The 144179-nt window shown below is 42.5% G+C and overlaps 3 protein-coding genes across 4 annotated transcripts; 1 reads left to right on the forward strand and 2 right to left on the reverse strand.

The window, feature by feature from the left end:
• Window positions 1-4870: 4870 nt before the first annotated feature.
• fermt2 (FERM domain containing kindlin 2) lies at window positions 4871-46015 on the reverse strand. Its single transcript, XM_054613929.1, has 16 exons — window positions 45824-46015; window positions 43720-43877; window positions 29798-30031; window positions 23192-23319; window positions 18782-19035; window positions 18555-18657; window positions 17682-17789; window positions 14639-14773; window positions 13974-14023; window positions 13248-13372; window positions 13010-13116; window positions 12700-12918; window positions 10070-10090; window positions 8659-8783; window positions 8391-8532; window positions 4871-7309 (listed from the first exon to the last, which is right to left on the reverse strand). The coding sequence occupies exons 2-16, from the start codon at window positions 43874-43876 to the stop codon at window positions 7136-7138; spliced, it is 2082 nt and encodes a 693-aa protein (XP_054469904.1). The 5' UTR covers window position 43877; window positions 45824-46015; the 3' UTR covers window positions 4871-7135.
• A 2816-nt stretch (window positions 46016-48831) lies between these two features.
• Window positions 48832-71770, reverse strand: ddhd1a (DDHD domain containing 1a). 2 transcript variants are annotated; one of them, XM_054614072.1, is made up of 14 exons: window positions 70816-71770; window positions 68334-68510; window positions 63800-63901; window positions 60297-60425; window positions 58765-58912; window positions 55979-56088; window positions 55404-55510; window positions 55045-55307; window positions 54326-54401; window positions 53835-53984; window positions 53449-53513; window positions 53181-53353; window positions 52338-52535; window positions 48832-52222 (listed from the first exon to the last, which is right to left on the reverse strand). In XM_054614072.1, the coding sequence occupies exons 1-14, from the start codon at window positions 71480-71482 to the stop codon at window positions 52035-52037; spliced, it is 2553 nt and encodes an 850-aa protein (XP_054470047.1). In that variant the 5' UTR covers window positions 71483-71770; the 3' UTR covers window positions 48832-52034. The 2 variants fall into 2 exon arrangements, with proteins under 2 accessions (XP_054470047.1, XP_054470048.1); XM_054614073.1 differs by lacking the exon at window positions 63800-63901 and having other exon boundaries at window positions 48833-52222.
• A 44764-nt stretch (window positions 71771-116534) lies between these two features.
• Window positions 116535-125718, forward strand: bmp4 (bone morphogenetic protein 4). The gene is made up of 4 exons (XM_054613603.1): window positions 116535-116777; window positions 121165-121287; window positions 121942-122306; window positions 124596-125718. The coding sequence occupies exons 3-4, from the start codon at window positions 121949-121951 to the stop codon at window positions 125447-125449; spliced, it is 1212 nt and encodes a 403-aa protein (XP_054469578.1). The 5' UTR covers window positions 116535-116777; window positions 121165-121287; window positions 121942-121948; the 3' UTR covers window positions 125450-125718.
• The last annotated feature ends 18461 nt before the right edge of the window (window positions 125719-144179 follow it).

Below are 144179 nucleotides of genomic sequence, written 5' to 3' on the forward strand. Positions count from 1 at the left end.
ATATCAACTGTAGTGAAGTACAGCACTGCAAATGTAGGGATCCATAGCATAGCTGTTGATAAGTTAACACATTTGATAATGATTTAAGATATTCAGTTTAATATTACATTCAGTTTGGCTCAACCACAAGTCCCTGTCCGTCCTCCGTCCTCCGTCCTCTGTCCCTGCCTGCCTGCCACTAAACCACTCTGGTCAAAGCAGCTAGATTAGCCGATCAATGAGCAGAGCCTTCAGGGAAACACAAAGAACCAGGGATCCGATTTCATTTTGCAAGTTCAATTTGGTCTTTATTGTCGGCAGGACAAGTGGTGTCGCTCGGGGAGACGCTGTCAGGGCCGTAATGTCACAGTGAGATAATGTGGAGATACTCCGATGAGGGGGGGCACTGACTGACTTCTTTCTCATTATGTTTTGATATCCGAGAACAATTTAGGGCACACAGGTGGTAAAAAGGTGGATGAAATTGATGGAGAAAGCACCAATGAGGTCCAAGAAGGTGATGGTGTTAGAGGCCTTTTTAATTCTATTGATCCAAGGGGATTGATATAAAAACACCTGAATTATCTTAATATGTTACACTGACGCCCTGTTAATTCTAAATACATGACTTTATTTGAGAGAAATTTGACCCTATTGTCCCATTTGACCTCTACTCCCTTATTTTCTCAATCTTTTTTCAAAAGCAAGATTCTTATAGATTTTTGCAGTTTTGACAAAATATCTCCCAGCATACCTCTGTTTCTCCCTTGTCAGACAAGTCAGCAGGCTTGGCCCAGGTAAAAACAGGTTTTTTCACAACCACAGAAAGGGAAAAAAAAGGAAGCCGACATGTCTGTCCCAAACGTATCCCCTGACAACAGCGGCCCCATAAATTGCATTAACTGAGCTGAAAAACAAGATTTACAAAACAGGGTTTAGTGAGCAAGGCAATGCAAATTAACCAATCTTGTGTAACAGTGCTTTAAGTCAAAAGGTCCCTGAGGGGAAAAGTGGATTACTTTAGAAAACACTCCCACAGCAAATGGGAGCCCGAGAGAAGACTCAACTTGAAATGTTACGTGAGCTGGAATACACAACATCTGTCGCTTTAGCTATTATTTGTCGCTGACACAATTTTGTGTATTCTTGTGTACTGTATGTATGCATGACCGTAAAACTCTCACGTTCTGCAGAAATTGTTGATTCAAGTGCCTTGGCTCATAACAGGCTCATCTCTTCTTTATGAACACCATGTGACATGACATCATCAGCTGAGAGGACACCCTCCGGATCAGCGCTGAGACTTTAATGACATCCTTATAATTTCTGCAACTGCGTGCGTGATGTCCTGGATTTCAAGGCAAGACTAACAAGGTGGATGACCTAAGGTTTTGAGTAATCATCCAACAGATGAGATGTAGCGGTGTCAAATGTTGTTTGTGGTTAAGACTGTTTTCATGTGTCTATTAAGACAAGAACAGACGATGGATAACCTCTTTTGCAACCAATATGTCTTTCCATAAAACCTCTCTAAAATAGAATAACCCCCAAAGGTATTTGAAAGGCCTGCCGTCAACAGCCAGAATTCGCTAGTAGCAATCAGGGAAAACGTCTCATGGATTAATTGGCGTCAAAAAGAACAGGGTTTTGTGTGTTTATAGATTTGATGTTTTAGCCTTAGAACCAAAAAGAGCTTTGACTAGATAATATGTTTTCTAGAGAATCAGTTTAGAAGCTCCAGAGTGTAATTGATGTCATCAAGATAAAAGTTTTGGCACTTTTCAGTGTTTAGCCCAGACTGGGCCTTTTCCATGGAAACATATCTAGACTGAACTGTCTGGGATAATGGGAAAAACATATTTAGGGTGGATTATTGTATGCTTTAATAAATGAATCCGTGAAAGAGGTTAAGCGTATAAACCCATAAAGCCCATAAACTGTGTGTAGTGATGTTGCATGGTATTTTGAAAGTTCTGAAAAAAAGGGAAAATGACGGGAAAAATATTGTTTACACACTTTTGCATTTTTTCATTATTCTATTAAATTCCCCAGCAAAGAGGAAAAATAGTGTTGCTGTGCTGTTTAGGCTTCCAAAATGGTTTGGCTTGCAAAAAATCACATAAGGGACTTAATGCAGCACACAGATACTGGAAACACTACTTAGTGATTAAACTTAATGACATATTTTATTGATTTACAAAACAAAAATTTCAAAGGCACTTAATCATGCTGAAATATAGCTTTCACTTCGCCAAGTTAAGTTATGGCATCGTTTAAAAATGTATATATATGACGAAAAAGTTTTAAAGAGAAATGGCATTAAAAAGGAGGGGAAGAGGAAAAGTCAAAGGTTCATCAAAATCATCAGGAGTTATCATCTAGGGACCATGAAATTGAACAAAATGTGGAGCAAACGTGATGAGCTATTTCACTGGATAAGTGACATCATCGGCCTGCTGATGGCACCAATGTATTTTGGTGCCATCAAGTATTTTAACCTCCAGCCACCATAAAACATTATTTGACCATTACCTCAGTTGTTGACAGCAGTTAGAAAAAATAGTAATTAAGAAAATGTATCTAGACCTGCTCAACACACTGGTCTAAAGGGGAGAAAAGAGGATTTCCTTAAAGGAAATTTCAAGGCTTATCTGAAACCAGCAGATTAGTACATCTGCTGTCATGGCTGACATATAGCATTGCATTCACTACAGGCAATGGGGTGAACGTCAGAGAGAGATCCCCATGACATTAACAATGACTTTAACCAGCTGTGAACTTCAGGAATGAGGAAAACAGAGCTGTTCCTCCTTGAAACTGAACTAAGCTGCTGTGTTGAATGAACAGGTGCAACGTTTCTCCCTGTGTTGTGTTACTTCTTTTATGTTTTCACTTCCTGCTATTGAATTGTTTGAGAGCAGCGCAATCTATAAATGTTATTCTCAAGTCTCCTCGTCATCCACCCCGTCCTCTCAAGGGGTTCTGAGGAATTCCATGTTACTAGGGGGGAGTCACCGTGGAAACGTCTTTACCTCCCATGCACACCCTGAACACAACGGGCCAGATCCCACTTGGGTGTGGGCTTTAAAGGGAACATCAGAGGCATATAGGGTACCCTTCCATGTTTAAACTTCCCATCCACGGATGAATCTTGATCCTCTGTGTGCCTCAAAAGCTTTCTTGGATGTTACTGCGGTCGAAACTTTGAACAGTTTAAGTTTTGGATTCAGACCCGTGTTTCCATGAGAACAGGATGATTCTTTTCGAATTGGATTCACTGTTCCCACCGCGATGCTGCACACCTCATCTGATCTCATAAATTACTGGAGGGTAGATGCAAGCTCACAGGGGTGTGGAAATGCAGTGTCAGCTATTTGTGATTCAGGGTTGATTGCAAAAGTCTACTGTAAAATGTAATTATTAGATGAAATATGCACGATTACAGGAAAGATGTACATTTTCAGATTAAAAGAATGTGCCATCCATGCTGGAGTGTGCAGGTTTTTTATCGCACCAGACTTGAATTTGTTATCCTAATGTAGTTTTTTTTATTGCAGTGAAATAAATAAATAAGGAAACAGTGTTTGATGATATGTAACTTAAAGACCTTGACTGAGCTCAGAGTCATCATCAGACCTTCCTGCTTTTCTATATTGTTCTACTGTGGACATCAGGTGGTCTAAGCAGCTCCCCAGCCATCATGGCCACTAACACCTCGGTCTCCCAGCTGCTCGGCAGGTGACAGGAGGACGTGCGCTGTGTCCAGAGCATGCAAATAGACAGACTGTCTGCAGGCGTTCTCTGATCTAATCTCTTCCTCAATCTGGCACTTGGTTTTTCTGCTGGGATGCCAGGTAAACATGTCAGATCTGGGCAAAGAAAGCTTTTGAGAAATGTGGAATGAACAGAGAAGAAGGGAATCCAGGTGGTTGGGCACTGCCCTCTAGTGGAGAAACATAACCAGTGCTCATGTAGTATGAGTGCAGGAAATGGTAACAAAGTTGATAAACTCAAGAAAATAACATTAATTTATTTCCTTTAGGTGTAATTTTTCTATTATTCTATTACTGTATTTTATAATTTTATCTCTAACCCTGTTGATCTTACTCTGCTTTAAAACCTTCATCTGTAGGACAACAAGGTATGATTTTAAGATTGTTTTTTACACTTTTTGTAGTATTAGTATTACATTCAGTGATGTCAGCATTGAGTTTTTGGTGTGTGGATCTTATGATGCATCTCAGGAGCTCGAATGAGCACAAATATTTGGGGCCCCTAAGGAGACATGAGCAAAGCATTTTTCCAATTGGTAATCATTCTCACCATACTAAAGAGGCCTTCAAAACTAAAACAGTGAGTCACATTGAATTCACCTCTCTAGAATACAGCTGGATGACTGAGAACCTTAAAAGGATAAGGCTGGCAATAACTGACACAAAAGGAGCACCAACAATAAATTCATCCTCGAACAACTATAACCTGTGTAACCAAAACCTGATCACCTTTTTGGTTTGTTCCATAGACCTCCATCGATGTCCACAACGTGTTTAAAAAGAACCACAGCCTCGTTCTGGACGACAAATTCCTTCATTACAAAGGCACATTTTTCTCCTGTTTGAGTAACATTTGCTGAAAATCTCAGAGCGAAGTAGTTTGTGGAAATTGAGCCTTTAAAGAAATAATTCAACTTTAATGTAAATTAGTAACCCACTATTGAAGATGTAGGTATTTAGCAGGAATGAAAAGGCTTGGGAATGAATGCCACAGAAATGGCTGGGACGTGACAACACTAGCACTGACGCATTGTTGACAATAAGTAAACTATAGGTTCACACCTTATCCATTAAAAACATTCTTCATTTGGGAAAATGAGACGCAGATACAGTTTTTAAATAAAAATTACTTTATTTTTTAAAATAAATGCATTTTTTTACAGTCAGAAAACAGAGCAGCAGGACATGCACCGCTGCTCCCGACACTGGAGGCAAACAAAAACAACATCAGAGAAATTAAAAACAGACTAGGCTTAGTTTTCTGTTCACTTATGCTGATTCGTCTCAAACTCCAGGGTCTAGACAATGTGGGTCTCCTTCATATGGGCATTATTAAATGGCACACTTCAGTTGTGACGAATAAGTGAAGTATATTAAAAAGGCGCTATGCGAATCAAATTTGCAGCAAAAATGAAGTATAACGGTCGGTCTAAAGAATGAGCTAAAAACACAACTCAAGGCCATGAATGGACAGAAGAGAAATCAGAAAATCAATAAAATAAAGCGGTAATGCAAGAACAAAGAGCACATTGAAAAGGCATATGTATTTGTATCTTTAAAAAACAATTATAATATGTACTCGACAAATATTTTTATCAAACCTGGAGTTTGAGACTAGTGTTACCTTCATATATATTCATATTTAAATTCATCTGAAAACTCAGTAAAGACACAACATAAGCAGGCACCATTCTGAATATTACACATGTTGACGGATGGCTTCTCCCCTCTTTTCTGAAAGGAAAAACGTCCGACCCCCCCCAAACAAGCAGAAAAAAAACTGTACAATTCTATAAAATGTTTGTGTTTTTACATTAGTTACAAAAAAATAATACTTCATTGACTGATCCTTCATACTGAGGACAGAAGGACAAAAAAACCTGTTGCATATTCATTCTTCAAACTTGGTGACCTTTTGCTGGTGTGTAATGATAAAGATTAATAATAATAATAATAATAATAATAATAATAATACTATATGGTGTGAGAGACAGAATGGCAATAAAGTTAAAAGATATAACGGAGTAATGATTCTTCCTGTTGCGTAGTGTACATGCACTGAGCAATGAGAAGTCAGGCGTTCAAATCTTTGGAGGACATTTCTAACATGCTGTTGAGATTTGATTTACTTATAGCGGTTTTGTTTTTTTGCAAAAAGTGAATGCATTTTCCTCAAAGATAGGAAATAATGGACATCTTAAAAAGTCATATAGCTTCAGTAGTAGTCTTCAAATATTTTTAAAAACAAGGATGGGAGATATATATTAAATACACATGGACATTAGTCATCTAGTTTAGCTCAACATACCAACCACAATAGTTTTTATTAAAAACGTGTTGTCAAGAAACATTAGATAAACTGAACACTAGAGCTTATGACTTATTAAGATGCCTTTTTGCTTGTTTTTTTTAAATCAGTTGGAAAAGATTTTCAAACCCACAGGACGCTCATCCCAGTGCCCTGAACTGTAGTGTTCTTCTGGACACGCTCACTAAATGCAGCCTATTAAATACAAAACAAAAAACTCACGACTCTCAATGTCACACCTGTCAGCTAAAACAATGAGAATTCACAAGAGAAACCTCGACACAGAGGAGACAATCACTCTGGAAAAGCAAAAGGAAATGTAACGACAGCTTATTCATTAACAGGACTGTGTACTGTAGAAGTGCTTACACGTGACTTTAAAGAGATTAACCCTTCATAGCGTGGACAGGATGGACATGTAGTGCTGCCATCAGTGGCCTCTGCTGTTCACAGATGGCATTTGATCGGACTCTTTGATGGAGTCCGTATTTTAGGATAAATAATTCATTATAATTGTAAATCTGTGGCACTGTGATGTTTAAAGACCAGAAGTCCCGTTCTAGAAGAAAGAAAAAAAAGTAGTGAGAGAAAGAGCAAAGAGGGGTAAAAAAAAAAAAAGATTCTTTGGGATTTAATCTGGTGTTTGATTGGTTCTTAAAGGGTTGTCATGGACGTTAGTTGGTGGAGAGGAGGAGAGGAGGCTGGTGGACGAAGGAGAACAGAGGGACTTTCTCTGGTTTAGGTTTGTGTAAGGCTTCTGCTCGACCGCAGGAGTTTAGTTCAAAAAGTTCATCTTAACTGCATTCACCAGAATATTAGTTTTGTAACAAAGACCTTGTCAGCGTTAATGCAAAAAAAACAAAAAAAAACAACAACAACAACTATAACAATTCAAATGGTGTCAGCCATTGTTACTATAGCGCTGCTCTGGACTTTTCGGCACAGCTCCAAACAGTTAACCAGGCTGAGAAATAGTAGAACAGAATAAACCCCAGACGCGGTGGTTTCTCTCCCCCAGCCTCTCGCCTCCTGGCTCCTGACCTACAATCTTTGGCCCCTGGTGGTTTGGGGCCACTCAGACCCAGCCGCTGGTCAGCTTATAGAACATCTCCTCGTCTAGAGACTCGTTCTGGTCCTTGGCACGTGTGGACAGGAAGATGTATCCGCCGATGAACTCGTGGACCACCTTACAGTCCACCTCGGCGCAGATGAAGGACAGACTGGGCTCGTCTGCGAATTCCACCGTCACCTGAGCACACAGAGCGAATCAGTCATGAGTCAATGAAAACTGGCAGAATGGATTTATATTTATTTATATATGTCTTGTTTGTTTCCCCCAACAGTGCAAAACCAAAAGATATTCAGTGTATCATCTAAGGAGAAAAGCACATATTTACATCTGAGAAGCTGGAATCAGCACAAATTTTTCATTTTGCTTGAAAAACAAAACAATTGTTCTGATAATTCTCCCAATTCTTAAAAGACTACTCCAAGAGTTCTCAGATTTAGGATAGCACTCCTCTAACATTTTTGGGTTCATGGTGGACAGAGCATCAAAATCAATGCAGCAGAACTTGAGGTATGGTCTTTTTTTATTCTTCCTTGTCAAAAGCTGGCACCTACAGTACCAGTCAAAAGTCTGGACACACCTTCTCATTCAACTACTGTGAAGAATCTAAAATATAAAACATATTCTGGTTTGTTGAGCATTTGTTTGTTTACCACATAATTCCATATGTGTTCCTTCATAGTTTGGATGTCTTCAATATTAATCTACAATGTAGAAAAAATAAAGAATAAAAATAAAGAAAAACCATTGAATGAGAAGGTGTGTCCAAACTTTTGACTGGTACTGTACATTACCCACAATACAGCTTGGTCAACAGTACGGTTTGAGATTTGGATGCCTTATTTAGTATGCTAGCCTCAAGTAGAGATTAGTAGCACGCTAGAGTTGTCTGATCATTTTACTTCTTTGTAACTCCATACCCCAGATATCTTTCCTTTTTAAATTGAAATCTTCAACCCCAACTGACAATGAGTTGAGTGACATCACATGGGGCAATTTTAACAGATTTTGTGGAGCTTGCTGAAGACCCACAAAAGATTTTAGACAACCTTTTTTACACACAAAACAGTAGTACTCCCCAAGACCTGTAGGGAAACTTTGAATTTGCAAAATCAATGGAGTTCCCCTTAAATCCACTAATTGTTTCAGCTCTAAGCAACATTCAAAAAGAACACTTTGAGGGACAAAAGGCAGCAAATACATTTAAATATTGAAGGAAAACCTATTTAATTAAAATAATCATATTCTATGTGTTCCCTACCATCTTGATCTCCCAGTTGACATTCCACTGTTTCATGTTGCTGAAGCGCCAGGTCTTGATGGCATCTCCGGTGCTCGCATCCATCCGGATCAAACGGTTATAAGTGATGCCGATCAGTTCTTCCCGCTTTCCACCCTGAAACCTGCAGAGAAGAAGAAGAAGAACAGAGTCCATTGTGAAATGAAACTGTGCAGATCAAATGGAAATATGAGTCACCACATACAACTGAGGGAGTTGGTGTTGTAAGTGTAAAGACACATCAGCTTACTTGGCAAGGAAGTGGGTCATTCCAAACTCCGGCAGGGACTGCCACGCCTGGATGAAGCGCATCTTGGCCTCGATGAGACTCATCTGGGCCACATTCTGGTGGGCTTCAAGGATCCGGGCTGAAATCTGGCAAAAACACAATCACCAACATTACACACATGACATTTCAGTTTGCTCCCACTATTTGAGTGTTAGACAAACACCAACACACTCCCCAGTGTAAACAAATGCATCCCATCACCACACTTCAACCTACTGATGCACCTAAATCCACGCACACACACAACCACACACACACACACACACACACACACACACAAACTCAGTGCATAAACAAGCTGTGGCTGATTCCATAAAGCCATCAGCACACACAGTGTCAGCCAATAAGCAGAGGGCCGTCACAGTAAAACTCTACTTCACACTGCTACAAAATGGACAGACAAACAAATATTAACCTATGAGCCCACTGAGGAGCCACGCTAAGGTTATTGTGCGAGTGTGTGAGTGTGCATGCATGTGTGTATTCTCCTCCTGCCCCTAAATCCTTTTTCTGTAAGGCTGCAGCTAAACATTTGATCAATGAATGGAAGAGCATGCAGTAATCCATCACTGGGAATGTTTTGCCATCCTCCCACATGTTAAAGTCAGCTACTGATTAGCATCGCATACTTGAGCTTCATTGGAATAATTTAAAGATGGAAAGAAAAAAAAATGCAAACCCAGGTGTCAGGAATGAATTGATGAGGTTGATACTTTTGTTGGTGTTCAGAAGCAACACTCTTTGATTCAACTGCATTACAATTAAATAACTACTAAATAAATGAGCTTTACTGTGATGGATTACTTCACTTGCCTTCAGCCTGCTCCGGTATTTTTATAGACGGTATAGAAAAGCCCATAACTCACAAACACATTAAAGCTTTCCTTAATCTAAAAATGTGTGAAATTCAATGATAAATGTTCCACTTTAATGTTAGGTATATGGAACTGCTGTTAAATGGGCTCAAACATGCAACAACAACAGCATGGTCCATTTATTTGACTGAATATGGTGTTTTTTTTGTACCATTTCTCTTTGTCCCTACTGCTAATGTAAAGAAAAGTATAAAAAATACAGATATCTCAACGTTGTATCAATAGCACTTTGTGTCATATGCTTTTATTATGGCAAGATGTAAAAAAACAAAAACATTAGAGCTAGTGACAAGTAAACACACAAACAAACAAGTAAACCAACAGGAAGGATTCTCTCTATTCTACTGTGACTACCACTAGGACATGTTATACAGCTGAGCTACGTTTGGTTAGGTGAGGCAACCCGGACACAAAACGTGTTCAGAGTTTATACACACATGCACATCCAATGCATTTAAGGCTTAAGAGGCACCCAGTGGACACACAACTCAACTTACCAAGTCCCTGATAGAGCCTGGCTGAAGACGGGAGGAGGGGATGGGAGAAAGGCGCAGGGGAATAAAAGGAGATGCATACAAGAGGAGAGAAAAGAAAGAAAGATTGGACAAAGAGAACAAGCAAGTAAGATCAATGTCGAGGTAGGAAAGATCAAAAAAACAATAAAGTGGGAGGCCACAATTGTAATAAAAGAAAAAAAAAGTGGGGAGGGGGGGAGTCTGGAGATCATGCAGTATTCAGCAACAACAGGGAGGAGAGCACAGCAACAGTCAGACCCTGTGTCATTTATTTTAAGAGAAAAAAGAAGGATTACGCAACATCTGTGCTGGTTCACATTAGGTAAGAGGGGACTGGAACTGCACATACTGTACTCTGCAATGGGCAGATAAATCACACAGATACCCCTTTCATCCACAGGAGGGCGGTATGCATCAAGCAGCAGACTTTGGAAGCACCGAGCTGTAGGAGTGCCATGTCTCCATACTCCAGGAGTTTATTGTTGTGTCTTTAACGCTTGTTTTCTCTTGTGTAAATTTATCGAGAGCACACCGGTCAAAGTAATCTAAAAATTCCTTTGTGTGTATCCGCCGGGAGCTGCAGCGCGGAAGTCTCCTCTGACCAGTCTCTCAACAGGAAGTCCAGTTTAAGAGAGATGGGGAGGGGTCACAGCTGACTGAGAGCAAACGGGCTTTTCCCAGACAGTTTTCCCGCGCAGCATTCCCAGGCACGGCTCATTTCCTGAGGCCCCCCCACGCCCACTACAGGAGGGCTACATGCGTGTGAGTGACTTGGCTACATACACATACTGTACATGTGCCACTGCTCTTTCATGTTGTGTGCCTGGGGATAAACCCTATCGGACTGAGCTCATGAGTGAGACTGGAGCCGGACCAGAAAGAACCACGGCCCCAGATGGACACACACCCTGCTGAGCTAATACCCCCTAACATGTCCAAGTCCTGCCCACTGTTCAGGCTAGCCTCTATTCCAGGCAATGCGTTATGCAACAGAGCATTTCTCTAATAAAAAAACAACGAAATATGATACAAGAGTTTTCTGTCCAACGCCTAAAAATCAACAATGCCTGTCCATAATGGGTCGGTGGACAGTGACATTTTAACAGCTCATATTGTTTCATATTGATTCAAATGATGAGCTGCTTAAATATCACAGTACAGCCCTTTTTCAGTATGTTTGGGGAATCTCAGTATTGTGTTTCAGCTCGGTCCATGAGCATCATTTGACCCTGCTTCATGACCCTTTCTTCACGTGAACATGGTCTGGTCACTCCTTAGGTCTGGTGATGGTGGCCTACTTTCGTGTCATTGACCCCAACTACATTTAAGGGACTTCCTCACTACTAAAAAAGTAACATACAGAGAAAGATAGAACTGAAACTTGATTTGGTACTTGTATTAATTCTTATTTTTAGCAGCACTGTATGTGGAACTAAAGTTGTAGACTTGAGTTGATTAACCTGTGACAGCAGTCCCATGTGAATGGATCAAGATTGAGTTCAGTATCAAAGGTACGATGAACAAGTCTGGTTTGTATTGTGGCCCACTGCGACATACTCAACAAGCTATGCTGTCACCCATTTACAGGAAATGCATCCATCTTTCTGTCTTCCTCTCTCTCTAGACATCCAGTATATTTCAGACCCAGACCATTTCTGAGTCATTACTTATTGTACCAACGCCCTCCCATCATCCTTCCAACACCCAGCAACATTGCACTTTTTCTATGACAACTTAAACAAAAACAGACTGAGTGAGTAATCTATGGAGAGGCACCCCCTCCACCTCCCCCACTCCCTGCATCCCTCACCCATCCCCAACTAACACAGCTATGGCAGCCGTGTACTCAGCTGCTCCAATGTGTACACACACACACACACACACACACACACACACACACACACACACACACACACACACACACACACACACACACACACACACACACACACACACGCACACACACACACACACGCCTGTTGTTTACATGCAAGACTGCTGAGCACATTGTAGAATTTTCCTACCGTTTACAAGAAACTTAATTGCTTCTTAGTGCTTAAATTCCACACATGGTTATAAAGATGTTTGCTGGTTGCGTGCTACCATCACTCAGAAGTGACCATGTTTTATCACCAGATTAACTGAGCCCCAACACGTCCAGCGGCTAAGACCTCCACCCTTTTGTCTACAAGCACAAAGGCAGAGAGCAGAGACGGTCTGACATGAGCAACTCTACTGTAAGCATGTTGAGTGGTTTGGAAGTCTGCTGTCCTGGTTTCCCCTCGGACAGAGGGGGGTGGGGAGGAGGAAAGGAGGGAGGAGGAGGAGGGAGGAGGAGAGTAAAGGAGGGGGAGGAGAGGGAGGCTACATTCCAACGCAAGGCAAGCCTGATGCCAGGAGGCGCCCATCTGGGAAGCATCAGATGCTGCTACATCTAACCCGACAACCGACTCATCAAACAAGTAAACATCCTCACACAAAGTACACATTGTAGCAAATAGTGGCCTTCCTTATGTCTGTCTTTCTTGAAGCTACGCCCTTAACCGTCCACGTGTACAGCCTACGGTGCATTCAGAGGTTGTATATCTGAAAACACAGCCTGCATGGCTTACCTGCTTGTTTTTGTACTTCTTCAGATAGCGCGGGGACACCAGGCACTCTGGGTTGATATCGGTGGTGATTGGCTCGATGAACTGAGGGTCAGGGTTCATGTGTTGCATCTTGAGGAAGGACAGAATGTTCTGGACCTCCAGGTTGTAAGAGCTGTCGGCCATGGTCTTCCCTTTGGAGGCCAGGCGACACGCAGCCATCCAGTGGGCGTACTGTTTCTCCTGGAGAGGAGAGTTAAACGGTGATAATCAAAAACCTGCTAAAAAAAGGACAAGAAATAAACACAAACGGTGCACTAACTTTCAGTCTTACCATGTCACACCGAAGCCAGATCTCGTTCATGCCATCAGCCACTGGGATTAGCAACTTGATGTTGAATTTCTGACCCGAGATGTTAACATCTGGAGTTACCTCACAACCTGCACATGGAGGAGAAAATGCGGAGCGGAAGAAGAGTTCAAAGTTCACACCCATTCTTTAGACAGAGAAAATAAGCATTGCATTCTTGCATGGTCATGACATTTTTCTTTTTTTTTTTGTGTGTTTGCACCTCTTAGATTCATTTGTAGAGCAGGTGTCCCATGGGCCTCCTCTTTACTCTTGTAACAGGAAATTGTTATATCCTTGAATGTGCACCAATACTGCTTATAGCCCTTCAATGTCAGTTTCTTGGGTCTGGAAAATACATAGAAGACAGAGGGGGATCATAAGTGAGTATAAAAGAGAGAGGAGAAAAAGAGCTTCTTAAGTGCAGAGTCAGCATTGGATGTGAACATTAATGGAAAACCATTAAAGAGGAAATGCCTCTTGATATCCCCCCCTATGGTTTATACATTTAATGAGACAAAAGAGGAAATGCCTCTTGATATCCCCCCCTATGGTTTATACATTTAATGAGACAATCACCCCAGGGGCCACCTGCCAGTCAGCAGAGGCTTAAAGCACTATTAGGACAGTTTTGCCAAAAAATAATATAGGCACAAAAAATAATATGGGTAAAAATATGCTTGTGCCAACTGTAATCATTTTGAAAAGCTAAACTGAAAGCTCTGCCTGTAAATGTCCTTTGGCAAACAATGCAGCCTAGCACACTATGGAAACCCTGCAACAGCTCTCTCATATAACTAGAACATGTTATTTCCTGATTTTCTGAGTAACCCAACATCTTTTAGACAAATGCAATCTTTGTACACATTCATTCACAATTGCTCTTTTTTTATAACTGGACGTGCATTTGTGGTCTTGCGGGATCAGGTCGCTCTTAATGTGGACTTACTTAAAGACTTTGACATAGTCCGCTAGCTCAGGAATAGATGTGATGTCACCCTAGGAGGAAGTGAAAAACCCATTGTTAGTATAAAACTCTACAATTTTAATAAAAAGCAATAGAAGAACAGGGTTGAACAAAACAAGGACCTCAGTCTCAACTTTGTACAGTTTTAATGCTCTGTAGAGTTTGCTAAAAAACAACACTTCTTATGCAACATCTCAAAGCGCAGTTTCCTCTGATAAGCTGTATAAATTTAGCAAGTTCTTGAGGCGTGGCAGCTTAAATAATGGACACATATATTTATTACGTATCCATGTAAAATGCAGCCTTTGTTGGGTTTGTTTTTAGTGTCAAATATCTCACACCCCAGGTTCTTGTCTGATGAAAGCCTTATAAAGAACTGTGTGAAATATAGCACTTTCATTGAAATGCATTGTGTTCCACTCCCCTGTGTCATTGTACAGTGTCTATGTAGGTTTCAGTTCCTGTTTAACACAGCTGATGAAAGGACAATTGTTAAGAATACAGTCGAGAAATGAAGGACCAGACACACTGCCAAGCTGCTGCATGGGGAAAATAAAATTCACATGAGTTTGGAACCCAGAACATGTACTGCACGACTAAAAGGTATTTCCTGTGGTGGATGTGGAGATGCAGTAGTGTTGTCGTACCAGTGTGTTGGACGTCTTCCCTCCCTCCAAAGTGATTTCCAGGTCTGACAGGGCTGCATCCACCTCATCCACCTCTTTCTCACTGTTATTCATGTGGTTGTCTGAAGACATGATTGACAGCTTGTTGATGTGGTACTGAGAAAAAAAAAAGAGATTACCTCAGTTAGCAAATAAAGTGCAAAAATACTATATAAAAATGAGCCTGTGTTTAACCAGTTTCTTTTTTTCACAAAATTTCTATATTGACATACCTTGATAATTTCAGACCTTTAATATCTGAATTTTTCTAGTTTTAAGTCAAACTCCAAACCTTTTGACAATCTAGAAGTCCTCAAACAAATTGTCTCAGCCATGTGTATGAACTAGTTGCGCTCATAGAAATTTCAGAATTATTTTCTTAACATCCTTCTTTTAGACAAACACCTTCAGTTTGCACGTCACAAGTGGCTCTGGAGAACAGAGACCAGCTAAGTCTGTGGTGCTGTGGACAAGGTTTCTTGCCTTCACAGCACAGTTAAAACCTACAATCTTCCAATCACAAAATGTTTATATCCACCAGATTCACTGACGTCTTTCTGGTGAAAAAAACACTTAACAAGGTAATGGAAGAGGGAACAGCTGACAATTTCTCGAAAAGTCGATCTCCAACTCCAACACCTTCGTCAACACTTTTGCTGATTTCTATAAAGTTTCCTGCTGTGTGTGCTACCGGTGCACAAACCCTCCAACTTCATCTTATAAAAAGTTATTTGGACTGTGATAATAGCCACATAAATACTTTAAGATGTGTTGGCATTTATGTTAGCAAGTGCTGCCAGTATGCACCATTGAGTTGATCAGCAATGAATCAAGGAGCCTAACTTTGAAGGAGATGAAGATGAGGAGACTATTTTCAGGATGAGGAGAAGATGAAGTGGTTGGTGGTGATGATTCCCTGAGAGAAATAAGGGGAATGGTTTGAGCAATGTGTTCTCAACATGTCTCTGAATTGCAACAGGATATGAAATTTATATTTCTGGGAACATATGTGAGATTTGGCCAATAAGAGTAACGGAACACTGGGAACACAAATTCATCCGGATGAATGGAAAACCCAACCGTGTTTCCCCTCTTCGTGTGAGTCACAGACACTAAATACAACTTGTTGACAAATGGTATTTATAATGTCAACCCATCACCAAACCCCCAACAATATATGAATGAACAGCTGTGAAGGCTGTAGCCTGCTAAGGTTTCAGAATGTGGGACAAAGGGCTCGCCATGACACTCCAGTCATCGGCCTCTTCTACTTTAAAAGTCTTTGAGAAAAACAAGTGACTGAATGTACGTGTTTATCTGCCGATGTTCAAAGCACAACCTGTCACCTAAGTCGGTGACTCTGAGCTCAGTTACTGTTCATGACTCCTGATTACCTCATTTCTATGTACTGCCAGAGAAAAACGTCCAGGTGACAGCATGCTAACACCAGCCAGCAACTTACTGGATGTGGACAATCACCGCTCTGTATTTAGACCATGTGTATCCTCTCTCAGCAGTGACACATTAGCCAAAAGCCCTGAGCTCATACTACCCGGCTGAAACATAGTAGTAGCCGGCAAACGTGCTAACAGACAGGTAGCAACAGAGTAGCCGCCAGTCTAAACACCCAACTCGGATTAGCATCTCTGTCAGGAAGAGTAACAAGAAACCAGTTAAGTGTAATTATAACTGGTCTGATGAAACACACCTAACACCTCAGAGTGTTAAGGGGGCTCCTAGAGGAATGAGAGCAGGTCTATAAGATAGTGTACTGCTAGGGGGGGGTGGGTGGTCTGGACCGAGGCCCTAGGTCCTTTGGCCCAAGATGCTCTATAATTACCCCGGGGTGAGGACAGGGTGGCGTCCTCAGGTCTTGGCACCCACAGTTTATGAGGGTCTGAAATAGCAGGAGCACCACCCCTAGACTACAGGGGGCTAAAGGGGCTAAAGGGGCTAACATCTGTATATCACTTCCATTGCTCCCCATTTCTGCTGCTCTGGATCCTCCATTAAACTTGACTCTAAAGTCCAGATCAGCTCTGTATGAGCGGATGCAGCAAGTTTCCTCAAGGTTTGCAGAAATGACTCGGTCACAAAAAACAGTTAACGGCCTTGGCGCAATATACAAACTGAAATCCTTCGGTATTAGGGAGATAATTTAATGTTGGAAGAATATGATGCTAGCCTCAGCAGGTTATCGTATATAGTCAAGAACATTAAGGAAAATTAGAAAATTTCAATTAAACACCATGTTCTTAGTTCTTTGTCATTATGACTCACTTGGCCAGGTTTCCAGGTATTTGACACTTCACTCCAATTAACTAAGTGAGGTAAATGCATTAATGTCTTTCAAGTTAATTGTAATCAATTATTTAAAAAATGTCATAGTCATTTATTTTGTTCAAAAGGCTAATGACTCCCTTTTTTTATGAACTATGAGCCAAAAAAAAAAGGAATTGATTGACATTGAGGCATATTGAGAAGCCAAATAATAATAATAATAATAATAATAATAATAATAATAATAATAATAATTAAGCCTTTATTAGTCCCACAATGGGGAAATTACAATTCTCTGCATTCGACTCATCCCGGAGGAGCAGTGGGCTGCTAAGAAGCGCCCGGAGAGCAACTTGGGGTTAGATGTCTTGCTCAGGGACACCTCGGCATGTTGACTCAAGAGGGGTTCGAACCACCAACCTTGTGATTACAGGACAAGCGCTCTACCTCGTGTGCCACAGCCGTGTAATGTGTGATGAAAACCCCATTAACTCATTCTGTATTAATGTGAAATAGCCAAGTTTAAGTATGCGTGCAGCAGAACTGGCAGCCATATGTCTCAGCTTTGGGCTGGAAGCCCACACAATTCATTGGCTTGCGGTTGAGAAGGCAATGATCCCATTTCCCCATGAAAAGAGGACTGCATGTCTTCAGATTTCAGACCCTGACAAATGAATGCTGAAACAGGAAAATTGAGATCAGGCACAGACACACACGCAAACACACACACACACAGTCTCTTTACCTGCAGGGCAGCAAACATCATCATTTCCTCCTCCGTGCACTCAATTTCCTCCAGCAGGATGGCCCACTTGGACTGTTCATAGAGCTGGTTCACTCGGATGGCATCATACTGTGGAGAGGTTTGACACAGAGGTTAACATGCGTACAAACAAACAGTGAGTAAAAACAGACTCTCTCACTCTCTCATACACACAGGAAACAACTAGATCTGTGTGAAGCACTGGTTAGAATGTATGCTGTTATAGGTATCATGACTGTTGTCCACTGACTTTTCAAATACTATACTTAGAGGAGCATAGCACCAATTTAGCAAAACACTAATATAACATTGGCAGAGTAACGGTGAAAAGTTAAAACAAAAAGTCTTGAAAAAGATTTGTTTGGTTATGTTATTAGCGGCTAATATAGCCTCAGCCAATAGTCGCAAGCAGAGATGAGGAGTGGGCTGGAGGTCTGGTAAGCTTATTTCCAACTCCACATCCACAGATTCTTTTCTCAGATTTCATGCAGCTCCCTCTGGAGCCATGAAAAGCTTTATACAACTTTTTCACATGTGCAGGAGTATGACCCAACCTTTTACAAAAGACTTTGATGTGTAAAATCGTTAAGCTCCCACATTAGGTTTTCAGAATGTTTTTATAAAAATTGTATATATTTTACAGGCTAGAATTCATAAAAATATAAAAAATACAAACACTATGCTGGTTGTGCTAACTCAGGACACTTGGTGAGCATCCCAGTAACACCATGCTGGTGCCATCTCGCTTTTTCTGAACTGATGAGACGCTTTCTGGCACATCATGACCTCAACAAATGTCGTGAATGACTCAAGGTTAGCAAGGGGAAATTGTACAGCACTGTCTATGGGACGTACCTTAGGGTTGAGGTCAAAGAAACTGTGGTATTTAAACCTCAGTAGCAGCACCTCATTCTCCTTTACATCCTGCTCCATCAGAGACCTGGAGGAGTCCAACCACCTGTACAGACAGGGAACACAATGTTTTAGGACACAAACCCACGGCAGCCTTTTGCAACTATTTTGATCAACTACACAGCCATACGTTTACTAAACCTCTTAACCATTAAGCAAAGTCATCTCACCCCTGGTTGATTTTGGCTTTGTCCAACAGGGACTGGGGCTTGTAGAGTTTGACCAAGATGTCTGGAGAGGAGATTGGCTGGCTGACAGCGAGGATGCTGGGATTGCCCTCAGAGAGGGGGCTGTCCCCAAACCAGGCAGTGGTGGGCGACAGGGGGCTGCCGTCTCTGGAGTCATAGGTGGGGGTCATGGTCTTACTGTACAAGCCTGGACTGGAGTAGATGCTCCCTGAAAACACAGAGTCATCAGTTAGTCCCTCACATAATGCACTGAGGTCCCCCCAAGAAATATCATATACATTTAACAAACAATTCAACATACTTATTTTTATATATTTAGCAGTTGTCTCACACTGACACTTTACAAACAAATCTAATAAATACTTGTATCTCAAAGCAGTGGAGTGCATATTCACAAATACTGTTTGCTCAACTAAAACAGCATCAGGGGAAAAGGGATTGAACACATTTCAAAAAAAGCACACGCACACACACTTGCAGCCTAGCCAGGCCAGCTAGCGGTCAACAACAAAACCATGTGACTACCAGCCCGCACTTTGCAGATGAGTGGCTTCAACCATGTCCTCCTGCTGATGGTGGGATTGATGTGGATCAGCATGCAGATGACGCAGAGCATGATCAGGGTCACCCACTTAATCACAGTCAAAAAACCTGCAGGAATGCACTGCACACAGCAAACTACTACACAAGTCACCACAGAGAGGAGAGGGGGAACGCACAGATATGGGTGGATGTATTGATTATCAGAAAAACGTTTAAGATCGGAAAATAATCAGCTATATAATTGGAAGTATTTTAGTTTATGGTTAAATAAGTCTTCATTTTGTCTGAAAACATCATCAAACCACCAAAAGGAAAGCTGTGTGCATTTCCTGTTGGCTGGCCTTATGGTTGTATTTTAGGCCCCGAATCCCTCATTCCATCTCTCCCTCTGTGGGGCCTGGGTCAAGAAGCAACACTGGCTAAAACCACTAAATCCCTTCAGAAATCAGGAAGTGGGCTCGGTTTGTGTACGTGAGTGTGCACGTGTGTGTTTGTGTTTGTCTTCGCGAGCTGAGGTCATGAGAACGGGGTGCGGGCTATGGCCACACATCCCATGCGGGGGAGGGTGTTGTTTGGTGCTTCTTTCAAGGTTTTTCCCAAATGCTGAGTGCATCAGGTCATGGAGAGTACTTCCATCTCCCACAGGGTCTCTTGAGGAATCCCAAATATCCAGGGAGACCATGTATAAGGTGAAAGCTGGCAGCACATTAAAAACACAACTAGGCCTCCTCCATCCTGTTTACTGACTCCAATGCAGGCGAGAAGGCACAAAGAATGTTGACATGACTTGACTCCCTAATGTTCCCACACTGGGGATTCATAGAGTTTAGATTGATGGAGTTGGACCACCATGGGCTGTTAAGACCAGAAGTAAACCATGAGAGGGTTGTCAATAAATGAAAGTGTCTTTAGTGGATTTGATTTGTATACACATTTGTGTGTGGGCCATTGGCTGTGGCATGTATGTAGGATTATGGACCAATGAACATCATCACTGTTCTGATTTCTGACATCTTTAAAAAGGTATAGCACAAAATAATAATTTACTCATGATCATCTCAGTAATCACCATTTTCAAGGGCAATAAAAGTGATCAACAGTCAGCAGGCACAGTGAGCACGCCTGGAGCAGCTGTAAGAAAAAGTGCGCTTTGAGCTAATTTTCTAATCAGCGGCAAAGCCTTAATCATGTGACAACCCAAATCAGTTGACTTCCTCTGGAGGAGCAGTCAGGTGACTCGGCTGTTAGTCCCCGAAGGTTACACGTCTCATGTGACCTCAACACTCCAGCTGTGGTGGGGTAGAGGGTAGGGAGGAAGGGAAAAGCGAAGGGTGAGGAAGCAGTGCTGAAGAGTAAAGGACAGAGGAAGAGGAAAGCTTACCTTTGACAGGTCCGATGTATATTACCTCAGAGGCTAGGATGAAAAGAGAAAGAGTGAGAGAAGAAAAAAAGACAGGAAATAGGTGGAGGGAAGAAGCGGAAAGGGAACAAACAACATCAAGTGGACAGATTTAAGATTCTGAAAACTCTACAAGAACAGGAGGAAACAGTTGAGGAAAAGACAAAAGTAGTGAAAATCCAAGAACAGGGAGATCTGTGGTATTTCCATGGGCGCTGCCAACTGTTAGCCTCAGAGTGGATGACTCAGTTTAGCCCTTTGCAGAAGGAGATCACCCTGAAGTGACTAGTGAGGTTCTGTCTTTCCCATCCACCCATTCATAGCCATCCAACTCAGAATGACAGATTGAAAACCCAGGCAAGGCGTTGGTCAACGTGACCCAGCCGTGCATGTATAAACTGCAGCACAGATATAAAAGTAGTGGGTTTTTTTTCATTTTTTAGGTGTGTTATCCAGGCTGACAGGATGGATAATTTCATACAGCAGGTACGTCAAGATGTGGTGGGCCCAGAGGGACTCGGTGGACCGGCATCACGGGCAACACCAATGGCTCTTTTCTAAGTCATGACAACAGTTGAGGATTAGTCACATGCTTTTTTTTTTCAAACAATGTGACCAATTCTTTCAGGCACTTGACATGAGTGCGCAGACAGACAGGGGACATGGGGTTTTCTCAACAGTACATTTAAGGATAGAGGTTGAGGTTTTGGAAAAGGATTGTCAGTCTTAAAGTAGAAATAATTGGTCATGTTCTCCTTATAGGACCTTACTGGTCACCATCCATGTCATTTGCCTCTGAGGTCAGTGTGGACCTCACTGTACAGTATATGTACTATGCGCTGTAATTTTCTGAGCCATTCGGAAGGATCTACTTGTTATTATAAATGTGTTTTTCACAAGTGTTGTCAATTGCCAACAAGTTATTCAAAAGATTTTAAAGGTTTGGTGCTGCAACTAGCGGTTATTTTCATCATTATTAAGTAAACAACTATTCTGTGAACTTATAATGTCCATACAAAGTCAGAAAAGTGGGGATTCCATGGATTTTGGCCATTTCTTGCTTGAAAAATTACATAGCTGATTATCAAAAATATCAACAACAAGGTTGGAGTAATTGTGAAGGAATGGTATTACTCAGTAAAGTTGGACCATGGTGAGCTACAGGAAGCCCTCCTCTCTTCATCTCCACAATAGTGTGGAGTGTGCAGAAGCAGTTGGACTAAACAGGGGAAGGCTGTGGTCGTGATTGCATTGCTGACTCTCTGCAAAGCCTTGTGATTCCTATCAGGAGACCTGGGGTAAGAGGCCAGCCCTTCCCCACGAGGGACAGAATAACGCCTTACAACTTGGCCATGAAATATACTCTCTAACTGTAGGATGTGATCTGATAGGGAGGACGCAGGAAGTGTGACTGACAGTAAACAGATTCTGCACATTCCTGTTGAAACTCTGTTTCTCCGCGCCACTTAATAGTGTGACCAGTCGCCCACTGAAAAAACTAAATGTATCTCTACCAGAGGCATCAACGTAGCGCGCCCTTGAAATGTAACGACGCAAATTTAAGTGTGATCAGCAAGTGCTGTTCATAAAAAATGGAAAATAGATACATAATCTGCTGCTAGCTTCACAGTGACTCAAATCAGCATGACAGCAGAATTAGTTTTTCTTGATTATGAGCATTGTGACGGTTCACCCAAGTTCACAATGATTGTCAGCCCTGTTTGGACTCACATGAGATTGCATATATGCATGTTGAGCTGAGTCTAAGGAGCCAGCAGACAGACCAGAGGTCTGGACCGAAGAGACTCAACCCGCACAAAGAGTCCCATTCACCCTGTCTCATAGTGTAAGCTGTTTTGGTTAATGCTAAATCTGTGACAGCAGCACAGCCTGTTTTGTTCTGCTGCTCTCTGCTCACATGGTTGTAACTCTCACTGGCGCAAGGAGGGAGGAGGGCCAGTATGGCTGTGTAGCCTGGTTTGGGTTTAAAATGGCAGCGTGACCAACTATGTGTGGAATCTCAACCATTCTTCATCCTCCCTGCCAAGGAATTGAGAGCCAGGGCTGTAGATCTCATGCAGGCCTAAAACTCACACATTCATATTTGGTCACTGAGAGCAGGGTGCAGCACACTGGAGTTATCTTAGTGGTTTTGGAACCACAAGTGCGATCTAACCCAAAAAAAAGTGGAAGACGCTCCATAGCAGTCAGGGGAACCTGTTATTCAACCTGCTGCTTGAGGGAAACGAGATTATTACTTTTCACAATGGATTTCAAAAATAAAACCCAGTGCCCCATACTTACTTGGAAGAAGACCTTGAACCTAAAAAGCCAAATCTCTTTCATCTCTTCAGTTATACATGTGAAGTGCAAAACTTACAGCTGGTATAGTTCAGATCAAACACTGTAACAAGTGCACTCCATGTAGGAGTTACTACCCATCAGCTCACCTGATCCGGGGTTAACAGCGGACCCTCCAGCTCCAGATCGTCCTCCTCTGCCTCCTCCAACTTTTTCTTCTTCTTCTTGGGATCACGGGGCTTACGCAGTAGAGATAGCTCCTCTGGGTGGCGGATATCTGGAAGGAAGGAGAGCAAGAAAGTTCATTTCATGTCAAATAAACATAATCTTGCCTCACAACAAAGCCAAGCCAATCATGACTACAAAAAGGCCCTTAAAAACATACAGTAATTTGTGTTGTTTCAATCAAAGGCTTCAAATAAACCACATGACCTCCTGCAGAGCACACGGACAATGTGTAGAACCTGTAATGTAGGTGAAAACAGATACATTCATGCAACTTAAATTGAAAAAGGTTTAAGGGGAGCAGTAAGAGAAAGCAAAGGGACTGAGGAGATGCTTATGAATCGTAGACAGCTGTGCACACGAGTGGTGGAAAATTGCAAATCCCTTTTCTCAGGGCCCCAACAAATCTTACTTTAACTGTAAGCCCCAACTGAGACAGGGCACAATTTCTATCTCCTTCTCACCCTCCTTCCTTCCTTCCATTTTTCCTCTTACACACACATAAAAACGCTTTTCAGTTGCTATTGGTGAGTATTTGGAAGTTTTATTTATGTTATCTTGGTATCTTCAAGGGGGATTTCTTTGGTGGTTTTGTGAAAGCTGTGTTGTCCAGTGTCTGACCTGTGTGTAAGATCACAGTCTTACAGTAACACACCAAACTGAATATAATGACTAAAACAGACCCTCCCTCCCTCCCTCCCTCCCTCCCAGTAGAGGCCAGGGAGCCATCACTCACCAGCAGTAATGCCGTTTTTAAAATGGGCTTGGGATGGTTCTGATGTTGTAATAAGACAGCCAGAGTGTGTCTGGACTAGAATTGATAGTGCAAGTCTGGAAGCAAGAACTTCTGGATCCTCAGCTGGATATGGTTTTCCCAAGACTTCATATAAAATCAATTAAGCAAGCTGATATTTAAGAACCATAGTTTATTATTTTCACTTTGTTTTGTGCAGGACTGTTGAAGAAAAGTTACATTTATCATATCAACAGACGTAAATCTCTCCAATCTTTTCTTTTTAAAAAGATGAAGGATTGGAAGGGTGTTGCACTGACTGATTGAAGAAGTTGCTGAGGGTGTTGAGGAGAGCACATGCAGGAGGAGAAGAGAAGAGAGAGAACGTCGTGGCTTGGTGAGAAAGCTTGTTTGGTTTATGTAACTAAAGCAAAAGCATTCCAGGAGTCTTAAGAACTACCAGATGGGAGCTCAGCCTCTCTCTTGCTTTGCCTCCCTCCTCTTCCATTCTCGCTCTGCTGCAGCGATGAAGCGCAATCCCTGTGCCCTTATACAGCCATGTGAGTAGCAGGCGTGCTGCCGAGCTTTAGCCCCACTGAGCTGCGGGAGGAGGCCAACACACACACATTGTTTCAAAGTGTGTGTACGTGTGCAGGAGAGTGTCTCTTGGTGAGGCATTGCAGAGGCATGTGGCATTTTACTATGAAGAGACTTTTAATGTTCATTCTTATGACATCACTGTCACCAACCCCCAAATATCTTCCAAGCAAGACCAATCTGATACACAATAAAACGTCACATATAATCATCATTCATCTATTATTTCCATGGAACTGTTGCTTCCTAAAATATTAAAACCCTCTATAGATCAAAAGTGTGGCTCAAAAGCGAAGACTTTGGTTATAAAATCCTTAGCAAACCATTACTATATGTGGTAAAAAACGTTCCTGTAAAAGTAATACACCGTTGTCTTTAATGAATTTCCTGGAAAACAAAATAAGTGCATAATGTACGCATATGCGTTTTTCATTATTCCCCATGAAGGGAGCAGAGGTGTAGTCGATACGATGGAGATTTAATGTCTGGTAAAGTATGAAGAGCTTAAAAAAAAATAAATAGAAAAAATGATTCATAGAAAAAAAAGATGACCAAATCAGGCTAAGGGAATAACTAAAAAGAAATCAACTTTTTTTAGATGGGCAAGCGTTATAGTCAATTTCTGCTGACATACTCAGTTGAGTGTTGAATTGTATGTTTGTAGTGATAATTTAAGAATAAGGATCTGGAGGGGAAAGACTGCTACTTCGCTCACCACATACTTGTGGTGTCAGGAGGAGGAGGAGGAGGAGGAGGAAGGAGGAGGAAGGGTGAGTGATGGTTAGAGTGCTTACAAAAGCTTGGTTGATTTCCATTAGCAGAAACGACACCTTAGACAATTAGACCCCGATCCTCCATCCTGCAGACATGTGGCAGTAACCAGGACTGGAGCCAGAGCAGAGGGGGTTGACCGAGAGCCAGCTGGGCTTGCAAGATCTACTCCTTGGAACACATGATTCACTGCAGTGAGTAAGGCCAACCGCAGAAGAATCACAAACACCGTCACACAGTCTAATTTTACAGCTCCGAAGTTTACCGTACAAACAGTTTGAGACCCTACATGGACAAAAAAAAAAAAAAAAAAAAAAAAAGAAGAAGAAAGATGAGTGATATCACCTTCAGTTTTCCATCTGCATACTTTTTAATGCCATGAAGATGTACTTATTGGGCTGCAAGGCCGACTGATCAATACTCAAGAGCAATAAAAAGCGTTCCATGGACCACTAATTAAAAAGCAGGGGTTAAAGATGACTCATATACAGCCTCAGTCCGATGGGAAAATAAGAAGAAGTAGTAGTTACAGGGTGTAGGTATTTTATAGTTTTTAAGAATTTTTACTGATGAAAAGTGCAACGAAGTAAGGTTTTTGGCATTAAAAGAGAATTTCTATGAGTCAGTGGAATCACAGGATGCACACAAATTGATCAATTTTACTCCAACTATAAAAAAAAAAAAAAAAAAACACAATTAATATACCCAAGCTGTTTAGTGTCAGAGGTTCTCTTCATCTATCAGACAGGCAGCTAAAAAGGTGCTAGAAGGCCACCTCAAAAAAGATAATAATGCACTTTATTTTAGGGGTTGAAGCTGAGGACAAACTGCACTCCTCCTGTGTTATGACAACAGAGGCCGGCTCACTCAGGCCAGTCCAGCAGACCACAGGTTGATGTGCCATAAATATGCTGGACCAAAACGATGAAGCAACAGTCCCACACAAATCTAAGAAGCTTTCTGGAGGACAAAGACTAAACACTTCTCTGCAATTTCTGTCTTTCTTCAAACACATCCTCCGTTGTTCTTTATGTCCCACTTTATTGACACACACACACACACACACCCTTCCATCACCTTCCTTTCCTGCCTGGTCATCGATTTCTCTAGACATTTCTATGTCTCACTGTTCAGTGCTGACAAATAAGAAAAAGTTACAGTATTGCTGCTGCCCCTTGCATATTCCAGAGAATGCTATTGTGTCTCAGTTTTCCCCACACATGGTCACAAACGAGTGCTTACTAAAAAACCCACAAAGCTTAAGTGGTGCAGCCTGACTCTTGTTACCCTGAAGTGGTGCTTTGCTGACAGAAACAGTTTCATTTTTGTCCCGTCTCAGGCCCACAGGTCCACGGTCATGTGATAGTCAGCTGTGAAGAGTACATTTTGTGTGCTGGCTCGCAGGAAGAGAAGAACAGTTTCCTGTCAGAGGGAGGAGGTGTATTATTGTATTTAATGTTCTGGAAGTGACCCAGGTTGTCTAGACGGGACAAGCTCATGTCTTGACTGGGAAAAACTTTGCCTTTACAAAAGCCAGAGGAGTCAGTTCAGTGCCATTCATTTTTTTCCCCTCTACAGACCTGACTTTTTGCATTTTGTACAGCAATTTAGAGCTAAAATACTTTGGCGATTCATTTATTACTTAACAGTTGTTAACTTCTGATAATTTATTCAACATTGAAGTTTTTTAATCTTTAAAAAATGGCAAAATAAAATTGGTTCCAGCTTCTCAAACGTGAAGATGTGCTACTTTTCTCTGTTTTATATTATTAAACAGAATACTTTGGGGTTTTCAACTGTTGATCATACAAAAAAGCCATTTAAAGATATCAGCTTAGGCATTTTTTTTCTGAAGAAATGCTCAATAGCTTAATCCAAAATAATCACTTGTTTCAGCCCTAAAGCATATTTAAACAGTTCCAGCTGGCACTATAAACACGACAAACACAATAGCTAAGAGATTCTTAAGATAAAAATAAAAAAAACTCCGAGTTGAAGAATTTTGTTTTGCAACTAAAAGTGGAAAATCCCTACTGCCTTTGCTTCACTATCAAATGAGCAGTGCTGCACAGGATGTAAAAGCTGCCAAATGTAATCAGGGGTCAAAACAGGAGTGAAACAGTGATTTTCATGTATTTCAGTACACCATCTTTTGCTGAGTCCTCTGGGTTCCCAGCCAGCCCAGATGGACTGTGTCCGTGTCAGGACACAGCTGCCATGGACATGGGAGAAGTACAGCGGTGATAATTGGTTTTATTCTCTTAACTTGGAGTGTTATGTTGATTTTCTATGCTTTTCCACACTGTGGAATTCTCACTGCCAGAGTTTGAGTTGTGCTAAAGAGACAAAGCTGACAATGTTCATATTTAAAAAGTAACAGACAGAATTCTGTGACCATAACATCATTCTTAAACTGTGGAGTGTAATAACAAAAAATAAAACCATGTAGGGAATGGGGACAAAAACAGCCAAACACTATACTGAGGACTGAACTCGTTTTGGAACAGGACATAGCTCCCGTGCGACCATCTGACTGTACACACTACAGCAAAAAATTTAAAAAAATCCAACAAATTAGTTTAGGAAAAAGAACTGGGGCAGAAGTCGCACATCACTGAAAACAAAACCAAAAAACTCCAACGACTAACTCTCAATGTTTCAGTCTTCCAGTATATCCGCCCCTCCCTTTCTGCTGTCTGGAGCCAAGGCCAGCTGGACAGGCCTCGGCTCTTCCTGTCCCATCCCATTCTCTAAATTGTGCAGTTTAAATGGAGTCAGCAGAAAATATGCACAGGAAATTGTAAAACTCAAAGTTGCCCAGATAACAAAAAATGAAATGCTTCCAGGCCAGAGCAGCTGTAAGTCAGCTAAGTCAGCTGTCATACCCACAGTTAGTAAAGAACGTTCCAACTCTCCGTTAGCACAAGTTCTGCTTTTTGCACTAAATAATGCACAGTTAAACAACAGCCTCTGACAATATCTTGCGAGATCCAGCCAAAAGCAATTTGTCCTGAATTTCTACGAAGCCGAAATAGATTTATTACAGAAGCAGCAGACGCATTCCTAACTAGGCCTGAAAGGCTACAGGCCTGTTTCTCCCCCGCCTCCCTGCCTCTGCCTTCAAAAACATTCCCTTTGTATATTTACACTAAATGAAATGTGCTATTTGGTCTTTTCATTTCATAGAACTGCGTCTGACCCGATAAGACTTTGGAAGAAATTTAAAGCTTCCCTTCCGGATGGAAGGAGATATATTGGTGAGGGTTCTCCGAACCTGCAAACCCTACTGGAGACAATGACTAACGGCCTTAACACACCAGAAGCATTTCTTTTTTGTGCGATTATTTCGCACGTCAATATCTTTTTAGTTAAGTTGTTTTTGTTAGAATTTACAGAACCTGAAAATTTCGCAGCTAAAAAGCAACATCATATTTGTTTCGGAACAAGGTGGCGTTTTCTGAGCTTTTGCACCGTGATTAAAGGCATCGGCCAATCGTGTTGTGCGGAAAACACGTTGAGATGTGCCTATATTTATAAAACAATAGTGTGAACCAAGACAACAAACTTTATTACTCCTCTGAGCCTTGACAAAGACGTGCGTACCAGATCCACTCCTTCCGTTTTTACCTTTCACAATAAAAGCCCTTAACATACAATATTCGCAGGCGACTAATTTGCATTTTCTTGTTGTTCCCCTGCAACGCCCCTCTGGTGTGTAAAGGCCTTAAGAGGCAGGGGCAGAGGGCGAGGTCCGAGCTGAGGAAAAGGTCACTGGGGCCCAGCGTGTGACCTCTGACACGTCTAGGACATCGTGGTGCCAGTGACGGCAGATACCGATAGAGTGCGTGTGACCTTTGGAGCTACTTACACCATGGGGGATAGTTAAATTTGGACATGATATTAGTGGAAGGGACAGTAGGTAAGCAAAACAATGAGCAATGTAAGCTTTGGTGTGTTTGTGTTATAAGCCTGAGACAGATTGATAATCTCTGTTTACTAAACATTACTGTGAGTCCGATGGAGCCCAGGTTCCAAAGACGTGACTCCAGAGCGAACAGTGGACTAGCAGTCAGGAGACGTGACTCCAACATGCAGAGCGAGAGAGAGTGTTTAATAAACACAACAAATTGCCAGGGATGAAAAAAACAAAGTGAGGAAGGACATGATGAGCTATGTTTGAGCATTTCCAGAGCCTTTTCAAAAAAATAAAATAAAAGTCTTACTGGGAGCTGTTTTTGGTTCAGCAGGGTGGGCACCTTCAGCAGGGCCAATGAAAGTCGACCACTATTCTACACAGTTTCCTATAACTCTTTGCCAATCGGTCACACCTCATCTCTCATTTGCTCGATGACTGTTTTCCACATCTCTGCTAACCTAATGAACATTTCTCTGCCAGCCGTCTTGTACGCGAGTCAGCCGCTCCACTTACTGAAAGTTTTGCAGATGTCGGACACGGCCTTGAAGACGCGGTCCGAGAAGTTGACCTTGACCTTCATGTGCTTCATGTTGGGCAGCTGGAGGCGCAGCAGCTTGTGCTGCGGCGTGAAGAGCAGCCTGGCGTCGGCTTGGATGCCGTACTTGTCCAACGTCCAGTGGGTTTTCAACAGCCACGTCTTCTTCTTCTCCCACCACAGAGCATGGTCGGACCAATCCTTCTTCACATCTACAGGAGGGGAAGAAAAAGCGCAGAGTGGATGAGTTTCGGTAATAATAACTGCAGAGATGCAAGAGAAAACACAGCGAAAGACTGAAGTTACTAGCATTCCCTTTGTTAAAGTGCATAGCTATATTAGTTGCCAATTTTATCTATTGACAGCAACTTAATTGTTGGCAAATGGAAAGTGTAACAAGAGCGCCCAGTCTGTAACCGTCACACTGTACTGACCTCGGCTAAAAATATGTCCCTCCAGGGCAGAGGGTCAGATTTGGGGTGAAGGGGTGGTGGGGGGGGGGGGCACAGAAAAGGTTTGCACCGGGGCGGTGAAGTCAAAGTGAGAGGGAGGAGACGACAGAGTGTGTGAAAGACGTGGCTGTTTATGTGACACTGCTGGGATATCAGGTTCATACCTCCCTCTTTGTTCAAACGTCACACTGGGATCCCTCTAAAGTAGACACAAGCCACCCAAAACCCCACATAGCTCCCAGGCTTTCGCTCGGCAGGAGCTCAGGAACAATGGGGACCGACCTGTGGTCTCATGGTGTGTGTGTCTGACTTCAAGGGGAAGGTGAAAACCGCAGGGATTTAGGGGAACTCGAAGCAGCTGTTTCTGCGGATCACTTTGCTCTGGGTTCTGTGCTAGAGCAGCGCTGTGTGAGAGCTGCCAATCACTTCAGAGTGAGAGGTAAAAAATAAATAAAAAAAAAGAGGTGAGGCAGCATCTCCCACACGCAAAAGAGAGAGTGAGAGTTCCTTGGAAACAAAGTGTGATAATCGGTTCAAAAAATGAATAGCAGGTTGACTAGCTGAAAAAATGCTTTTCTTTCATTTTAAGACTGTTAAAATATCCATCAACTGCATACTGTGCACGTTACTTTGTGTTCTTAGTAGTCTATGATCGTTGAGATGGAGTGAATACAACTTATCATTTTTGACCTATTATACTTCCAGATGTCCCCCTCAGAGTACATGTAGTGATGTCATTACTTCAGTATTAGTCCAGTAAGGAACTTCCAAAAGCAGTGTCTCATTTCCTCCACCCACTTACTCATTCATTGCTTCTCCAGCCAATCCTCTGTCTCACTCGGGTCTCTCTCTCTCTCTCTCTCTCTCTCTCTCTCTCTCGCTCGCTCCTTTCAGAGTCACTGTGTCCAGGCACAGATGTGGGTTTGCTTAGTCATAGTTTAATCAAAACAGTCGATCTGAACTGTGTAAACTTATATACAGCAGTGTCAGCTACATTTTGAAAAGGCATATACCCTGATTTGGGATAAATATAATTGCCAACTCTTATAGTGAGCACTTTTTCTGCCAAACTGTATCTCTAAATAATACTGCCATTTATTATGTCAAGTACCTTGGTACTTTACAGTTGGGCTGCAATTTATGATTCATCAATTAATTGTTTGGAGAAAAATAAATAAATAGAACTGTTAGCTTTCAGCTTAGATAGGATTGTTAGCTTACTTACTCTGTCTCATGAAAAATCCCAAAACTAAAACATATATTTAATTTAAAGAGATAAAGAGAGAGCAGCAGCACATGTTCCCGTCTGAGAGGCTTAAACCACCAAATTTGAGTCATTATTCCCTGATAAAATACGTAAACAATGCTCTATTATCAAACTTCTTGACCGTCTTTCTATCGACTTTTTCATCGTTTCTAAATTGGTGGGTTAATAAGAATGAACCAAAATATCCATTCTTTGGGTCCATAAATCATTGTATATAGAGCAAATGAATGATGAACACTGCTGAGGTTAAAAACAGACAAGAGCCTCATTAAGAAACACATTACACTACTACTTTGTATTCAAGGCTGGTAGCACATTATCTAAATATAGCATCAACACATTACACCTATGTGTTACGGGAGGAAGGACACAGCTACTAATGGACTACATTACTGTCTGATACATGGCGGTCAAGCAGCCATTAGGAGACATGGCGGTTTGGATTATTTCCATCACTATCCAACACTGACTGATGCATATTGCTTCTAATACTCATTGTGAGAGGAATATGGAAACAATTTAGAGGAACTTGAATCTTGAACTACGTTGACCTCCTCCATCTGTCAAACAGCTTGCTGTCATGGTAACCGAAACCTTGAGTGGCCCTCCGTTTCCATGTGCTGCTTTTGTTTTCCCTGACCTTAACTTTACATAAAGGGCATTCCCACATGCATTGTTGACACTCTCCTGCTGATCCCGTCCAAAAGCTGAACGAATGGGATTAGCCAAATCGGCTGCTCAGAACCAGGAAACAAGACTGCTGTGATGTGAGTAAAAGCAAACAGGAATGAGGAAGAGATTACACCGGTGATTAAAACGGGGAGGAACATTTAAAAAAAAAAAAAGGAAGAGTGGCAACCAGCATCTCAATGCAGATGTCATTGTGTGGGGCCCCCGGGGCCGTGTGAATTGCTTTGGGGCCGGACTTGTTTGTCGAGCTGTTGGGGTGGTATACTGTTTACTGTGCGGATAAACACTTGGTACTTGAGAGAAAACATTCCAAGCTTTCTTTTCTGAGACCCCTGTGTGAGTTACTCTAGCAGCATGGGGGTCTAGCTGTCATCACTCCGTTCTGATGCTTCAGCTGTGCAGAACACAACTTCATTGCTACCATTAGACAAACTGCTCCCTTAAGTGCACTGCAACTATTAAAGAGGCTGAAATAAAGAGAGAGGAGGAAAATTGAAAATAGAAACCTAAATGTATCTTCATAACTCGACTCACAGTTTTTCCCTCTTACAACCTTGTAATTTTCCTGTGTCTGGGAGCAATGCAGAAGAGCTAGCGTTAACGTTTGGCACTCCGGTCTTCACCACAGGCCACGTTCTATAGAAACGTCCTCATACTAAGCATGCATGACCACCATACAGTCTGTGGCGAGGCATGAATGCACGCCTTGGCTGGTCCCAGTTACCCTCAACGTGCTCTCAATGGCCCCTGCTCCACCGTTTCTTCGTCAGAGCCCCCCCCCACCTCCAAAACCTTTATGGACATGGCCTTTCCTTCTGCTCGCTTGTGTCATTACGCAGTGGTTCGATGTGTTGTGATTGGACGAGGGCGGCTTGCGTGGCGTCCATTGGGTTCTTTCAGCAACAAGGTGGTAACTCAATCTACAGGGAGGGAGGGAGGGAGGGAGGGAGAGAGGGCCAATGGCATCTCCAAGCTAAAAATACAGCCTGCCAAGCCTGACGTAATGCAGCAGCCAGAGGAGCGGGGGCCTAAGTAATTGGGTACATGAAATGTGGACCCACAGCTCCTCAGTGTGTGTGTGTGTGTGTGTGTGTGTGTGTGTGTGTGTGTGTGTGTGTGTGTGTGTGTGTGTGTGTGTGTGTGTGTGTGTGTGCGCGTGCAAGGAGGGTTTGAAAGACAAGGGGGGGGGGGACAGAATAGGAAAACCATGTTTTATGACCTCTGCAGGATGTGAAAGATGATACAGAGATTGTGTGTGTGTGTGTGTGTGTGTGTGTGTGTGTGTGTGTGTGTGTGTGTGTGTGTGTGTGTGTGTGTGTGTGTGTGTTCTTATCCATCCATTAACTACATTAGTTCTGTGCGTTTGTGCGTGTGTGTGCTTTAACAAGCTAAATTAATCCATAAATTCTGTCAAACTGAGTTCTTTTAATTCCCCACCATCACCACCGCAGCTCTCCAACAAGACCACTTCCTTTGCTTTGAGCACCAGATACACCACAGCGAGACATACTGCTTTGAATACAGATGGGCTCATACTGAATATTCTGCAACGCAATTAAAAGAAAAACACAAAGAGCACACAGCTGAAATTGTACTAAATACTGCCAAAAGCCTCCAGTTTTCAGGGCTTTAATTGGAATAATACAGGAAACTGAATAGTTCCTCCTTCCCTCATCCTCCCCATGACTCCCCTTTACTCTCTCAATGCCTCCCCTCCTAGTCAGAGTCATCTGTGGTGTTTACATTAGGAGGCAGCTATGTTTATGGAGGGCCGACTCTGAGAGGGGGGGGGGGGACAGAAGGGACGATGAGAAAGACGGAACAGAGGAGACGAGGAGGATGAGCAGAGGACAAGGGAGGAGCTACAAGCGGGGACAAAACAATAAGAGGAGGAGAGTCAAAATTGAAGTTTTACATGCAGCTCCATGTTTAACGCATAAATTAGAAACACCGCCTTTACGCCCAAAAACAGGCAGAATGCATCTACTGACACACTTTGCACACAGACACGAATTCAGAAGCCGTTGGCTCTCAGCGGTCTGCCTTATAGGTTTATGGTTAAATAAAAACAGAACATTGACATGTGCTGCGTCTCAATGCGGATGTTTCCGTGAGTAGACTTGCATGTAGTACACTGTGTACACTATGTACTAAGTGCATGATTTTCGTCAGGGTAGTGCCGTCTGGAATCTAACACGGCTGTACAATTACCAGGAATGATGATTACAACAGATGACTGCTTCTTCTTTGATTTAATGGCATATTGCAACATCTCTGAGCTTTACCACCAACATTTGACAGCGATGGTCACCCGGCTTGTTTGCTCGCTTTAGAAATCATATAAAAATGTATTAAAAATGAACATGATTTTACTTTTAATTGCTTGCGTGTGCCCTATTTCACGGGAGGTTTAAATACGGCAGCATCTCCGTCTTTTTCACAAGATTGATGCTCCTTTCAGTTTTGCCACGGAGCCAAGAAAGTGACCGTTGAGGGTGAGACGTGTTCAACTATTGGACCGTTATGATGAGTACACCATCTTAGTAGTCATAGTGCACTGCGTTTTGCAATTTTGTCAGTTTAAAATGCACCTTTGCACTCAAAATAGCAAGCGCAAGTATGAAAGAACTTAAGTTGAGACACAGCATTGGTTAATTAAAATTAAGCAAAATTAGGTACAATATGCATCAACTCTTGACTTGATTTGAAAATCTGTTGAAACGCTGACAATAAATTCTTAAAGAGAAGAACACATTGCATCATTATTGTGACTTGGCACTGGGCTTTGGACTGGAAAGCAATAAATCCGTGCTGTTGCATGTGCACTCAATGACCCATATTTACTTCTTATTTGGCTTCAACCAGCAAAGCAGTAACTTTCAGCTGACACCTGAATGAAAATCCAGGCTCATCTCTAGCATCACTGATGAAGGTGATTTTAGAGCGAACACACTCTATGTCAGGACGTTTTCTTCTTGTGTTTCACAGAGAATGTTTTGCATAAGCTGTCAGGGCCCAGCTGTTAGCCATCAGTCATAACCATGGGCACACAGTGCAAGGCTTTGTCATTTTCAGCCTTCAGCTGATAAAAACATTACAGCGGGGTGAGGCGGGTCATGCCGTTTCCTTGGTGACTCGTGGCTGACGCAGTGGGGGCAGTGGTGCGAGGCGACAACTTGTTTTCATACACAACAAAGACAGAGCTGCAGGTTTGTCAGTCTTATTCGCCCTCTACAACATGAAAGCCCTTCTCTTTCTAAATATATTCCACGTCTGAGGCAGGGTGAAGGTCGGTATTGGAAGCAAAGATACAGGAAGCACCTGTTACGCACCGTCCTTGAATTAGATCTACTGTAAGTGGTCGTTAGGCATTCACTAGCTTGTGATAGTATCAACATCGGATAACTCACATGTATACAACAAGCTTGATAGAGACAGGTGATGACGATATCTGTGTGGCAGACATGAGATATAGTCGCACAGGATTACAGTGAAAGATTCTCAGCAGACAAACTCGTTACTGGACTTGTGACGAATGTTCAACAGATAACAAACTAAATCCAGAAGTCATATTTGTGATACATCTGTTCCATCTGGTACACACTATCAATAGTGTGTATTACTGACAACACAATACAATACCAAGGCCCTTAACGTGAGATGCTAGGCTACCATGTTCAGAGCCATGTGCAGGGAGGCAATCCCAGCTGTATGGGTTGAACCTGCCTCTAGTAGTGGGCCAATCACATGTTGCATTAAATCAGAGAACACTTGGGGATTGGCTGCAAGAAAAACATACAAATAATTAAAAAAAAAAATTAACAATTGCAGGTATTGCTTGACTGGAGTATTTGATACTACTTTGTACAAAGTTATTTCATCCGAGACCTTAAAGAATATTACAAATACCCAGACCGACACCCTCAAGGTTGAAACCATTGATCTATAGCTGATCTATTCCAGCTGCGTCCTTGGAGTATTCTCTCACCAACACCATTAAAGCTCAAGCGCTTTCAATTGACCAGCTGAGTGTAAACGAATTTAACCTGAGTTTATTTCAGTCAGTTATTAGACAACAACTCAAGCTTCCTGCCAATAGTAAAATCACACAGGCCACTTATCCGGGCATTAAATATGCAAAACCCACCTGAACCCTTTCAAGCTGTCAAACTTTACCTGACAAAGCATTTAGACAAAAGGGACACTTAGTGCTGCCATTAGAGCTTTTTAGGCTGCAGAAACAAGAAGCACGGGGTTCATCGAGGTTGTGCCCTGTGTCAGTGATACACAGCTCACATAAGTGAGAGATCATTTAAGGTCATGGCTGGCCTAAAAAGGAGTCAAGGGACAGTGTGGCAGACGGCTATTGATTCCAATCAAAAGTGTTCTACTGCGACTACTACTTCCCCGACATACTGACAGACAAACCCCAGTCCAAATCTGGACTACTTAGATGCTGGCTGAATTTGACGTCAAAAACACACACGAATCCAAAATGTGCTCATTTATTTATAGCCTTAAGAATAGAGGATGAGCTCAGACAATGCTTCAGGAGGAGCCCTGCGCTGGTGACACTCAGGATTTCCATCTGAGATTGGACGACACCCAACCTTTGTTGCGTCATGGTTCAGGTTCAGTTCACCTGACAGCTCCAAAAAGGATGAGATTAGCCTGCTTTGTATAAACTGAGGTCGACAGGTGAAGTTGTGGAGGCAGAAGCACGCCTTCTACTCAGTAAAAGACAATAAGTATATTTCCTCAGAGTGGAATAGGAGTCTGAAATCTTAACAGGAAATCTGGGAACATCCAGCCTTTTAGAGTAAGAAGAGAGTGCAACAGGCTTTGATGCATTAGGAGAGGCCAGGAGGGCTATTAGACCAAACCTCCTTAGAGACAGTTTGTATCCATTTGTGTCATAATACAAACACACAAAAACAGTGGGCGTACCCCCCCGCCCTGACACAGCTTTATACAATTAAGTGTTCAGGGACCAGCTGGAATAATGACATTACAAAGAAACTCCGGGACAAAGATCAATGGAGCAGATAGACAATATTCATCTGTCCTTACATCCATGTATGCCTCCTGCCAGACGCCCCCTCAGGACTGGGAGAAGCCGCCCCACTGATGTTTCTGTGAGTTGAACAGTAAGCTCAGTATCTTCTAGCTGAATCTGGAGAACTTTCTTCCAGGTTAAATATTTGGACAATCTACAGCAGCACTGATTCGGTTAGAGGATCAGCAGATTAATCTGATAATCAATTAATCACTTTCAAGTACAAATACAAAATCTTTTCTTGTCACGGCTCGTTCATGTCAGAAATGTTCTGCTTGTTTCTTTTTGATATAAATTGTATGTTAAGTGCTTTGTTTGACTATTTGTCAGAACAATTTGGCAATTTGAAGAGATCATTTTTGACGACTTGTGCTAACGTTTTTCATAATTTTGATTAGAGATTGGCTGATTGCTCTTCAACCGCATCATATTTCCATTTTTTGCTGGTCACATTGACATACGCGTGACGTCGGTGTGGAAGTTCTTTAGCGCAAGTGAGGAGAACATAAAGCCTCATCCCTGGGTTATGAAAGCAGACACCTCACTTGCTGCTTTGCTCTGTTAAAGGGATAACTCAGAGACAGACAGCGAGGCGGGGAAAAGTTTAAATGAATGAAAAGGGAGCTGAGAACCCAGACAAAAACATCATATCGGTTTACTCCATTAGAGCACAGGTGTGTGCGGTGTCACAACAACAATGTGCTGCTCTAACATTTCATCCAATGGATCTACTGCCCTGCCTGCCACTACAGGAAGGTACGAGGGACAAAAAGAGACAGGCGTCCGACTCCCAGAGGAGCCATGAAAGTTTGTCCCACTTTATGTTTAAGATTTCAAACATAACTTATTAGATAGTCCTTAACAAGAACAGCAGTTCTTTCATGAAAGTGGACAAAGAGTGATTGAGAAAAAAATGGAGATATTTCAAACAAAGCAAATTATTCATGTTGAACTTTTCAAATAGGAATATGAAGGTGTCCAGATTTTCTTGATGCTGTAGTACCCTGTTCAGAGTAATTATTCATGTGATATTTGGAGCATCAAACAGCCGATACTGTAAACACATGACTCTTCATGGAGGGACTTCATCGACAAATGTATTTCAGTCTTAACCAAAACTTTTGTTTGAACAATCTGCAAGTAATTAACTAGGTAGGATAGTACAGCTTTACTTCCACAGCTGGATTCTTTCATTAGCACCGTCTCCTTTAAATTGACCATCATAGTTCTAAAGCAACAGTCAAGGGCTGCTCATAGGGAGGTGACTTTTTCAATCCATATTTAAGCACATGTAACATTCAAACTAACGTTCCATTCAATCCACCGTCCGCACTACCGAGCAGAATATTTACCGGAAGAAGTGATAAACATAATCTTAAAAACACGTTTAGCTTGTGTGGGCTGCTTAAATGAACTCTCCATTTATGGGAAACGCTGATGTATGTGAATGTATAGGCTTGGTGCGGTCTGTGGGTGAACGCATGTGCCAGTGTGAGCACAGAACAGCACAATCACTGTAGCATCTTGCTGGTGAAACAGGAAAGCTCTGGCCTGGGCAGGACCACTACTTAGGCTAACTACTTCCTGTCCTGAGAGATTAGAGAGCAGGATGATCACACAGGCTGCCACGCCGTTTCTCACTTCGTCATGCTTGACATTTAGGATGGCTCCACGGTCACAATCAATGAGTCTCATTACGCACGGTGACACATGTGTACCGTGTGTAATGGCAAGCTGATAACGAGGAGAAGGAAAGAGGTTATGGACATCCATCAAAGGAATCTCCCACTCTCCTGGTGTGAGATATTTAATGCAAAAGAGATGTTCAGAGCTCTCGCATCATCAGGGCAGATGTGACTACAGTATCTCATCTCTTCATCTCAGCTCTCTGTAGGGACTGAAGACCCATCTTTTCCCTCAGCCCAACAGGGACATGTCCTTTAAAAAGAATGCCATTAACACCGAAAGGGCAGGAAGGCGGGAATGCTAGGAAGGCACAAGGGAGAAGGCGCATAAAAAAAAAGCCCAGAGGAAGTTCAGCATCCTGTGTTAAATCGCATCTGTTTCCTAATGAAACCTGCGCTCCATTGTCAAAACCGAAGCGATCGCCCTCTGGTCACCACAACCGCCAGCAGGCAGCATCTTGACATCCCAAAAAAGGACACAGAGTTTAAATAGCTGACCGAGTTATCTTGAAGATCAAAGTTGCTCAGAGGAAACATTAAGGTCACTTTATTTATTGAGCATTATAACTTTAACTTGCTCTTTAGAGGGAGCTCTGGGGTAGAAAAGAAAGAAAAAAAAGAAAGTTATTGTTACTTAAAAATACATTTTACGAAATAATTTGCTCTAACAAAATTGAAGTGAATGTGGGAGGATGACTTTAGCCGATTTACTCGCGATGTGAATATGTAGGTCATTGCAAATACAAATCACACATTTTTCTCTGACACGCGGGGAAAGTTTTTCCGTGGCCGGCTTTTGGTACGGCAGCCAAAAAAACTGCAGGCCCCTCACTGGAAACAACCACATGAACTATCAAGAGTCACACTGGACCAATTAGTTCACTCAAGTTCTATTTATGGAACATTGAACAGTCAGCACACACGAACCGGGTTCAGAAGCCATGAGAACGTGAACAAAGTGTTCTTTAATGTTTCCTAATTAATATTAAGCTACTCGCTACGTGGCTGGAGGACCCTAACCCAAAGAACAGTGAGACAAAATTGAAAAAAAAAGTATATTTTCCACAAAACATATTTAGATGAAGTGGGAGTGAGAGAGAGGGCGAAACAGAGAGAAAAGGAAAGAAGGGAGTTGACGGGGGGGTGGATGAAGCAGGCAGCGGAGGATCCAGCAGTGACGGCAGCGACCAGAGAACAACATGCCGAACACTGGAAGTCATTTCCTGCTTCGTCGAAGACTTTTATGGAATTTTAGCAGCGTGGCTAACGTCACAACGAGAAGGGGAGACGGAGCGAGAGAGAGAGAGAGAGAGCGCTCAGGCCCCTCTCACTCCCCCCTCTCTCTCTTTCCCTCCCATTTTCTTCTCCATCCAGCCCCTCTACCCTCAGCTGTCTTTTTGTGAGGCAAAACAGAGCCAAAGCAACCAGGGTATCTCCAGCAATGTAATTGTAACAACACACTCATCAATCATTTTCTGTTTGCTAGCTACTCATGCTGCTCATTCCATGACTTGCTTTTTCAGGGGTTTGCACAATTAGCTGAATGTGTTATTCTTATCGACAGGCTCGACTTCAGGGGCATTGAGAACATCAATATCACAAAAATATATATAGATTTTCCAACTCAGGTGTGTGCAAAATAACAATGCATTTGTGTGAAACATTGATAGTTCAAACACTTACTGTAAATCACAGTTTACCAGACATGAGAGCACTGTAACTTGGGATCAATCCCTTGAAACCCAATAAATCTCTCGCCAGCTAATGTTGTTTGTGCAATATTTGTTGTCCCATCTAAATGGAAATATTAGCTTTTAGAGAGGAAAACCGGTCAGAGACAGCAGGAGTGATGGTAAGCAAGGAGGGATGAAAGGATCACAGGAGTGAGGGACCAGGGGTGGGTGAATCAGCTGGCTTTAAATACCGCTCACTTGGAGGGGAAATGGAAGCAGCGTTCGCTGCCGTGATCAATAGCTAAGTGCCTTCCTGGCATTTGTCTATTTAATCCATTATCGAAGGCCATTCGAGCCTGCGATGTGGACCCAAAGACCTGCGGCTCACAGGAAGAGTTGAAAAATGGATGCAGGATACGTGTTGGCGAGACACACCCACACAACCCCGCTCACGAGTGGAAACACGCTCACAAATACTACTAATAAGAACACTGGCCATCGTACAGAGGACAGCTGACTCACACGCTGCTTCTGCGTACAGCAACAAATGTTTGATAGAAAAAAAAAGACAGAGTGATGTCAGCCTCACGGAATGCCATTACTGAATCACAAGAAGTCCTTCATTTTTGGAACGTCAGAGACCGAGAGAGAGAGAGAGAGCAAGAAGGACAGAGAGAGATTTGTCATTGCACCAGGATGTCCTTTCAATGAGAGTCTGACGCAATGCCTGCCAAAATTCCGTGGTATCTGCGTGTCCCTTCTCACAGCACCATGTATATGTGCAGGTACAGTGTCTATGTATAGATAATGCATCCAAGCAATCAGCACATTAAACAGTGGGAATGTGACAGCACTTCAGAGGTGTACAGTGAAGTCTCTGCAGCACTGTCTGTCACCAGTGCATGCTGGGAGGTTGAGAGACAGGTTACTGGGAAAAGAAAGACCTGTTGGCATTCCATTTTCTTTACTCTCATGATGCGATTGTTTCATATCACCTCAGAGTGGAAACGTACACATTATTACAGAGCTTCGTGTTTGTTTTTACAAGAAGGTCACTGAACAAAATAATGTTCAAGATATTATTTCTTTGCACAAATTTGATGCAAGAGCTTATTCAAATCTGTCCCAAATGGTCATAAAGAAAATGTTTATTTTCCTGTACTACCGCAAGCACATTATTGCCTGTTCCACATTAAAAATATTGTGCGTCACATGAATATTTTACAGTTCCCCGCAGTGTGTGGCCATGTGGAAAACCCACTTCGTGGACGGGTTAATGATTACAACGGAAAACAACGTGTTGACTAAGGGTAGGAGGGAGAAGGCAGTCAAATGAAATGTCCCCACATTCACTTTGTGAAACCAGTCATGAGGCACAAATGCTCCCTCAAACACTCACAGAGCAGTAAGAGGGTGGATTACCTTTAAGAATACTTCAGTAAAGCTAATTTAACAGCAGCAATGGTGGTAGTAGTACGATTATGTCGAGGGGAGATGAATATGTTTGGAAGGCTGGAATTACAGTATTTTTTCTTTGATAAGACAAAGGAAGAACCACGCACATCCACGTCCTGTTATTTCTCTTTGGTGCAATAACAACCAACCATGGTCTACAAATCAAAACTATTGTCATCTGTAGACGTCAAGATCTCAAACAGCCAGAATCCATAACAGATAAAAAAAAGGTCATCAGCAAATAGCTACATCCTTAAGAAAAGGAAACAGAAATTAGGACTGAGGAAAATAGAAAAACAGTCAACTTCCCTCCCACAATGCTGTTTGTTGACAACTTGTTAATACAACCGATTCATAAAACAATACAAATATACAACTACCCACCACTAAAAATACTTTTCCACCATGCTACACCTCAGAGAAGGTGTCGCATCAAGAAAGGTCATACCCTTCAACCAGAACTTAACAAACGGCGCAAGCACAACTCAAACAATGGATAAGGCCAGGCCTCGAGTGACGTTGGCGGTTTTGAGGACCAATGAATTCATGTCGTCCCACACTCGCCGAGCGTAGATGCTGCTCAGCACAGACGACCACAGAGAACAAAGGCCTCAATTATGTGGAGCTCTAACAGGAGAGCTAAAAACGGGACCACGGGCAGGGGAATAAAAACCAAAGGATCGCTGCAGGAATGCCGAGCGTTCAAGCACCATCAACACACAACGCTGTCACTCCCAAATCGCACACTGCCACCTCCTCCGCCCGTGAACTTTCTCCAGCCTCCGTGAAACAGGGCAGTGTTCAAGTGGCTGGAACAGAGGACTCTTATGCTTGCTTGCACCCAAACTTGTGAAGTGCGTGACTGCGGCTACAGAACAGTGCATGATACAGTGGGGAGGGGAGGCGAGCTGTGTGTGGTTTCTTTATACCTTGGGTTACTGACCCATATACACTGCAGGGGAACAAAGAGGAATATTAACCCCTGAAAGGAAAGTCCACAAACTCATAATAGGCGTTTTGAGCTGGTGTCATGCAACAACGTTCAAAGACAGATAAAACTCATTATGTACTCTGCACAAACAAAACAGGATTCTTTATATCTCCAAAGACAATAATGCAGCTTGTTGCCGACCTCTGATTTCATACGCTTTCTCTCAGTGTTCCTGGCACAAAGCATGAATTTAAGTTCCCAGAATTGACAAAGTTGGAGAATGTCTGCTCTTAACTTTGGCCAGTATTGAGAAAACAGTTTGTACGCTTGCATAGAAGTGTGGCATTTACTTAGAAGAATCTCACTTCTCAGAATGGTAAGTATTTTGAAAAGAAAAAGAGGTATTTATTGCCCAACAAATATGAACGGATAACACAAGTCCGCTATTGACACATGGTAGAAGGTCATAAGGTCAAAGGAAAGGGCTTTTATTACTGCAAACCATATCCACTCTATTGAAAATGGAATGCATCTTGAATCCGAAGACTCATTATGGATTGCTGTTATTTCTATTGTGTCAAAAATAGTCAATTAAGACTAAGTTCAAGCCTGTTTATTACGCTTTAGACCAGCTGGGCCCCTGCACAGAAGCAGCCTGCATACACACATATAAACAAACATACATACATACCTAGTTTCTCCACGAGTTTGAGCATGACTCCGCCGATGTGGATTTCCCCAGTTACCCTCAGCGACACGTCCCTGTGGAGGTCAGTGACATGCATCTTCAGTTCCCACGTCCCGTCGGCGTAGCAGCCATCGGGCATCCGGATCCCGTCCAGCGCCATCCTGCCAAACAGACCCACGGAGTCAAGAGGGGAGAAGGTCCAGCTGAAATTCTGTCACACTGGAGTGAAAAGAACCCTTTTGACCCTCTGGACGGGGCGTAAACGTGGTGCAAAGCTCATGCATGCAAGGTCTTGAGAAAGAGCCGTACCCTGGGAGATATCAAGCCGACCCTAGGCTATCTCTGTATGAACTAAGTAGATATACTTGAGCACGATACTTTACTTTAACGCTTTCATTTCTAAATATATGCTTATTCTCCAGGGAAACTTATACATTGATACTCCGTTGCATTTACAGTGCTGTAGTTGCTGGTTACTTTGCAGAGTAAGATTTTACATTCAAAACACGCGACTTGTTTAACAAATGGAGCGATGGTATGAAAAGGAATTGATTTGTGCACCACCTAGACGTGCTAGGCCATTAAAATAGTGCTTGTACATAAAATAAATCAATGCTTTCCAATACTATGACAGGGTCAAGGGGTGGACAATATGACAACAGAAAGTATGTGTGCCACAAGACACTTTGCTGTACTATGGCAGCTATCCCTTTTACATGGACACTCCTGGAACATTGCACATCACAGTCAGTAGACATGGCTGGTTACTCAACCTGTAACAGTTTTGGAATGTCTTAAAAAGGGAACTCTGATGATGCATAGTGATGTCATCGGGGTAATCGGTTCCCTTGGACTGGGAATACAGATTTAGAATTAAAAAAACAAAAACAAAAACAGCCTTACTGGTGGACTTTGCCAGACATGGTGCAAAACAAAATCATAGGCAATATAGTAAATTTGGTTTTAATTATATTTATATATATATATATATATATATATATATATATATATATACTTACATATACAGTACCAGTCAAAAGTTTGGACACACCTTCTCATTCAACTACTTTTGTCATTCAGCATTTGTTTGTTTACCACATAATTCCATATGTGTTCCTTCATAGTTTGGATGTCTTCAATATTAATCTACAATGTAGAAAAAAAAAAAATAAAAATAAAGAAAAACCATTGAATGAGAAGGCGTGTCCAAACTTTTGACTGGTACTGTGTATATATATATATATATATATATATATATATATATATATATATATATATATAAATAAATTGCTACTGATCAGTACAGTTATGAAAGCAGAACTTGTTGCTTACATGGAGTATTTTTCCATTCTGCTATTGCTTCTTTCATCCTATTCAAGTATGACATAACTTCCTCCAACATTTGCATACGGTTAGGAACATTCTACAGAACATCTGACCCTCATTGAGGAGTCTTTTAAAAAGGCATGAAGGAAGTCACTGCCAGACAATAAAGGTTACATTATATCCGACCTGTCATCCTCTCATCTGATCTGATCCAGCACAGAGTGGTGGATCAGCAGGGACGCGACTACAGGTAACAACAGACACAGTTACCTGCTACAGAGCTTCACCTGTTACACATAACGGTGACTCACAGAGAGGAGGACTCACAATGGAAGCAGAGACCAGCTACATGCTCACTCTCTCTCTCTCTCTCTCTCTCTCTCTCTCTCTCTGTCTCTCTCACTCTCTCTCTGTCTCTCTCTCTCACTCTCTCTCTCTCTCTCTGTCTCTCTGTCTCTCTCACTCTCTCTCTGTCTCTCTCTCACTCTCTCTCTCTCTCTCTCTGTCTCTCTCACTCTCTCTCTCTCTCTCTCTCTCTCTCTCACTCGGTCGTTAAAGCTGAAGTTCACAAAAGAAAAGTGCGTTTAAAAAGCTTGTTAGTTGTTAACTGAAGCTTGTTAGTTGTTAACTGAAGCTTGTTAGTTGTTAACTGAAGCTTGTTAGTTGTTAACTGAAGCGTGGGTTTAATGTACGACGACAAAAACACACAAACAACATTTCCATATTCCATAGCGGTGAACTAGCAGCTCTGAGGACGAAACGTTTCAATCTGTGTACTCACCTTCACAAAGAGAAGAACCCAGAGAGAGAGAGAGAGAGAGACTACACGGAGCAGAGCTCTCTACAGCATGGAGAGTCTTTCTCTGGAGAGTGAAAAGGCAGAAAGAAACCCCGAAGAGCTCTGGAGGAGAGTATCCAACAGTCCTCTGGCAGGCTTCGGGCTTAATGGAGTCCAGCCGTCCCTCTTCCTCCCTCCCTCTTTCCACACAACGTCACTGCTCCAATCCCACTTTTCCTTTCATACTGGGAGCTGCTCTGGTCCCCTACTGGTCCCAGTGTCACCTCACACCCACACACACACACACACACACAGGACTTGTGGGTTACTTCTCCATTTTTTTTTCCTTTTGTAGAAAAACAAGTCATGCTTATTTAAAAATAATTATTTTACCAGTAATTTGTCTGATATTCAGCCTTTACACATTATAAAACAGTAAATGTATCTGATATATGTTCCTTTTCTGTAATTCACTAAAGTCAAGTAAAACAATCAGGTGTTCATGTTTCTTTATTTATTTGTTTCTTACCCTAACCCACAATTGGGGAGTTTAAACTACATAAATCCATAACATTGCATCATTCAAATTGAATATTAAATGATATCCTGGACCGTAAGTAGTTATTAAAGGTGCTGGCCAGTAATATAAACAATATTTATCTCTTGGCATATAATAATTAAACACTTTAAAGAACTATCTGCCAAAAACAGTTATTCATGCGAGTGTCAATATCACTTTTGGCTTTTTGGAAAAAGATGAATAAAATAACTTAACTACACATTATTTAAATGTCAACCGAAAAAGGCAGTCTTGTCCCAAATGTGTTTTATTAAAGATTTGTTCAAACTGTAGCCCTCTACAGTACAACATGCATTGCTGTGTTGGTGATGGACATGCAGTGAGGATCTCAAGCTGCCTTTTATGGCAATAGTGCTGCTGAGCCCTGCAGCAGCATCCAGGGACCTCTGGGTCTTTGGCCCTGGGAGTAACGGCACAAAATAACAAGTCACTCCGGTTTTGTCACTTTTACAGTTTTAATAACTGAGTTTTTCCCCCAAAATATCCCTTTTATTTGTTTCTCCTCTTTTTTTCCCTTCCAGTGTAGACATTAATAATTTAGACTTAAATCCCAAATGGAAGACTGTGAGGTGTAGAAATTAGCCAAAGTCCACAAATATCTACTGTCATTCCTGGCACAACACATAATGTCCAGGCAGCATGCTGTATAGCTGGTCCAGGTGGAGGTTTGCCAGACTACTTCACAAACTCTTTTGGGTTTTAAAGTAAGTTAAAAAAAACAACATTTCATTAGTTTATTCTAACATAAAACTGAATTATTGAGGCTAACATGTACATACAGTTGCAGAAAAATGTAACATCTAGCAAGATGGAGAGATGGAAAGTAAAGTGCCAGTGTTTCCAAGTTGTGCTTAAGTACAGCGAATTGAACTTCACCTGATCTGACATAATAAACTTCTTCTCTTGCATGTACAAACAATATTCAGCTCTCATACAAGGTCATTCCTTTATTCAGAAACACAATAATAGTTTACTTTGTTTTGCTAATGACCTCTAGACATGACCCCCAAACTGTCTGCAGCAGTCTCCCATATCTATCCCTGTACCTATGATAAAACCATCTGCAGTGCAGGTCAACATCAAGTGTTTCATGTTTTCTTTTCCCTATTTGCACCAAATTCAAAATGGTCATGGGGGGGTCACTGTAGGAGAATACAATAGCATATAATCAGTATGTGAAGATCATGGCTTTGTTCATCCATTAAATGAGAGACACTGAAATGATATCGTCTGCAGGTTGCTGCTCACGTCTCCACTGCTGCAGATGAACAGCATTATTTTACGAGTGCATTCAAACAAGTGCTGTCGTGTCCTCTCTTCCCAAAGCAGCAGCACAGTACACACTCCATCACACACTCTCCAAGTGGTCTGCAGTAAAGGCCCCATGAATCATCAGGGTTTTCTGGCTCCGTATCACGGTGAACTCGCTCAGCGCCGATCCTCCAGCTCAGGAATCTTGTTCTACGGACTACGGTCGGCATCAAAGCGATTTATAACTTCTCTCCCCGCAGCGCTGACCCCCTCGTCAGTGTCTGGCACCCGACCCATTGCCTTTTATAGGCTGTGCTTTAATTGCAGAGTAAACATCTGAGTCAGTCAGATGCAGAGCAGGAGAGTCAGATGGAGAGGAGAGAGCTGGCTTGGCTGCTGCTGCTGATGAAGAAGATGATGATGAGGTGAAGAGGAGAGAGATTGAGCAGAGAGGTGGAGCATTTGAGTGGAGGTCTACACTGTCTACAGGAGTCACTTTTGGAAACATGTCAGTTTGTAAGCATTGGGATTGTAGTAAGTGATATTAAATGAGTGAGTTTTTTGTTTGTATTTATTGCATATATGACATTTTATTTCCCAAACCTAAAACCTTTTTCATTAAGTCATAAATGAGAGCATTAACTATTGTCAAAATAGCTTAAATATTTAAGGAAATAGGAAATGGAAAAAGGGCTCTGGACAACAGATGGTCAATGGGGGTCTTTGTTCCAGCATTACCTATTGATGACTGACCTCTTCTGGACAAACACAGAACAGCAGGGCCAAATGCATTATTTATGAGAATCACCCCTCTTCTAAACGGTCCCATCTGTGAGCCTTGCCTTTGCAGATGTTGCTAAACTGCATTAAAGCACTAGCAACTCATGTGGAAGCCATGACTGCTTGCGGATTACAATGTAGCCTATTCATGATCCATAAGTCAGCTTTGTTATTCACACCGGGGGGGAGAGAAGAAGAAGAAGTGGGATGCATTGGAAAGAATCTGATCTGAGTTTCAGACGAACAAACAGCTCTATTGTTCCGCCGAAAACAGTCTGGAAATGAGCAATGAGACAATTGTCCTCTGGTGATCTCAACCTCCTACGCGACGGCATAAACAGTGTTCAAATTCAATCTTTTTTTTTTTTTTTTTTAAATCAGTGGGATGTGACAGACTAGGAAGAAGTATAGTATCCAAAAAGGAAATGCTTTAATAAAAGGAAAATAAATACAGTGCTTTGGATGGCAGTTAGAATCCATAACAGGCATGGGTTATTGCACAGCTCTAAAGGACGGACAAAAACAAACACTCTCTGGACCTTCATTCATAGTTAGAGTGAACAGTGGTAACTGACAGTTAATCACATTTCATTCAAAACACCCGCCATGAATTTCAATGCTTTTTTCCCCTCTTTCTCACCCAGTGACTTATTACATATGGCTGCAGGCCCTTCTTTATTTACCACTGAACATTAAAAAGTCTGACAACACATCTGTGACTTCATTTTTTTTACTCAATAATGGCTTCAAACTGGTGTCAACAGCAGTGAGAGATTGACAAAACATGTCACAGCAGACATTTCCCTGATGCTTGCAATGCCTTTTAACAAGAAAAATATTTTTTTAAATCATTCAAGAATGCTGTGCATTAAATGCTCATTCAGTCAAAAGTATGATGGGTCTTGACAAAAGTTTTTTGTTAAATGCTCTCCAGTTTAGTTTTTTTTTTTGCAAGCAGAGAGAAGACAATTTAAAATCTGTGCTTGAATCAAGAATTGCTAGAATGAAAAATGTGCAAAGTCAACATACATTTTAGAAACACAAACACAGGAACGTTGTCATCGTTATTATGGTCTGTCCACAGTCTTGCATTACGTATTTGCTGTGTCTGAACCCACACAGTGTGACTTAAAGATACAGAGGGAACAATGGAAATGTATTTGTGTTTTGCATTACACGTCTAAGGTCTCAAAGGCAAACTGCAAGCCTACCGTCCAAGTTACATTTTAGAATTGCATTCTGCATCTACTGCTGCAATGTAACACATGCACGGCAAAAATAAAATGAACATCAGTAATGGGCTGTTTTCTACATAAGAATGGGCAAGATCCGCCAGATCAACGAAAGAAACACTTTCATTTCACTCTCCCTTATTGTGACCTATCCGCTCATCTGAGAGGCAGCCTGGTGTCTTTTGCATAAAAAAAACACAGACATTAAATACCAAGAAATTGATTCCATTCAGTGGTAAACCAGTCATCGACAGCCCTTGATTGTGTGGAACAGTTAAGCAGCAGCTTAAACCAAAGCAAATTAAAAAAATAAGCACTTTCATAACTACGATATTATAACAAGTAGGACACAAAGAAAAAATTGACACTGACATTAATCAAGTCTGTCACATGTGACTAATTCCAATCTAAAAGGGGCAATTCCATTTCTTCATCCATTGGAAAGGTCGTATAAATGATTTCATTAGAAGTCCATAAACAATCAAGAGTGGATTTCTACTCAATAAAGAACAAAGCAGTTTCTTAGATGTGTGTTGGCACTCTCTGCAATGTCGTCGTGTTCGAGCATCCATTTACTATTAATATAACACCATGCAAATTGAGTAGGCGGTCTAACTTCTGCGATCCATCATTACAGGAGTGTTTTTTTGTTTTTTTTTCATTACGGCTCCGACAAATATAAGGCAAGAGTCATGATGAGCAGCGAAAGTCATTTTTAGAAAACAGAATTTTTTGTTTTTTCCCCACATTTACTTTTTCTTTTGGAGTTAATTTGCAAGTAGTGTCATTTAGGCAAAAACACACAGTCTGATGTCTAGTTTTTTAAGACTAAAGAAACACTTCTTTAACAAAAATAAAAAAGACAAACTGACATGTACATTGCTTAAATGAGGCAAGTGAAAATTGGTCACAAGAAAAGGCAAAAGAGATCCAAAACAATAAAGACGCTATTTTTACCCTAGATCAATTACTTTTTTTCACAAAGTATGCCTTATAATTACTAATGCCAATAAGCTAATAAGCTAGAGACACATATGTTATTTGGCCACAAGTTTGAATCCCATTTTCCAAGAGATGAGATCCCAGTTTATATCCACAAGAGCCTGAAAATTACTTGAAAAAATATTTATTTTTTTAAGAAAAAATACATCTAGTACCACTGATCTCATCTGGATATCAATATAAAGATATAGCACAGAAATCCTCTCCATACCTTATGCTTAACATGGTAGGAGTAGTTTGAATGACTGTGATTCTTTTGTGTGAGACCTCTAGTCTTGTAAATGACATCAATGTTTAAAAAGAAATTGGGTGTACGAAAATCATTCGTCATGTTCGGCACTTATTTTAGAGCGAAGATATACACGTTATGATGCAAGCCTTGTGTGGTTGTAAACCTCTGTATGTAAAGCAAATATCAAATGTGAACTAAATATGTCCTGTAGGCTGTGAAGCTGTAACAGTTGTATTAGTAAGAGACATTTTGTGCCTGGTACTACTGTTTAACTGTGAAGTATATAAAAGTGGCGCTTTGTTCATGTTATATTTGGTGCAAATCTATTTAAAGAGTCAGACAATGTTAAAAAAGAGGCAAACACAAAAAAATCAGAGAAAGAAAAACAACTTCAAAAACATTATTAAAGGGATGATGCCCTACCTTTTTGTGAAATTATTTGGATCATTTTGAAAAGGCATTGCAATTGCTTGTTAGCATTTACATTTTGAGATCATAGTGTTAAAAGGTTTATTTTGAAGATGGAATTACAATATTTTGACAATTATTTTCCTCTCTCCTAGTAAAAGTAACAGACGCAGAACTCGAAGCCTCAGTGACCGAGGGTCAGCCATGTGTGTCACAAGGCTCCAGAGGGAGTCTGCTGGGGGGAGGCTGAATCTAAGCAATGATTAACAGGAGTTGTATGGACACTTAGCAACAGGCCCCAGCAGTTTAAGGTTGAAGATTTGGGGGTGAAGTTAGAACTCTCTTCCTCTGGCTTGAACTTATTAGAACCCTTATTCCATGTTTATGTGTAACTTGTGGTCATACTGGCAAATGGGTGGCACCTCCTTAGGGGTTCCTAGTCCAACATTGTCACCCTTAGGGTGCGCAACTGTGTACAAACTACACAAAAAAAAAAAAAAGAGAAAAAAATGCACATCTTGGAATTGAGTCAGTCTGTCAGTAACGATTCCCGCGTTTTAAAAGCGCTGGATCACAGGGAGATATAAGGAAAAAAATATCATTCTTGTATTCAAGCAGTTTGTGTGCATGAAAATAAATGAATGAGGTTTATTTTTGTGTCTTGTCAAGAAGTTAACATACCCCCTTCAGGGTTATAAGACACCATTCAAGTGTGACGAATGTGCTGCTTCAGTCTGGCTCCGTAGTATCTTCTGCTGTGTCAGAGGTTGTCGTCTTCTGCTTGTATATGAAGGTCAACAGGAAGAGTGCTATGTCATGCGAGCACCAGTAACCCGTGTGTGAGGTCACAGCTGACCAATAGCGACTCTCCACCAGACCCTCCCGGAGCTCAAAGTCGACCCGCCGCTCCAGCTCCACTGCAAGACAGAAATAGAGAAGTTATTACTGATTATGCAACCTTTACCAACCCACCAACAAATGTGAGACGTTCACAATGATTGTTTACTGCTGGGACAGGTTAAGTGTACTAACATGATGTGTCAGTGATGGGTGAGGTGGGCCGAATCAAGGTGGAGAGGCCGTATGCCGACTGGCTTTCTGTCCGCTTCTGCTCCTCTTCCTCAGCGGTCGCCACTCCCTCCAGTCCTAAAGAGACCGAGGGCTGGCTGTTGGAGCGGGAGAAACGTGAGAAGAGGATGCCTCCGATGCCCTTCCCTATGCTAGCCGCTCCTATAATGGGTGAGGTGGAAGGAGAGACACAAAAAGAATTATGCTGGGTGGGATGAAGTTTCAGAGCAAGACAAAAAGAATGGTAGTGAGGCTTTTCTTTGTTTGTATTCTATTTCTTAATTCGATATATTTCAAAGTATAGGGGAAGCAAAGTCTATAAGTAAATTCTCTATCCCTCCACATGGTGGCACTGTTGATGTAGTTAGTGAGCATCTCACATTACCTCAAATATTGAACCTCACAGGAGAGAATGGATTTTTACCTGTGGAATAAGGACCATCTCCAGGGTGAAATTGAATTTGCTCAGCTCTGTCTCTGGGCTTCCCATTGCTGTCAGAACTCATCTTATTTCTCTATGCCATTGTATGTATTAAAAGAGATTATCCACTCCTTTATTTTCAACCCCAGACACTTTTCATCAAAGGAGTCTATCCTCACTATTTTAAAATGGTTAAAAATGGTTTTATTATTGGCTTATTCAACAATTTTACAACTCTTCTGGACTGACATATAGTATTCATCTTATTGTTCACAAACGTAAAACAGTTATGAGTCATGAGGTAGTGTAAAAAGATCGATCTAGTCATTTTTATCCACTAGAGCCATATTTGGAACAGAATTTGAAAAGTGATGGTAGTGTCTTACCCATTATGCTGGCCTTGCCCAGGTTGGTGATGGACTCTCCATAGTGCCTCCGGGCGAGTACAGGAGAAGTGCTCGGGCTGGGGATGCTCTCAGTGTCAGATGTCGGGTCTTTGACTGGGGTCAGATAGGTGGGCCGGAGCTCATCGTAAGGTGCGGGGGTAATGGCGCTACACCTGATAAAGAAAATAAACCCCCAAAACATTAAAAACATACATACTCTGAAAACATTCTGTGTACGTACAAGGAATATGAAGATGTGAGCTCTTACCAGTGAATCTGAACAGGTGCAACATTGCTGTAATGTTTGAGGATGAGGGGCTCCAGTCTGTAGGCCTGAACAGAACAATGAAACTTCAGTTAGCTTACAGTACAGATAAATGTCTTCACTTTTTCAAACTGTGTGCAAATTTTCAATTTCAAAATCCGGCTGAGTGAGTTGCAAAAGGTCTGGTTTCCATTGGCCGAGTGTATCGAAATATTGCTAGTTCAGTATAAACAGCAAATTCCTACAACAACAAAAAAAAAATCATATCCTATATATCCCTTAATGTGTGTGGGCTGAGCTGAAGAAAAAATAATTAAGAAAATATTGGTGTCACAGGCCTGAGTTAGAGAGAGCATCTGTATGGTATCAGGAAATCAAGGGAGACTGACCACAGGGTCCGTGGGATGGAAGACATTGAAGAGCCTGCTGCAGATGGAGGTGGGCAGGATGTGGTCCTGGTGGCAGCTGGTACCAGGACGGATCCCTCTCAGAGCTAAGAACACGGCCAGAGGAGAACCCATGCAGAAGAAGTTTTCCACCTGTGAGACAAAAGATGACATAAATGTCCTAAAGCGAATCTTGGGTATTGACATAGAAAGCATTTGTTTAATGCTGTGAACAGTAATCATCTATATTTTGTTTTCTCATAATAACGGACACATAAAAATAACATTAGCATTTAACAGCACCACAAATTGTTACAACACATGAGGAAGCCAAAACATAAGTCATGGCATTATGTGGAGTGTTGTTGATCTGAGTTGTTAAGACTTTCCATGCAAATATTCATGCAACTAAAAGCACATTAACTTATCCATTAAGAGTAATATCATATTATTAAAGCACACATACTGTATGTTCAAATAATTGAGCATCTTACTTTAAATTTGAGGGCTGGCCGTGCTGGAGGTTTGGAGGCTTCCAGTGTGAGGAGTTGACTTTCCAACTCTTGTAACCTGTTAGAAGCAGAAAGGGACACGGTGCTCATAAACTAGAAAAATACATAATAACATTTTCTGAAACGTCTCTCTTTCTAAATATCCATGCATGCATTAGTATATCTTCAAGCTTCCTAGACGTGCTGATTTTCTCCCATCAGCTACAAAAACAGTCTCAGTACCACGTAGATCAACAACTATTTTCCCAGCGGCCTCGTTTCACTAAAGTAATGGTGCGCACACTAAACGATATTACAAACACAAGGCGATGGGTGGTGCAGAGGAGATATATTAAAAGCTTCTTCCCTTCCATTTGATCATGAGGTATCACAATACCCTGCTGCCTCACAAAAACAAGCAGGAATCACAATTTGCCACCTGAAAATGGAGCATGTGATGCACAAAGTATTATGTATGCTGCTGATCAGATAAAAAAAGACAAATGCTAGGTTTGATATTGTTTTGAGAGAACTCATGTTCACTACACCTAAAAAAAAAAAGAAGCTTTAAAACATGCATTTTATTTTAAAAGTTGTATCTCAAGCCTCCCTGAGATCTTGACCACATTCACCCCCAATATCTCTTGAGGTTCCTTACAGCTATACATGCCAAGCGGAGGCAAAGCTAGGACTAACTGAAGAACCACAATAGCAAGCTTTACCTCTCCCTCGTGAGCTGTAGCTGCTCTAAAACGTGCTTCTCCTCATAGGACATCCATCGCAGGTCCAGCCCCTCTTCCACGGCGTGATGCTCCTGCTGACAGAAGCGCACAGGATCCCATCCCGTCATGATGTCGTAGGTGATGACGCAGCCGAGGGAGTGGGACACTATTGACACTTTGCCTCCCCTCTCTTCGTACTCAGGGTTCCGGGAACAGAAAAGTGTGTACAGTCTGTTGAGCTCCTGTGTTAGGCCCTTGGTAATCTGGAAGGACGGGGGGGTGAAGAAGTTTAAGAAGACATAGTGGTTCACAGAGAAGTCTAATTTCTGTTTTGTTTTTTTAATGTGTGTGAACCTCACCTCATCCCGGTAAAGGGGGCTGTTGTAGTACATGATGTCCATGGCACTGCTGTTGAGTAGATCTCTCAGTCCTCTCACCTTGTCTGGAGTTATTGAGTCCACCGTATCTATGAAAACAAAAAGCCACACGATGGTGTCTGAATTCAAACACTCAGTGACCACTTTATGAGCCATGCCTATAAAAATCTATTGCAAAACAATATAAACAGCACAACAATAAAATCCACATTTTATGAAGATAATAATGTTCCATTTTGATTGACTTTGCCAGAGAGGTATTAAGGGGATAGTTTTAATCATTTGAAGTGGGGTTGTGTGAGGTCCTTATCCATAGTCAGTGTATTACATAGAGTAGAAAAGAATAGTTAAATATACATAAAAGATACTAAGTTCTATGAAGGGATGACTCATGCTTCACAACTTTTTCTTTAGGATAGGAAAGACAGAAGAATCCAACATATACAGAGTTAACAAAAACACATTTATACTGCTCACAATTAAAGTACAAACCACACGAGTCAATAAACACATGCATACATGTGTGTACAGTCTCAAAGACACACACGCCGACTGACCTCCATCCAGTGCAAGTTTGGAGCGCCACTCGACAGGCAAGAACTCAACATGCTCGTCGTTGTGCTCCGAAAAGTGCTTCTCCTCCATCTTCCTCACCCCCTCCCTCAGCCTGAATAGACACATTACAAAGAAAACCATACAGTGAATGAGGATAACATTGCACAATGACACCCTTATTACTTAAGAGTGGGTTTGGGTATATGTACCAAAACATTAAAGAAAAGATACAAAATGCAGCAAAGTGCTTGATTCAGAAACAATGAATGTCATCATCACATTGGCTGGGCAGCAGTGTATTATAGTGTTCTGAATGGATGACTCACATCAGTAGCCCTGCTACAAACTGACTAGGGAGTCTGTGTTTGCACTCGTTCTCTCACAGAATGTAATGAATGCCAGTAAGAAAAGAATGACGCCCATTATAATAATAGCTGCCTTGCTATTAGTCTTATATGGCGCAGCATAAGCTCAAAGGAAACTCTAAATACACAAAGAGAGAGAGAGAGAGAGAGAGAGAGAGAGAGAGAGAGAGAGAGAGAGAGAGAGAGAGAGAGAGAGAGAGAGGTGAGGTAGGGTGTTTACATGGGTAAATGGAGGCTTTAAAAGGCAACTGCTCTGTGAATGGAGCAACTAATGCAAGACAAGACTATCTGCAGGCCTGTGTGTAAATATTCAAGTGGGCTGAGTGCTGCATTACAAGGCTTTCTGTGCTGCTCCCACATGCTTCCCGTTATGCTCTTAGGTTGGTATTAATTGAGCATTGAGCTTTGACATACTAAGATTAGCTAAAAAAGGAGCCTCTACTTTTGTTTTAAAGCATAGTAGTACCCTAAAACCCCCCACCATTTCTTTTCAATGCTGCTTATGACACTCGGACAAGCACAGAGCTGACATTAATTTAGGTTAAAATAAAATAAAAATAAGCAACTGGCTAGACATGCCAAGTTGATCTTTCCTCTTGGCTGAAGAAAGCGTGTATGCTGTAATCCACAGGGAGCTGGGAGTGAGGCTTAAAGTGCTCTGCAGCTTGACTTGGTCTACTTTACCTGCTTAGCCGGCCTAAGCTGCAGCCAGAGGCCCGACGCTAACTCAGTGACACAGAGACACACAAGGCTCTGGACCGCACCTTCTGCACCGCTGCCTGTAATGCTCGTGGTCCAGGGGCCGGTGCAGTGGTGCCATTGAGGGTCGGGGTCATTTCTTTACACTTTACATCAAACTTAGACACGAAAAAAGAAAAGGACTGTGCCTAGCTTATGTAACAATTCAAAGCTGATCGACTGCCTAGACACTGATGATGATTGCAGCGATGATTTTCACTCTTAAAAAGGAGAATAGCCATAATTTGCTGTATCAGGTCTCTTTAGGCAGAAGTCATTATAACTTCCCCAGTGTGGCCTTTACACAAATATCTACTATTGACATTGAGTTCCCCGTTTAAAATGATACGCCTGGGAAAAATAGAAAGAATTTGGCAAGGCTGGTTAAATGATCAGCTTGCAGTATCAAGCCATCAGTGTATGAATGCGTGTGTGTGTGTGTGTGTGTGTGTGTGTGTGTGTGTGTGTGTGTGTGTGTGTGTGTGTGTGTGTGTGTGTGTGTGTGTGTGTGTGTGTGTGTGTGTGTGTGTGTGTGTGAGAATGGGTGAATGTTGACATGTAGTGTAAAATGAGTGGTCGAAAACTATGAAGTCACTACATAAATGCAAATCTATTTACATGGAAGTAAAGCTTGCCATACGGATTCTTGATGTTGGTATAACTGGTTAATTAAATATGTTTTAACACCGAGATAGCATGAGTGCCAGTTGTTTGATATATACAATTAATTTAACTTCCTGCCTGATATTAGGATCTAAAAGGGTATTATGTTCTCTATATAATATTTCACTATGTTGTGTTGTATGCATATTCGTACTTGCCTGACTAAATGCAAAGTACAAAGAGGGTGCGACTCATGGAGAGAGAGGGGGGGACGGACAAAATACAAAAGCTGCAGGTGCAATGTTATCAAAAGAAATGCTTGAAATAACTTCCACCCTGAGTGGCCTTGAATGAACAAAGCAGAGGTGTGAGAGTATGAGACATTCAATAGCGGTTCTAAGGAGACGTGCAGGGACTCTGTAATATTAAGCCTGGACCCGCGTCAGGCAAATTTTTTCGTACATTTCTTTCACCCCGCAATTGTCCCCAGAGTGTGGAAAGTGTAATTATTCATGGGCAGTGATTAATGAAATGTACGTCAACAGTGGATGAGTAGTCTGTGAAAACTATAATTGTACATTCCGCAAATACACAAGTTTAATATTTGTCAATGGAGCTGTAAAGTTCTCTGGAATCACAACGCTATCTGAAACCCCTCATTAGTTAATGAAAACACAACATGTAATATAAGCTTAAACCGGGAGGCCGGAGAACACACACAAAATGCTTTAGCACAATTTATAATCATTTAAAAGAACATGATATCATCGCGCTTTTGTCGTAACAAATAGATATACAAAGTAAAAAGAAAGAAGAAGTGAGCTTTCTTTGGAAAAGCCACAGGAAAACAGAATGAGAAGTGTGAGACAGACTGTGTCTGGGAAAGAACAGAAAAAGAACCTCAAACAAACTAAAATGTCAGGCATTTCAAACACCTCACCATTAGAGGAATATTTTTTCTTAACACTGGATTAAATTTAGCCGCTTTACAGTCTAATGGAACAAAAGTGAAAAAGAAAAGTGACATAAAACAACATGCATACGAGCAAATCCTAAATCAAATTATGTTTTTAATAACTCACATTCCAGTGTTTTTAATGATGCGTCCTTGGTCCATCTTCTGTCCGATACCATGAACCACAAAGACGATGTGTGTAGTCTGAGGCGGCCTGTCCTCAGGTGAGGCTTCCTCAACAAAACCCCGATGGAGCCGCGTTCCACTGCTGGAGGCTGGAAGAGGACGGAGAACAGGGTCGGACTATTACTTATTGTATTTAGCCTGTGATTTTTGTACAGTAAGAAAAGAAAAGCATTTTTACATTTTGTACAGCATTTTTTGTGCTGTTTTGCAAAAAAAACAAAAAACACACATCACCACTATGTTCAATCACCAGAGGACTATAAATATCTTAGTGACGGTGTTTGAGTAACGTGCTGCTCTAAATCTATAGAGGCCAGTAGGTGAGACAAAAGGCCTGCTGTGACTGTGGCCCAAAATGTGTGCCAGCACTTGTAACGTGTCTAGAGGGTTGAGTGTGTGTCCTTATTTAGAATCTATAGTCTAGTCCAGTCATGTGCTGCCGTCTAGATAGCACTAAGGAGATTTCCCTCACTGAGCATTTGTGTGTCAGAGGAGGTTGACATAACCAGTGACAACCCCTCCTCCTACTATCTGCGAGCAGGAGATGAAAATGCACCGTCGAGCTGGGGGACTGTAGATCAGCTTAGAGTCATCCACAGAGATCAAACATCGAGCGTGGGGTCAAACTACAGCTGCCAACTGCCTGAGGATAGCAGATGGACACTGGGTGATTTTCTGGGCTTATCCAGTTAAGACCCTGAACTGTCCACAGCCATGTTTAAAACAACTGTTGAGTAATAGAAAATGGCAACACACTGGTAATGCTGCTATAAGTATAGCATGTGTGCATTAGATGGGCAGAAAAGTAGGAATAGGTGAAGTCCTTGTAAACCAGTAAAGCAGTTAATGTTTTAGCCATGCTAACTCTATGGATGGCAATGCTGGTCTGCTGTCAGCTGGTGCACCACTTTGGTTCAGCATGAAATATCTCAGCAACTATTGAACGGATAGTTATGATATTTGGTACAGAGCCATCAGGATGATTTGTTCAAACTTTGGTGATCCTCTGATAGTCAATATAGTTTAATTTAAACATCAAAATTATGGTTTATGAACAAACCCCTGCTTAACTATTGACATTTCCATCCACCTAAGCTGTACTGCTAGTTAGCAACTGTTAGCATGCGCACAGAGGAAACTAAGCTGAACAGATGCATCATTGGGAGCATGTTGGCATGCTGATATTGGCATTGGTCACAAAGCATCGCTCCATGTAAATACAGCCTCACTGCCAGCATGGCTGTAGACCCTTTCATCATCCATGTTTTTTGTAGTTGCAGTACTATAAACAGTAATTGAGTCACTAGTACTGATAGTAAAACAGTTTTAGCAAATTATTTAAGCCGTTAATTGTTTGGTGGGTTAAAAATTAACTCAGCACTGATAAAGTACAAACACACACATACAGTTTGATAAGACCCATTTCTGCACCTTATTATGAGGAAAGATAAAAACAACGTGTGCATTACAGACCTTTGGAGAAGCCCAGCTTCGCGGTGACGGTCCGTGCAATTTTTGAAGTGGTGGCATCGCTGTAGAGGTATACTTCATCCACGCTGTGCCAATCCACATGGGTCCGACTCAGCTTCAGACTGTGGATGGCTGTGGGGAGGGGCAGTGACAAATGAGTGAATGAATGAACAGAAATGAAAGAGTGGAGAACATTGGTAGATGGTGTTGGAAATTGGGCAAAGAGAAGGAAAAAAAAAAAATCAGGGAGACGGATCACCGAAACCAAGGGATGTGATTACAAATTTCAAGAGAAACAGAGGGAGAGACAGTAAAGAAGACATTGTAAGAACTACACCAAGTTGTGACCATCTTAACCAGTACGAAAAAGCAAAAGTCTAGAAACACTCTATTCACGGCTCAATCAAATGCAGTCCGGGGCATTGATCTGCAGTCGGAAAGAAAAACACATCAAACAATCATACACCATGATTGCATATTTCAGCTCTTGCTTGTCTGTCCTGCTCGTGCGTCATCAGACTGAAGATATTTTATGTGAAGATATAGAAATTAATTTCACCTTCAGTTCAATTTCTCAACATGTTTTTGCCTCAAACTGAAATGCAGTGGCTAGGGCAAGTAAGAGCAGAGGTACGGCTCGGGAGGAGACACCGCTTGCTACAGAATAGCGATAAATGAAAGTGGTGGACTAGAGAGAGTTATTTCTATCTCTGCAGCATGTCCTTTAAATGACCTGTGCAGTCAAGTTCCTCTGGATGAAATTGGTTGAAGACTTTGGCGTCAGCCCAGTGCACAGTCATGGCTCTTTGTGCGGCTCTGAACCAATCTGGGGATTAAAACCCTTAAAAGACAGGGTGAAGTACTTGGAGGAATAAAAAAAAGCCCCCAGATTACTTTTATACCAAACGTTTAACAACATAGTCCCCACATACATCGTAAAAGGAAATCCAACTAAAATAAATATTAGCGTTGTATTGCAACGATGCTTCCAGAATCACACTGAAAACCTATAGAGGGCTTACTGAATACTTTCTCGTACCTTTCATAGAAGAGTGGAAACATGAATCACTTGTGTCATGTGTCAGACCTTTCCATAGGTGTTATATCTTCTAATTCATCCTTTAATATATGGACGTTGATCAGACGTTCCATAGTGTATATATTAAATACAAGGAAGGAGTAAATAAGACAATTGTCAACTATTTCAAAAATGTAGATGTTGCTATTTCCCCTTCCCATGTAAATTAATAAATCAAGACATATAACCAGAGCCATGTGTTTGTGTGTCACATGGTGAAGTTAAGCCGGGCCTCTGTAGCCTGCCAGGCTGATTTCTTCATTGGTAAAGCATGACTGGTGGGTAATGTGAGGCCAAGCACTTATTGCACCTTAGATGTTCACTCTGAGGGCAATGTGAAAAGGAATGGCTGCCTCTATAAGGAGAAGAACAAGCAGGGCCTGGAAGAAGAATTTGCTATAAGGAACTGAAGTGTGGAAGTAAAGGGCATTAGTTAAATTTGGAATAACAAAAAAGGAAGGACATTGTTTTTTTCTAACCACATAAAACAATAAAGCTCAAGTCCTGAGGAACCTGAGATGGGAGATACAGTTTCCTCTGCCACACGTTTCCATTTATCTTTGCAGATCCTCAAATGAAACCGCTCAACAGCAAAGCAAACATATGCTTAACCTCTACCACCACACAGAAAAATCACTTAACCAAGCTATGACAGAAGCAGCGAAGGGGAACAATCAGCTCTTCTGAGAAGAGAGCCTTTCACCATCTGGTTTGACTATATCTCAAACAGTTTAGAGTGGCCAACTAACTCCTTATCTACCTCATGGTATCACAAGCAAGGGTGAAGGAAAAAGGGAAATGTTGCAGTTGCCATGAGACCAACACATTGTTATTGTACAAGGGTAGGTTTAACCACTACAGACTGTTGAGCTTTATTCATAGCTGTAAAACAGGAGGTTTTAGTCCAACTAGAATATAGACTTGTGTATGGTGAAGTTCTCCAGTTAGCTGGCTTTATCAATATATAATATTAGTCTGATGGGATTTATAGGTGTCAATGTAGCCAGCAAGATGGAGTGATGCTTAGGGGCTGTTTACGGACACTTCCTGTTTTACAATGAAATGCATTGTGAAGGTGAGGGAAAGGCAGGGGATCAGAATTTACAGAGGAACTGGCGCTCAAACAAGAAAGGTCGTGGAGTTTACTGAGAGAGTAACACTGCTGGCGAATTACAGAGGGACACACCGGATGAGGAATAGGGTTAAAAAGTAAGGGATGAAAGGCAGAGAATGTGACAGCGACTGTGGAGGAACTGGGCTTTACAGAAAAAGAGAAACAAGGAAATTGCGTGAGGGAGAGTTTGGGAAGTATACAGGAAGCACAGAGCTGGGAGAGGAGGGGTGAAAGAAATAAAATGGAAGAGCTCCTCTAACCAATCACATCTACAATGTGCTATGGGACATTTGCCCAATGATGTGTGGCAAACTACCAGTTACAACGTTATCTGGCTATTGAATGACAAACATATCAGCTACATTCTCCTCAGAAGGTTTCCACACCTCTTGTAGTAATGGAAAAGACAGAATGTTAGTGTAATCTTAATGTAATGTTAGTGAAAAGTTTACTACTAGCAGTAATGTTACACGCTCAACCCAGGCGGTGTGTAATGCAGAAAAATCACAGGCCTCTGTTGATGTCAATGGTTGCTTGGATTAACAATGAGAAGAGTACACAGACCCCGAGCCCTCTCTGCTCAGAATTTCTGACGAGGGTCAATAAACCCAGAACTAGGACAGCAATGGACTTCTAAAAGGGCGACTCCACACAACATGTAAGGGGGCTATAGTAAAGGGCAACAATGGCTCCACTGTCCAGCTCATCACTTGTGTTTGGCTCTCAACAGAGAGCTTTGTTCGCTGCTCTTAGAGCAAGAGCTAGTGGTGGTTCATTAATGGCAGTCAAACTGCCAGAAGGGATGAGGAAAAAAAGAAAAAGCAATGAGAAAGTGGGAGACGGGGCTGGAGAGATAAAAAGGGGTAAAGAAGGGTGACTTTTTGAGGACCAGCTTATTTATGTCACAGGTTTAAAAGGGTGTTGCCTTAGTAGTTGAGTGAACCGTGTTGCCTACTCACTATCCCAGCAAGGAGAGGAGAGACAGATAGAACAGTTTCCTCAAAAAGCACCAACAGCAGTAGCACCAAACTCTGGGTCACAGCACAAAAGGGAGAAGCTCTAGCAACTAGGCCCAGTTAAGGCTGCGATGGAGAACTGAGAGAGCAGCCTAAATCCATTTTTATACAACAGTTTCTAACTGAGCCTAGGTCTAGTTCTAGATAGACGTTTAAACAGGTCTGAACCACAACAGAAAGGAAAATATAGTTCCATAAGGATCTAGGATGGACTAGGAGAGAGCACACAAGCTAGCAGATCTAAAACAGCAAGAGGTATAACAAAAAAAAAAAAAAAGAACTTGGTATTTTACAGTACCTTGGCAGCGCTTGCGCTTGTGACATGTAGTTTTAGCACTCGTCTGATATCCACTCCATTTGAACAGAAAGGGGAGGTAGAAAGGGGGCAGGTGGGAGAGAACTAACAACCAAGAGAGAGTGAGTAATGGCTATTAACCTGGCGTCAGTCACACAGGCTACCGCTGTCATCACTCTTAAGAAGGTTAATCTATCAAGTAGCGCTGCTCTCAGGTTACCACTTTAAGGATCTGGACACTGAAGCCTGCTGTGGTAACTGACAGTAACTGACAGTAACTGGTCAGACACTCAAAAATTGTCTTGGTAATACTCTGGGGTAGCCCAAAATGCAGCGCTGCTTGACATAGATGACTATGGTAGCATCTGCTTTACACTCATTACAGAAATCTATTCTCATTACTGTGTAGATCAACGTGTCAAGATTTTTGTGAATGTGTAAATACACTGAAACTCTTCTGAATAAAAGGCATCATCATCGGAAAACTTTTTTGTTTGTTAAAACAATAAATACATATATAGTAGGTGGAGGTTTTTGGTTTTTTTCCACATAGTAAATAAGGAGGAAACAATTAAAAACTACTATATTGAATATTTAAGTTGCTCAGCGACCACAAATGCTTTTTTATAGAATTGAAACACAAATAACTAAAAACACAAAACCTTAGATGTTCCTGACAGCATGTAGTAGTTCTTATGTTTTCATTTGGGTTGACACATAGGATACTAGATAATAATAAACATTTAGGAAATTATGTTGAATTCACTCACATTGAAAGGAACATACTGACAGCCAACATTCAAATAGATCTGGAAGAGTAAAATATTACTCTTACTTGGAGCTCGACAGATGAGAAACACGACATGCAGTGTGGTTGAATACAATATGTTCTGTAGAGGAAACAATGGGTGAACTGTAGCATTTTTAGAGAAGGATAAGTAAAGATGTTGATTGTTATTTTCTTTGGAAATGTATTGAAGATTACTATAGGAATATAAAAACACAACTGATGCACCAGTTATTGCAATTGTGCTTTATGGTTCCCGTAACTGGAGTTCAAAAAATAGGCTACGTGTAAGAGTAGTTAAAATGGTTAAGTATTTAAAATAATGTTCTTTGTCAGTAGTGGAAATGCTACACTGACAAGAGTTTATGGTTTGATGGAAACCAAATCTAAATTCTATTGTGCTGTTCAAAAACTATTTTAAAGTAGCCAAACAAGTTTTTGTGCTCTGATCTTAATAACTCACATAGCAACACTTACAATATTGGTAAATATTTGTTGTATTGTATCTCCAAATGGTTGCCCCTTGAATCACTTCATACCAGTTCAAATCAAACTTACAGCAGCCATATGTTCATTTAACCACTGAATCGGTTGTAAATGGATGTCTGACATTTGAAAAGACCTTCTCTGCATTTGTTAATCAAATCGGCAAAGTCAACAAGACTCCACTAAATCCTTCATTGCGTGATAACACAGACATCTGACTTGCAAATGTCAGCAGTGTCTCCCTCAGCAGAGGTGAAAGGCTGAGGAGGAGGAGGAAGAGAGAGCTGCTGAGTGCACAGGAAGTTTGTTTGCTGTAAGAGCTATCAGTAAAGTCCATTTGGGCATTACAGCACTGATGGATCCATCAATATAAATAGGTATTCCCTAATGAGTGGAATATCTACTACGCTCAGAATCCTCATATGGATGTCATGAGGAACAATCCATTGGTGTGGTAGTTTGTAGTGAATGCTCAGCTTTGGGGTTAAGATAACACTACATGACTTTTTAGTCACCTGAGGGCATTTTTAGACAATCATATAATGATTAAAAAGGTAAAAGACTGCTGCCACATTATGATTTCAAACATATTTGATATCTTAAGAACAAGTGACGACCAAATCTAGCTGGCGTCCGACTATTAATAAATCAATAGACAAAGCATTTCTAAAATATCAAGAGCTGGAGGGCTGGTTTGTAGATAATCAATTGTTCTTTTAAGCAAATGTCTGTTATGAACCATGCCGTGTGTTCCCAGCCTCGTGTAATGGTTAAATAAATATGCAGCTGAATATGTACTGTACACAAACAAATGTGTGGGCCCTGCCTACCTCAAACATACCACAAGTATTATGCTGACAGATGACCCTGCTGGATTTATTTTTCCTCTGACGTCTGAGAGGCAGACAGACTGGGACACACCCTATAGTTTCCACCATGGGCCGACTGCTCCGTACCCATTAACACACACTGGAGAAGCTTAAAGTGAATAGAAGGGATTCACTTCTAGTCGATGTTTTTTCTTTCTTATTTTACTCTGTAAATTACAAAATAAACAATCAAAATTGCCTTCCTCCTTTACGATTCATTAACAAAAAGGCAGAAAAGCACATTTGTACCGTGAAGACGAACAGGACATTCATGTGCGTTTTGTTCCTAGTAGTCCTGCCCACATTATGATGTTATGCCTGCATTGCATGCTGGTATGCCTACCGTATTGTCTCCTGCTTTCCTAACCTTTAGTCTCCGCTAGCTACTCAGACATAAAAGAGAAGGAGGGGAGTAGAGAGTAGAGATAGGGAGGGAGGAGATAGTCGGGGGAAATGTATGTACTGCAGTGCTGTCAGAGTACAGCTCACTGGCTTTATGGTCCATTTATCAATTTCTAATGCAGCTCAAGGTAGCCCGCTTATGGCTCCAAGTGCATCAGATTATTAGCTCCAAGATGAAATACTCTACTGTAAAGGCTCCCTGTGATAACGACCAAAACAAGGTGACCAGGATGCAGCACTCACTCCGCTTTCACACTCTGCTAAATATAGGAGTGGAAAACAATCTGCCAACAAAGGCAGCAGGAGGGTTTCAAACAGATGCTCACTGTTTAGAGTTCCATGCATTAAAGGAAACCATGAGAATGTGTAAAAATGCAGCAGGCATTAGGTTTTAATGACATATATTTAGTTGGGGGTACGTGTTTATTTCTCACTTCATGAAATGGCGAGTAGAATTATAAAAAGGTACGAGTCATTCTAGCAGTAGCTCACCCAGTAGAGAAGCTATGGTCATATGATCTGTTTGTTGTGCAATGGAGGGGCCACTCAATGTCACGCAATCAATGTATGTTGCTTTCCAACATATGTCACCCTCGTTGTTTGCAGATAATCTGACTATGAGGCTGAGCCCCCTGTCCTCTGTGACAGTCTATAAGCCTGCTTCCACGTAGAGGTCTACTCATGTCATGTGTACATGTACACGAAAGCTTGTCGACCACGGGGGTGACCTTCAAGCTTTGATTCAAAACTTCTGTGATTTAGTTCAGACAAGTGTCAGTAGCTACGAGTACATCACATGGAAATTGACGGTGCAAGCCAGGCTGACCGACCTACTGCAGTGACTTTCTTCTGCTCTGTGGATGTCTATATTTATAAGACCTAATTTATTTATTTAGTATGGGGGGGGAGTGACAGTTCACTGACATGTCAGTTACAGTGCAGAGAGCTAAAACAAGGCAAGCGAAGAAAGAAACTTACAGAGGCTTTATGCGACTGATGGCAATTTAAACAGTTCAGGGTCATTATGCAGTTATTATTAAAATCTTATCAATCAAGGTTAAAAGGAACTAAAAGGTAATTTGATGGTTAACATTGCATTGCATAAATGTTCCAGACTATCTTTATGATTGTTTGCTGTCTCTCACACATATTTGCTCGGCTGTAATGATGCAGACTAAACATTTTTCTCACACCCTCTTAACAGTAGCCGATTCTTTTTTATCTCTGCTTCTCTCTGTTTAACTGCCACGTTCACACACCCACACATTCATCCCCAGTGAAGGTCCTGTAGATCTGGCTGCCTTAAGGAGAGTGCTGAATCAAAGAGCCTCTTTCTTATTGCCTCTCACAGCTAAAGCCCGCTGAGTCCCCCCCCCGAGCCAGAGAGACGCCCCTTAGTGTGCGAGCTGCACCTGCTTTGCGTCGGGAAGATGACACGACAAAACCTACACTCACGTGAATGGAAGCACCTGCTCCATTCAATTCTCTCAACTTTGAAAAATCAATACTACAGCAGGCGGGGCGGTCACATAATTCACTATTTACAAACTCACAATGCTTTTCTGTTGGTTTTATTGTGAAACTGATGACTTTACTTGTAATGGGATTTAATAGTAATAAAGCCTATGAGTGTATAATTTCATCTAGTCACTGCCCTAACACAGACTATATAGACGTTATTTTTTCTACTGCCTGCGCGCGTAGATATTAGAAAAATACTGCAGGGTCAGTGAATGCAGCAGTAAAATACTGGTGAGTGAGCAATAATGTGTTTCGGCCTCGAATAACACACTGACTCTATCACAACATTCAATCTCAAATAAGTTATGATGAAGTTATCAGCTGCATTTATTTATTCAGACTTCCCAGAATGGACGCTTCAGAGCCGTGTTGTTTAAAAGACCTTTCTAGATTTAGGAGCGTCTGTCACATTCCTGTAAGCACACAACCTTATCCTTATTCTTCTACTCTTCCCCTTCCCGTTCTCTCTCACCGTCTTTGCTGTCGACGGTCCTGACCACCAGGTCCGAGTCGAAGGTGTCCTGCATTTGTTGCCCGCGGAAATGGTTCAGGTGATCGTGCTCGATGAGGTCGCTTTCCTCTTCCTCCAGCGGGAGCCAGGTGCCGTCGACAAACCACTGGCCCCTCATGACTGGAATGTGGTCTTGTTCTGTAAGACAGTAAAAAAAAAAAAAAAAAAAAAAAGAATAGCATGGATTTAGATACAATAGAATGACTTAACTGTATAGATGGACATTATGGAGGCAGCCGTCTGGGGCCAGGAGCCTTTGTAGTCTGCGGTGGAACATTTATCTAGATTAAGACATTTTACATTTTGTTTTGCTCTTCATGGCATTGTTTTGTGTGAGAGTGTGGGTGCAGGTGAGGCCGTGCATACCCCTGCCAAATGATTCACACTATACCACTAATCTAAAAGGTGGTGGTAACATGCAAAGACATGCAGCAATGTGCCAACAGAGGCAGGGAAGAGGAAGACTGCAAGCTTGTAAACATTTGTGTGAACAATGCTGGATTTAAAATGCTTTAGTCTCTTTTTTAGTAACCGAGTGCATCACTTTGCCTTTCAGGATGTGTTTTGGATGACACTTAACTCAACAAGTCTGGCAAATCCAGTGGGGGCAAATCTCAGTGGCTTCTGGAGCGAGGACAGTTTTGATTACAGCGAGCAGCGTTATTAACTGATTTCTCTGGTGGTGAATAAGATTGTACACGCAGTTCTGAATTTAGACTTTGGAAAAAAAAAGGCTAAAGGAATTACAAGAAAATATCTGCGTGAGAGAAAAGTATGAAAGCACATGAGCATACTCTTATCTACAGACGAAGAGGCCCATGAGACATTGCTAAGATAGACGCACAAGAAAGACAGACTGATAAGAGTAGAAACTATTCTCTCATTTGTTAAGGTGGTTCTTGTTTGGTCAGAAAAGATAAGCCTGTACGCTTCACAGAACATTACGTTTCGAGTTCTCATGAAGTTATAAGTGACCTTTTCACCTTGTCAAAACATAAAGTGTTTCCACCTTCCAACACCTTAGTCCATTGTGTTTTTATGGCTGTTGTACTTCTTGGATTACAGTATGTCAACATCCTTTTCTTCTCCACGGCTCCCATCACACAAACGTGCCTCTCTCTTCTTAACTGATCTGCTTTTGATTACTTTTTAAATATTATCCTCTTGCCTTAGTTTTCCTTCTCAAATGTAGTGCAACAGGGTCTTAAATGTTAACGTGACATTGTGTTATCGGGAGTAAAAGGCCAGGCGTAAAAGGCACAGCAATGTCCGAGCCGACTGCCAAATAACTTACATCCACAGCAGGAACATTGAGGAAACTAACTGCTTCTCTAAATGTCACTTGGCATTAACCTTCAAAAAGAACCAGCAACCCATGAACCCTTTCATCGGGGTTAGGTTTGCAGAGGCTCTAACAGTGGACCGCCCCTTCGCTTGTTCCCCCGGCCTTTTCCTGAAAATATTCATGAATTAGTTAGCACGGATCAGCTGAGTCCGACATACTTGACTTCCTGTGTTGTTTGGATGCTCCACAAAAGACAAGAAGAAGCAATTACTTAGCCAGTGAAAGAAACTGCCAAAACAATGCAGGATGTCAGTCAGGCAGTAACTAAACTGAATGGATAATGGAATGCTAGTTAGTGTCTTTTACAGGAGCAGGGATGAATGTTGCTGACAGTGAGTCTCTGTAGGACCTGTGAGAGGCTGTGGGCCATTATACTGCAGAATATGAAGTATATATGAGGTGTAGGCTGTGGCGTAGTGGAGAGTAAGGAGTAGTTCTCCAATCAGAGGGTCGGTGGTTCGATACCCGGCTTCGGCAGTCGATGTGTCCTTGGGCAAGACACTTAACCCCAAGTTGCTCCTGAAGGCCATCGGTGTGGACTGGATGATGAATGTTAGTTAGAGTCTGATGGTGGCACCTTGATGGTAGCCTGTCATCAGTGTGTGAATGGGTGAATGATATGTAACATACTACTGACTGTAAGTCGCTTTGGAGAAAAGCGTCTGCTAAATGACTGTAATGTAATGTCCATCCATCCATCCATCTTCTGTAACCTGCTTATCCAGTTAAGGGTCGCGGGGGTGCTGGAGCCGATCCCAGCTGTCAATGGGCAAAGGCAGGGTTCACCTGGACGGGGTTCACCTGGACAGGTCTCCAGTCTGTCACAGGGCTGACATATAGACAAACAACCACTCACACTCACATCCACACCTACGGGCAATTTAGAGTCTTCAAGTCTTTGGACTGTGGGAGGAAGCCGGAGAACCCGGAGAGAACCCACGCTGACACAGGGAGAACATGCAAACTCCACACAGAAGGTTGTCCAGCCCGGGAATGTAATGTAATGTAATGACACAGTAATGACTGTGGGGAATGCACTCAGTGAAGCAAAAACAGGATTTCACAGACTGTGTTTCCCTTGCTCCCCATCATACTCACGCTTCCAGTAGACAGGGTTACACTCCCTCTCCTTCACGTCCACCTCGTACAGCCCTCCCCGGACACACACGGGCTCCACGTTGAGTTCGATGCCCTCTGGGTCCCTCTCCTCCGAGGACGCTGTGGATGCGTCCAAGGACCTGGTCTCCACCTGCACCACCCCGTTCAGCCCGCAGTCTTCCTCTCCTCCACAGCCGAGCCTGGAGGCCTCCCCACCCGGGTTCAGCTCACAATACTTCCGAAACATTCGCTCTATATTCAGCGAGTCGTGCCCCAGAAAGGCTTTCCACGTCTTCTTGTCCTCCTTGTAGAACCACCTCACCTCCTCCGGGCCCAGCTCCGTCACCACCTCGTTGAAGCGGTGCCTGGAGCTGTTGGAGCGGGACCTCTTCCTCCTCTCGAACAGCGGCCCGGCGGAGGAGGAGCAGGCGGTGCTGCTGATGCCGTCCGTGTCGCTGTACTCCAGGGAGCCGCCGTGGAGGAACACCGTCGGGGAGCTGAGGTCCAGCAGCAGCCCGGCCTGCAGCGCGTCGTCCATGGGGCTCACCTCCAGGCAGCACGGGAACACATCTCCGCTCACAGCCCACTGCTTGTTGTTGTTGGTGTTGGTGCCGTCCGGGCTCAGAGAGGAGCTCAGAGAGGAGGTTGTGCTGTTGAACCTGCTCATAACTAACCAACCTCACCTGAGCAAACCCACCAGACCCTCAGGATATCCCTCCGCCGGATGTCATCCTGCTCAGCGGTACAATTCACCTCATCTCCTCAGCCGCGGCTGCATCAGCGTGTTAGCTCGCTAAGCTAGGCTAGGCTAGGCTAAGCTAATGAAGCTTATAGAACCGGAACCCTGTCTTCCTCTCTGTCCCTCCTCTTCACTAACACCGGCTCTGTCCTGCTCGCTGGCTCGGTTTACTCTCTGCAGTCTTCATACTTTTCAGATTCATTCGTTGTCCAGAGAAGCCTCACGTAGAGACGCCGCTGCGCTGTGCGTGTTTATGGCTTGACAGCTGACGCACAGGGGCACGGCATTCAGGCGTGAACGCGCACGTACAAATTGCGCGATCACGACGACACGCCCCTCCTCTCATGGGTGCATTGCTCTTATTGTCCGCTAGAGGGAGACAAACACCCATTAATGGTTACCGGTCTGAGTTAGCTGGTTTATAAGATAAGATAAGATAAGATAAGATAAGATAAGATAAGATAAGATAAGATAAGATAACATAACATAACATAACATAATCCTTTATTAGTCCCGCAGCGGAAGACAAGCTAAAAAATAAAAAATGAAAAATAAAAATAAAACAAGTATTATAAATAAGCAATAAAACAAAACAGTAGAAAAAACAACAATAACTGAAATATTATATTTACAGACAGAGAAAAAACAACTATTTCAACTATTTTAAACTTTTTTAACTATTATTGCACAGTGTAATGTGTGATGTATTGCACAGGTTTTTATTGTCATGTTATTATTATTATTATGTTATTATCATGTTATTAGAGAGTAGACATAGTAGAAGAAGACAAGCTAAAAAATGAAAAATAAAAATAAAACAAGTATTATAAATAAGCAATAAAAAAAAACAGTAGAAAAAACAACAATAACTGAAATATTATATTTACAGACAGAAAAAAAAACAACAACTATTTCAACTATTTTTAACTGTTTTAACTATTATTGCACAGTGTAATGTGTAATGTATTGCACAGGTTTTTATTGTCATGTTATTATTATTATGTTATTATCATGTTATTAGAGAGACATAGTAGACATAGTAGAAGAAGACAAGCTAAAAAATGAAAAATAAAAATAAAAAAGTATTATAAATAAGCAATAAAAAAAACAATAACTGGAATATTATATTTACAGACAGAGAAAAAAACAACAACTATTTCAACTATTTTTAACTTTTTTAACTATTATTGCACAGTGTAATGTGTAATGTATTGACATCATGCAATGACCTGAGCTTCCACTAGAGGGCAGCAACGACCTACTCACAACGACTCATAATAATGCAATGTACCTGATGGCCTACTATTTTTGGAGGGACTAGAGTAAATATACTGTTTAAAAATTACAAACTTATGCAACTTTTGTTGTAAGAAGGCTGGCTAAAGTAATATGAACAGACCAATACAGCATGACTGCAAACGTTGCTGCAGCCACAGCATTTTAAATAGAGCAACAAGAAAAAAAAAACTTTCTGACACAGCCACATTACAAATTCCTTCTTATACACTATTTTGAGATACACCCTAGATAGATACAATCATCCCCTTTACTGAAAATCAAAATGAGGCAAGTAGCCACAAAGTAATTGCCTCTCAGTTTAGGTTCAGCCCACAAGCCACTAGAGTCATTGAACTCCAAAATCTATTTGTAATGTATCTGTTCAAGTGCACAACCAGTGTGTTTACATCGCTGCATACGCTTGCATGAGAACAGTGTGAGTATGTGTGATTGTATCCGTATGCATATGCATGCATGTATATGCATGTGATGGTTTATTTGTTTATGCAAGTGCATGTGTTCGCATAATGTGTGTTTTGTGTAGCGCCATTTGTGTGTGTACTGCTGGTCCAGGTGATCCTGAGGCCGTGGTGTGGTCTGTGGGGAGTAAAAGGAGAGGGATAGGAGAGAGGCCCAGGCAGCTGTATTTGGGATAAACAGACATTACCCTGCTGTGTTCTAATTTACTGCAGAGTGGGAATTAAACTTTAAACTTGTCCCGCCCCTCTGCAGTCCAATACTCCATGCTTCTGGCCATCAATAACCACTTGCACAATGTGCATTCTAACAGTGTTTCTCTGTCCTAGATCAGACTTTTTAGTAAACAAAAAAAAAAAGGAATTCACACCCCTGGTAGGTTTGAAAGATTGATGTGAAAAACATTGTCTTTCACCATGAGACCCAGCTTCTTGAGGAGCTTTATATTTTTTTTAGGCAGTATTACAATGTGGAAGCTCTATTTTGGATAATAACCATGACATATTCTGGGATTATGGATAGACAGAGAAGGAGATCATCCTGCACAAGTGGTTTGAGATGCTTATGTGGATGTTTGTCCATTTTGATAACTTGAAAACAGTTGTAACTGACTATCCACTTACTATCACAGGCACCTTTCTACCCTAGTGTTGAGCTCAAAAGATACATTTTGAGTCATCCCAGCAGTAATTCACAATTCAAAACCCATACAAGCTTATTTCATAGCCTTTCATAGTTTTGACAGTAGAACAGAGTAGTCTGAGGCCAAAAACATGGAAAGAAACTTGTTTTTTTTCTTAATTAGTTATGAATCGCTCAACCTAGAATGTTCTTCAATCCCGGTCAACTCAACAGGAATGTTCTTATATTAGTATTTTCCAGATGATAGCCATTAAAACATGCTCCACTATTGCGTAATTAAGAGTGCAAGACTAATTCCCTCGCAGCAACATTTAATCTGTACAGCCAAAACAATTACTGTGTTAAATATGCAACGAGATCTTGCCAAGAGCTTTCTCTCACTGCAGGTACACACTTGAGGATGACATGTGGCTTTCATATACGAATTAGTCGAATTCCACATCTCTGGCAGTCAAAGTGAAACAGGTTGGCCCCTCTCTCTCTTTCTCTCTCTCTCTCTCTCTCTCTCTCTCTGCTCTGATGTTTTGCAACCGCCAGGCCCACCACCTGGATGAGTGGATGACAAACAAACTGCAAATTTTCCTTCCAGTAACTGACCAAATAGATATTTATAACCAGCTGGTCACCTCCCCCACCCACCGGTCCCCCCCTCTCTTCTTCAGCCACGGCTGTGAGAGCTCCCTTTAAAGACCAGTTGTGTCACTTCTGGCTTTGTTCTTAAACAAAGAGAACTGCCCCTCATCTGCCCGTAATTGGGCCGACTCTTGGAATGTGCTTGATGTCTCCGCGCGGGCCATTGCCGCTCCAACAGACAGGCAAAGGGTTGCTGGGACATGAGAGATAAATGAGTGGAAGTCCATCCACCCTTCCTCTGTTTTCTTTTGCTTTCTCCCTCACCTCTTCTATCTTTTTTTTTTTTTTTTTTTTTAAACCTTCGTTTCACCCTCTCTGCATCGCCTTTTTTTCTCAGGATTGAGGATCAGTGATTGACTTCACTGGGTCTGTTTGGTCTCTCTGCGCTGCACCACCTCTCTAAGGTTGAGGTGGTTGGACGCACTACAAGGTCGAGCCGCGGCACATGTCACTAGCAGTTACGGAGTAGATGTTGACCATGGGCAGATGTTTGAGAGGGGATTGGAGGGTGTTTACGGCATTGTTACTAAAGGGAAGCAATTTAGAGGGTTCAAATTCCACTTGCAGGGAAGGAAAGATGTTGAAACGGTAGTTGGCAGGCTACCAAAAGCCTGAGCCCCTAATTGTTTTCATTAATAGCAAATAATCTCAAAGTGCTTACTCTGTATTCTGGGAAACATTACGGTGTTATGTTCAAGACGTGTACATCTGGGAAGCCTCTGAGGACTAGGTTAGAAATTTGTCTGTAGCAATCACACGAACCCCAGGTGTTCCTGTGAGAGTTTTAGGACTTTTACTCTCCAACCACAGACATGTTAGTGTCTTTATAGAGGTGCTGTGAACCCTTTTGGTGTTTAAGCAACCTTGTCCCCAGAATACAACCCTTTGCTTTTGGTCATGACTCATTTACTCCTGAATCCTTCACCTTTCACCCCCGGCTCCACTCTCCATGTCAGTCGCTAGCAACCCTGGATAAGTAAATACATGATGTAATATGTGGGGTTTTTTTTCGCCTCCACTCCCTCAAAGCCCCCACCTGCCTCCACCCACAACCAGAGGTGATTAAACTGGAGCGGAGCACTTTTTAGGTGGGGATAGCTGGGTGTGGTCAAAAGGGTCCTGAAGAGGAGGAGCTGGTAGTAGAGGGGAGCAAACGTGGGGGGGGGGGATTTAACACGGCTGGTTTTTGGGCTACTATAATGGAAGGGAGGGGCACATGCAGGTCACCAACAGGGCGGGACTTGAAGCAGAGAGACGGCACAGTCCTGGTGGATCCGTCTGGGCCGGGGGCTCCTCTTGTCCCTGCAGCCTGTAGCCGTGGTCAGGGCGGCGGCTCCACCTCCCCCCGGCTGTCTGGGCTCCAGGTTCCAGGTGGGTGATTGGGGCTGTTGACTCCTGAACACCACAGCCGCTGCCTGGTCCTGTTGCCCATAACAATCTCCTCCAGGGATCCCCAGACCCATTGTCATTCAGACTCCCCGCTACAATTCACAAGTCTGATATCCCTCCACACTGGAGCCTGGTCTGGGACTGCCTGCCTGACCTGACTGACTGACTGACTGACTGCTGTCCCAGTGTTTGTGTGAGAGAATGTTATCTGGTCAAGAATAATAAGCCTTTTTATGTGATAGTATTTAAATTAAAATGTGTTCTTATAGATTAGACCTATTAATAATGAAGTGTACTGTTTGTTCTTGTGTCTGTGATGCTGTCTCTTTTTTATTTTATTAGACTTGAAAACAACAATAAAACAGACTTAACTCAAAACTTAAGCAGACTAGAGTTGCATACAAGTAAGGTTCAAGGTACAGACTATTTGGGCAATACACTTATTGGTTTCTTTGCTGAGACTTAAGTTAGAACATTTACACCACTCTTATATGCATTAAAACTTAAACCGGGACCAGGAGACGGTTAGCTTAGCTTAGCATAAAGACTGCAAAGTGGGGGAAACAACAAGCCTTGATGGACCCAAAGGTTAAAAAGTCCTCCTGCCAAATAAAACGTAAAAAACAAACTGTGAAAAAAAAAAGTTGCCTTCTCTTCTCTGCAAGATATCCAGCAAGTTTATTTCCGGGAAAAAGGTCGGACACTTCTTTTAATTCACCACCAGACAACTGCTTCCTTGAAACATTTATTTTTGTCCGCTTTAATTGGACGAGCGGACATGCCGCACCGTTTTATAAGGTGGGCAAGTCTGCCCGCCTGGTTTGTGTCTGCCGACAGAATTCTTTCACTTGAGTAAAATAACTTAGTGTGAGTGAGTCAGAGCATTTCACGAGGGCCGTCTTTAGACCACAAAAGTTATCAGTAAAACTGACAAACTGTACATGTAAGTTTTGATGTGCTCTCTTCAACACGTCATAATAGACTTCACTTCTTAAAACGCCAGCCAGGATGAGAAAGTATTCGTCCAAACATATTTGGGACTTCCATTTTAAGAGATGAGAGAATGCAGAGAGCATGAAAGAGTTTGGAAAATCAGATGGCGTGTAAATTACAAACTGTGTAAATTATTACTTGTGGGGTGACGTTGAACATTTAGCATTTTAAGGAGGCCGTTTAGGTATCAGTCACTTTCACCTCCACGTAAAAGTAAACTTGCTTGCCAAACAGACAGCCGCGGAGTGGAAAGTGCCAGGAAGATTAATGAGGTGTGTCTCTTCTCTCTTTCACACGACTCTTCTCTCTATCCCTCTGTTTGTCCGTGCGAGCTGTGGGTCCATGTGGTTGGGGGTCCCTGTGGGGTGGCCCTAGAGGGCACCACGCTGAAGTAAACAAGTAGAGGAGACAGCAGGGTGATGTTCCTCTCACTCAGCTCTATACACATCAGACACGGAGCTAGTGTTACCTTGTTTAGACAAACACCTTCTCCGGCTCGGTTCTCCAAACGCTAGCCTCTTCAATCTACACACTTCCAATCTATCATTCTTGTTTTTCCAAGCTAAACTTGCTCTCTTGCCAAAAGGGATATGAATAGTTTGACATGTTGGGAAATATGCATACAGTATTAATGATAAGTCTACAGCCAGCAGCCTGTAAGCTTAGCATAGCATTAAGTAAGGGAACATGGGGTAACAGCTAGCATAGAGCTGTCTGATGATAAAGCAAGATGTGTGTTTGTACATTTCATTTTTTGGATGGATTGAGAAAATGAGGTTTAAGATGTTAATTAGGGAGCTTAAGAGATGCTGTGGGCTTGGTTACTATAGAACAGAGCCAGGTTAGCTGTTTTCCTCTGCTTCCAGTTTTAAGCTTTAACTATGTTTTTTCAACAGACATAAGCACAAAAGTTTGATTGTCATTATTAAACTTTGTTCTTCTTCCAGGAAGGATGATAATCCTTCAAAGGTGATGTTGAATAGATTTGTCCATGAAAACACTTTCTCTTTTTGATCTGCCTGTCATTTACAAGGTGAGTGTTCTGCCCTTAGGACCTGTGTGGCCTTGCATGGAGACCTACATGTGTTGGGCCGATCCTCAGTGTTTTCAGATGATGTTTCACACTGTCAGGGTTGACTTATCTGAGTGGGGAAAAGTTCCCAGGGAATAGAAATATACCACTGACTCCTTTGGAATGTTTTTACAGAATGGCCCAGTAACCTTCAAAGATGGGTTCGATCCAGACGCTGCAAAACTGCCGCTGTGGTAACCAGAGCAAGATCTAGACCTAGCTTTTGTCTGCTAGTCAGTTCGGTTTGTTACCAGTGGTTTTCCTATTGTGACTGTCTGTTTATTGTCTATTCATTTATTCTATTAAGTTATTTTAACTAGTATTCTAAAGTACAATATGGCCGCCAGGTGATGTTTGGTTACATACTGTGATGGTTTGTAAAATAGAAAGACATACCTTCATTTTCACAGAAAGTCGTACTAAAAATGTATGTCAAACCAAATTGTAAATGTTGTTTTATATCAACATTGTTAGAAAAAAGAAGTATGCACATGTTGTTGGGTGCTAATCGAGAGGAGAAGTGTGCATTGTAGCCCGAGTTTGCACCAATATCCAGTTGTCAGAAATATCCCCCTTTCTTACAATCTCCTTCGTCCTCCCCCTTCCCTTCCCTTCTTTTGTAGGAGAGAAGCTGAGAGATGGGACCGCAATTCCCCTCAGAGGCTTGGTCCTCCATCAGTATCCTTAATGGATGTCAGATGTGTGTGAAAGGAGGGCCGTAGCGTGAGCGTGTTTCATGTTAGTTCTCAGCATGATGAGCAGGGAAGCAGCTGGAGATGAACAGAAACTGCCTGGGCCTCCTTTACAATTTTTCCCCCCCCCCCCCCCCCCCCAAGTAATGCTCTCCTGCTTTTCCCTGTGTAATATATTGGTATTAATAAAGGGGAAACAAAGGCAAACATTCTGTAATGGGAGAGGAGAGGAAGATATTTTGGTTTCCTGGAGAACCAGACAGCAGCCTCTTTACGTCTTCTCGCTATAAATCTGGTGGCAGTTTCAATGGTTTGATGGCCATGCTCTGTGTTAACGTATCCCTGAGTTGATTACAGGAGTTCAAGGGCAAACTGCTCTGTTATTGCTTACAGCCATGGTACCTAATAGTATGCTACAGTGGAGCACTTCAATCGCATGCGCTGTCATACAATATCAATTTGGACCTCAAAAGGAATTTGTTATTCACCAAAGCAATTGCCGCATAGAGATGGTTCTTTACTCTAAATGGCATCTGAGTGAACACAACTGAGGGCCTGTCCCCTTCTGGCAATGCAACTCACATGCCGATTGCTTAATAAGAATTCTGGTTCCCCACAAAACGTCTTCGCTGGAACAGCATCCTATAACCACAAACATTTAACACTGCAGCTCACATTTCTTCTGCCTTCTCAGTAACAATTTTTATTTGCATTACTCGAGGGCTTTTATTTGCGATATTGCTCCTCTGGGAGAGCTGGTGATGAGGACAGTGCTGGATTGCTAACCCTAATGAGTGAGTAATACAGCACGATGACGTGTACAGTATGATGTTGACTGCTTTTTACAAGGTGACGGAAAATAAATAGCTCCAGGTGTTTTGTGAGGGAGAACCGATCTAATGCATGAGTCAAAATGAGTATTTCCCACTCGTCAACAAACAGACTTGTTTATAGTGAGTAAGACCTGGGTGGCTGATGTGTGGGCCAGGCCACTAAGTGGAGCAAGGGGAGTTGAGAAGTGTTTGTATTTGCGTGTGTGTGAGATTTCGACTTTTTGTCTGCTCTCTGCAGGCTTTATCCAAAACAGCAGTTATATGACAAAACAACACACATCCACACAATTGTTTCCAGATTTTCATAAAAATCACGGCCTATAATAAAAATCTGAAACAAACAAACAACTATAAATGCTCTTTTCCTGTCCTAATTCTTTTGGCAAACAATATACAATTATTTTAAACTGATTTAATTGTTGCACAATAGCTGTTAACCAGAGGAACAGAATATCCCTTGCTGCTGTGTGACCGTTTCACGGTAACGACGTGGCGTTAAATTACATGTGAAAAGCAGCGTAAAAGACACACGGAAAGCCTAAAATGTGTAAAAAAAATACTCAAACAGAGGGGAAAATATGGGTTTTCAAATGTACTAAGATTTTGAAAACACAATTTTCAACAAACCTAAATATTCATAAATAAGAAAAAACAGGGTTACAGAGAATCAGTGGAGGTTCTTTTGTGAGGGAGCTGAGGACAACTGGGGTTGAAGCGGGTTGGCTGATCGCTGAGCGGGCAGCCAGTTGGTGGGCTTCCCTTTGCTCGGCAGGACGAGGGCGGAGGGCCTCATTATATCTCTATCCATGTCCTTAAGTCCGTCTCCTCAGCGCCCGCTCTGTTTGTTTAGAGAGCCACAGCCTTTTTAAGCTACGTTTGGCCTAATGAGCCCATTATCTGTCAATGATCCACAAAGAGGCCCTCCTCTCTCGCTCCCTCTCCCCCTACCTCCCTGCAGCCTTGCCCTGCTTCACTTCCCCTCCTTTCACCCTGTGTTTCTGCCACTTTCCCCCCTTTTTTCTTGCGCTCCACTCACAGTCTGCCCTCTCCTTCTCCGTCCACCTTGTTTAGCTCATTTTCCCTTCCCCGCCGCCCCGCTCTTTTTCCCCAAACCTGTCCCACACTGTGCTAGTTTCTCTCCCTCAGGACAACAGCGCAACCTCCTCCCTTTTAAAAAAACACCCGCCTCCATCTCCTTTGAGGGTGTGCATTTTATGTCGTTGTTGGGAACTACTTTGGTCTGGTTTTAACGGCCTCACACCTGCAGACAATGTTGCCTCTTCATCACAGCTGACGGTGCGAGTTGACAGCAGCGACAGAGGCCAGTTTTCTTCAGAAGAGTGATGAGGAAGATTTGCAAAGACCCTTTTAGGAGCAAGATATATACAGGATGTTGACCTTCACTTTGGGAATAAAAACTAAGGCTGTGTTTTCATGTGGCCTAGCATGTGTTAATCCATGCAGGCTCATATGCCCATGAGTTGTATTGCAGGTGTTACAGGTGTGCATTTGGGAGAAGTTTCTCAGACACCCGTTTCCTCACACACTAGGCATGTGGGACCCCTACTCAATTCCAGCAGTAGCCACAGGAAGCCGGTGCGAATGAGCTCTCTGCCCGGGTCTGGTGTCCCCATTAACACCGAAGACTTAATTATGGTGATCTGGTAATAGCAGAGAAAATGGAAGGAATGCTGTCCTCATGGCCGTACTCACAGCAGGATTAACTGCACGAGCTGCACTCTGCAACCTCCACAAGCTCGACGGCCCCTCTCACAGCTGCTTTTGTCTCGGAAGGAGGGTGTGAGGAGGAGGGGAGGGGAGGAAGAAAAGGGAAGAAAAAGACAAAGAAAATTAATCTGCTGGGTGCAGGATCTTAATTCGATTTAATGAAGGGAGCTTTAAGTCTGAGAGGCTTTAGCGCTCACACACCTCCACAGGCACGTACACATGCACACACACACACTCGGAACTCACACATGTAGGTCCTATTGATCTGTTGGAACAAACCCTATTATGGGCAATTATTTTATTCACCAGCCATGGCAAATCCATTTTTTTTGCTTCATTACTTGCTAATACATGGAAATTAAATCTATTAAGCTTGAACGTGTTGCTTCCGGTGTGAGATCGGAAATCTTGGTTTTCCGTCTATCACTTTGAACCTGATTCTTGAGAGAAAAAAATACTTCAAAAGAAAATAATTGACCCAGAGAGGATTTGACTCCAAATATGAATTTGTACACTTCCACAACCAAAGTGTGATTGTTAACTTCTATCACACTTTTGTGGATCCAGTCCTTTTGGTTAAACTTGATCTAAAAAGTTGTGCAGTGCAGCAGACCTTGCCATGAAGCAAAACAATAAGAAAAGAAGGCCTCTCTTTGCAACCCCTTATTCCCCCTTTTTCCCCTCCCTTAAAAAAAAAGAACAAGCAAAACCAGTCTCTCCATCTCTCCACCAACGCAGGAGAAGCCCATTACTATGTTCATCTTCTCAACGTTTGACAGGTGGAAGTAGAACTTTGGGGTTTATGTTTTAATTATAAAGAATTCCAGATGTGGAGGGGGGCTCATAAATTAGAAGCAGAGCTACTCAAATGTCTTTTTTCAAAGGGACCAAGCGGGTCAGCATCTGCTTCTCATTGTAGCCAATGTTATTAAGGGCCCTGACTACAGAAAGGCCCAAGTCCCCCGTCTGGCCCCACAATAATTGACACTATTAAATGTGCCTAAACAGATTTAGAGCGTCCAGAAAAGTTACATTTGTCTTGCAGAATGACTCTAATCATCTATTTTAGATTGAAGGGACCTAAAGAGGAGGAACCAACCACCTAATCTGGTACATGACAGAGAGGCAGCAAGAAAAGAAAGCAGGCAAAGCAGAAAGCTGAAAAAAAATAATGCACAAATACAAACAAATTAGGGCAGAACGGCTCTGTGTAGGAATGTCAGGGAGGGCGGGAGTGAACGATGGAGGAGGAGAGCGGTCTGAACTGTATTACCACACTCCAGACCATGCTGCTCAGGCTGGAGCGGGTTGAGCTGAATGCACATGGATGGCTTTACAAAAGCGCCACTCATGAAAGACCATCTGCTCCACTCCTCTGGTGATCTTTTAAACCCACAATAATGCACGTTTCTTTCTCTTCCTAGAAAGATGTGATACATTAAGAGGGGTTTTTTCTTCTCTCTGGGGCTCGAATTCAGTCTGTTGAGAGTGGATATATTTAACAAGGTATGAGTTTGATTTCTGACACATTACTACTGTTACTGTTATTTTAGACAGTCATGTTTGAAGCCCCTTCCTTTGCTGCAGATTCAGGAGCGGAGGCAGAGGAAGGTCCTGCAAGCTGATTGGCTGCGGAAGTAGCGTTTGTAGTCGGTTAATGCCGGTGGCTGAAAGGAGGGTGCAACAAGGGGGAAGAGATGCATGGGGAAGGGTGTAGAGGGTCATAAGGTTGGCGTGAGGGTGCAATGTGTCTATACGGTGCAGGGCCAAAAAAAAGAAAAGGAAACGGATGAAAAAAGAAACGAGTCGTTCATCCAAAAAGTGGAGCCAGATCGGCAGAAGTAAAGCGGGGCAGGAACTCTCAGGGGTGTGATTGAAAGGGTGAGAAGTTAATTTGGCAGCTTTTCCTCCTCGCTTTGCTAATGTTTCCTCTCAGGACTAAACACCCTCAGCTCCCCCTCCACCACCTCACCTCTCTAAACTCTCCAACCCCCTGACACCCCTCTATCCCTTCATCCACTGACCCGACTTCCACTTCCAGCCCATTCCAAACCCACACACACACACACACACACACACACACACACACACACACACACACACACACACACACACACACACACACACACACACACACACACACACACACACACACACTCCTGCCACCCTACCTATGGCATGGTTCGCTTCTTCAAACATCCACACGCCTTGTTTCCATTTCTCACTACCCCTCCTCCTCTTGGCTTTTCCTCCATCCTCTCATCATAAGCTGACCACCACCCCCCGCCCCTCCCACACCCTCGTGAAAAAGCACCCTCCATCACAGCAGTGCACGCTGACCCGAGACGAAACCTTTTCTCCCCAGGAAACATCCTGCTCTGAAACACTTTGGCTCAAGTGTGTTTTCTCCTGGGACGTGGAGAGGAGGGCGAGTGGGGGTTTCTGAGGTGATGGCGGTGTGGTACTTGAGCTAAATGGAGACCATGTTGGTGTATCTTCACAGCCTGTCAATCAGAAGCCTGCTGATGTGAAGGGGCGCTCTGGTACAGCTCAGGAGAGCATGAAGGGTCATGTGGGGCAGTTGCAGAGGTGGTGGTGGTGGGTAATGGGGTCGGCCTGATGTGTGTGTGTGTGTGCATTTGGTGTGTGTGTGTTACACAGGAGAGAACCGCATGGTGTCCTTGCTCTCCTCACTCACCACATGCAGGATCACTCCCATCAACAGGAGAGTGTTTTGGGGAGGGGAGCGTCTCTGCACAGAAGAAACAGTGAGGGAGTTAGAAGATGTTTGCTATATAAAAAAAAAAGTATCCTTTTTCTCTTTAAACTTACCTTCAAAAATAATGTTTTTGAAAACACAGTCCAAAGTAAATCTATTTGAAAACTCAAGATATTTTTCACTGACATGGCTTAATTCTTCAGTTACAATCCCACATTCCGTCACCTGCAACTGTCTCTGTAATTGTACTGGAGGTTACATCAATGTGACTAACGTTATAAACCAATACAAGTGGAGTATGTTTTCACCCATTTGCACACACAAGTTCCAGAGGAAACGGCAGAAACTAGAAAAATGTAGCCAACATTTTGCACAGAATTTGCCGTATCACAAAAGCAAAGATCCAGTAATGGCTTTAGGAAAGAGATATATCAAATACATATTGTTTCTGCATCACCGGTGTAATAAAAACATCCGTGTCATATTACTTGCCAGCAGGGTGTTTGGGGCTGCATGTAAATGAAGTATCCTCAGTTCAAGTCTAGACGGTGGCTGTTGTAAATGCCCCCTTCTCTATTACAAATAACGGCTTAAACAACAGAAAGTACACAATCACCCTAAGAGACAAATTCCTTCATTAAAAAACAAAGATGCCATTTCAGGTGGAAAAAGAAGCGCAATATTTGCATAAATGTAAGTTGATCGAAACACACACAACTGTCAGTAAAAAGTTCTTTAAATGTTTTTGTCTAATGTGGACATGGTCTGAGAAGAAAGGTTAAAAAAACATAAAAGAAAAGAGAATCCTCTAGCAGACCGGTTCAGGCCACATACAAATCAGAACATGAAGCAGATTTCCCTCAGTTTAAGCCCACCATCTCATTCATATGACCGACAGAAAGAGGAAGGCTATGAGTTGGAAGATAAACGACAGGATATAAAGGTAATAAATGTTCCATGTTATGAACATGTTCGCAGCCTCCATGAGTCATACACAACATAAAACTTCACACTTGGGCTTGTGGCACTGCGCCCTTCATTTCCCAATAAAGCCTCAGATAGATAAGAGTCAAGAGTCAAGAGTATTATTATTTGGACATGGAAATTGTATTTGACTGGAATATTTGATTTACATATGTGAAATACTTCCACATCTGAGAGCACCAGTGTAGTGGCCCCCTAGTCCAAGGGCTACAAGCCTAAAGCATGCAGGGTGGGGTTGTTCCATTGGGTTTCAATAGGACTGACATCACCTTGTAGCTGTAACTCATTTCGCTACAGCGAACCCTGCTGCATGTAGCGCAACACTGATCAAACATACTTGTTGGCTGAGGCTAGTCGCTTGCACAAACGCCCATGATCTCAGACACGCACCTATAGCCACACATGTGCACATTTACACACAATCGCAAAGCATGATCTCACACATGCATGGACACACATGCTCATAGGCAACGTCCCGTAAATTTCTAGTCACCTCCATGCCCTTAAGTACCACTGGGGTCCCCATTGCGTGAGCAGTACTTTTTAGCTGTATTATTTCTCAGCATTCCCAGACAATGTCTACGGAAGGATCACAGGAATCTCCCCATGATGTAATCAGATGTGACACGCTAGCTGCAAGCGTGAAAAGTGTTGTTATCCTTGTCTGCATGCTACGGCTAAAGTGAGGATGTATGAGTTCGCACTGCTATTGGGAATTTGTGATCCACGTGCCTGCTTTCTCTGTGTATATGTATTTATATATGTCTTTGTCTGTTAGTGAGATTATACAACGACATGCTTGTCTACAGTTCTGTCTACGTGTCCGTCGATACACGTGTGTTTACATGTACGTGCGTATGCATTCTCCCCGAGGCCAGCCAGCCGTGGGTGCCGGATAGGAGTACACGCGGCTAACACACTGCAGGTTGCAGTGTGAGACAGGCCAGGTCGGCTGGTGACAGTGTGCAGCCCCTCTCCTGCCTCATTTATCTGCTGTGGCAGCGGACAGAATGCAATTTCCTGCGAGGGGGAGGCCACGGGGATGGAGCGGCGAGGGGGCCGGGGGATGCAAAGAACATCAAAGGCCCCTGAAAGCTATCAGGAACTTGAGTACTGCCAGCGCTGCGTGCCAACTCGCCCGCCCTCCCTCACCCTGTGGTGCACCCGGACGTCAGACCTGGCTCTACACACCATTCACAGCGTTTGTTAATATGTGAGTGTGTGTGTGTGTGTGTGTGTGTGTGTGTGTGTGTGTGTGTGTGTGTGTGTGTGTGTGTGTGTGTGTGTGTGTGTGTGTGTGTGAGTGAGTTGGATAAAAATACCCCTCCATTTAGAGGCTCAGACACCTTGAGCTAGAGCACTCAGGGCAGCCATTAGGCCTGTTGCAGTATGAGGAGAAGGTCACAGTTTATCACCCTTGCTGCCACCCTACCTCTCCAACACAAACACCCGCTTGCTCTCCTCTCCATCCCCCCCTCCACCCTCCACCCTCCACCCTCCACCGCGTCCTCCAGCTGCTGTCAGTGAGGTGAGCGGACGGGGCAGAGCAGGAGGTTCGTTTAGGACCGTTCGGGGGTGTGCATGCTCTGTAATGGAACCCTCTAAATGAGAAGCAGCTTGGCCCAGTATGCTGTGGCTGTGTGTTTGTGTGTTTGAGCATACATGTGTGTAGCTTCTGTGCCCGTGCTGCCTCTCATCTCACTCTGCCTCAGTTTTAAGCTCTTTCTCTGTATGCTCAGTGCTGACAAGAGGGCATTAGAAGTTCTTGCTTGTATGTGGTTTTCTGACTGTGTTGATTAGTATTTGCACTTCAATTCAATTTATTTCACATTTGTGTGTATATAGTGAATGGGGTCCTGTCATATCACGAGGGAGGAGGGATGATAGGGTATTTGACAGGAAGTAATAAGGCTGCCCCTGCTGGATTTAATGTCTTGGCCTCCTCCTAACTTCTTTTTTTATGTGTAGTTTAACAGGCCCACTGTACAGAGCAGAGGAAACGGTCCATCCACGTTGAGCTCATATGACGGCACCTGTACCAAATATACAGATCTTTAAAACAACTTTTTACCTTTGTCTTTAACAAATCCAGATTCTGTGTGAAAAAGTCATTTTCAGCATTAAGCTCTTGAGGAGGACGGTAAACCTCCATTCACTCATGTAACACAAATCCCAAATGGAGGAATTAGTCTTTATGCCTTTACTGTTTCCATTCTTGCTGTATATACAGAATATATGTTGATGATCATACTGTATGATAGCAGCTGGCAGCTGGTTAAACAGTCCAAAGCACTGAACTCTGTACATCCAAAATGTTTGCATGCATAGGATCGTGGCTGGGCCTCAGACAAACAACATTCTCTGCATACACCAGCCAGCTGCATGGAGTAGAGTCCTATATAGGCCCTATCTAGAGCCTATCACTAACAGGATGGCTGGCATTGCCTATGGAATGCTTTTGTCTCGGCCTGTGCATTACTGTGTGTGGGGGGTCATTTAAGTGACCTCCACTCGTTGCCTTCCGCTTTCACTCAGTCTGCTACATTTGTGCGTTTCAGCGGGGGACCACCTCACTTTGTCTTTCAGTACCGGCTCTTGGAAGGATGGTTAACCTGGTTACTTGAAAGGCCGGAGTTGGAGGTCTGGTCGGGGCTAGAGGGGCTGGACACCGGGTGTGGGATATCTTATCACGGCCATCAGAAATGCCTTGTCGGCAGCCATTCATTGGGCTTAGGGAAAATAAACCAAACTGCCCCTCCCCTCCCCCAAATGACTGAGTTAGACAGATAACAGCAGTCCAAGGGGGTCCCCTCTCTCCTTTCCCCACCCGTCTATCACTCTTGTTCCGCCGTCTCTCTCTCTCTCCCGCTCTCTGGCTGGTTTTATTGGAGAGGAAACAGAAAACAGAAAGCCTCAGTGTGGGAAGCCACTTGTTATCTGAGAGTCTTGGGAATCGAGGCCTCGGCAGAGGCTTCACTCAGCGCACTAATGAAAGCAGGACGATTTGGCAGCTTTCGTTCCCAACATAGTTAGACCCCCCATCCCCATCTCAGGTACTCCCTCTGCTTCCATTTGCCTTCCAGTCCCAGCTTCCTTCTCCCTCTTCAACTGCTCCACACCTTGACCTCTGGTTGCCTTTTGGGGCAGAGGGAGCCAGTAATCACGCCAATTGCTTCTTTTGGAAAATGCTCACCTGTTGCTCTAATACCGCGACAACTTCTCTATACGGCGCTTACCTGTAGCCTCTAATAATTAGAATTTCATGATGAGTGAGATGAGCAGTTTTGTAACATCAATTCATGTGATAACAGGCCTAAAAGTGTTTTGGTGCAGTTGATGAAAATGTAATTTGACAGTCTCAGAACAGATCCTGTGCATGGTGTGCTTGTTAGGCTTGCCCCTATAGAAAGCATGATGGACAGGTTTTCAAAAGTCACACATGGCCCCTTGAACCATAGAAAATCCCCTCTATTCAGAAATTCATTAAGGCTGGAAGATTTAAGTTTCCCCGACTAAACAATGCAGCAGAGATCCACTAAGTTCACCTTTGTTTGCCACATAGCTGAGGTTTATCGTCCCCAGGTGAGCGACTGAGAGCTCCTCTCTGTTCAGATTCCCCTCCATGCTGTGGCTCTCCCAGTGGAGCCAGGGCAGGGAGGCAGCAAGGCCATGTGAACGCTGTGTAGTAAGGTAAGACTTGGCCGCCGGGCATCCGGAGAGAGGGCTCAGCTCCCTTTGTGGTGGATCCCTGACAGGTTGGGGCGAAGCGCAGACCAACCCCTCCCTTCCACTTTCACCTGTGATATTGTCCCAGGTGGAGGGGTGGAGGAGGAGACAGAGGGAAAGGTGGAGGGGTTGCAGAGGAGGCACTGAGATGTCCCCATAGGGCATGGCTTCTGTGTAGCACGATATCCCAGTGGGCTTTGCCGGCCTCCAGAGAGAGGTTAAATGAAGCCAGGGCTGTCTGACGGACAAAGGCCGCAGGTCAGCACCCAGCCCTTTGATCCATTCCTGCCCTCTTCAGACCACAGAGCCAGACCTTTTTGTTTCACCTTGCTTTTCTATCCCTAGGGCTAGCCCCCTTTTTTCCTCTCAATCTGCCCCCGACAATGGAGTCACTTACAAAGCTCTGAGCGTTGTATGGTCTGCCAGTCACCAGAGGGGAGAGGTTTCAAAGGGAAGGTAGTGGGGCTCAGTGTCTCCCAGGTCCCCAGTGAGGAGATGGATACTGACTCTTTCAGTCCCCAGCACTGGGCCACAACCCCACAGCTGCACCCAGCAGTTTAGAGGCCTCATCCAACAAAGAGGCAGTGCGGGAAGTTCATTTATGGTGGTAAACGGTGGAAAAAAAGCAAGGGAATTCATTGACATATGCTTGATCTGTAATATTTCCATTTTTTAAAACTTCACTTGAATGTGTACGATAATTATAAGCAGACTTAGGGCAAATACACAAAAGCATTTACAGGGTTGTAACTCTGCAATTTCGGTGCCAAAAAAGCTTGTTGAAATATGACTTTCAGTTTCGTGTCTTCCTTTTTCTTCTTTTCTCTCTAATGGTCAAATGGGGGAGGAAAAGATTTATCTTGGAGCTGCACATGCTCTTCACTAGATCCAGAAAGAGAGAGAAGAGCTAACTGGCAAAACACCAGTCGTATAAAAACCCAGAAGTAGCTGACACTCCCCCCCCCTCCTCTGCCTGTCCCACTGTGGCAAAAGACCTTTTAAGTGTCAGGAAATCACCGCCTCATCAAAACGAGTTGGTCAAATCTCACCAAACACAACAAGTGATATATTTCTGAATTGGTAGCTTTCACAGAACCAATATTACTTACTTACTTATACTACAAACTCAAGATACTGTACGACGAATTTAGATTTTCTCAACTTTATATTACCTGACCAAGCGGTAGCAGTCTGTTGTTTTTTTTTAGCAAACACTGATATGCTTGTTTTAAAGAGATAACAGACCTCAGCATCTACTGTACTGTAAATCAAGAGGTTTGAGCCAATCCTAAGAAAGTAACAAAATAACCCATTATTGACATAAACGGTAGTTAAACTATGACTCAGGCTTAATACTGTAGTTCACCTTGGAGCACATTGGTAACCATTACATTACGGTGTTCCCTAAATGCTTTTGATTAGCCTTTGGGTGACATTGTATTAGAATCTGTTCTATTGTTCATATTTGATCCAGAACACTAGCATTATTTCGGTGTCTCCCATCAACATAGGTATAGGTGTGTGTGCGACTGGGTGTTTGTGTGTGGCGGGGGGCCCTCAGTGAGGGCCACAGGGGCAGGAATGTAAAGGCTGCCCTGGGGGCCTCTGTGGTGCTAATGGATTAACAGGCCAGCTTGGCATGCTAATGGAGATTGTCTGTGATGTAATGAGCTTCTAATTAGGTCACCTCTGAGCTTGACCCTCTTGTAATGAGGAGGGCAGAAGGGAGAGGAGGGGCCGGGGCTGGTGATAGCACCCTGACCTGCAGGTGTGAACCGGCCCGGGCTGTAAACAGGGCTGGACATTCCTGGCATTCTCAGCTCAGCATCCACTCCCGAAACTCCCCTCCTCCTGCCTGCCAATAACCCTTCTCTAGCGCTATGGGTGGATACACACACAGAGTAACAATTGGAGCCACATTTCATGCTCCAAGGTGCTTCACGGTTTGGCTGAAAGAAAAAAAAAAAGTTCCCTCAAATTCAGCTATTCTTTGATTGTCAGACACTGTTTTTCTTCATGATCTCCTTTTGCAGGGGAGTCGCAGCATTATGCTGCCTGGATTCAGATGCTAAAGGGATCTGCGGGAGGGGAACTATCTAATTAAATGGGATTCTAATCACCCCGTCTTATTGTGCTGTCTCATCCCTCCCTGACTGCTCTCCGCTCGCAGCGATGTTATTAATCATTCACTCTTCTTTCTCAAACGGCCTCACTCGCTCTCACTTTCTTTTTCTCCGCCTTGGCACAACGTGGCGCACTGATACCACCTCAAAGCCTTTTTCTGAAGGAACAAAACGCCTCTTTATTTCCGAGGGGGAGAATAACACCCAGTGTGCCGCCGAGCAAGTGAAGAGACCAATCCATCTGCAGTCATTAGAAGAGCACTGCGAGAGGACTCCAGAACTACTGCCAGCACTTTTATTGCACTATTTATTGGCATTGCATTATTAAAAGTATTTTATGATTGGTCTAACTGGGATTTTACAATGTGGTCTTGAGGATGGTGTTGGATAAAATGTAAATGAGGGAGGCTTTATGATATTTTTCTCTCCTTTTCTACTTGAAGTTGAATGATTCTCAAAATATCTCATTATAGAAGCGTATTGTTGTTAATTAAGATTTTAGAAGACAAGGTCTGTGTTCCAAATTCTTGTGCACACTTACCACAGGTGGGTTAGTATGCACATGCACATGCACATGCACGTATGTGTTTAGGGTGACTTTGAAGGAGCTGTCAAGACGTGGTGTTTGTTGTTTTCAGAGGAACAGATAGGATCAGTGTAGTTTATCAGTCATGGAGGGCGGTGACCAGGATGCATGGAGCTTGAGGAGGAGTGGTGTGACAAATGACCTATAGGAGCCATTCGCTCTGTTTGTACTGTGGGACTTATCAGATGCTGAGGGCCCATCCAGTCATTTGGTTGGAGTTCAGTTTTTGCCTCTTAGGCAAAAAAGTGTGAGTTGATGTGCAGGTAGGGAAAATAATATAGGATGGCTTCAAGCAATGTGCAGCTTATCTAAGTATTCAGTGGTCTGGATTGACATTTGTGATCAGAGACCAGTGTTACCTCAGTAGCACATTTATGCTGCTCCTTAATCGTATTAAAGGTCATGGGGAGGTTTCAGTACATTCCGACTTACATTGGGGTTAAACTGAAGCACTCTGAACACCCGCACACTTGTGACATGAGTCTGCAATCCACATAATGTCTGCTTCTTTGAAATAAGGGACTTCAATTTCAGGATGTAGACAAAGATTTCAGGACAAATAAATGGCTGTGTGTAGTTTTCTCCTACGATTGGTGATTGTTGTGATTTTTCCCACTAGACCTCTGAGGGCAAGGAGGTGCAGAGACAGGAACCCCAAAGTAGTAAGTGGACACTCTCTTTATCAGTCCCTCGTTACCTCTCTTCTTTAGTGGCCTAGACTCATTAAGCCGTCTATAAATGGTCCGGTCTTAATGAGGAGGCTTTTATAGCGCTCTCCCTGGGCCTCCAGGGGATAATCAGACTCCGGTAGGAAGTCGTCTGTCTTGATAGTTTTCCCCTTTTCTCAGCGGTGGTCCGGCCGGTCCTAGCCCCAATCCAGAATACAGTCAACCACTAGTCTACCTCCATCTCAATATCTTTTTTTCATTCTCCATCTCTCTCACTCTCTATGTCTTTGCCATTGGCCATGCATGTAGTTATTTCATGACATGATAAAAGTCAGCTGGTGCCCAGTGTTCAGGCCACTTGCGGGTCTTTTAATTGCCTCCTTCCTCCCCCTTGGCCCAGCCGGCTGCGGCTCTTTTTACGAGGCCCAGGCCCCGGACCCACCGGCTGCTGCTCACCCTTTAAAGGGTCTTCCTTCTCTCCCGAGGGATGTCCCTCTGTCTCCTGAGGCACCGAGCCTCCAATTGTCTCCATTTTTTAGATGATACAGTAGTGCTGTACCAACACCGACAAGATTGAGGACAGATAGAGCGAGCGATGAGAAGTGATGCAGAGGAGTTAGTCCTGACGTAACGTAGGACAAAAGTTGACACTTTTCACGCCGAACTGATTTGATCTCTAAGACTCATAGTTTGTTTAAACCCTCATGGATTATAGACTTCGCAGCAAGCTTGAAATTCCCGCTTTGTTTGTGTCAATAAAGTTGGCTTGTACAGCTTTACTTGTGGCTCTGGTGCTCACAAGACAGCAGTGTTTACTTAGTTGCTTAAGTAGATAATGAAGATTCATTTTATGTGTTGCTTTTGGTGATTAAAAGCGTATTCATCAATGCCATGTCAGGCGGTGCTCGTATGAGGGTGAAAGCCTATCCCTGAACAGATGTTTACCACAAAGGTCAGAGAGCATGCTGTGTTTACATCAACGGGTTTAGGACCGACATGTTTAGAATTGGAAATGCTGCTGTAGGCAACGACTTTAATCAAATTACCTTTTTCCTTTCTTCATCCTCTCCCCTTCAGTCTATCGTTGCTCTTAAGAACTTTCTTTTTGTCTTACAAGATTCAAAACAACTGCTGCCTAGCGTCATTGAGTGTATGTCACTTCCTGCCTTAGGGTGAGTGTGGCCTCTCCACTTCCTCCCTTATTCATTCCAGAGGAGGGCTCTGAAATGCTGCTCCATCTGAGCGAGCAGAGGGCCTTGGGGCTCTCTAAAAGGCATGCAGTTTGTGATTTGGAATCAGATATGTAAATCTGTAATGGCCTCTAGTATGTTTCTAAGAGGGAAGTTGCTCAGCAGCTGCTTTTTGTAACTGTGTCTAAAGTCATTCCTTTTAATTCTTGGCAGGAGATACAAAGAGGGGCTGAGAGGAGAGAAGGGAGAGGCACGGCTTATGGGAAATGGAATGATAGCTCAGACCAAAACAAATTGTTTCTGGTTTCACTTGGGCCCGACCCTATTATCAGGCTGAGTGTCAGATCAGACAACTGCTGGAGCAGAGACAGTCCAGATGGAAGAGAGAGAAAGATGCAGAGAAAAAAAGACCACTCTGGAGACAGTTCACTTGTGTAAGTGACAATTCTGTTTTAGAATTTAGATGCAAAAAAAAATGTAGCGTGTGTGTGTGTGTGTGTGTATACTGTGGAGGGCCAGTAGGTTGAAGGTCAGGTCTAAGGCCATGGTCCTTGCTGGGCAGGGGGGGTATGAGATCGTCATTCCCTCTGAGTTGCGGACATGAGGGAAAAGTGAAATCCACTCTCAGATCCTAATGATGTTTTCTTTTGGAGTGAAAAATCTAAACACGTCCATTGCTCAGTAATGTGACCCGATGTGGGGTCGCAGACTGGTCACTGCAGGAAAGGCTTATGTTTCAATTACTGAGGCTTGAATCAACACATTTGCTGGACGGAACTAGAAAGAGTTTACGTGCATGTCGTGTATGTACATACAGACATGAGGTGAGAAAGACTTTAGGAGCATCTTCAAGATTTAGGCTATAACAAAGAATTACTAGATCAGAGGTTATGGAGCAACAGGTAAAAACAAATGTGAAGTAGTGCAAGTATCCATGTTCAGTGACTTTCAGTTCCAGTGTGACTGGTGTGGGTCAAAAGAGTAGCTGTGTTTACGGGGATGAGTGGGGCATACAGGCAATAAGTCACTTCAGACACCGGCCAGTGATGATAATATATAGTGTTTTAATTGGGGGGTGAGCGGGTGTGTGGGATCCCTCTCCCCCCCAAAAAACCCTGTGGTTGTAAGTGATACTTAAGCGAGAAAAGGAACCACTTGAGTTTTTTTTTTTCTGTCCTACTCTCTGTTCCTCCCCTCTCCTGTTTTACTCCTGTAATTGCATCATCACACCGTGTCTTCACTTCCTTTTCCTCGGTTCTCTAGTGACACCTCTGCCTGACTCACAGCGATACCTACGTGGTGTTATTATGGCTACCGACTGGAGCATTTGGGTGAGGCCCACTCTTTGTTGTTGACAGGATAGCGGTGATTAACGTGCCTTCTCCTGACCCCAGCTGCAGCCTGCTCACTCATCCCTCCCTCCCCGGTCCCTGCTGCTCCTGATGCCTGAACCCGCGGCCCCAGAGACAGCCTCAGCCTCCACTGTGTGCACATGTGCGCCGCTTTGTATGTTTGGGGGGGGCAGTAATGATGTGTGAGAACGACGGGGGGTTTGTGTAGGTTGCTTAATTCTTAGCTAATCGCTTCCTATAACTTTATTGCGTTTCCACTGTTTTATAGAGAATAGCTTCAACCGTTCCTTTTTTTCTTTCTTTCATATGGAATTTGCCTAAATGCCGTGATGTCACCCTTCCCCACCTCCAACCAGCCCGCCTCGGGGCACCATAGACAAGGAAAATTAGAGGGGAACTTTCACATAAAAGACCAAGGCTTGGCTGGTTTCAAGTCAGGTGATGCAAAGGAAAACAGGTACTCACTGGCTCAGGTTAATTTCTGCTGCTTAGTAGCGACAAATTTGTTTTTAATTACAGAATAAGCATCCTGGAAGTCGTTCCATTTTCCAGCCAGGCGCTGTAATCAATTTCTCTTCAGCGTGGCTTGGTGGAATAGTAGTTGACCACAAAGCCTGAACCGCATTAAAGTTGCTCTGTTGAGAGATGTGGGATTAAAGAACAGGCCTTAGGGGAGCTCCCCATGCTGGCCCTGAAACCACCCACTGTTCCGTGTTTGGTTCAACTGTACGTGGGTGGAATTGTGCATGTAAGGTGTGTGTGTGTGTGTGTTTGCATTGGATGCAGACGTGTCTTGACATTAAATGTCTGTGCGTGCACGCTTATGCAAAAGATTACTGCCCAGAATGATTCTCTAAAACAGGCTGAGAACTTGCTTTTCCATCTTTCCCCTCTCCTCGCTGTTTGCCCGAACACAACCTGAGCTTTTATTTAAAGGCAGAAAACAAATATTAAGTGCACGGCTTTCGGCTTTTACCTCTCCTACTGTGCATCTGCCTGGCTCTCGCTTGCTTCTGTTCCTTCATGTCCCAGATATAATTATAGCTGTCCGAGGGATGATTATATGTTTACTCTGGAAGCTGGCCGACTGCCTGTCCCCAGTCCCTGAGGAGCTGCCTCTCAAAGGGGTTTCTCTTGAAAAGCACCACAAAAGTGGCTTCAGCAGTGCTCAGATACATAAGGGAGCAGATAGAATAGCCTAAGACAGAGAGGAAGAGAGAGAAAGTGGAGGTGCCTGTATGTTATCATTTCTATCCACCACCACACTAGCTCCTCTGCCTCTTGTCTTGAGCGGGCTGGTTAGCATAGTCTGGCCAACAAGCAGCAGACGAATTGTGGGATGGAGGTTTTGGGAGTCATGAAATGAGTGCCTTTAGTAGAAGACAATACATATATATTTATACAGACATCAATCCGTCTATCATTGTTTGGAGATATATGTCGTTGCTGGTGTTGAGGCTGAGCGAGAGAACAATGGACAAAAGTTTTAATAATTCCATTCAAAAATAACTTCTCTTATCTTTGCATTGTTTAACATTTAAGTCAGCAAGAAGCTGTTAAGAAGCAAAAAGTACACAGACTGTCACTCACTAGAGTCTCAGTTATTTTGTTAAATCATAGCTTTACAGTCCACAACTTGTAGATTTGGTGTTGGCATGGCCAAATGAAGTGTTCTGTATGACTTGACACAGAATTTTCAGACCACTCATTGATGTTGCCTAGCGATCGCTATTAATCTCTCCATGACTGCTATGCATAACGGTCCCTTGAGGCCTGGCAAAGGTCATCATTCCACACCTAATTAACACGCCCCACACTCTACACACACAATGACACCTCCTTTACGGCAAATGCATTTTCTTTAAATTCAACCATATAGCAGCTTGTTTGAGGGTACAGTAGAATGCAGGTTTGAAGCAAGGCTGGACCAAAACATGTGCTTATGTCATGCTTTGACTTGTTTACAGTTTGGTATTTCTGAAGGCAGGCAGGGCTGACCTGTAACTGTTAGTTGGCTGGTAATCCTTGGGAATTTGCTACAGCTAATCACCTCGGCCCTCATAACATGCTCAGAACTGTGGGCCAGTTTGACAGGAATGAGAGCAAAAGTTGCACACAAAGAAGCAAAAGCAGGAAATTCAGTGTCCGCTATCAAACCTTTTCCAACAGTGTATAAACAAATGGATAGTTTGTTGTCGGGCACTGGGAGGACGGAAGGACAAGCCAATAGCTGAATTTGCAACATTATTTTTGTTGAACTGTGATCATCAACATAATGTTTGCCTGAGGGGTCCACAGAGTACATGTTGGCTCCAGTAAGGTTAAAAGTTGGATGTGCACAGCTTGTATATTTGTGGATGTTTGCTTGTAAACTGCTCTTGGTTTCCAGTTCCCTAATTTCCTGAATGAGAACAAATAAATAAATACACACTTGCATAAAGAGACTTTAGACGACAGAGCAACACTCCGGTTTTATCGCCATAATTCAAACTCTTTTTTTAGTGGACATACATCAGTTAGCAGACCAGTACAGACACACACAGACACACACACAAGTATACACACAAATACTCCTTTTAACTGCAGACATACCAAAGCCCACGCATCCAGGCTCGCCTCAGCGCTGTCCTTGTAATGGGCGGTATCAGTTCTCCCTCAGCCCGCGAAGGACGATAAAAGCCAGGATAGCTGGGTTTTATCTGTTCTGCTGAAAGTCAGCCATTGACACTATGCACTTTAGAGGAAGTATCACTCAGTAGGAGCACCCATCTATCCTCTCATCTCCTTGGTGACAGTTAGTTCCCCTTCCTGGGGCAAGATCAGACAGATAGAGAAAGCTACTGCTATTAAATCTATTACTAACGCTACAAAATTCAGTATTTGGGGTCAAATTGAATTAGAAAATACTGCTGCTGCTCTCCTGTTCTGTCCAACAGATGTTAAAGGAAAATTCTGGTTTCATACAACCCTGTTCTGTAAACTGTAAATGTCAGGAAGTGCAGCAAGTTTGACAGGGAAGTATGTGAAATCAGAATGCCCAGTCCTGTCTACTGTATGGTGTCCACATTGGCTCACTTAAAGCTAACAATGACTCAGTGTCCTCCATTAAGGCTCTTTATCCACCAAAGTGGTTGTTTTTCTTCATCATTGTAGTGAACTTAATTCTTTCGCAATCGCCCACTTCACCAACGGCAACCTCAACAGAACAGTCAATCACGGGCAGCGCCTATTTTTGCCGACAGACAAAAGGAACAAAACCGGAGTCGGTGGGTTTGTCCACCATAATTTGATTGCTGACAAGTGAGGGGAAAAAGGTCTGTCAGCTTAGCGACGATACCCAACAAAGGGCAATCTCATTGTAAACGTTGTAGCACTCAATTGCTGGATGATGGGGCGCTGGACAATGGAACAGCAGGCGGTGCTGGGCACGGCGAGGGCCCTCCCTGTGGCTCTCCACTGCAGTAATGACAGCCTAAGTGCCAACAGCAGGTGTCTTCCATTCAAGGCTGGGCAGGTTAATAAAGTTTCTCCCTGAAAGTCAATAAACAAGAGCTTGTTCACACACTGGCTAATTGTCCTCGTTCTTGTCCGTGCTCTCTCTTTCTTTCTTACTCTCTCTCTTTCTCTCTGCACACTTGTGTGGAGAGGAAAGACATGGTAGAATGAAGCAATGCAGAGAACTGAAAAGCAGCCGAACCTTCCAGGTTCTGTCCCAGGAGAAAGAAAACCAAATTCAGCAAGGAGTGTTAAAACATAATCTTGCCAAATACAGTATATGTTATGTGGTCATTTGTCTAGAAAACAAATGTTAAAAAACTTCTATTTACTAATATTATTATTAATATTTCATTTCCAGGTGCCTTTAACAGACACTATTTCCCACAAGGCCCAGACTGTTGCAGGTTAAACATCATCAGCTTAGTCGGAAGCCAGTCACTGCAATTTGTGATATTTTCAAACTCAGTGTAATCTTTGCTGTGTGTGTGTGTGTGTGTGTGTGTGTGTGTGTGTGTGTGTGTGTGTGTGTGTGTGTGTGTGTGTGTGTGTGTGTGTGTGTGTGTGTGTGTGTGTGTGTGTGTGTGTGTGTGTGTAAGTGATGATCAGGGATGTGTTCACAGTTCCTGGTATTAGATTTAGTCAAACTACAGTTCCACAAAGCATCAGCTCCTTGGGGCCAGGCATGATTACAATAAATCACAATCTTTCCCTTACAATCCCCAAGTTTTAGTTGGCTAACCTTAACTATAGTTTATCTGCTACGAATGTGTTAGCATACATTCTATGCTAAATAACTTTTTCATAGAATGTAATCCGTGATTTTACAGCATCGTCGAATATCAGCGTTCTTAAAAAAGCAGAGATTAAATAGAGAAAATAAACTGAGGAAGTGGCTTTAAAGAGAGCATCGATAAATATCAAAGGAGAAACATGATGACGTACAAAAAGTGCCCTGCTCTCCTGGATAAAGCTGTTGAAAGCTGGACTGCATTATAGAAAGTAAGACGTGCTACATTCTTTTTGCACATTCACAACTTCCTGCATTGGCACTGAAAGTTGGCAATAGACGTAAATCATGAGGTGTGGAATCGTCCAATATGGATGTAATTCCCTGCGACACTGAGCCGTTCCTCCTGTTGCTGAGGAATAAGATGTTCTGTGCGGGGTCATGGTGTATGGGATCAACAACTGTAAACAACTGGGGATTTCAAAAATATGACTTTCTGAAAATCCCCAGATACTTCCTCTGATGTGGGACCTGTCAAATCTTGTTGCAATCCCCTTTAATGAACACTGACCGTCCTCTGTGTTATGTATATCTGTCACGTACATGTTGTTGTCATTCTTTCTCTGCATCACTTTAACTTAACCAAGTCTCTGAGGCTTGTGTTCCATCTTTAACAAGAGCCAAGTAAACAACTCCTTATGTTATAGAAGAAAAAGAGAAAAGTAGAGCGGCCGGGCAAGTCAGTGGAAAAGCTTTCACAGGGAGAAAGAAAAGAGGGATGGAAGAAAAAAAAAAAAGAAACTCCCACACCACAATCATGCAGCAAATTGGTTCAGTGACGTGAACCTGTGTTCTGTGTTTGGGCAGGCAATAAGCAAAACGGAGGGAACATGAAATGATATCTCGGCGCATTTATCTTGATAAGAGCAGAGGATGTTAAGGCGTAATAGGAACAACATGGCTGGTAATGAGAGGAACAAGGCATGATGGAGGAGTAGACATGGATTACCAGCATTCCTCCTGATGGGGTTTTATGGAGGAAAAAAAAAAGAAAAGAATAGAGCTCCCTCGTTTATTTGATTTTAGAGGTTGTGGTTGGGGAGGAAAAAAAAGCTAGATAAATGCATGTTTCATCAGGGCTAAATATTTCCACCCTGTGAAAAAATGCCGGAAAGCAAACACAAGCCAGATTGTGGACTAGTGGTAGGACGATTGTGGGTATTTGTTTACATGTTGCTGTGTGTGCATGTGCGTGTGTGTGTGTGTGTGTGTGTGTGTGTGTGTGTGTGTGTGTGTGTGTGTGTGTGTGTGTGTGTGTGTGTGTGTGTGTGTGTGTGTGTGCCTTTGCAAATAAATACCAAGCCTAACCGCGCTCCGTGGCAGAGCAGGTGCTTCTAAAACAATGGTAGCTTAACATTACTGTTTACCAAAGCTGCTTTTACTGTGAAGTGTTTAGCAAATAAAAGAGAGGAGGGACAAGGCAGAAGATTGATTAGAAGCATTGAGCCTGCATGGAACACACTCAGCGCTGACAGGTTTGCTAAAAAGCTTCCATCAAAGTGAAAGACTTATTCTTAATCTTCCCCCTCTCTTCACAAGCCAAATAAATCACTAGCTGTAATTTCTACTCACTCCGTCTGCAGATATATACGCAATATCAGCCCTATAGCGTCTCCTACGTTCAAGTCTCTTACTTTTTCTATTCATGAGTGTGTGTGCGTGAGGTCAGACAGACACAATGATGCAGCTCAGCAGTGTGTTAGCTTTAGTCAATCTCCTGTAGCAGCTCCCTCGCATTTCTGGAATGACTCACATTTCTTCCCCCTCCGCTCTCTTTTTCATTATTGCTGATCTTCTTATCGGTTCCAAACCAAGATGCCCCCCTTCCTTCCTTCCTTCCTTCCTTCCTTCCTTCCTTCCTTCCTTCCTTCCTTCCTTCCTTCCTTCCTTCCTTCCTTCCTTCCTTCCTTCCTTCCTTCCTTCCTTCCTTCTCCCTCCTGACTCGTCCTTTTTGCCGTGTCACTGTTGGAAACTGAGGTGAGATCAAGAGAAAGCAAATCCTCCGAGCTGCGGTGAGAGACACTCCCTTCTCGGTCATCTGGACTCCATTTTGTTTCCTTTAGATGCTATCTTTCTGTCATAGTGCTTTGCAATCAAACAATAAAGGGGCAAGATTAAGGACAAAACCCTGTTTTGTTAATGGATTAAAGTGCTTAAAATAAACACTTGTAAGATGAGAACTGTTCATTTTCTCAACCCTACATCACTAGTGCCAAGTCTTTATTTCATAAACAAAAGTAAATACCACTTGATGTCATCACTGAAAAGTGTTTTTCACGTGCTCTCTGACAGCAGAGCTGGTGTACAAACAGATTCATGTCCAGAAAGTGAAAAGGATGAGATTAAATCCTACTGCTTGTCTGAAAACAGAAGCAGTGAACTAATAAAGATGAAGATAAAAAGGCACTACACCAGGTACCAGGGCTAAAATACAGGGAACCTCAGTTAGTTAGTTTAGGTTTAGTTAGTCATTCAAGTAAAGTTTAAAGTGAATTTCAGTGGATATTTATTTAAATTAGATTCTGGTTTATTATAAATTCATCAATGCATCCATTTATCTATCCGGTCTGCCAAGTTTGACAAACAGATTACATGTACAGTATAATCTCTTGAGAGTGATGGTCTGGGGTCTCCTACCAGTAGGACGTGCCTCATTGAGACGCAGAGGTTTAAGTTGAATTTATTTAATTTACTTATTTTTGTAGTTTTGGCCATCCAGGTTATCTCAATGTTAGTAAAAATAGAAGCACAACTACAGCAAGCCCAGCAGGTAAAAGTTTAACCAGCAAGACCTTCAGTATCCATGAATGGATTTCTGCAACAGACGGTGGTGAACATTAACCATTTGCTTTTGCTTTCTCTTCACACTACATTTGGCTAAGCTGGTATTATATGTTTAAAAACATGTATGAACATCTGACTGCAGACTTTTTTATTTTTGGGAAATTAACCCACATTTTTTTACAAGCATGCCTACTTCACATAGTGATTGTCCAGGTATGCAGGTTCAAACTTTACTCTCAACTTTTGTTTTTCTTTCTTACAGAACTACTACTTCAACTACTAAAAGTCCCTTTTGCAAGCGACTGGCCGAAACCTTTGACTAAAGACATGTTTGCGACAACACTTTGAACAAACTGGTTCATTTAAAGCATGCTGAACCCATTAAGCTGCTCAGAATCACAGAAAATTGGAACATTTACAGTTTAAAGATAACTGGGCAAACTCCAGAGCAAGTGAGTAAGTGCTCAATGGTTAAGGTAGCTTTGTCCTTAATCATCCTTTAAATTCTACAACTATGCATAATTGTCCTTCATCCGTAATTTACTACAATTGTAGCTCGAACAGAAATCACAATTCTACTGTGGCCCGCCGTGTGCCATTATCCGTCCTCTGCCCAAAGCTGAAAAAACTTTGACTATCTCAATGGGGGAATGTTAGCAGAGGCCGATTAGCTGGAATTTCACCTGCAGATTTATTTTCTGGGAGCTGAAAATATGGTGACAGAACGTAACTCAATACTTTCACACATTATCCTTATCACCTCAGACTCAGTTAAATCACCGCCGTAATGGCTGCCCTGTTTTCCTTGCTCGCCACCATCAGTTATCCGTTTCTCCCTCCCTCCCCTGTGCATCGCTCCCTTCTCCCTGTGTCTCCTAGTCGTTGGTTTTTTTTCCTCCTCTTTTTTCTTGATTTCCTCCAATCTGCCCCACTGAGACTGAGCCAGAGCACCTGCAAGTGCTCACTTTGAAAGATGTTGCAGGCCCCAAGAATGCGCGCAGTAAACACATGAGAGCTGTATTTATAATAAATCAGCTTTATGGCCCTCTGATGGAGGTGATATCAGCGAAATTTATGCTGAGAGACCTCGCCATCCTTAGTGAAACAGCTGCGTGATAGCATACGCCCCCTCTTTCCCACCACCACCACCACCACCACCTCCACCACCTTCACCCCACCTCCCCGCCACCACCGCCCCGCCCGGGTGGGGAATAGCCTGGTCTGACTTGGGTTAGAGAGCCTAACACAGTCCTCTCTATGTGGCGCGGCCTGCGGTCCCTGGAACGGTAAAGTCCAGACTGAAATAGAGTGTGGGCAGGATGGCGGTAATGGGTGACAGTGTGTGTGTGTGTGTGTGTGTGTGTGTGTGTGTGTGTGTGTGTGTGTGTGTGTGTGTGTGTGTGTGTGTGTGTGTGTGTGTGTGTGTGTGTGTGTGTGTGTCTGTGGTTGTGTGTATGTGCAGTCATACGTGTATTTAATGTAGACTGAGTTGCACAAATAGCATAAGCCTCATTGAAGAGACCAGGAGATTGTCAGAGAGTTTTAATGTGCATCAGCGCTCCAGCAACTCAAGACGGGTGTTATCTCAATGTTTCTTCAACATCAACCCAGAAATCTAACATTACATTACATTATATTACATTACAGTCATTTAGCAGACGCTTTTATCCAAAGCGACTTACAGGAAGTGTATTCAACATAGGTATTCAAGAGAACTACTAGTCACCAGAAGTCATAAGTGCATCTCCTTTCTTAAACAAGCATCTAAAAGCAGAAACCAGAGCAAAAGTATAGTGCAGAGGCAGATTACTACGAAGACAATAAGTGCAACAAACTAATACGAATACAATAAGTGCAACAAACTAATACGAATGCAACAAACTAATACGACATCATTCTTCTGAGAGCACATCAAAGCTCAAAGTGGGTTGAACAGCTTTATGCCTGACAGTAAAATCCAAAATACAAGCATTCATTAAGAATGGGCTCACACATACTATTCTATATGCTATCATAATCACAGATGCACACGCTCACGCACTCTGCTACTCCAGCCTCCTCCAACAGATGGCTTCTGTCACTGCTAGCGAACTGAACAGAAAACAAATTTAAAAGCAATGATGTCACAGCCATGTCTGTGTTGTACGGTTTCACCTTACAGAACCCATTCCCATCATTCCATGATGAAAGGTGACCACCCGCCATTATTTGGTTTTCAGCAGATGCAGGCAATAATAACAACGGCTGAGGCCCCGATGGTTAGAAGTGTTCTTAAAGCCTCTAAAGCGATGTGGAGTTACACATAATCAAGCCCCGAAATAAACCATGTAAACAGAGAATTTTCTGTGTTTTCCTCTGATGTCATCTCCTGTTCTTCTTGCCAAGAAGGGTGCAGCAGCTTCTGTAAATGTTTGTTGTCCTTTAGTCAACAACCCCTCTGCAGGAGCCTTCATTCAAACATGTTTGCCAGTTTGGTGTCCCGCCGAAATGACACAAAGGTGGATGAGCAAAATCTTGGAGTGAGTCACATGAGCCAACTGTATGTCATACTGATTACATAGTGGAAGAGTGTTGAATCCCTACTGGACAAAATGTTTTGCTCTCTCTTTTAAAAACCACTGCTAAAGTGCTTTTGAGAATGACGGTGACTAATAACTGCTCAGTGGCTGGCAGTGAAAGACTACAGTTGTGCTGAAATCTTCCAGGTGGGAATGCCTCCAGCTGAATGAGTGTAAGCAGGCAATTACAGAATAATTGCATTCAATATTGTTATATTCTAAAGACATTAGAGCGTGGGTGTGTAGCTGAAGGTACCAGTGAGAAAAGCATATATGACCTTACATACATCCAAGCTTGAAGGCTTTCTACAACATCAGTTGTGCAAGTAATGAATATACATTCACTCAAGTACTGTACTTAAAATAAACAGAATACTAAATCTTTCGCCGCACAGCAGTATATAATACTATGGGACAGGATTTTATGTGACAGTTGTACCATTTTGGCAAAGTAATATAATGTGATTCACATTACAAAGCACTGCGCCAAGCAGGTCATGTCCTCGTTTAATAATAATAATAATAATATACAGTAATGATTATAAGCATCGGGCAGTTCAGAGAAGTCTTGAAAACCATATAATGGGTCATACAGTTTATATTAAATTTAATTGAAAACATGAATAAAAATATTTGGAATTTTGTGAAAAAAACCGTTTGAATAGCTTGGTTGGTGTCTTTTCCAAAATGTTATATATGTGTGGTGATTTGATGTCAGCATCTGGGCTCATCCCCTGTTTCTTTCTAAACTCCTGGCTCCTGGCCCTGCTACAGAGAATGTGTCATTGCATGTGTTTAAGCTGGCCAATGCAGATGAGGTTGTATCATGTTGCAGTAAAAGCTGCAATGTGATGACCTCATCTAAATTAATCATTCAGTCTGAATAAGGCCTTCAAGTTTGGGAAAATACAACATGCATCCCTAAAAATATGAATACAATACACCTCAAAACCCATGACCTCTTCACAGTTAGCTTCTAGTGTATTATGTGTGATAGATAAATAAAAAGCCAGCCAGAAGTTCTCTGATGGGAGGAGAGAACAAGAAACCATGGGGAAGCACGGTGCGATTTTACTCAAAGCAGCATGAGGAGGGATGGAGACTTCTAAGAAGTCACTGGGTTGCCCACTTTTCCCTCTGCTCCTTTTCCTCTTCTCCCTCCCCTCCCTCTCCACTCGCTGTTCTCACCTCCTCTGTGTTCTCACCTCCTCTCCCCAGGCGCCCTGTGGGTGGGGCCAAGTGCTGGAGGGGAAACCGACGGAGTAACGCAACAAATTTGGCAGTTACCCCAACACCAACCACTGGCGTGTTTGAGCAGTTGCCTTGGTGACCAGCGGGCCCCCGCAGCAGGGACCGGGCCTCACGTTTTTTTTTTGCACCTTGAAGAGAGGAAGCAGCTATGGATGGAAGGTGTTTGTTACAGGAACACAGAGGGTGGAGGGAGGTTTACTCACATGCATTTTTTTTCTTTTTTCTAGATATTTGAGTTGTGTTCTGGTCAAGATCAAATTCAGAATACTATGTTTATACATCATTTTTCTAGATCCTGCTCCCGGATATCACCACACATATAAACAAACAAAAAATTTCAAATGAGGCCTTAGAAACCATTCAAAGTGAGCCAAACCACTACAGACAACAGTAACTGGAATAACATGGACACATGCATCATAACCCTGGCTAATATCATTTAAACATTGGTATTTTTATTTATTTAGTTTTTCCCAGTAAGCTTTTATTCTATGAGCTTATTTGGGTTTTTGTGAAAAGGATACAATGTTTGCATGCGTCAACACAGAAATGTTGTATTTGTCTTTCCTGAATGATAAAAGGATATTGATGTACGTATAAACACACCGCTATAATAAATTAGATTTTCCGATGGGGAGAGAGGCTTTGAGTGAGTGACTTTTTACTTTGAGACATCTGAAAAGGAAATCCATAGCTTACTGTTAGAAGTATCTAACCCTGGTGTGTGTGTGTGTGTGTGTGTGTGTGTGTGTGTGTGTGTGTGTGTGTGTGTGTGTGTGTGTGTGTGTGTGTGTGTGTGTGTGTGTGTGTGTGTGTGTGTGTGATCTCCAGCTGCAGCCCTCAAGTATGCTCTTGCAGTAGAAAAAAAAATAAAAATAGCACAACCACTCTTAATGCTCCTGAATCAATTTGGAATCACAACCCTTTGTATATTTATTCATTTATTTTATTGTCAGCGGAACATTTGTGACGTGTCAACGGGCCCCAGGAACCAGAGAGGAGAAAAATGTGGCTTCAGTTAGCTGGATCCGTTACCACTGAAACTACAGTGGATGAATCCGACTGCTTTTCCCTCCCCTCTTTATCTTTATTTTTGTATAAAGCTTGTTTGTTTGTGGAGACTGGAGCGTCTCTTTTTACGACACAACCGTACTAACTCTGGTATTCCATTGCTCCGGCATTACACACTCTGGTCTCTGTACAGATTTTCAACAAGAAGCTTGATTTGACGTGGAATTACAGGTAATATGACTAAGCATGCTTTTAAGAGCTTACCAGCAGTCAACAACTCAAGTTACATCTGGCCTCGTAACTATCTGATTTAGGATCTGCACTAGCCCACCAGAGGTGCAGACCATTACTTAAACGAGAGGGAATTAAAACAATCCTGCTAATTAAATCATAGACTATATTCAGTTAAGCACTGATATGAAATGAAAGCATTCTTCTGATGATATTCTTTATTTTCTTATTGTCAACAAACTATTAGAAATGCATTAATGAGCCACACCGTTAAACTGGATGACATGATAATCAAGTACGATGAACTTGGGCTGTAGTTCATTTCATCGTCGGTAATTACTCAGTCGCTGAAAATAGTTCCCTTAATATGTGCTATATACTCCTGTTTGAGTTATGTTTGCTAAAACCTACAGTGTCCAACTATTTTGGGAAAATATTTAAAAGAATGATTGAGTGGAAGTTGTGACCTGCACTTAAAGATTTACGTCTTCAGTAGTTAGAAATGGGCCTGGGGCTGAGAGCCACAGACAAACTGTAGAACTACGAGAGTATGGAGACAAAATAACAATTTGTTAGTATTTCCATGTGATTTGTTGACAATCAGAAAAAAAATACAGAATAAAACCATCACTTAACTTGATGACCTCTCGTCCCACATGCATGTGTGCATGTCTGTGCTCGCACACACACACTGTACAGCATGTTGTGTTAGCGTGCCTGCATGAGTGGGGTAAACTGTATCCCACCCTGAGCTTCAGCTCTCAAATCAAGGCCCTGAAAGTAAACAGTGCACTGCCAGAGGACCTTGTTTATCAAATCTGCAATTGCACTCATAGAGCAAAATGACCTACAATTACAAGCCCAGCTAGAAATTAAGTTTTCAGTCAGCCATCCAGAAAAAGATCATAGGATATCCTGCAAAAGGGAATTCTTCAGTAGTCCTCCTCTTCTCCTTCTACCTTCTTTTCTTTTTTCCTAAAACGCCATACTGTCATGGCTGTTGAAGTGACTTGCTTCCAAAATATGTTCCTCAGTTTTTTGTGAAAGGGGTTAATGTAGTTACCATGCACACTAACACACGGTGGTTTAGGAGTGTATATGTCACATCATGGTCATATTTGTAGAATTTCCTCCCAAAACAACCACAACAGGCTCATTCTTCCAAGCACGAGATCTTTGTTGCTACCGGCTTCGCCAAGATATTCCGACCACTCCTAAAACGTCAACCGTTCCAGCAAAAGCAATTACATGCCGCGGCCCTGAAAGCAAAGTGGAGAGCTTCTCTCTTTTAAGTGTGTAACATTCCCTCCTAGTTTAATTATGTGGTGCTGGGTGGAACCTGGGGGCTACTCTCTCCTCTCTGCTTCAACATAAGCGCATTTTCCATGGCATGAGCATGCAACATATGGGCTCCCACAGAGAGATCGGAATCACAGCGGATCCTAAAGAACCCGTGTTACAGCAATCCTGGATCTCTGAGCAGTGTGGTGACCTAATCGCCTGACCACCTACTGCTCCGTGCCAAATCCCAAGCAGCAGGCCAGACACCCCTGAGAGTAACATCCGACTACACCATGAAATATTACGTCAGGAGTGAGTCATTGGATACCGAGCCCCGGTTAGAACAGCTTTTACACACTCACAAACACAGGAGCTTTAGTCTGACTGGATTAAACTGGTGAATAAACCGTATCACTGAAAGGAAATGTGTCATTTCTGGCAGCCATATTGTTCAATTTATAGCGTCACAGTGCATTTACTGGACACTGTTAAAGACCCAAAAGTAACCATTGAGATTTATTTTTCTCACATAAGGAAAATAAGTCTGATACACAACTGTTATAATATTATGGTTAGATATGGTTATTATACTTGCGATAACTTTGCATTGCAGTAAGCCAAAATGTTTCAAAATCAATTTCGAATACAAACATGTATGATGACACCCTCAAGTCAATCACAAGTCTCCCCTCTATTTCACATCCAGCTGTTGTGCAGTGTTGACATTACAAACAAATTCAATTTGACAAATATCCAAGCTGGATAAACAAATCTGTCTCTCCTAATATATCAATTCATGTTGCTTTTATTAATGTTTTGACGTATCAGTCAAGCACATAATCAGTCAGCATGTGCAGATTACTCACAAAGCAGGCACGACCATGGCTATTGAGCATTAGTGCCGACAAATAAATATATGTATAGAATATTTCATCACAATCATGCTTTATTAGTGTTGTATCACCTGGTACTAACAGTGTGTTAGTTAATTGAGGACGAGTGTAATTCAATAGAACAGACAAAAACAGGGTCATACTGATTCATCTTTTTAATTCTAAATAAAGTATTTCCCCCAAATTTTACTCGCTTTGTGGGAACCAGTCCATGGAAGACAAAACCAAAGATGTTATAGTTTTTCTGTTGAATTACAGTACAGTTTTCTCTCAATATATGTAATAATATATATGAAATATGATATATATGATACTTTTCATTTTGGAGGGTGATTCTTTTGGGCTTTGCCTTTTTTCTGTGAAATAAAAAAAAGTGAAATAAACAGTAACCTTTGAAGATGTAGATTTATAGTTTATAGCTTTTTAGCACAATATACATGTATATAGCAATCAAGAACATGTTTAAGAAAGCTATCCTTCGCGTTATTTTCTAGTTAGTTGATAAAACCTGCAAGAGACAGTTGTCAGGCTAAACATAAGTAGCTTAAGTTTCTCTATCTTTGTCTGACTTTAGAAGCTTTTTAAAAAAGAATTTCAAGAGCAAAATCTGCCGTCATTATCACTGTAAAGTATTATGCATGAAAAGTAAGAGGAAAGCCTGACAGCCGTGGCAACAATGACTAAGTCAGGCGGTGCTTAAAAAGTGTTGTTTCACTATGAAGGGAAAACTAATATTACCCAGGTTCGATTTAATACCATATATTTAATCATTTTATTGACTTTAATTGTTATGTGTTACGTATTTTGTCCATTTTTCTGTTTCAACACTCCTCGTCTCTCCTGCTGCCCATGGTTAGCCCACACAGGGATGTTAGCATATTCCAACTGCTTGGAATTCCTTCCTGCCGTCTTGGGAGCACACTGCATTTTAAAACTTGTTGGACCCTTTCAAGTTTTATTTGAAAGTATGTAATTACATTCTTGAAGGAATAAGTGATTTACATGCTGTATTAAATGTCATGGTTCGAAAAAGACGCTGTTGACACGCGCCCGTTTAAGAGCTTCTCGATAGCCTCAGATGATATGACAGCTTCAGACAATGAAAATATAATATAGAGGAATGGAAGGTTTGGAAATGATGGAAGCAGCTCTGCCTGGAAAAGGCTTGCTGATGTCTTATTTGACAGTGGTTTGTTGGGATGTCTGTGGCTGGTCTCTGGTCCATATATGATTTACGAGTTTGAACCCTTTGACGCTGATGGGATTAAAAACGCTTTTGCAATTCTGCTTTCATTCACAGTCAGTTAAGGTGATGCCCTTTTCTGAAAATATGATTATTTTTTTGTTCAGTGACTTCATAACCTGATTTTGAGTATAACACATCGTTTGATTGGCACACGAACAATTCAAGATATTCAACATTTAAGCTCTGGTCACAGGACCTCTTTTAGGACGCTGTATCAGAGTCTACCGCATCAATTTCCATCTATTCAAGTCTAATCTGTCTTTATCGAGCACCAGCACATAACACTTGTGAGGCTCTCTGTCACAAAGCGGGGCCACCGCTGGAGAATTTATTTGGCTGCCTCTTAGCTTGGCCTCTTGGGGACTGCGGGTGTGGGCAAAGTCAATTCCCCTCTCAGATTAAAGGAGTATCCTCAAGTGCCAATCCAAATGGTGATAAAAAAGCTTTTTAATCCATTGAGAAAGTTTCCCGGTGTAACCCCCCAGAGACCCAGCATCAGGCGTTGCCCCACTCAGGCTGCGTCTGGACAGTGTTGGGGCCCAAGTCTGCCTCCTTGCACCCTGACAGAGGCAGAGAAAGGCCTAAAACAGCCCCCCTCCGCCACTCACTTGACCAGCCCGCTTTGATAACATCTGGCTGAGGCAGGATTGCACCAGCGACAGCGGGAGATGGAGGGACATTAAAGTCTTGTCACTCACTTGGCAGGAAGAGAGCGAGTAACTCGGCAGACTGAACCTCAATCACTTACGCTGGAGTGTCACTGATGATCTCTCTTTCTAATGGGTCTGATGATTATTCTCCAACAAGAGTGTTATATGAGATGATGGCTCGGCATGGCAGCTTTTTATTCTGAACTCAAATCCCCCTTCATCTTATCATCAGAATAACTTAGACTGCTGACACTCACTTAGTTATTCAGGCCAAAACGTCTCTGCGCAAATGTATTTTTGACCAGAGCACAAGAACAAAAACCCCGACACTTGAAACCTAAACATTCTTTATAGAGGGAAACGTATAGTGTTTATCTAAACAGCCATGTCTGTTGGAGGAGATGGGCCGGAAAAGACTTCGACCTATCTTTGTTCTGGGTGATGGGGGGAGTTTGAAGCAGTTGAGAGGGGGGGGGGGCTGAATGTGAGTTTCAACACAGCTCCCCCGGAAAGTCTCAGACCAATTCAACATCCATCCCTCTCCGTTTTCCTTCTGTTTACTTCTAGGTTCATGAGTTTACATGCCAATTCCATTACAGGGATTAAAATAGTTTGTCCAATCCATCCTCAAACTTTGCTTCCCTTGTCCCTCTCCTTCCCTTAACCCCTCACACCACTTACAGGCTTTCAGGTCCCAGGCCTGGGTTGGGGGGGATTACAGGACAAGCACGCCGCAGCCCCGGCACCCAAAGAAACACAAGGCGGCTGTGTTGAAGAATGTTCCAATGAGATGTCCGAGCATTAGTGAAAGCTGAGGTTTGATCAATGGCCGTGGCGCGTGTCTGCACTAGTGAACACTTCACGGAGTGTCTGAAAGAGAAGAAAGAGAAACTGAAGGTGTGTTGTGACATGGGGCTCAGGGTCTAGGCGGCTGGGTCACCTTTGAGCTGCTGCTGATTAAGGGCTGGTGTTCACAGGTGAGCGGCTCCGAGCAGGATTTAGTGACAGAGGTGAGATCACCCCCCACTCTCCCAGCGAACGTCAAAGCAGCAGAGCACTGCTGACCTCTCCCCCAAATGGCCAAAGGCAAATGTCTGAAGATAAGTGAGCTCTGTGACGGAGCTCGGCTCACGCAAAGAAAAGTGATGGCAGGAGAACTGAAGTTTTCTAAATCACTTTTAAAACAAATTGTGTCCAACAAAAATGTATAAAAAGGAAAAAAAAAAGAGAAAAAGAGAACAAGATAAATAACTAGATGGATGGTTGGAGGCATGAAACTCTTGGCTCTTTTTGCATATTTTCTGATCAGAGGTTCATGTTGTAAGTAGTGGAGTGAGTCAGTAGTCAGTGGGTCTAAAAGCCACCCGCAGTTGGTAATCTCCTTCGGAACTGGAGGGGCTCAAAGGGGCTAAGCCTGGTCAACACCTAGGAGGGGACATCCACAGCACATCTTCAAGTGCTCGCAGCCGCCTGGTTGGTAAAATACTGCTGAGGCTTCATGTGTGGAAGAAACCATTGAAGGCCGAACTGCTGGAGAACATACGCCGGACATTGTAACTTAATAATGATGAACAAAATAATGGAGCACAAGAACATTTCAGTGTGCAGTTATTCTTTCAAAAAATGAAACAGTGAAAATAAAGTCAAAGAAGGACAAATATTCTGTAAAAAAATGAATAAAAATATTCAAAAAATAACACAGAAAATCCCTCAAGTCCTAAAGCACAAGAAACAAATATTTACATTAAGTCACCACATACCTGCTGCTACACAATTATTTGATCAATGAAATACATTTATTGTTCTTTTTTTCTGTTAAATAACACTTACAAATGCATCACAACCATAACATGCAAAATATAATTTAACACGCTGAATATATTTGTGTATTCTTGCACATAAGAGAAAGCCAAATGAACGCTTTGAAGGGTAAGATAATTTATAAATCAAATTATAAATAATCCTCACAGAGTGTAATTGGAGTAAAAATCATGAGAGTAATTTCTTGCCAGAGTAACTTCTCAGTTAAAATAAAGAAGTAGACGTCAACGTATGCTGCTGCTGCTATCAGTGACATTGATCCACCCAAAGAAATAATGACATGGAAATGTTTCTTTGTTTCTTCAAACGTTCCATTTTCCACCACTGTACAGGTCGATCTTTGTGTTATCTGTCCATCAGAATTTGCTCCATAACTCTGTTGTTTGGTTTGTTTTTTACGTGACTGTTGTTGAGGCTTATCTGCGATATGCATCCTGTGGTCTGAGGAAATGCTGGCGTAATCTTGCCTAGTTGTCTTTGACACAACTACAGATTAGAGAATGTGTACTATGCTGACGTAACAATGCAAAGACTCATACATCTAAACTACTCAAACAAACATCCTGTCTAAACTACGTTATAATTTGGCCATTGTTAGTTTAACCTCCAGATGTGATATTATAGTGTCTTGTTACAGCGTACCAATGTCCTGTCACACATTTAATGCACAGTCACACTGTATCATATGTCTAACAAATTTGCAAATGTGTTAAATTTCCTAAACAAATGAACATTACAACATCCCAGTGATGTTAAGCTGCAGAAATGTTCATTTCAAAGTATGTGAAATGTCATATTAACAATGTTGTAAACTGTGGAGATGATTAAATGACCTACACGTAAAACACAAACTTGAAAACAGTTCCAATAATATGTAATTATATTGAAAAATATTGCATAAACACCATATATTATCCATCTTGTTTTTAGCATAAAGTGCCAGTGAGCTGCAGCACTTGTTGCTGTTTCGCCTTCAGCTGTATTCAATATGAAACTGTGGCTCCAATAATGTAATGATATCAAACAATGCAATGAGGCTGACAAACAAAAATGTGTTTGATCCATCAGGTCATCAGCCTGATCTGAGCCAGAGTCATTAGAACTTGAGAGTGAAAACAGGAAATATGGATCCCACAAGAAAGGCTGCAAGAAAAACATAAATGATGCATGACAACGTCCCCATCAAAGAGACAAATGGTTTTAGTAATAGTGTTGAGATGAGACAATCACAGCTGGAGATCCAGGACAAGAGTCATGCAGAAGGTATGAGCCAGAAGGTGAGGAATATTAAGTGACCTGAGTCACAAAGAACATCCCAAATGCCACAAACACACACACACACACACACACACACACACACACACACACACACACACACACACACGCACACACACACACACACACAACATGCTAATTATCTGCAGTTTTTGCATAAGTTTTTTGATTTATCTTTAAAGCATAGACTGTGGAGATCAGTAATAATTAACAAAATAAATGATCTGATTCAGAGTAGCACACATTGCCAACAGTGTATTGGATTAGAACCACACAAGTAAATGTAACATGATCAATAAATTCAGCTTTTTGGCATCCCAGATCACTACAGACCACTGTTCGGAGAACATTGTCTCAAGAAGCAGGGAGAGTTATATGTAAGGGCAATTCATCTCCATGTTTCAGCAATAAGTGTCAGAACTATAATCCCTCTTTACAACCATTTTGGCATTAAATATTTGTTGGATTTTATACTTTCAACCCATTCTGCCCGAAGCTATCTTTTACTTTCTTGTTGCACTCACATTGGACATAAAATCAGTGAAAATGTTTCAACCAAATGTAATCATTACCTGAGGTTAAATCCTGAGGCAGGGACAACGACACATGAGATATGCAGCTTATCAGTTAGTTAATCCACTTCAGCACCATTGCACATTATAAGTACGGAAATTCCCCAAAACCTGGGAGCTTGAAAACGTTTTCCCCTTATTGAAACTAAAGACAATAAAAAGTGTTTTACCTCAAACAATAGCAGATCAGCTCTGGATAATCAAGTGACAAGTGTGTGTGAATATCTACGAGGTCTTATCAAAGAGAATTGTATTGTTTTTGAAAGTCTGCATGCCTTAAAAATATACTGCATACCAGAATAAATCTCTTATGTGCTTTTCTTAGTTTCTTTGTAGCTTTTGATTACAGGATTCTATAACATTGTTCCACGTTTATGATCTATTGTGATCAATTACAGTCTCTTCAATTACAGTGTGGTGTGCCACAGGTCAGCTTCCTGGGTCTCCTGCGTTTTTTTAAAGATGCATACAACAATATGTATCTGCTGCCTAAGATAAATGTCAGACAATATTGTTATTTGAGTATGAAAACATCAATCTTTTCCCAAAGACAATAAATAGATCCATAATAAGTGTGTGGGTGTCTGGAGAGGTGCTGCAAGGGGAGACATGACAGCACACAAAACAAAACAGAGCTCCAATTGTTATTTTGAAATAGTTTAATGCTGTAATGCTTTTGGCCGTTGGACGGTCAGACATAAATAGGAGCAGAGAGTAGTGGTTCCATTTCTCAGACATCTTAAGGGAAAACAGATTTCTTTATTTCTTTCTGCCAAACAATAATTGAATCAAACACTGAGAAATGCTTTTGAAGAATATTAAAGATGCACTATTAAAGATGAATGCATTATTGTGTGTTCCAGCCCTCTCTGCATTTCCAATACATGACAACATATTTACATAAACTATTATGGAATTAATTTATTAAAGTGTGGTGAGTTTATTTATGATGAATGCTATCAATATTATTATTGTAATCATGATTTGTTACTATCATTATTATTATTAATAAAAAAATGATGATAACTATTATTATTATTATTAATAACATTGTAAAGAGCTATTGAAAGAGAAGCCCAATTAAGGTTCTGACTAAATCATTGTTTTACAGCTCCACATGTACAATGGGAGTCACTCCAAAGACAACTCTCTAACTTATATTACACCCTAATGAGAGTCAGATCCTCTGGAACAATTCATCAACTGCAGCATCTATTTATATCTATACTTACTCCAAACAACATAAATCTTATCCCATTGGGTTCAGAAAGGAAAACAACTGTACATATTTGGTTCAGGATCCCCTAAACATGAACTTAATAAACAGAGGAGTAAAAGAGCATTTCAGTATCTGCTTTCTTTATACCAGTGGCAGTGAGTGAAGAAGCACCTCATTAACACTCATAATCACTTCTCTAGAGGCAAATCAATGTCCCCACATCTGTTTGAGGAAATGAAAACGAAACGATTTGGAAAACGTTTTGTAGTTTGTTCCCCAAATGGACTTTAGATTAATTTCAGGGCTAATGCGGAACAGAGACTAAATTCCATTTTTTCGTTGCATTTGATACATTAGCAGAAGATCCACAACAAAGATTCTATTTATTAAAATTGGTCTATTGTTTTATTTTTATTTATTATTTTACCGTGTGAATCTTAACGTGAGGCTGGTTGCCCACTGTGGATGGACCATACACTCACCTACACGGTGTTTCTGTGTTCAGACCTGCATCCAGCACTTCACTGTCTGGTTCCAGCATTTAAATGCAAATCGAGCATTTGACCCGTCGGCTGTTATTCACAGTCAAATTAACCAAACTTCACGTAATGAGAAAGAAAAGACTTGTCAATGAGCTCTGTCTGTGTTTAAAGTGGAGGAGAGAGGAGGGGTTATCCAAGGTGTCGGACGGATGAGGGAGGGTTGGAGGAGGAGGAGGAGGAGGAGGAGGAGGAGGAGGAGGAGGCAGGGACGGTGAATTGGGCGGACACATAAAAACTGCGAGGGGCCATAGATGCTGGATCATTTGTAACGTCTGGTCCTGGACACGGATAGGAAACCCGCTGCAGACCCGATCCCCGGCCACCACCACGACCTGTTCCTCTGTTCTCTGGTTCTCTGGTTCCTCTGGTTCCTCTGGTCCGGTTGGAGGTGTTAAGGATTAATGAGCCACAGAGGCTCCAGACTGCTGTGAGGCGCATTTGGCCGTTTTTCGGCTCTACGCTTGGACTGCTTCACACCTTCACAGTCACTCATTCGAGGATACCTGGATACTACTGATGGTAACACACACACACACATCACACACACACACACACACACACACACACACACACACACACACACACACACACACACACACACACACACACACACACACGGGTTGCATTGAGTTACACAGGAGGGACTGGAGAGTTTGTGACTTTTCCTTTTAGTGTTTGGTGTTTAACCGACTTCACTGAGAGTCTGGACAGCAATCTAGTTAAAACTGTACAAGTACAAACGTCCACAGACATGTGATAGTCTGCCTCAGTGATACAGTGAGATATAAGTGTATTTAGGGACACTGATACAGTGGAATATAAGTGTATTTAGGTGGAGTATAAGTGTATTTAGGGACACTGGTCCGGTGGAGCTCGCAGCAGGTTTAAAGCCTTCAGTGCCGGAGAGTTAAAGCAGAAACAAACCAACAGTGAGCTCGTTTCCCAGCAGAGCCTCCTGTTTCTCTCAGCCTGTCTTTCCTCAACACCATGTAAATGTTTACTTTATTTATATCTATATTTGGCACCGGTTCATCCCATTAAACACCTGTATGTGTGTCTGGTCCCGGTGCGTAATGTGGAGATGGAGATGTGTCAGCGTTTAAGCCAGGACGAAAGAGGGGAAACATTGTTCATTTTCTTTAATTTTCTTTCATCTTTACATATAATTATGAGGAATGAATCAGTTGAGTCAGATTTTAAGTTGCGTATTTCGGTCAAGTTATAACAAAGTCTGCCGTCAGTGCCAACACATGACAGAGGAACCAGAGGAACCACAGAGGAACCACAGAGGAACCACAGAGGAACCAGAGGAACCACAGAGGGGATTCAGGGTTAGAATCGTTCCACATTATAATATAAGGACTCACATGTTTTCACCTGTTTCGAAACATTTTATTATAACGTGGAATAGTGTCATTAAATGCAGAAAAGCTGCAGAAAGGGAACGTATTGCGGCCTGCTGGCGTCTCTGGCACACTTTTACTTTTCACCTCAGGTTCCTCTGCTGTAAACTCAAAACGTTCCTCTGCTGTAAACTCAAAACGTTCCTCTGCTGTAAACTCAAAACGTTCCTCTGCTGTAAACTCAAAACGTTCCTCTGCTGTAAACTCAAAACGTTCCTCTGCTGTAAACTCACAACGTTCCTCTGCTGTAAACTCAGAACGTTCCTCTGCTGTAAACTCAAAACGTTCCTCTGCTGTAAACTCAAAACGTTCCTCTGCTGTAAACTCAAAACGTTCCTCTGCTGTAAACTCAAACGTTCCTCTGCTGTAAACTCAAAACGTTCCTCTGCTGTAAAGCAGTGAAACCAACTTGCCAAACTTTGGGTGAGAACTCATTTTATATCCACATAACTGGCCTTTGTCTAACAAACAAAAAAAAAATCTCGTGAATCTGGCAAAGGCTCAATTACTCTGCTTTCTTCTTCAGAAAAAAACATTTTTGCTGGTGATATTTTGGGGTACATTTATATTATTTAACATGTTACATCAAGCCAGCTGAGAGGGTCTGACATGACAACATGGATTTGCTTTTCGTCATGTTTTGATTACTTCTTAAAAAGAGCGAAATCAGCATGAGAGATCAGAGAACTCATCACTTTTATCTGAGTGTTTTTTCTTCTCAGAATGCACTAAGCGAACAAAACCATTAACCTGGTTTCGGTGATCTCACTGACTGTGAATGTTCTTACTCTTGAACTGCTCACTGGGAGCAAATAAAATCCCAAACCTACAAAACAAGAAGAGACATTACAAGTCTCTGTTTTATTTCCTTCAACACAAATGAGGATAATACACTGGCTCACTGTGAAGTAATTATTTCAAATCCTTTGAGCTTTAGTTACAATTTACTTGTTATCAGGAAACAATAGCAAAAGTTATAGGATAGTGGTTGGCTTTTGTATTTATTTTTTCTTTGCAACTATTGGCCATAATCTGTAGCCAATAGAATCATTTAAACCTAGTATCATTATGATCTGTATATAATCTACACTTTATTAGCATTAACCAGAGAAGGCCCTTTAACATATGAGTTGCAGTAGAGTACAAAAACAAAAGGTGTTGCTAACTTATTACTGGCATCTAAACTGATAAAAATCATGCGAGAGATTTGGCTGTTCCCGTGGTAACCTGTTGCCCTACTCCCTCCCTCCCTCCCTCCCATCTTCCCTCCCACCATCACTGTCAAATTCCTCAGGAAACACATCTGAAGAGCCATGCGCATAGTCTGATCACATTATCTCTGGTCAGAGAGAGAGAGAGAGAGGCCAAGGGGGATCGAGCAAAGCCAAGGGCAGTTGACTGCTACGGCCTAATTGCACCCTAGTCTGCATTTACTGTTGCAAAATGCATTTGTGTCTGCCAGTCAGTTAAAATAGCTCGGGAGTGTCAAGTTCCTTAAAACAAATGCATGATCTTGGAATTTGGTTTTGCTGTCACTGTTTGATCACGAGGAGTTAATATGAGTCCACAATGCTGATACATGTGATGGAAAATCACGGAAAAAATGAACAGGGTTTGGTGTCACTCCAAATGTTTTTTTTTTGTTTTTTTTCATCACCACTGGGAGAACACGCCAGAAAAAATGAACGCAATGACTTTTTCCAGAGTTGAAAGTTCCTCCCTGTCCGCCTTACATCTTCTTTCATCATCATCGCACCACTTTGAGTGTCTGTCTGTTTTAGCCTGCAGCTTTGTCAGTGGCTGGTTACAGTTACAAGATGTTCTGTATGGTCAGTGTTTTTGAGTGCTATGAATCCCTGTAATCATGGGAGAGGCCCTCGCTGTACAATGAACGTTTGTTGTAAGAGATGTGTGCGCGCACACACACACACACACACACACACACACACACACACACACACACACACACACACACACACACACACACACAAACACAAGTTATCCCCCCACCCCATGGGTAATAGAGCTGATCATGTTCTGAACCCTCCTCTCTCTTTGCCACAGTTCTCACGAACATGCAAGCGGTGGCACACACTCACGCACGCGTACAGGCACACACGCCGTTTAGCTCATGCGCACACACACACCGCACATCACCCTTTCTTCGCTCACACTGGATCTAGTGTCATGACCGAGAAAAAGGGGGGTCAATCGGAGGTCAAAGTCTAATGCTGTTAGTAAAAAGATCCTTGATTGCATGTACAGTGAGCCATGCAGGGGCCGAGATAATCGCACAGATACAAACCCAAACACACACACACACACACACACACACACACACACACACACACACACACACACACACACACACACACACACACACACACACACACACACAATGTTCCTGCTAATGTGCATCCTCACTGTGTAGTAATGCTTGGGTGCTCTCCAATGGAACAGGCTCCAAATTATGACCAAAGACCTACAGTGCTCCTGAGAACTGAGTAGAAATGTTTGCTGTGTGGTGCTGTTGTTGTGGTCACTCCATAAAAAAACCCCAGTAATTTTATGAGTCTGATTCAACAGCATTTATCACATTTAAGTGATGCGTAAAATAATTAGTCATTAGAGCCATGTTGCCGTGCTTGTTAAACCTTGCAGAGGAAAAAAAGACTGCTAAAGATTAATCTTTATTTCTTTTTTAGGAGGTGTTTTTAAGATTTCTGTAAGAGAATTTGTAAAAACTTTTATATAAGTTATATGAGAGATTAAAAGCCAAATATACCCTTAAATCCAAAAATCAACCCACACCAAGGCTGAATGTACTGATGACAGTGATGTCAAAGAGCAGAAGGCCTTTCATCAGCGTCACTTCAACCTGTGTGATCCCTGAAGTAGGGAAGCCTTACTAAGAGATGAAGCACTTTTGCGATAGATGCATTCAGTTTCTTGCCTGAAATAGGTGATCTCAACCTCTTGGAGGGATAAAGGTTGACTAAGTTCACTTGGAGACGGTTTCTCCGAGCAAACAGCCCTCTTGTTTTGAATATAGATTTTTACCACTCCTGATCAAAGTGGTGTTATCAGCTCTTTGGTCTTGTGTGTGAACATGAGAGGATACATTTTCAGTTGAAGTCAGCACTTATTCGTTTTTTTCTTTCTCTTTGAATTTTGCTTTTAAAACAGCTAGGTTTCTTATCAATTTTTTCAGAATAGATGTAATGAGTTGTGTTTTTCATCTTAGGTGAGTGTAAGGCATTAGGGATCTACTTTCTGTGTTGTGGCACATGCCTCCTTACATTCCAGTTACAGTAAATAGCTAGCTTTGCCCATGAGCCAAAATGATAAGCCTTAAAGAGACACTGGGTCTCTCTCTTAGCCACATACACACTGACACAGATACACCCTCTGCTATTCTTTGAGTAAATAACATGTAACGGCCTCAAATGTCTGTAACTGCATTCGGTTTATAATTCCCTTTTGTTTTTACCGATATCTTTTAGGAACAGGGTCACTCCAACGTTCTCCTGCAGCCTCCCAACACCACCTAACATTTCCTGGAAGAACGTGTCCATTACCTGCTCCCAACAAACATGGACTGTTTTCCCATGCTTTATTTTCTGTCGGTAAGTAAGTGGACCATGCCATTTCAATTTGTGGCATGTGACACATGCTGCATCTCGCATTCCCCCCCACCCCCCTTTCTTCTCTGTCCACTGAGTCACAGATTTTCTGTGGCATTCATCCAGACTTGAGCTGAATGGGATGTTGGGCAAGGCACTTTTATGAGGAAGACCTTTAGAGATAAATGTGTGGCACATAGTCCTCGGTTTTCCCCATGGCTTGTTAGAGAGAGACTGTGATCGAGTTAAGAATTTGCTCTGACCTCAGGGCCGCCTCTTTTATTTGTCTAATCATAGTGGGGGATGGAGGAGGGGGGGGAGGGCTGGAGTGAAGAGGAATGGCCCTAAGATCCCATTCAAAAAAAATTGGGTTCTTGAACCAGCTGTTTACCTTTGGAGGATGTCGCCGAAGATAAACTGCAAGTAGTCTATCTGATCGGGGACTGCTTTACTGTAAACAAGGCCGACTGGACCATTAAAACCAATTAGTCTGCCCTCAGTGGGAACAGTTACAGAGGTGGGTGTACTGGAGCTGGTGAAGGCATGTAGTAAAGAGACAGTGGATCTTAAAATGTAGGCCATCGTTGTCTTTTGCTTTTTTGTGTTTTCTTCCCCACTGCTCCGTTCTAATTTTTCTATCCCTGCTTCTCCTTTCAGAGACATCATGATTCCTGGTAATCGAATGCTGATGGTCATTTTAATATGCCAAGTCCTGCTGGGAGAGAGCAACCATGCTAGTCTGATACCTGAAGAAGGGAAAAAGAAAGTACCGGGCCTGCAGGGTCGTTCGGCCGCTCAGAGCCATGAACTGCTGCGGGACTTCGAGGCCACGCTGCTGCACATGTTCGGCCTCAAGAAGCGGCCGCGGCCCAGCCGCTCGGCCTCAGTGCCTCGATACCTGCTGGACCTCTATCGGCTACAGTCAGGGGAGGCTGAGGAGGCCGGGGCGCACGACATCGCTTTTGAGTACCCAGAGAGGTCAGCCAGCCGGGCCAACACTGTGAGGGGCTTCCACCATGAAGGTAAGGGGAACATATGGCGGATGCTGGCATCATATATAGACGGGGAGGGTTAAAAAGGGCACAAATATAAAGAAGAAAATCTTGTCGTCAGTAGGAAGAGAGATGATAAATGCATCATGTCACCACAGAAACATTACACCATACTTAAGGTCATTACTGCCAGGCATTCCAATGATTTTGGTAGTAATGTATTTCATTAGCATGGGCGAGGACTGCTAAGTATTCAGTGTAAAAAAAAAACACGTCCTTCATCCCATTAAACATGGTTATAATGCAGCTCCACCCATCTCACCATAACCAAGGAATCTGAGGATGTGGTCACCAAACACTGTCTACAGAGCGGCAAAAAAAAACTGCTAGACAAGCTCTCAAGAGCCTCATTTGACAAAAGGCTGCGTGTTTGGTCAGCAGCTGCAGGGAAAAGCATGCCTTCATATTACTGACTTACACTTCTCACCCCACCCAGAAGAACATTGCTTAAAAAAGCTTGGTCTTGGCCTGGAACTGGAGTGTGCTCGTCTCTCATGTCTCCAGTTTATATGGAGGGCTCTTTTAGAAAGACCTTCCTCAACGTGCAATTATCTTTAATGCTACTCTGCAGCCTTCTAAATAAAGCCCCTACTGCCAGCAATGCGGGTGCTGAGAGCAGACGCTGCCACTCTCTGTAGAGATGGAAAAACTTTTTTAGAAGCTGGTGTGATAGAAAGACTGGAACGTTAGAAGGGTTTCTGTTTATTGTGACTTAGATCTGCTTAGTTTTAGCGACAAATGCAGAGGTTTCAATTAGGTTTGGAGAAGATCCAGGGTACAGAATCTGTTAAATGTAAGTGGAGTTTGGAAAGCTGGACTGAAACCTGTTGGATAAATAATTGAAAGTGATATTTAGCCGAGAGACAGAGGTGATGTACCAGACTTAGTGAGTGAGGAAGCGATCTTGTAGCGCAGTGAGCTGAGGAAAACCGTGGAGCTTTAGGGCTACAGAACATGTCCGGCCTTAGTTGAGGGAGGAGGGAGTTAGAAGGGATGAGTCAGCCTTAATGGGGCTTGTCAAACACACTGCTAGTAGTAGCACACGGCAACGTACCAATATTAGATAGGAAGAAAGAGCACCGCCTCTGGAGGAGGAACTACGGCCTGTGATGCACTGTGTGTGTGCACGCATGTATGTATGTGTGTGTATTAGTTTCTACTGCTCTCGACAGGCCTTTACCCTCCGTCTCCTCTGCTAAACTATGTTAATAACACGCTTTGAGGCCCTCTGAGTGGGAGTGCTCGCTTTCATGGAAGCACCACTGTGCGATAGTGTGATTCAGTTGACTGATCTGTCCAAAACACCGTGAGAGATTACAATCTGCAGCGGATGGACAGCTAGGTGAGGGGACATGTTTACAGGAATGGCTAAACCATGTATCCTTTCATCTTGAATGCAGCAAGATAGATGTGTTCTTATTGGCCATCTGAACAGGTGATATCTGTGAATGAAACTACAAAGCATGGGGTACATGAGAGTGGGGTGTGCATGGACATTTCACATTTTGAATAAGCTTTGGTTAAGCATTTGAATACATTGCATTCCCCCGCAAGACCTCCTTTCCCATGGGCTTCAGATAAATTAGATTTATACTGAATCGTCTGACTCCTTAATGATTATTCATGATGAAAATGATAAACGTCTTAAGTGAACAAACTGCAGAGCTAATCAAAAACACAGCAGGTTTTAATAATGAGAACCACCTGGCTAAGATTAGGGCCTGGGTGTGAAATAACAGGGGTGGATTGAGCAGGAAAATAGTAGACACAACATTCCTTTCCCCAACAATGGTGATCTTGCCAGAAATCTGCAGACTGAGCGTGGAACAGGGAGCCTCCACTGTGTTTATACTGTAGCTGTGGTACGTTAATCACCACCCTCCTTGTAATGCGTGTTTCAGCAAAGTGCTCAGAGAAAGGCATTGAGAGAAGGGCAGGATAATCCTTATAGATAGATAAGGAAGCGTGGTCGCTGTATATTTATATTTCTGAATACCCCAGAGGCCTTGAAAATGTACTTCTTTTGTGTCAATTAAACCGGTGAGAGTGAGGAAGTGCGAGTTTAGTTTAATAGTTTTTATCAGTTGGTGCTGTTGGAGGACAAAGATCAGAGCATCTTCATGGAAACTTAATATCTCAATATATTTGAAAATACATATGAAGTAAAGTTGTGAGTTCACTTTCTTCACATTGCATAAATGGACACGGATGAATCATGCAGCTAATTCATTGTCACTTATTTCTCTTGCTCATTTTCAGAGCACATGGAGAGGGTGCATGATCTGGATGATGGAGAAACGGCGCCCCTTCGCTTCATGTTCAACCTCAGCAGCATTCCAGAGGACGAGCTGCTCTCTTCAGCCGAACTGAGGCTCTACCGTCATCAGATCGACGAGGCCATTGCTGACGCCTTCTCAGACAACCAGGGGCTTCACCGGATAAATGTGTACGAGGTGCTGAAGCCCCCGCGGCCAGGGCAGCTAATCACACAGCTCCTGGATACGCGGCTTGTGCGCCACAACATGTCGCGCTGGGAGAGCTTTGATGTGAGCCCGGCGGTGCTGCGTTGGACTCGTGAGAGCCTCCCAAATTATGGGCTGGCCGTGGAGGTCCTGCACCTCAACCAGACGCCACGCCACCAGGGCCGACACGTCCGCGTCAGCCGCTCGCTACACCGAGAGCCTGGCGAGGACTGGGAGCAGCTACGCCCCCTCCTGGTTACCTTTGGCCATGACGGGAAGGGACACCCGCTGACCCGCCGGACCAAGCGCAGCCCCAAGCAGCGGGGCCGCAAACGCAACCGCAACTGCCGGCGCCACGCGCTATATGTGGACTTCAGCGATGTAGGCTGGAATGACTGGATAGTGGCGCCCCCTGGTTACCAGGCCTATTACTGCCACGGGGAATGTCCCTTTCCTCTGGCGGATCACCTGAACTCAACCAACCACGCCATTGTTCAGACACTGGTGAACTCTGTGAACAACAACATTCCCAAGGCCTGCTGCGTGCCAACAGAGCTCAGCGCCATCTCCATGCTCTACCTAGACGAACATGACAAGGTGGTCCTAAAGAACTACCAGGAAATGGTAGTGGAGGGCTGCGGCTGCCGCTAACAAACAGACTAACAAGAACTTGGACTGGAGCCATGAAAAAAAAGCAACATGGACGCAAAAACAAATCAGAAGGTCTTTACTCCCAAAAATGTTCACTTGGACCCTTATTTATAACTTTTATGTTGAGGTGTATGTTTGTCTCACTTTTTTTTTTGTTTCTTTGACAATATGATCATATATTTTGACAAAATATATATATTTATATCTACATATTAAAAATAAATTGAGTCCTTATTTTAAACATAAAAAGCTGTACAACGTTTCATAATGTACATTAGATTGTATAAGGTTTTTTATTGAGAAAATAGTAAAAACAGTCTAAAAAGTAAAGTTTATTTACTGGTAATATTTATTGCTTTCATATGATATACATTTTGAAGAAAAAAATAAAAAACATGAATTGCCTCCAATAACACATTCCAGCAGATCACAAGATGCACCCTTTGTCTATTTGCGTAAATTAGAGCACTGTGTCAACACATTCTAATAAGACCCTTAAAACTAAATCCATTTTCACCTTGTAAAATATCTTTAACTATATAAATTATCTACTATTAGGCAATTGTAAAAATAAAATTTGACAGTAATTATCTATTACTGTGTTAATATGAATTTTGATTTAAATCCTAATCCCTTTTTAACTAAAAGAGATATAAAAGCAGAGAGTTTTATTATCTGACATCTTACCAAATTTGAATGAATCCAACTTCATCAAAGTAAGACAAATAGTGGATATGATAACCCTTTGGGCCAGCAGGTTTTTTTCAAGCTTTTTTCAATGACAGAAGCTGTTACAGAAATGGTATGCCATTTCAAAGCCAGTAGGCCTTCATGGGTTAAGGCCTTATTGTTCTCAAATTTCACTTTTATGTCAATTAGGCTAACATGTGGTGGTTGGACACTCACTAATCCAATTGCAGTTGGGGCGGGTTGTTGAGCCCGACTGTGAGAGAGTGATTCTATTGTTCTTGACGTCCCCACATTGGGGGCATGATTGTGGCCGATGCGTCCTGCCCCGATACAAGGCGGCTGAGTCCTCAGAAGAATCAAAGGTTAGACGCTCTGTCTCCTGCCTTTGTCTCCAGCGGCTCATGCCGACAGAGCAAAGACGCCTGTCTCCAACCTGTGCCCCATCACACAATAGGCTTCTACATCACTTATTTACAAGCTGACGGCTGGCCCAAATTATATGATAATGTTTAGAGAGAGGGACTCCTTTGAACTGCTGGGGGACGCTGGCTGTGCATTGTTTCGCAGAGAGTGCCCTGTACATCATCATGACTGCACAGAACCCAGATCTAAATAATTACAAAGCTATTTTTTTAACTACAAATTCTGGTAAATTGGTCAAAAATAGAAAATATGTTTTTTTTTAACCATTTCTTAAGTGATATGTTGTGTCCAATAAGAAAAAGTTAAAACTTTAGGTGATTCATTTTAATGACAAGTCAGGTTTGTTCATTTTTTTTCCTACTGGAGCATGCGCAGGCCCTCGGGCCCTCTAATGGCTGCTGGGCTTCTCTTTGATGCCTGCATAGCGTCAAAATGAGGGAGACTGCTAAAGGAGGAGAAGACGGTGAAGAATTTCATTTTGAAGTGGCTGAAGGCAAAGGGGAAGGGCTGGGGGGGGGGGGGGGGGGGGGGGGGTAATATATGTATGTGTGTGTTCGGGAAGAAGAACGGGGTGGGGGGTGTCTTTTCGGCAGCTTGACAGTGCAATTACAACATTTCAACTGATCTCCCCCTGAAGTCGAGATAACATCAGCCAGTTATGGTAATTGTCTAGCCCGTTCATTATCCCACTGCCCTGCACAAAGCGTGTTTATTAAAAGGCCCAGAGAGGGACGTTGACATACGCTAAGCACACCCAGTGAGCCTGCCATTTAGTCCACCAGCCCACCTCCAGTCGAGCCCTTAAAGTTTGTGTTCGGCTCACCAAGTGTCATCAGCCATGTGATTATAAGAACCTCAGGAAATAGATAGACAAATCACACTCGTGTGAGTGTGAAGGGATCCAGGAGGGGGGTTGGGGTCAATTACAGAATGAGTCCTTAAAAACAGATCGAGGGCTTTGTCATTCCTATGTGATGTGCCATTCAGTCTCCTGTAAGTGCTCGTTCTCACGCAATTACAGGTGAGTCATTATGCAGCGGGTCTATTGACACTGCTCGACTAATTGACTGGGTGAAGTCTTCAAAAAGCTTTTTATTTGGACGATCCACCGTAAAAGCCGAGTGTTTATAGACAGTAAACCTCTCCGCATGAACAAAGGAAGATGATCCTCGCTCCCATTGCCTCCTCTGAGTGGGTGCACTCCGTACCTCAGATGTAAGAGATCTGAATGCATGGGTTTGTGTCCGTGTAAATCAGGCCTTCGTAGAAGTCATGTGACATAAAAACACATATACACATACTAAGAACATCTTTACTAATGAAAATGAGATTTGTGACCAAGCAAAAAAAATTGTTCCAACTTTCTGAGAGACCTGACGGAAGTATTAAACAGCAGAAAGATGATAAAAACTTGTTGCTACTTGTTGTAGCTTAAAATATTTTATGTTTTTAGGGTTTTTGTGAGCTGTGGCTCATTTTTGCATGATGTTTTGCAGACTTGCAGATCTTTTGTGAGTAAGTCGTACATCCTCGGATAAAAAAAATTCACACTATTCCTTTCATTTTTAACTGGTTATGTCAACTAGTGCTACATACATTTGAGGTCTCTCCACCTTAATGCCACTTTAATGTTTCACAATGGCAGACAGGGGTGGTAAGTCACAAATCTGCATCATAACTGTTGGTAATTACCTATTGATTTATTTATCAATTCATCATTAAATGTTTTATATGTGAAACTAAAATGGAATAAAATGGAAACAAGATACAAATCCTCAAATTTTTAAAGCTGGAAAGAGCAAACATTTGGCAAAGTTATGCTTACCGAAACTCATGTTGCCTATTCCATTTTTTTAGACATACAACCCCTATTGTTGTTTAACTAAATTATAACCAAAATAAGTTATCAGAGGAGAAAAAACACAAGTATACTCTGCTTAGAGTAAGCAGCATTTTATTAATCTTTAATCAAATCCTTAACAGATAATGGTGGTAACACACAATTTGTTTGTTGCCAAAGTTTTGAGATACCCACAGAAGAAATTCAAAAGAAAACTATCCAGAGTGAGGTCATCGGATCATTCTGAGTAACTGGGACATTATTTCCACAAGCGCATGCTGCTCTTGAACATTTAAAATATCATAATCCAATAGTTTGAACACCATAAAGGAAATTCTGCTCACCTCCATCATATAAGGGTGGCAGCAAAAGTTGTTAACATCTCTACACATCTGCAAATAAAACCAAAACTTGTTCACAAGCTAGATACCACCAGAATTAAAAACGAATGTTGTTTGAGTGAACTGACCCTTAAAGAAAAAACAAAACAGCAGGAATACTCTACTGTACAAGAACAAGTGTTTATTGACCGTGTATCGAGGACAGGATGCGTCACGCTGTGCGCTGCCACAGTCCCAAACTGGAAAGAGTTAGTGGACTCTCTTCTGTCCTGCTCCTCTGTCTGGTAGAGAATCAGGAGGGGCTATTGTGATGATAGCTCATGTCAGAGCTGCTTGAGGTCACAGCCTCTTGTTTCACTCTCCCACTCATACTTCCACACACATGCACAAACACACACACACACATTCTTTCCTATATTTTTTTCAGGGTATATCATTTTTACACAAAGACAGTGCGCACATCCACACACAGGTCTGAAACCTTAGACCCTTGCCGCTGTCCATCTGTAGGGGTTATCTGTGTGACACCTCCTCTCACCCCTGTCTGTGACTCATCTCCACTCATCACGCACACCTCGGAGCGAGCACATGGCAGCCGGGACGCTCCACGGTGCATTTGAGGGGATAAGGCTGTCATCGATGGAATACTTTGACCTCTGGGTCACAGGGACAACAAGCATACACACAGACAAAGGTAGTGATGGGTAATAGTACAGGACATTGTTAATCTTCAGGGTTCAGACACGGGTGAATTAATCATAAAAGCAGGTGCATCGCTTTAGTTGACAGAAAACTAATTTACAATAATTTTAATAAGAGATTAAAACCCCTTTATGGATTAAAAGTATGTTGTTTTATTTGGGATGACGAACTATACACCACTTTAAAGCCATGATATTATATGACTCAACCATTTTAAGATCCCTGTATTAATGCAGAAACGGCTGATCGTGTAACAGCAGAGCAAACGAAACAGAACTGATAAATAAAAAGGATAAGCTAGACAAAAAGTTATGTTTTCTTGTTGGTGTCTCTGTGAATTTGGTTCAGTATCACTTAGCCGGATTCTGAATTCTTGATAGTAAAAAATCTAAAGAAACCAGAACAATGACTGTTATCAAAAGGGCTCATGAGCTGAAGCCATTTTAATAAGTAGGTCAGTTTGGCCTGCACTGGTTATTTTCAAAAATGCCAAACATTTGCTTCGTTGTGAGTCGAACAAAAGTTTAAAATTTTCTGCCATCGGACATGTTTGAAGATGTCCAAACTGAGTTATGCAATGTTTTCTGACATTGTATTGCTTCAATGATTAGTGGATTCAATGGAATTTTAAACAACAGATTAACCCATAATGAACAGGTTTTTTTGGTTGCAGCCCTACATTGCCACTTTGTTTACATCAAAGTCAAAGAAAACACTGTTGTTCCTCGCCCAAAGACGTAAACTATTGATTGACAGTTGTTAGGGTTTTTGGGTCATTCTCAGCCTCTTTGAGCTTCCTTGGACTTACAGTGTATGTGTGTGTGTGTGTGTGTGTGTGTGTGTGTGTGTGTGTGTGTGTGCGTGTGTGCTTTCCCTCACATGCACACTTAAGTAAACAGTTACAAATCTGCTGTTGCTTGAGCCGTTTAGGCTGTTAGCACCCCTGGTGTCTGTCAGTGGTGTTAGAAGAAAAACAATGAAGGCCTCTCAAAGAAAGCTTAATAACAGTAATTGGTGCCTGAGTGATTAGAAAGAGCATCAGATATTTCCATCTTGACAACTGTTCCCAAACAAAGAATACAGTAACGGAGGGTCTGGGGAGTGTGTATGTGTGTGTGCGTAGTGGGGGTTACTCTGTGATTAAACCCCCTCGACACTCGTTTCTCTCACCAAGCCTCCCCGACTGGGAAGGGACCGCAGTGGAAATTTCCACTTGTCAAAAAAACAACCTGCAGGTTTAAAATTTGGTGTCAAGTGCCAGTGTCGCTGTGTGGACGGAATGCTTCTTTTGTGGGCGAGTCTCTGGTGTAATTTCGGGCAGGGCAGGGTGTCCCGGCAGTAGGCCTTTCTTCCTCGGGCCCTGTGCAGTTTCATTAGATACGGCTAATGAAAAGATGGCTGCTGGACAGCCCGGCCCCCCGACGCTCCTCTGGCCTGTATTTAGAGCCCCCGCCTCCCATCTCCCACTGAACAGGTGTGCTGGCCGGCCCTCCAGCACTACACCGCCTTACTGTAAACACATCCCTCTAACATACTACAGAGTGTTAAGTTCATTTTCCAACTTATTTTCATTTAAAAGCAACTGGTTGGCTTCATTAAAGGTCTTTTTCTTTTGTAATAACTTTGGTTTTAATTATCTTAACACAAATGCAGGTGCTTCCTTCTGTTACCAGTTAAAGACAATACTGATACCAAGATAACTAAGAATGTAATGTAGCTTGAAAGAGTATTTTTTATAAAAAAAAATAATTATATTTTGACCTGATGAAGACCAAACTGGGATCCAAACATTATCTGTTAAAATAAACTTGTGGTTTTGGAGTCAGTTGGCAGTTATGACTTATTTCATCAAGCGTATAAACACTTTTCCACGAGGGTTCGCATACACAATCTACTTAAATACAATGACTTGAGGGGAAAAAAGAAATGATCATTTGGCCCTTTTAAGTTCATCTTTCATATGAATATTTATTGCCCTACAGACAGTCTGGTAAAAACAAGTGGCAACATAAAGTGTCACATATTCCTCTCACATCTCTGTCTTTGTTTACACATATGGTAGGAAATTAAAGACAGCGAGTAAAGTGAGTATCCCTCAGTTCATTTAACAATCTCCTCCCCTCTGAAGCCTCTGGCAAACTGAGACGCTGTAAAAAAAAAAAAAAAAAAAAAAGAAGGCCTTCTGTAATTACACAAAGCTTTTAACGCACAACTGCTCCATCTCATTCCATCATTCTCTTCCCTATGAAACACTAATTTGCCTTTCAGCATGGCAATAGTTGATATATATTATGGTGTCATCTGGTGACCTCTCATTGTTTTGCTCTGGTTACTTACAGAAGCCTATTTCGGCTACTGGCAGCTTCTCCCTTTTCAGGTGCATAAATATCTGAGAAGAGAGCTGGTGTTTGGCTGGAGCGCGGCCTGAAGTTGGATCTCAGTGTTTATTTGCTAACAGACTCCCTCTGTGTTCATACGCTGACCCTTTGTTAGGCTCTCTGAGAGGCAGGTGGATTGTGCCTTGGGCTTGCGGAGCTACAGTTTGAAAGCAACAACGTGAAACCGGAGCTGTAACATGACCCCGAGGCAATTAGGCCCACAATGAGGACGTTTTTTTTCGCATTCACTCCTTTTGTGTTGCTAAATACTATTTAAGAGCAAATAAAATGAGGAACTTTGGCTCTGCTTTGGCAGAGACGCCGAGGAAAATGTACAACCAGGTAGCAAAGCAGCAGCAGATTGAGTTGTTGTTCCTGAGCGATGGCAGCTTCTTGTACATAAGTTGAGGGAGTTGCTCCAAAGCATGTCTCTCCTTTGAAGTTGCACTGCCCTGTTGTCCAGCGTTTTTTAAGTGTGTGTATAAGCAGGGAGGGGTTGACAGGACTGGAGGATGCAAGACTAATGGAGTCCACTTTGGGGGAGTTTTAGAACCGCAGACCCTTCACCAATGTTCACAGGCAGACTGTGGAAGCGGGAAAAGGTGCTAGGAGGGCTGGAAAAGAGAGAGAGAGAGAGAGAGACCCTGCAGCTCCGTCCCTCCTCCTCCTCCTCTCCCTCCTCCCTTCCGTTGCTATATACCCTTCCTTGAATGGAGTGTGTCTACCGGATCTGCCCAGGATGAAATGTCATATCTTAGACTGATCCTTATCTCTTAATCGCTTCCTTTGTCTCCCATGATTCCCCAGACCCTCCCCGACTTCCCTCCTCGGACACGGCCCTTTGATGTGTCAGCCACGGTTAGGGACGCTGGGGGTGGGATATTTGTGGTGTGTGCATGCATGTGTGTGTGTGTGGTGTGTGTGTGTGTGTGTGTGTGTGTGTGTGTGTGTGTGTGTGTGTGTGTGTGTGTGTGTGTGTGTGTGTGTTTTCAAAGTGGCGGTCTGGTTCTGCTCTGAGCTAACAAGAGCCCCAAAGGTTATCATGATTCGATGGTGGAGGAGACTACTGGAAAGGATTGTTGTTGTTGTTGGTGCCCTTTGGATTGTGTTTATGAGCTGGATGCAGACGTTGTGTGTAACAGACACTAAGGTGCTCCTGTGTGTGTTTATCCATTTGTATGACTATTTGGGGTAAAATCCTAAACTGACAACACATCAGCCTTACAAACCATACATTGATGTTTGCATGGGTCACAGACAGTCAAATGTGAAACAAATTATGAAAATATCAAAGGAAGAGTGAATAAGGTGCACACAATAGGAAAACTGGAACATTCAAAAAGGCCCTTTAATAATATAGACTTATTAGTACAATGGAGTGGGAACATTTCTATCACAGGTTATTTACATCCAGACTAAAATAGGCGTGCAAGATATCCTACTATATCCAGAGTGGCTTGGCTTTATAGATGTATGGATGGATGTTGTTCTGGCAAACTGTATTAGCTCAAAAACTATTGAATGTATTTCTATACATTATTATACAGACAAAGGGTCCCCAGAGGATGAATCCTACCGAGTTTGCCGATCCCCTGACTTTTCCCTCCACCTTTCCCTTTGGCAAAATTGAAAAATACATATTGTACAGAATGTGTCAAAAGTCCCCAGATAAGCTGATTACAACATCGCAAGGCCACTGAAAACACACACTGAACTCTTTTTTTTTTTTTGTGCCATGGTTAGCTAACTTGATGTTATGTCAGATGTGTTGACTAGGCTTGTTAACTTCCAAAAATTTCTTTACTGTATATTTAATTTCACTGGGCAAGCAAGAATTTTAGACTTGAGATAAAAAAACGCGCAAATATTGCTCAGTTCTCCAGACTGAAAACTGCTGCTGACCTAACAGATACAGTAGGTGTCATATTTTTTACTCCCTGTGCCTCCAGTTGTGCCTGGACATATTGTATTCGCTGCACTGATGAAGTTTCCATATTTATATGCAGGTTTAAATAATTCAACAAAAGTGAAGCTAGAGTGACCTGAGGTCTAATTGAGCACACAGTAGACCTAATATTTTTACCCTCCCTACCTCCAGTTGAACCAGTATTCACTGGGCTAATGAATTTTCCATGTTTATCTGGTTTGAATAATTCCACACAAAGAACTTAAGTCACCTAAAGCAGTTTAGCTCACTGAAACTATTAAGGAAAGTGCAGATTTAACATGAAAGCATCGAAGAAGCACCAATATATTCAAATTGTGGGTTGTGTTAAAAAACATTTTAGTTTATCCCATTGATGTAAACCAAGGCAGAATGACATCATATATTTAATTATATTTTAATCTATTTGCAGTTCTGGAAACTGCACAGAGCAGCACAGGGAGGAGAACACAAGAGTGAACAGAGTCCTTACAGGTTGAGGGAACACAATCAGACCTAGGGCGACCCGAGGGTGGCTGCTTCTGCTCTCCCAGACATCCAGTGAGTAGGTGTGTGAGTGCAATTTGTTTGTGAGCAAGAGAGCAAAAGAGAAGGACTGTGAGAAAAAAACAACAGACAGGGCTTGTTTGAAAAGGTTCATAATCTTGCGGGGCATCTTCAAGCAGATATATGCAGTCATATCTTGAAACATGTGACTGTGTATGAGTGGAACATGTGTGTGTGTGTGTGTGTGTGTGTGTGTGTGTGTGTGTGTGTGTGTGTGTGTGTGTGTGTGTGTGTGTGTGTGTGTGTGTGTGTGTGTGTGTATAGTCTATCACAGCTCATTGTAGTTGGATCATTTTGCCGATCCAACATCCGGAGGCTCATTCTTTGGTCCCTAAAAAGGAATCCCGGGCCGAAGCCAGGGGTGATGGGGGCACATTGTCTGCACCCTCTGGTGGCAGGATGCAACAGCACAACCTGTCCTTTTTGTGTGTGTGTGTGTGTGTGTGCGTGTGTGTGTGTGTTTTTGAATCTGGTAACAGTAAAAGAACGTGCTTCCTCAGGTGAGAGCACAATACTGTATGTTTGTGTGGGGAGGCCACCCAGCATCAGCTGCGTATCCTGACAAAGATAGGAGACCTGGCTTACAATTAGAGGTTTTTTGGCTTCAGCCAAAAGCAACATTGTTCATTTCAGTGAAAGAGCCGGGGCCCTCGCTGGGTGCAGAGCCACCTGGAGATGAAGAAGGGCGGAGGCCAGTGGAAAGTAGAGAGAAGAATAACAGCATTAGTGTCAGAAAGAAAATGTCACCATAAGAAGAGACTCGTCAACATGTAATGGTAGGGCTATTATTATCGCTTCGTATGCAGCCCGGCGTTTTCAAAACCCCAGGGTGGATTTTTGAGTAACGGAAAGGCATTGTTTCAGCCACTGGTGTATCTGTGTGTATTTGCACATCCAAGCCAGTGTAGAGAGAAAATAAGCCAGCTCTTTCCCCCAGATTTAGCTCTAAGCTTGAATAAACTGTGACACTCCCTCCTTTGCGAGTGGTTGTCAAGAGGCTGTTTGTTGTTTTTGGCATGAACATACACAACTGTATACATTTAGCTGTGGACGTCGTCGGGGCATTCAAGAGTGAGATCATTAACATATGGTCCGAGCAGTAAAGGCCTGCAGCCGTGAGCCCTGGGGGACGGCCTGGCTGTGTAAGTGAATACTGATCATATACCTCAGATATGATTACCTCTCCCTATGTGAAAAAAAGCTTGTTCACTAAGTACTTAAACCAGGAACGGAGCAGGTGATAGACACGCAAACTAATCAGCAAACATGCATGAGTATTATTATGAATATTTCCTGAGAAATTAAGGCTCCCAGGACTTACAATTTAGATTCTTGCTTAAATGATTGGATTTCATGGACTTTTGCGAATTTGTTGGACTTGCTAATTGGAATAGCTAATAGCTGCTTTTCTTGAAGCAGTTTTTCTGTCCGTAGCTATCTTTGGTCCTGAACGTATACTTTTATCTATGCAATATTATAAAAACTTTCCAAGTCGCCTACCATAGTATTCTCAAAATTGCCCCCTTTTAAGTGTTTTATTGCTACAGTCATGACCCAAAGAATCCACAAGGAGGACTGTGAAAACATAGAATTAAACATTTCAGACAGTGATAAAAATGGAGTTAAAAGAGTCACACCAAACAAACAGACCAGTTGCCTTGGCAACAGAAAAGGCCCCTGCTGAGGTGGTGCATAAGAGTCCTCCGGACTGTCGGAGAGAAGGTATCAGAATGAGCTATATCTAGAAATAGTGGATCACTAAAGGAACGAGTTGGAACAGACGTGAGGCGAGGAAGAGAAACTTTTTTTTATGGTTCTAGTGTCCTGCAAGAATATGAGGAAAAAAGGTAAGAAGAAATGATCCCAATGAAGACCAGGCTAGTGGTGCGCTCAATTGGATACAGCAAGGGGGGGGTGAGGAGTTCAAAAAGATATTTGAATGATATATCCGGGTAAGCAGAGGATCCGGCTGTGGTATGATGAATTTACTTTAAATAGGGCCAGGTATAAAACATGGTGACAGTTTTGGTGAAGGATGGTGACAGACACATGACTAAGGCACTCCGTTCGACTGGTCAACACGTGGTGTGTGTGTGTGTGTCTATATGTGTCTGTGTTTATGTGTGTGTTTGTGTGAGGCTCGCTGCCACAGCCGTGCCCGGAAAGGCTTGAAGCACAACCAGTCATTAGGAAGTCGGGCCGTCTGGAGTGCATTATGGGCTGGGTACTGTAACTCTTACAAGCACAGGCTGCTATCAAATCAGGGATGAGGGGAAGAAGGTGGGAATGAGAGACTAAGAGAAAGAAGGGAAAGAATCATCATACCAGTGTCGGGTAATAGAACTTGCTTTAAGAATAACTTACAAAAGTTTATTTAACTCACTTCAGCGGTCATGATAGGCAAAAGTACATATTATACAGATTTATAAGAAAGTAGTTGAATGTTAGTTTGGAGACATTTGGAAATGTGTCTTGCTCGGGTCTTAAAATGCAGGTAACAGCTTGAAAAGTAAGGAACATAATTCAATTGATGACGAGTTAATGGGAGAAGCAAGGAGAAATTGTTAAGAGCTGAAGAGCACAATGGCCAATTTAAGATTGTTAAAGTGTTCCAGCTATCCGAAAGAAGGGAGAGACGGATGGATGGATGGATGTCTCAACAAGTTGGCAGGTTTTGGTGCTTCACAACAAATTAGTTCTTAAATTGGTTCTGCTTAGGTGTAATCAAAGGTAATGATTCACTCAAGATCATACAGAGAGAGTCAAACTGTAATAAAAAGTATAACAAGCTTTTACAAAAGTAAAAGTTTCAGGCTTTGTTGAATGATACCTCAAAATGTGTTACTTGCCCTAACTCGTCTCTGTGGCGTAGCTTATTAAGTGTTGTGCAAATAGGAGATCATCAGTGAAGGTCTGGCCTGCAGTACATGTAGGCTTTACAGTTACGCTGTAATGCGTGATCATAGGGCGAGATGGTTAGTCTGCCATAGCTCGCCACATTTGCGCCAAAAAGCTGTTTGGCAACACTTTGTAAATAATAGCCCGTCATGTCTTCATCCCATTGCAGCAGGTGGCTGAGGCAGAAAATACTGTGGGTGCAGGTAGTTGTAGTCTTAAAAAAAGCTTTCCCATGAAGACCTTTATCAAACAGTATGTAGAGAATTCAGCAGCATAGCCAAGCAGAGTTTTCAGTGTTTGCAAAAATGTATTGATGCTCCAGTAACAACAAAAGTGATCATCATCAGCACAGGTTTAGTAAGTACAGGAAGCCCCAAACTAAATGGTATCTTCAGCGTTGGTTACCATTCCCATATTGAGTTGAGCAGTAGCAGAAATCAGAGAGTCCTTCTGGGAAAACATTTACATCCACAACACCCATGCTAAGAAAGCTACACTGCAACAGTGGATCCAACATGTGTAGACAAAAAGAGAAGATAAAGAAGACATAGATTTAACATCTCAGTACTTCTGTGGTAATCTTTGGTGTGTGCGGGAAGCCAATTTTACTGGAGGCAGCCATTGTTTCACACTACTTCAGACTTGTTCCAAACTCTATAATAAAACCATATAAAAGACTGTGTCAAACTTCAGCAAGCACTAAGAGATATCTTTCAACACCACAGGTTGCAAGATCACAGGTCAATAGATCATTTGTGTCTTTTATATTTTGCTCTCTGTCCACAATGAAAAAAAGCACATGAGTCATCACTGCGCATCATTCAACCACGAAAATACAAACAGGTTTCGTTGCTCGGTGAGTTTGCTAAGGATTTCTTTTGAGTCCTTGCAGAAGGGCAGCAAACTGTCAAATTAGGTTGTAGCTACTTCGTTCAAAGAGTAGTCTGTTGATTTATCTGTTGAATTTTTGCTTTTTGGCCCTGTAGTTTAAACTTATGAGACAATCAGAGCAGGTGGCAGCCTTTTAAGGCATCATCTTTAACATCTTGATTTCATCCTGGCCTTTTTGTTTTTTGATTTAGCGGCAGGAGTGGAAAGAAATGGCCTGGCAAGCGTCCCGCCTTCATGTTACAGCAGTCGACATATTGAAACACCTGTTAAGATTTATTGTGTTTGGAAAGTTGGCAGTGGATGGATTCCAGCACCCAGCCTCTTGCACATAGCCGGCCAGGTAGACACACACGGCAACAACACAACTGTCTTACACACTTACACACTTACACATGGACAAATAGACAGTACATATTTCTACAGCCCAACACACGCACACACGCACGCACGCACACACACCATATTCCTTCCAAGCCGTTTAACAAATGGCTTGGTTGAAAGATCAATCATAGCTATTTTGGAAGTTTGTTACTGCCCTTCGTTTCTGAATGCTCCCCCGCTGAGTAAAGGCACACAGAAGGAGAAACAAGAGAGCAACACGGGGGGGGAGAGAACAGCACAGTCCAACAGGGAAAAGAAGAGTGGTAGACCAGACCATACGTCAGCCTGCCCTGAGATCACCTTTGACACAGACGCGCCTGTCAGCATGGACCTGAATCAAGCTCCCATTTTCTCTGAACCCGAATGCATTCAAGCCTCAGAGAGCAATTTCTTTAGGTGCTCTGCCAAAGTCCGTCTTTCTGCCGGCCCGGTATCCATCTATCTGGTGTAGAGACTAGAGTTAAACAGGAGCAAATAGATACACCATCTGGCAGTTATCTGGCCTTAGCTGTCTGCGGGACATATGATGGATTCAATCGGGAAGACGCCAAAACACAAAAGGACTTACGAGGTCAGTAAGTTTAGGAAATTCCAAAAGTCTGAGAGAGCTTTGTTGTGTGACATATTTGGATACTATGCAGATTGGTGTCTGATATCACACTTCAAATCACAAGCAGTGTCCCCTTATTATTGGTTTTATGGATTTTACTGAAACACAAATCAGAGAGAAAAATTCTGAATGTCTCCATCTTTGGATTCTCTTGAGAGAGCAGCTGGTATCAGCTCCGCCTGCTTGGTGGTTCAGGGTTGTCGTCACGTTGACGCATGTTTATGCAATCCTAATTAGATGGTCTGGGGACCCAGACGACCGTTTGCCAAGGCCAGACGAGGTTCATCCTTTCCTGTGTGTCATAGTATGACGTCACAGTCTGGGTGCCAGGGCACCCTATCATTGGTATGAACGGGCAGGAGGTGATGTGTTTGGGGAGTGACTGAGCCAACCTCAGAGTCCTGTCACAGTCACAGTACACGCAGACCAGGCGTAAGAGGAAGTAGCCCATGTTCCAAGGAAGTTTGGGCTGTGCCACCTCAATCCAGGAATTCTTCACGGTGTGCATGCACCACACTGCGATTAAGTCTGCAGCTGGGACAACAAAGTGATGACTGGTGCGGCAAGCGAGGAAGGGATATAAACCCACGCACCTCCTCCCTCTGTCTTTCTCCTTTTACACCCTTCATCAATTCACACACACACACACACACACACACACACACACACACACACACACACACACACACACACACACACACACACACACACACACACAAATCCAGTCTCAAATCCTGTGGCAACCATCCGGGTCTAGATTTTGCGAGCTGCGGGGCTCTGCTGAGCCACTCTCCGGGGCCGTGGCCATAAAACAAAAGCACTTGTAACATGAAAGAATTCCTGCAATTTACAAGAGGAAGTGGAACATCTGAGAGACGATGTTTGAATTCTCAGTTTGCTCTTCTGGACGAAGTGTCAAAGCAGGGTTTGCTGCTGTATCCTCCTTCCACCACCGCCGGCCACCCCACATGTCAAAGTCATCCTCCATCCCAACACCTTTATGCACATCTTTCAATGCTAAATGTACTTCCTGTTCCCCATTGTGCCGCCATGTCTCAGTGACCAGTGAGACCTCAGTAAAACATGTCCACCCTGAGTGCAGGCACCCACCGCGCACTGCTCAGGGGCTGTGGAGGGCTTCACTTTGAACCTGGCAGCTCCAGGGAACATTCCTGCCTTGAAAGGTTTATTTGGTTATCTCTCCGAACGTCCTGAGGTGAAATATACTGTTAAGTAAACTTAGCTGATACAAACCAGTTGTCGGCATGCAATAGTAAACAGATTGTAACCGCTCATGAAACGGTCGCTGCCTGCATCAGAGCGGTGTGCTGCACACTGTCTCCACCCAGCAACGTCAGAAATAGCAGGTTTTTCTCATAATGCACAAGAACTTTAGATGGACTTTTGCCTCAAGGCACTGTGGGGTCTGAAGTTTGCCTTTCCTCTGGTTGTGTGTTTTAAATTTATCTCAGCTTCATTGTACTTTAATGATATATATATTGCACAATCTCTACATATACATAAGGGCTTTATGTTTACTTTTAAAAAGATATGCAAAGGTACACGCATTCATTGCAAAACAGTATGCACTGAGTGTGTAACCTGCATGTGTTTGTGCATACGTGTCTGTTTGCAGCAATTTGGTCAGCATTCATGTGGATAATTATAACTTTATGGAGATTTTTTCCCTCCCCTTCCTACGACCACATCTGCAGAAGAGGCAAATGGTAGAGGAAGGGTGGAGGCCAAACTTTCTGGTTCTCTCTCCTTCTCCTCTCTTAGTTTCTGTGTTCTCTCTGCTGCCTGCCATCTCCCTCTCTCTCCCTCTCTCTCTCTCCTTCCTTCTGTCGCTCATCCTTCTCCGTGGTCCGGACCACCTACGTTCGGAGCCTTGGGTGGACCCAGAACCGTTGCTATCAGCGCAAGTGTACTCAAACGTCCCATAATGACTTCCACTTAGAGCCAGTCCATAAACACTCTCAGATGCACAGAGACACTCTCTGAGGGCTCAGGCAGGCTTGGCTAGCATGCTTCTCTCCTCCGCAGAGGCTGCAGTCATTTAGCTAGTTTCCTTAATTCCTTTCTTAATAGGAATCTGTTTGTTTGTTTGTGCATTGGTTCAGAGCTGTTTATTTGGCTGCCTCTTTTTATGAGATTTAGCAAAGTCCTTCGAGCCACCCTAGGAGCTGTGCTAACCTCATGTGTGTGGCAACATTCACATATTAAACTTGAAGCTTTTTACAGTAACTCGTTGAGTTTTTTCCGGCAGTGGTTAGACCTGCGGCGAGGCTACCTCCACGAAGATTTGCCCTTCATAACGGCTGCATGACTTTGTAATGTCATTAAAACTGCAAGTCCCCTGCCTGTGGACAATGATGTCACGACATATTGTGCAATCATGGTTTGCGTTATGTTAAATACCATAAAAGTCATGTTAACTGCAAGGGTGGAGCTGACATATTCCTTTAACTCATTGAATGACCTCAAGTAAATTTAAGTGCATGTGCAACCAGTGAATGGTTTAACTCTGAGGAGGATGTTGTGAAATTAAAATTGTCAGTTTGTTCTGTGTTATTTGTTTGTCTTCTTGCAGATGTCACATTTAATCTAGGGAAGCATTAAAGTAAAGAACGAAAATAGTAAAATTAAGAACAGTTTTGCAATTATGTGATAAGGGAAGTCACTACTGGGATCTTACTTCAGTAGTTTTGACAATAGTTGTGTTGTGGCTTATTTATGCGTTTAAAAATAGTTTTTTGGACAGCAGTGCAGGTCTATCAGGCTTTGGCTGCACAGGCAACACATGGTAGGATTAATTCATTGTTTTTTGTTTAGTTTTAAGCAATGTATTGTTTTCATAAGTGTCTGACAAATTTATGGAAATGACTGAATAAAACATTTCTCTTTGTCTTGTGCTTTCTTTTTGTTAATGAGTCAAGTGACTTGTTGCCAGAAAACAACTGAAACATTGATTCAGAGATAGAGAGAAGTGTGCTGGTGTTGTCAGAGTTTGTTGTGAGGGAGAACAGAAAGCTTAGTAAAGTGTTATCTAAAAGCTTTTCAACGTGATGGCTGAATGTTTAGCTGATCTTGACAATGAGGATGTGACATGTGATTTCATAACGAGCCTTCTTCGAGTAAGATTTTTTGGGACACAATAAGAAAAACATTTAATGCCTCTGTTGGGTACTTCCTGTAATGTTGTTAGACATTTTCTAATTACAAACTCAACCTTTCAATGGAAAAACAAGCGCTTTTACTGCACAAGCAAGACGGTGAGAAATTGCCCCGATAGGATGACATTACAGCCCGTTTAGCTACTACTGCTAATAGTCACTTACACACAAAAACACGGGGGTCCAGGCTGAAAAATACCGAAGTTTTCCTTTAATCAGAAAGAATCTCGCATGCGATACACAACCCTGACACCTGTAGACACCAACTTGAACTTTTGTCAGACGAACGTCAGAGAAGACAACTGGAGTTTATCTATCGTCGAGATAAACAAAAATATTCACACATCATTCTGCACAAACACATCACACACTCCCTGTTGTCAGAGATAAGGTGCACTATCTCCTGCCTGCACTGACAGGATGAGAGAGATAGGCCTTGGAAAGGACATTTTTGCCAGCAGACTGTAAAGACCGTTACGTGACAACACATCCTGAAGGTTGGAGAGAGAGGAGAGGAGAGAAAACGAGAAGATTGAGATCAGACTTTCAGCTGCTCCGCTCCCATCTTCTATCAATGTTGACATTTCAGTGTTTTATATCATGTCAGAATGTGGTTTTGAAAATGTGCCACTGACATTGCGGTTCTGAAGTTGAACTGTGGAAAAAAGATTGAATGAGTCTTGAATGTTTTTCTTTTGGCTATTTAGGATTTCCAAACCAAACATGAATAGACCCTGATATTATGTATAAATGACAAGCATGTGCATGCGCTCATGTTCACACACAAATCCAGAAATGAATCAAAGACAGTGAGATAAAAAAACATCCAATAGCCTCTTTCATCTGGCTTGTTTAGAATTTTTCCATCGTGTTTATCCTCAGAGCAAAACTATGCATCTCGTTTTGCAATCAGCTCGCCTTTAATCTGTTTGGGACATTGTCTCCCCTTCTATCAGTACACAGGTGAGTTATCGCTGCAGCCATGCATCCTGCCAAGCGTGGGGTTTCACAGCTCAGGGGCCACTATCTGGACTCGTACTGAACAGCTATCTTCACATGTGGGCCAGAGGGCGGACATGTCCACAGCTCACAAGATCAGACAACGCTGAGTCCTGCCATGATAGGCCTGCTCAAAGGTGATGTTGCAAACCTCAGGAGATTACAGATATGCAGATTCAAGATATCAAACATGCGATGGGGCAGGTGGGTGTTATTGTGAGGCTGGGGAACGGGGCAAAACATAAGTGAAAAGATCCGCTTTGAATCGGAACGTTATTTTTGTTTTTGAAAACACCTTAGGAAGAGTAGATGCTTTTACTTAATGCTCTGTTTAAATCTCAACCCTGGAATTTAAATCCCATGAAGACCAAACATGAGCTGATAAAAATCACTCAACTAATGATGCTAATCAGAGAAATGTATTCAAAGGTTTAATGCATTGTAAAACTGCCTGCATGAGCGTGCGTATTGGCAAACCAGTGTATTTGACACTGCACCAAATTACCAAAATGTTTTGGTTTTAATGTGATTGTATGATTTTTTTTTTTATTGTAATCTGTCGGGGTACTATTTGTACATTTCTTCTCTTTCTGTCTTTACCCATGTTACTTATACTAATAATAAAATGCAACAATAATTTTAGAAATAGCATTTTGACAAATGTTATTAACACAAGGCCCACATACTTGTTTTTTTCAAAGTTTTCAACTGGATCTTGTGGCCTTCCTCAATGGAGCGGGTTTACTCAGCTTGCATGGAGATGGTTTGTTGTTATCACGCAACCTACAGATGGAATAACAGTCACTTGATCAGTCTTTCGCATGAAATGAGATGTGGCTGAAAGTTTTAAAGAGAAACAGAGGACCCCTGTGATGATAGTTTATCCGTCAAAAATAGAAGAAATCCTCAT

The sequence above is a fragment of the Anoplopoma fimbria genome, chromosome 15 (genome assembly GCF_027596085.1).
Source record: "Anoplopoma fimbria isolate UVic2021 breed Golden Eagle Sablefish chromosome 15, Afim_UVic_2022, whole genome shotgun sequence".
In the NCBI taxonomy this organism is placed as follows: domain Eukaryota; kingdom Metazoa; phylum Chordata; class Actinopteri; order Perciformes; family Anoplopomatidae; genus Anoplopoma; species Anoplopoma fimbria.

Excerpts from the sequence above, each read along its gene's own strand:
- fermt2 (XM_054613929.1), bottom strand. The coding sequence starts at position 43,876 with ATGGCGCTGGACGGGATCCGGATGCCCGATGGCTGCTACGCCGACGGG. Across the intron at positions 23,320-29,797 it reads CGACATCTGCAAAACTTTCA|ATATCCGCCACCCAGAGGAG; the intron begins GTAAGTGGAGCG and ends CCTTCCTTCCAG. Across the intron at positions 13,373-13,973 it reads GACTATGTCAAAGTCTTTAA|ACCCAAGAAACTGACATTGA; the intron begins GTAAGTCCACAT and ends TGTATTTTCCAG.
- ddhd1a (XM_054614072.1), bottom strand. The coding sequence starts at position 71,482 with ATGAGCAGGTTCAACAGCACAACCTCCTCTCTGAGCTCCTCTCTGAGC. Across the intron at positions 68,511-70,815 it reads TAACCCTGTCTACTGGAAGC|AACAAGACCACATTCCAGTC; the intron begins GTGAGTATGATG and ends ACTGTCTTACAG. Across the intron at positions 55,511-55,978 it reads CAAACTTGCACTGGATGGAG|ATACGGTGGACTCAATAACT; the intron begins GTCAGTCGGCGT and ends TTGTTTTCATAG.
- bmp4 (XM_054613603.1), top strand. The coding sequence starts at position 121,949 with ATGATTCCTGGTAATCGAATGCTGATGGTCATTTTAATATGCCAAGTC. Across the intron at positions 122,307-124,595 it reads GAGGGGCTTCCACCATGAAG|AGCACATGGAGAGGGTGCAT; the intron begins GTAAGGGGAACA and ends GCTCATTTTCAG.